We start from the raw sequence: 130,032 nt of genomic DNA, 5'->3' as shown, positions 1-130,032 counted from the left end.
AAAATTATCGTCTTCGCTTAAGAAAAAAAAATAGAGCGTGGAAAGAAGAAAAAAAACTTATTATAACAATTATGCACAGCGACAAATAAATCAAAGCGAAGCGTTCGATTCACGTATCGAATATGTTGCCACATTTTTAATACAAAAGTTAAACTTTTATCCACTTAAACTAATGCGAACCTTACAATTAAATTATTAATTCCTTCGTATATTATTGGTTTAAGTTGTCGAAAATTAATATTTCAATTGTAAGGTTCGCATTAGCATACGTTTATAAGAGTGGAGAAAAGTATATGCATTTTTTAATAGTTTTCTGAATATGGCTCTTTGAAGAAGAAAAAGCATAGATTTTCTTACAAAATGACTGATAACTAAAAAACTAATCCAAATTTTTGAAAAAGAAAAAAAAATACTTCTTCATTATGTCAAAACACAATTATGTGCCGAGTTTCGTGCCTGGGCGAGGCTTCTGGGGCGATATATTGTGATTACAGACACACACACACAGCCGCGTTTATTATTATGTATAGATAATACCTGATATAATAAATATTTTCCATTTTTATAATATATCGCCTAATTTATCGAATCGTCGAATTTATATTATATATCGTCTCATTTAGCCCATTGGTACATGAATGTAAACAATTGCAAACAGTCACATAAAAACAATAAAGCTGTACAGAGTATCACCTGAGTTTTGCATAGAATCTTAGAGCGCGTCTCATCATTTGGGCAGGGACAGTGAGTCCTTGGTGTTTTCATGAAATTAAAATGCAAAAACCATGACAAAATAGGTGTAAGAGAGAAGAAAAAAAAAAGGGTGCATAGTTGAAAAAGAACATATAATGAGAAACGTATAAAGTGTAATTATCTTTTTAAAAAAAATGTGGTTATAGGAAACCGATGACGCTTACAGGATTAAAGTAACTCGCATATAGAATACCTTGGATTCAGACTACAAAAGTCAGGCACCCTCAAAGATTCTATTTTAATGGGGAGGAAGCTTAAATTTCAATCAGAAGAAGAGGGGGCGGTGTGGTTAATCTAGGGGGTTTGCCCTCCTGCCCCCTCCAGCTAAAAAGGCAGCTGACATCACTTTCAACACTTCCTCTCAATATATCCGATTGCAGATTGCTTTTGTCAAACATAAAATGGGGGGGTTTCACAATGCTTTTGTCATCCACTCCACGTTTGCCCACTTTGAGCCTGTTGCCCGCACGTGTCTCTGTTGTTCTTTATTTTTTGTATAATCAACAGTGTTCTTCACTTAGAAAACTTCAATGAAAAAAAAAAAAAGAAAGAAAAAATCAGTCTCGCATAGTTCAGGGAAAGCTATAATTCAATATATAACATCTTACCAGAGGTCGGAAGTAGCTGTTAGAAATTTCTAGGAAAAAATGGTCAAAAAACAATTTATGGAATGATCATTTTACCATATTTCATCAAGACAGTCACATAACCATACATAAAATGGTAATCAAACTGTTTATGAACTGCTTTCACCTTATGCGGTGAAACAACCAGAATTTTATCGCACCCACTAGAACCACCTCATGAAGCTACTTAGTTCTTTGCGTATACATATCATGTCTTATCTGTGTCCATCTCATGACCGACAGAGTTCTTCAACACATGAAGAATTTCCAGTGTCCACCACTCTCCAATGCCCATTACCTTACTAAAATCTGAACTCTTATGTCTAGTTAAATAATAATAATTATTATTTATTTTCACGTTTTTGAAAGATGCTAGTTGTAAATGGTTAAAAAACCGTATAGTTTAGTATTCATGGTTTTATAATCATACATTTTATGAATGGTTACAAAGCCATAAAGGAGAAAAATGTTCTTTACGGTTAATCGGTTGGACGGACAGCTGCCAGTTATTTAAGAATGAAAATTTTAACTGTGTGTAGTCGCTACATTTTTTCTATTACGCTACTTTAAAAAGAAATAGTAGTGTAATGCGATACGAAAAACAGTAGTTTGTGGCAACTACTTTTTTAGGTTAGCACAGTACTGGACTCTGGCACACGATTTGATGGGTACAAATCTTCGCGGGTCTGTCAATGCACGCCTTTATGGCTGTGAGTCAACAAGAATTGCGTATTATATTTGCCATTTCGAATAATTTATCATTTTGGTCACACTTTCACTCGCGAATGTAAGACATTGATTTCATTTTAAAGGAAGGGATTATGTACTTAAGGCTACAATGAATGTCCAAAATCGTGAAAATCACTCGAAAATCTAATTTTGACCATTTTACATTAATAAAATGATATGAAGAAGCATAATAATTATTAAAATCATGAGAATTTGTAAAACATTTGGACAATATTAATGTTTTTTTGCTTTTTTATTACAAAATTTTGTTATTGTGTGTGTTTTGTGTAGTGTTTCTCAAAACAAAAATGCTCCATCGAACTGGAAATTAAAATAATTAAATGCTCTATCATTTTGACGACTATTCCCTGACACTTTTCTTTTGACACACTCTCTAGAACAGTGATTCTCAACCTTTTTTATGTTGCGGCACACTTTTAACGATTTCGAAATTTGACGGCACACAATGAAAAAATTAGATTAAAAGTTGTTTAATTGCCTATTTTACACTGTGTTAAATAGTTTGTGATAATAATTTTGAATGTGAAATAATGTACTACGAAAGCACATTTATTGAGGGATTAATAATTTCTTTCGATCAATTTTTTATGAGTTAGTAACAGTTTATTTTTTTGCTAGTTATTAATTGTTAGCTTGCTTTCTATAGTTATTAACTGTTAGTTTTTTTTGCATTAACTGTCATTTTTTGTGATTACTTGTTAACTAGTTTTTTTTGCTAATTATTAATTGTTAGCTTAATTTTTGCTATTTATCCTTTGTTAATTTGTTTTTTTATATATTTGTTTTCTTAGTTATCCTTTGTTAATTTGTTTTTTTATATATTTGTTTTCTTAGTTATCCTTTGTTAATTTGTTTATTAATTGCATAGCTTACTTTAATGATTAGCTCTTACAACATTTTTTGAAATTGTGTGTCATATACAATTCAAACACTTCCATCTTATTTTAAGATTCTCAGCGACAATACTATCGCCGACAAAGATGTTACGCTGTTAAAGCGTCGAAAAATTACAAAAAGTATATATATATATATATATATATATATATATATATATATATATATATATATATATATATATATATATATATATATATATATATATATATATATATATATATTCACTTTTCTTTAATTTAAACTTTTCTCATAATAAAGAAAAGCACTAGAATTTTTATTGTATCATTTCTAATATTTGGCGGCACATTTTAATAATTTTACGGCACACAAAAGTGCCGCGGCACAGTGGTTGAGAATCACTGCTCTAGAACAATAAAAAAAAACTTGTAGGAAAAAGATGTCAAAATAGGGTATCACATCATATTTTATAGTCATTTAAATGTTTCAAAACGTTCATAGTGTCAAGTTCAATAGTTCTCAAACTTTCATAGTTCATATTTTTCATGTTTTTTTTTTTTTTTTTTTTTTTTTTTTTTTTTTTTTTTAAGATACTTGCTTTGTTTACTTTGTATGTAAATTAGTAGAAAAATGCGTTAATTTTTTACCTGCCACTTGAAGAGAAATGTAAATAGAGTTGAAATTAACGAATAATCTTTGAATTTAAGGAGAAAAATTTAGCGCAAGAAGCTTACTTAAACTTATTAAGATAAAGGTGGTAACACGTAAGATAACGTGGAGCAAAATAAATATGCAATTTTTTGGACGAAAAAAAATTAAAAAATTTCATGTTATAACATGACTTATGTATCACATAATTTTTTTTCATGTTCCCTCTCTAAATATAAACAATCCCTGCAAGTTACAGCAATGTAACATTGTTTTTTTTTTAGTCCCGCAATGGGCTAATCGTTAAACCCAGCAGAACACCGAAGTCAAGCATCACTGACTACGGTCAGTGTGCAAGTGGGTGACCACTTGGATCAGTCTGCGTAGAGACCGAGGGTGTGCGGTATTGGTCCTCGTTAAACTGTGCTACCGTGAAGTGCTCGACTTCGCGTGCAGGTCGTCGGGCTACCGAAGCGGATGTGCCATCCCCTCCGCAGAAGATCAAAATTGTGATGGCATGTCTTCGGATCATCCTCCGGGATGTTTCCCTGACCGTCGCCAATAGCCCATTGTGCAGCTCTAGTGCGACGTAAATTAACAACAACAACATTATTTTTTTAAGAAAAACTTATTAAGAGTTCACTGTAACCCTAATTTCTTAAAATATATAACAGAGCATTAAACAAACACTTCACAAATTTTGATAATTTCCCAGCATTTCTCAAATACGCTGTCCAGAAGAACATAAAAAATTGAATTAAATGAGCAAATTAGAGAATGTTTTAGATCTGGTTCATGTAAACATCTGTATAGATATTTCTCTTACACGGCACCAAAAAAAGCCTCATTACAACTCCCCGAATGGCAACGTTAGAAAATCGACCAATGATTCCTGCTAAAAATGTCACATGGCAAATCTAGGCGAGGTGGCTCAACATATAGCGCTTTTAAAAACGGAAACAATGACGAGTGTGAGCATTATCAGGTTGTTCAATTCAGATTCATGTCCTAAAAACATGATAATATTTAATTACTTAGGAATTAATTAATTTACTTTTATTTTCCTCATATATACAGAGAGCAGTCGGGAAAGAATTCTGTTAGGTTAAAAAACATTTCGCTAAAAAAAGAACGAATTCTAAAAGAAATAAAAATAAACAACTTAAAAATTATAAATGCTGTTGCCAGCCATAGAATTTTTTGAAAGTTAACTTAGCAACATAAATCAAAATGACATAGAAGCGCAACTAGATCAAAATTATGATACCTGAGCGCTTGATGTAACAAATCCTTCAATTCTATAAGTGTTGTATCGCCAAATGCCCAGATTAACAATTGTGTTTTTAAAGAAATTCTATAAAAAGTTTTATGTAAAAAAAACTTCTATCCAGCTACTTCTACAACTGCTTCTTGAAGAACTTGGCTCATTGATTAAAAATATTGTTTTAATTTTACAGTACTAACTTTACTTCTACTTACATTATTGCTATGACCCTCTTTCATTACATTTTACAACTTCATGCTAAATTTGAGGTCTTTAAGTTGTTTTGTGGTTGAATACTGACATTTAGAGATGGGTACTTAAAAAAAATAATATTTAGTGGTTTAGAGTTGCCTCAGAAAAATTTGAATTGTTGACACTGAATTTAATAATGGAAACGATCGCTTGTGTGAAAAATTGCATTGTATTTCTGACATCAAAACTATATATATATATATATATATATATATATATATATATATATATATATATATATATATATATATGTATATATATATATATATATATATATATATACAGGGTGTTTCAGTTAAGCGTTTCAGAACTTCTAAGAGGGGTAGGGGGTATCCTGACGACTCGAAATCATATAGCAATGTGGGGTCGGAAATGCTTTCCTGAAGCGGTGACGTACACAGAAGCACCATAAAGAAAGGAGACCGTAAGTGAAAAATCGCTATAATAATACATTGAAAAAATTATATGGCCTCCTCGGTCACCCGACCTATCATGCTTTGACTTCTGGTGTCATATGAAAACACTGGTTTATGACACCCCTGTTGATAATGCTGGTTGCAAGAATCGCAGTAGCTGCCTGCGAGATATGCCTGGAGTATTGCAGAATGTTCAAATGTCCATGCGCCGGAGATGTGAGGCGTACATTGTAGCCGGGGGCAGAAACTTCGAACACTTACTTTGGCCCATGTACCATATAATTTTTTCAATGTATTATTATAGCGATTTTTCACTTACGGTCTCCTTTCTTTATGGTGCTTCTGTGTACGTCACCGCTTCAGGAAAGCATTTCCGACCCCACATTGCTATACGATTTCGAGTCGTCAGGATACCCCCTACCCCTCTTAGAAGTTCTGAAACGCTTAACTGAGACACCCTGTATATATATATATATATATATATATATATATATATATATATATATATATATATAATAACAGGGCAACAACCCTGTTATCAGTGTTGTCTTTAGCTTGAAATAATGCAGTCGTAAGCCATCAGACGTTCTAAACAGGTTTATTTAAATGTAGGCTGGTATTGATAACAGTTCACCTCCACACTCCTGCAAAGGAGGGGGAGTGGACAAGACTTCTGACAATTCCGGAACAGCTTATCAGGATCACATCATGATGAAAAGGACACGCAAAACTAGCGTTCTTACGCTTTATACCAACACAGATTTGAGGTAAAAAGGCACACTTCGTACATTCCTTGTAACCTTACGCATTAAGGAAAATCATTTACTGCTTCCTTATATGGAAGTGAAAGAGGGAACGATTCTAAAAATAACTCTTCCCTTGAAATATTCAATTTTAATGGTATGTTTTCAGCCTTAAATTCTCTAAATAGAATCTCTCTACGCTTATTCTTTAACAAAGACATTTTATGAAAACGAAAGAGTTTTAATTCTTTTATTAATACAAAAGTATTTAATTTTTGTATTATATATATATATATATATATATATATATATGCATTTTACAACTTCATATTAAACTTCTGTTGTGCGTCTGAATACTGACATTTAGAACAAAATTAAGGTTTAGAATTGCCTCGGAGAAATTTGAATTGTGAACAATGACTTAAACAAAAAGTTTTATTTTAGCTGACAAATACTATATTATAATTTTAACTTTTTCTATGACTATACTCATTTTCTTACTCGTTTCTTTGTTTTTTATACATTTTATATTTTTGCGATAAAATAAAAAAACTTATAGTTGTTCTGCTTCTGAACACTGATGAAAACACAAAATGATGGGCTTCATCAACAATCAAAAATACAGTGAATTCGCGATAACTCGAATCTGATAGGACTGACGAAAAACTTCGACATATCGGAAGTTCGACTTACCGTTAGTTTCGGTTTTGGACTTTCAAAATATTGTCGGATAATTTAATTAATGCTTATTAATCATTTTTCTGACAAGCCATTTACGATAAGACTGTTTGAAGCACTTTATGATACCCTGGTCCATCGGCTGCAACTTTGCTGTTGTGTTTGGCGCGAGAAACTGCAAGTTTACTGCTTTCAAATTAGGTTGATCACTATGTGCTGTGCATTTATCCATAAAATATCACTTTTCTTTTTTTAGCGAATAATTTCCGATCCAATTTTCTTACATAGTTTTCAAATAAAACTGATGTCATCCAAAACTTTTTGTTAGGCTTGTAATCCAAAAGAATACGTTTTTACGTTCTTGAAACATCAGGGATTTCGCTTTTTTTCCGATAACAAGTAAGGACAATTTCTCTGTCCCAGACGCATTTCTTCCAACTAGGACAGTCAAACGTTCCTTGCTCATTTTACCCCCTGAGCAGTTTTCATCCTTAAACATCATAGTCTTATTTGGAAGACATTTAAAAAATAAACCCATTTCATCAATATTGAAAACATCATTTTAACTGTATCCTTGAAGTAAATTTGGTAACGTTTCACTTAACCACTGTTGACATACTTCAAGAGGGACAGCTTTATCTTCTCCATGAAGAGTGCGAAAGACATTGTGTGTGTTGCAAAGGAAAGGGCAAGATATCAGTTCCTAGGTTTTTTTTTCTTGCTTTAAAAGATCCAAAAAAAAATCGAGTTAAAGGGAGTAAAATTCGAGTAATCGAGAATAATTAACATGAATTTGAAGATAAAAGGGTCGGGACCTCATAAAAAAATCGAGTTATAGTAATATTCGAGTTATCGTACTTCGAGTTATAGCGAATTGACTGTATATACATTTACTTTACAAATTCCATTTTATTAGGGTGGCGCGCCCTTCAGAGAATAAAAATACAAAATTATCTTCATCGAAGCCGATGCTTTACATCCGGCGTTCAGTGGCAGACTACTATTTCATATTGTTTTACAACACATGGCTTTAGCCCTCTGGTGGGAAAGACTTTAAAACAAAACTTACAACAGTTGCTTTTCTCAATAACTGAAATTTAGAATAGTGTGATTAAGCAAAATATGTGAACTGTTTGTAATTTCAAATTAATATTGAAATGTACAGGTTTAGAATTTTCTGCAGCGAAAAGTTTTCGGAACTTCAGTATTCAAAGAATTATACAAAAGCTAGACGTTAAGAACGTATCCAATGACCGAGCAAAGCGAGCATTGGATTGCGAAGCAATCCGAAAAGAACTGAGGAAAGCAGTTCCGGGGGTTGACTAGCGCCAGCGAGCAGGGGGCGAAGCCTCCTAGTGATTAAATATTTATAAATAAATCTTCAGGTTTAATATAAGCTAATTTTTCATTCAAAACCATTTTGAACACAGGTATGAATTAATTTATCGAGCCAAGATCGGTACCTTAAATTAGTGTTTCGAAAGTCACTTTTAGTCACTACATTTTTTATAAAAAAAGTAGTCGTAGTTAACTAAGTTTTGTAGCAACAAAGTAGTTGTAGTTGACTACAAAAATAATGTAGTTTTTCCGACCACTGCATCTTAACATAACGGATCATCCGGTCGATAAAATCGATAGTTAATAAGGCGCAATTTTTCTCCCCATAGAAAAGATTATCAAAATCAATAAAAAAATTCTCAATTTTCCAGCAGTATATTTTTTTAAATATTAAAAAAATTGATTACAAACGCTTTTCACCAAATTTTTTGTCGTATTGACACTGTTTTCAGAATTGAAATGAAGGGTGGAGCTTAAAAAATGGAGCCTAACTGTTTACAATGGCATATTATTCGATATTTCGGCAGTATACGTCATAATGTGAAAATAAATTAAACTTTTTGTTTCTTAACCAATTATTACGGTTCGCATAGAACCATATTCGCCTTGATTATGAAAGACGGAAAAAGATTTTAATAAATTTTTTAAATTTGCCAATTTTATCTTAGAAGCATTATTGAACTTGAAACTCTTTGAATTATTTAACTAATTACTTCAAAATAAAAACATTGATTTCCGACAGCGACATTTAGTCCTTTTTAAAGAGTTGTTTTAAGCTGCAAGAATGTAGTTACGTTTGGCAGTATGGGGCGAAAAAAAAAAAAAACTTACAGCCTTTGATACCCTGAGCCATTGCGGCTCATAAAATTTTCCTCCGCCTCGACGGAAAATTTTATGAGCCCCGATGGCTCAGATGATAGAGCGTTTGCTTTCCAATGAGGTGAACCGGGTTCGATCCCGGCAATGGCTGGTCGATACGAATTCCGCATTCGGTTTGCACCGACCACAGTGCTAATATGAAATATACTAAGTGGTGGACGGATCTTGGGTTAGAGTCAACTTGCCGTCATGCTAACCGTGGAGGGTTCTCGTGGTTTTCCATTCCATGTAACGCAAATGCAGGTTAGTTCTATCCAAAAGTCCTCCAAGATGGCAAATTTCTCCCAATGCCTGATCACGGCGTTTCCTTGTTGTCTGGTTTGGGTTCAAAATTACAAAGCTACGGAGTTGAACATTAGTACTCGTAAGCCCCCCCCCCCAAAAAAAAAAAAATTGGAGTCGGCTGTTCAACGACAGTTATAATGAAAAATAGAAAAGTAATGTTGTTTATTAAAAAAAGTAAAAGTAATATTTCTTCTCATTTGCAAGGTTCGTATGGAGAATAGACAAATGTACTTTAACCTAAATCCCGAATTTTGGTTATTCTGAAAAAGGACATTACATGATAACCCTCGTGTCGCCTTTAAAAGTTTGACTGAAATTTCATTTTATTTTCCGTTACAAGCCTTTTTCCACTGTTGGATATGATATCTGATATGACACCTGCGTCATCCATTGCTACCTGTATCACTTCTTATGACACCTGCTGTTCTCTCTCTCTTCCCTCCCCCTCCTTTCCACCACCACTTCAGAAGAGGGCGGGGGGACAGATAATGGGATAATAAGTGACACACTTATTGTGTTCTATTCATAATCTCCGCAGCTGCTGCTTTCTCCCCTCCAAAAGAGCACTTCAGACTGAAGTAAATAAACAAGAGTTGTTAACAAAAATATTAATTTGTGGTCACTATCTTTAAGAGGACAAAATTTTTGAATTGTTTTTTCTCTTCTTTTTTGACTTGTTTTATTCACAGTTATTTGACGATAACTATAAAATGATATTCGGAAACACACACTGGAACCTAAAAACTGGAATCTAAACTGGAATCGTCTGTGAATTCAAAAAATTTTCCTGCGATTTTCAAAGTAATCTGTTTAGCTACATGACTCGACTGCTAATGATCCTCTACAGCTAAAATTTGGTATGCTGCTTAAATTCACTTGAATATTGGTAAATAGTTTGTTTTTTCTTCCCGAAAAAATGTTTTAAAAAAAAATCTCCAAAATTCTACATCATTAACTAATCTGCCAGAAAACTAATCTGCTTTTTAACTCACTAATCTGCTTTTTAACTCACTAATCTGCTAATCTCTAACTAATCTGCTTTTTAACTCACTTAAGCTTTCTAAAAAGAGCAGTTATTGACAGGATTTATTTAGGATTTTATTTAGGATTTTTTTATGTTGGCGTGCAAGACATCATAGTACAAATTTGAGTTCGAAAGAAAGCTAAAAATTCTTTGCATTGCTTTTAAAACATGCTTGTATTTCTGTATATCTACAATGCCTTAGTCGTGATGGTTCAGAGGATAGAGAGTTCGCCTTAAAATGACGTGAACGGGGCTCGAATACCCAGCGATAGTGGGTCGATTCGAACTTGCAACGACCGCAGTGCTGCCGTGAAACATCCTCAGGGGTGGACGGATCATGGGTTAGAGTCTCCTTGCCGTGGGAAGTAATCATAGTTTTCCTCTTCACGTAACGCAAATGCGGAATAGTTCCATCGAACAACTTCATTCTCAGAAAATATTTGCCTCAAAATTGAATTGAATCAGCTTCACTCACAATTGATTGAAGTGATCAAAACAAATAAAATTGAATGCGAAAAATAACTCAAGTAAATGAAGAAAGAATTATTATTTTAATGTTATCGTGATTATATTCTGTGAATTGGAGCAAAAAGGAAGCAGTTTTTATTAAAAAAAAGAGAAAAATTCTCAACTGCATTGTTTAAAATATCATAGACTTACTTAGTTCGAAAATTTTCGATCATTTAAGTTATTACTTTTGTTTAATTTCTTATTTATTTAATATTTATCTATTTGAGCAATTGTTTTTAACAAGATAGAATGAGATAAAACGAAGAAATGACTGAAAATAAAATAAAATAAAAAATAATAATAAAATTAATTAAGTATCGTCCATCTTTCTTGATACGCGAGCGGATAAAATTTGATCGTTTTCATTCCACAAACACAATATTATTTTCTTAGTATTTGTTCAATGTTCTTTTAAACAGGACTCGAAATGAACAGGGAATGAAATGAGACAAAACTCAGTTGTTGCCCCCGTTCTTGTTTTGAACAGTGTCGCGAAACAATATAACTCAATATGATAGTGACATTAAAAAAAAAATAAAAATTTCTCATTTTATAACCGTCGTGGAGCAGCCGACCCAATTTTGGGTTTACAATTACTAATGCTCAGTTCCGTAGTCATGTCATTTTATACAGAATCCAGAAGACAAGGGAACTCCTGGATCGAATATTGGGAGAAATCGGCCTTCGTAAAAGACTTTTTGATGGAACTAACCCGCATTTGCATTACATGGAGAGAAAAACCACGAAAACCTCCCATGGTTAGCCTAACGGCAAGGGGACTCTAACCCATGATCTGTCTACCTCTGCGGATATTTTGAGTCAGCACTGCAGTTTTATAGTAATGACATGCCTCGAACGAAGTTGCATGCAATACTTTTATATTTAGACATACATGTAATGGGCTTTAATTCAGAAGATTTTTTATATACTTCCTACGTGTATTTATTTTCAAGGTATTGCATTACGATATCAACCCAGGACAATACAGGAGCCAATACAGGACCAATACAGGATGTCAATACAGGAGCGTAAGCAAGCGCAAACAGTCGCGGTCAAAACAATACAGCTGTATCACCTCAAGTAGTTAAGATTTTACATAGAGTGCATCTAATGATTCAACCAGGGACTGTATTTTATGTGCAGTTCAAAGCAAAGGACATCATGTTTTTGCTTTTCATTGAAATAATTAAGTATAATCTGTCAATGGAAATAATTTCCCTAATGGCTCTACGAGATTTCAAATAGAGCTACTTCTTATTTCCATAGCAGCCTCAGTATCATTCTATGGACAAACATTACAAATGTTTCAATTTTTAAAAACTATTAATTGAATAATATTAAAAGAAAAAGAAGAAAAAAAAGTACAATGGGGCGAAACCCGCAATCAGTGTTTAATAGTGTTCAGGCCCACGTGGGCGACACGCTTCGTGACATGGTGTGCGCGTGCGTCACGGTGTTACCAATTAATGTTCAGTGCAGCGGAAAGAACACATCCCCCCCCTTGTGTTTTATATTCTTTTGCTCCCTACCGCGTGCGGAACTAATCGATTGTCATACATTTCCCATTTACTGCTCAGGTCACGTGATCCTGTTTGCGCCCTTACCCCCCACCTCAACATTCATACCCTGTATTTTTAATCATACATTGTGAACAGTGATACAGAAGTTTGAAGATGGGGTGCTTATATGCATTTATAATTCTGTGTTTTTCACCTGGGGTCATTTATCCCTTCTTTGCTAAAAGTAAAAATAAAAACTTTCAAAATCTATCATGTGAAAAGACGATGAATTTTTATTTATTAATTTTTTTTTTAAAACAAAAACCCCCACTTGAAACGCGTTTAACCTATTGTGCTACAGATAAGGAATGACCCCTCTTCCTATAATTTCCCGCTTGAACTGACAAAAATAAATAAATAAAATAGTGGGTTGCATTTAAAAAGATGGGTAACCACGTTGAATGAACCGCTTAGTTGAAACTATATAGTCTAATTCTTAAACGGAAACTTGATTCAATTTCATAGGATGGCAATCAATCCTTTCAAGATTCATTACTCAAACATATTTTCCAGAGAATGCTGCCGTTTAAAAATTGCGTAAAGGGGATTTACTTATTTTTTTGTGACAGGGTGGCATGATAACAAAATCCTCTTTTAAAAAAAAAAAAGTAAAAGTAGATCGCTGGGAAATATTTCTCGAAGAGTTTCAAAAACTGAATGAAACCGTAAATTTTGTTCTGTTACATATTTTATTTGAATTTAATCAGGGGAAAAGAAAACTCACTTTTATCACTATTTGAAATATTTTAATTATAAAATAACGTTGTTCCCCCTATGTTTTCTAGGTAATCATATTTCGGCTGTGAGTACTAAAGACATTCGCGAGGAAACGATTCAGAAAATCGGTTGTTTCATTCATACCACCTATATTGTACTAACCTTTGGAAAAAAAAAAGAATAATAACATTTGAACTAGTATTACACTTACAGTATTATCTATAAAAATAAAATGGAGTGTGTGTTACCGTTTCTTCTGAAGTTTGGACAGCGCTTACGAGGAGCAAATTTATCTTTCGATCCTAAAATTCATTTTAAATTTCCAATCAGTTCGTTCGGTAGAAAATAATTTTTTCGTGGGGTTTAAACTGGTCATTGAGAAAACTCAGACCTGCAAACGATTTTCTTTCTTTTAAATATTTTACATCAGTGCTTATTACTCGCTCTTAGAGATCTCATTGAAAAAAAAGTTTTTTCGCACATTCTTTAATATTTAATAATTTTTTTAATAAGTCAGATCAACTCAATTATCAGCATGAACATGATAACATCTTCGGATGACGTCGCTAAATTATTATAAAGTTATTTAAAACCAAGTGTTTATTTTATTTATAGTTATCTTTTAGAATGTTAATCTATAAAATTACATAGCTTAAAATCAACAGTAATTGAAGTAAGGAAAGAATAAATCATGTACTGAAAGGCAAAATGAATGGAGAAATAGATTAAATCCGTATAGGAGAAACGCAAAAAATTGTCATAGTATGAGGCTTCATTTTGGTAATGCGTCTAAATTAAAATAAAATAAATAAGCTGTGTTCTAAAAAAAAAAATGTGGAGGAATGGTACTCATTCGCTTAAAAGAAATGTAAAAAGTCAAACTATTATTGATACCAATGATGCTTAATTAATTTTGGTAATAAATATTAATCGAAATGAAAAATAAATGCTATGTACTATAAAGTAAGAGTATTAGAGAAATCCCATTTAAACGTTTAGAGAAAACATAAAAAAAATTCGCCTTTTTATATTCCATAATAATTTAAAATTAAGGGTATTTGAAATAAATAAATAAAAAAATAATGTACTGAAAAGCAAAATTAATGAAGAAATAGTACTAAACCGTTTAGGATAGGTGTACACAACCTATGGCCTGTGGGCCACATGCGACCCGCCGACTGTTACATACATACATATATATATATATATATATATATATATATATATATATGTGTGTGTGTGTGTGTGTGTGTGCGTGTTTTTAGTTTTAAATAAATTCAAATAATTAAAAGTATTTAATTTTTTTCAAATGTGATAAGTTCATACTGATAGAAACATTTGGTGCTTAGATTAAAAATTATCATATTTGCCGCTGACATGACATATGCGTGCGGCCCTTCATTAATCTACGTGCTGTGCAAGTGGACCTTCGCTCAAAAACGATGTGCACCCCTAGTTTAGGAGAAGATAAAAAAAATCACTATACTATCATAAAATCAAATGATGCTAGATTAATTGGTATAAGATTCTAATTCTATTTCATAACCATTGTTGAACAGCCGACAAAATGTTGAATTTACGACTACTGATGTTCAACTCAGTAGTTTTGAACCCAATCCACAAGACAAGGAAATTCCTGGATCAAGTTTCGGAAAAAAATTTGACTTCGAGGAGGACTTTTTGAGGCAACTAACCAGCATTTACTTTACATTTAGAGGAAAAGCACGAAAACCTCCCACGGTTAGCCTGACAGCAAAGAGACTTTAACCCGTGATCCGTCTACCACTGAGGATATTTTACGTCAGCATTGCGTTTGGTGAGGGCCGGGTTTGTATCGACCAGCCATCGCTGGGATTCGAACCCGGTTTGCCTCATTGGATCTTCACGTTCTAGGACTCAACCCTGTCGATTCAAGGGAGTGACCTCAAGAATGATAATTTATTAGTGCCGACGATATTTTAAACTACGAAATCAAACACAAAGACTTGCTTTCTCCCAATAAATACTTTTTTTTTGTCACCCTTTTGAGTTTTTTTCTCTCAAAATATAGGGGTAACCACAATCTAGGAAATAGGTCCCAATAGTTTGGGTCGAAGATGAGTCCTAAGTTTGGACCCCTTTGTTAAATTTACTTTTTACGTGTTTCGCCATATCTAGAGAATTTTTTAAGGGAATTAAAAATATTTTACATACAACTTTAATTATATGCACATTTTTAAAAATTCTCTATATTTACACAGGGTATATCTTATGATAAATAAACATTTTAATAAAAAGTGACCCGTGTCCAGTTTATAACAATTGGCCTAACTATTACAATGGCATAAATAACAACAATGGCAAATGGCATACCATGGCATACTTTTACAATGGCATATTTTTGTTTAATAACAATTTTGTTTAATAATTATGTTGTATAACAATTGAGCCATATCCTTGAAATTTGAAAATAGCATAAATGAATTAATCAATCCCTTTTTTTTATTTTTAAATGATCTATAATGTTTAAATATGTCTGAAGATGTTTTTTTTTTTGTTGATATATTGCATGAAATGTTTAATGGAATATTCCAGATATTTACCTAATTAATTTTAATGTAATGATATAAGAACTACTCCGAAAAAGCGGTAACGTAATTCCATTTAGATTTTAGTTGATGTGTTCTATTTATTTACCATTTCAATTTTTAAAAAATTACTTTTTCGTCATTTCAGATTAAAATAACATTTTTTTGAATTATGTTATATATTCATTGAAAAAAAAAAAATGTCTTAGCACCCTTATATAAATGGGGAAATAACACCTAAAAAATTAAAAAGTGGAGTTAAGATGGTATTTTGCGATTGCAATTAGTAATTGAAAAATTTATACACTTTTTATTTGAAGTGAATATAGGGGTGAAACAAAAAATCTCTATTCTTGATATTCTTATTTCCAAGCTAGCGTGCAATGCTAATTTCAGAGCTGTGAAATAGCAAGAAATTGACGAAATTTTATATTACTCACTTCAAAACAAACAAAATACTAACATTTATCACATTGCACTAATGAAACCACTTATTCTCATACTTTTCTCTCACCAACTTTGGGGCAACTTGCAAATTATTGTTATAGAATAACTTTAATGATCCAATTACTTCACTTGAGTTACAACTTTATGACTTGATTTAAGGAATAAAAGAGAAGAAAAAACGACAGCGATTTCTGTCATTTTCCAAGCTCAGAAAGAGATCTTATTTTATTTGCCAGCAAGCCCAGTGATAAGGACTCATAACTAATATTTAATTTCTTTATTCCTGTATTTTTTTACCATTTACATTAAATGTCAATAAAGGATCCTTTCTGGAGTGAGGGACAGGAGAGGTGGATCATTAGGAGCTTCTAGTAGGCGGAGTCACGCATGCGCTCTTAGTGGTGATAGGCGGTCCTTCGGGAAAAGGGGAGATATTTCCAAAATTTTGATTCAGTGAGCCTAATTGAATTGAACCGCACCACTTCTGCTTAACTGGATTACCTTCTATAAAAGGTACGTATTCGTTTTATAGCCTCATTAAACAGTCTCATTTTTGTGAAAATCGAATGAAACAAAAACGATGATTTTTTATCTATCTGTTACTTCACTTAGTTGAATAATGATTCAAAGATGCACGTATTGATAACATATAAATTTAAAATAGAAGGAAAAGAAATAGCGATATATATTCCATCTTTTCTATTCCATATCAAAGTTTGAAAGGTCGCCTATAAAGTTTCGCGTTCTTTTTGTTCCAATGTGGCTGTAATGCTAGTGCAATTTTAACCTCTTAATTAGAATTTTAGGCGTCACATCAAAAAATTTTAGTAAATAGGCATAAAAAGTCATAATTATCACTCATACCTTACAGAAATAGCACAATAAAAAAAAATTGAGCATTTTCTCTTTGAAACCAAATCTTTTGACTATTTTTGGAAGGGGGGGGGAAATAATAAAACGGAATTTGGAAAAATAATAAAACGTCGACTGTAAAGAAAGAGAAATGCTGCTCTCTTTTTTGCTAATGAGAAACGAACTTAGTAAATGAATGTTCCTGACAGGGATGGGACGGTTGATGTGGACAAAATTTAATATAGCTCTCGTCTCTACTCACAAATAAAGAAAGTGCAACAACATTTATTTAAAAAAAAACAATAATGAACCCTTATTGACTTCATTATGAGCTATGTTTTGTACAGCATAATTTTCAGAAGACAAAATTTACACCAGGAAAAATGAGTGATGAAAAAAAAAATTGCCCGAAAAGAATATTTAAAAAAAGAGAGATTATAATGCAGGACGGACACACAAAGCAGTGTTAGTTAAATTTTAATAACTATGCGAAATTAATTTCACGACCCATTTGAAAAAATTATCTACAGTCATACCGCGCTATAGTGAACACGGTATAAACGGATATAATGAACAAAACGTTCACTCCCGTGATAAAGTTATTTTTTGCGGATTTATAATGAACCTAAAAAAAAAGAGAGGATTGTATGAACAATGTCTTCGACTGATTTTTTTTCCTTCGTTTTCTGGTCATTTTGAAATTTTTACTTTTATATTTAGAATACATATACCGATTTTTTAAGACCATCTCTAGAGTGGAATGTAGACGTAAGCATTTTTTCTTGTTTACTTCTTTTATCTCAGTTTCCCATCCTTAAATAAAGGCCCTCCCTCCAAGGGCGCCGGCAAAATAATATAAAAGGGGGTGCAACCCTCTAACAAACTACCCTCCCCTCCCCCCGAAAAAATATTAAAATATTCTGCTATGACATTTTGTTTTGTTATTACATATACTTTCATCTGTTCATTTTTTCAAGATACATTTCTTCATTCTAGCAATATATTTAAAAAAAAAGAACGAATTTCTTGTACTTACAAATTTTGCCCAGAGGCAATCGCGCTGGCATAGCTACTGACTTTGAAGCACAAATAACTACAAACAGTAGTTTCGAATACTAACGTGTTTGTGCAAGCTTAACATCGGTATTTATTGTGTTGATGAAGTTTTACAGTTGCGAGAAGTCAGCTTGTGTTATACACCTTTGTTAAACTGAATAACTAATAGAAAATATAATATTATTTACATTTTATTAAATGAAATTTAAAAATATAGCTCAGATATCTGAAAATATAGAATATAGTATAAAAATATAGCTCAATAATATAAAAATATAGCTCAGAATTCATTGAAAAAGTTAAAAACAGATTTGGACAGCAAACAAGACGATTACAATTCTTGTTTGATTAAACAATTTTTTAATTGTTATGTTTCAATAATTACTTAATTATTTGTTTTTCCATAAAAATATCTTTAATAAAAAAAATTTTATAACAAAATTTTTCTGTATCTCTTTAATTGTTTTTAAAAAAAAAAGCCAGGGGGGTGCAAGTGCACCCCCTTGCACCCCGCTGCCGGCGCCCTTGCATCCCTCCCTTTTTTGTACCCAAGACGAAGAGACATAAAAAATAAAATTTAACACATTTTTTGTGACTGTTTTTTCAGTCATTTTTGTGTTTCATTTTATGGTGTCATTTATTTAAATAATGTTTAATAAAAAGTTCAGAACCATTATTTAAAATTGTTTGCAGTAGGGATAGAGTGAACTCCCCGTTATAGTGGACAGACATTTCGGTTCACTATAGCGGGGTTAGACTGTATACATATTTTTTAATTATGTATCTTCTGTAATTGTATTATCATAATGAATGTACAATAGTTTCTCAAAGGCTTCATTCTTGTTTTAAGTTAAAATCATTAAAGAATTGTTCAATTTTCAGGCAATTTTTAAAATTTCATTTGATTATTTTAACTCAATACGATAGTGTAACTATTGCCATTAAGAAAGATTGTAATGAAGACCCTATTTAATGAAGACTAACTAATGTCATTAAGAACATGAATTCCTTAAGACTCCTTATAATTTAATTAAAATCTATTGTAATGTTTTTTCACGAACTTTTAATTTCTGCATCCTAATTAACTTTTAAAATAAAATCTAGCTCTGTTTGTATTTTTCTGCCATCTTTTGCAGTGTTTTTCTTTTCTGCCTTTATTTACATGTGAGAATACCAAATTCTTAGACACCATGCAGTCTGTTTTATATACGCAATGGATGCGATCATAGTAACCCTCAAAAACCGTCGGATATAAGTCGCAGAGGTCACATGTGACTTCACAAATGAGTCTCCGTGGCAGTCGCTAATTTGGTGTTATCTGGAAGACAGTAGTTGGGTTGATTACCGAATATTTAGCTAACAATAAGTGTTTCAATTGCAAATTTCATTTTGTTGATGTATTTATACAGTTTGTATTTTTTTTTTCTTAAGGAAGAACTCAGCTACTAATACATAATGCTAACAAATTTTATTTTTTAAATTTTTTTAAACTTAATATCCGGCCTTTAAGTATTAAATTATTTTATCAAAAAAAGTTGTGAGTGTTTTCATATCACTGTTAGTGATATTCACTAACTTGAGTTTTTGTTGGTGGGTGTTTATCTTTAATAATATATTTGTTTTTAAAGATGCTTTTAAAAATAATAATTTGAACAGCTTTATTATTTTATTTATAAATTAGAACATTTTGTGTGCAATTTTTAAAGAAAAGTATAATTTATTTCTTTTATTTATTATTAAAATGAAAGAAAATGTACAACATTATGCGTTCAATTGTGTTTTATGAACTAAGTAATTCTTTTTCCGCTATTTTCAAATTTTATAAAGAAAAAAAAAATTAAAATATTTCCCTATTTCTCCTGGTTTCAAAGTGTTTCTTTTTTAATTTAATCAGTGAAACTGAAATCTTAAATAGCAGTCATTTCATATATTTTTCACGTATATTGATACCCTTTAATTAAAATAAAAGGCTCATTAAAGATATATTCAGTTATAAAATTAATATAATTTAATTAAATCAAAAATTATTTTGCATTTAATATTTAAAACAAAATTATGCAATATATTTAAAACTTATTTTGGTTTTATGCACTTACAATTTAATTGCTCTGTCATTTAAAATATATCAAGTGAATTGATTATAAATGTAGATGCTTAGTAATCATGGAATTATTCAGTCTTTTTTAAAATCAGATCAATTCAATTATTCGGCTTTCTAGCCGAATACCGAATATTCGTTGCAAATCTAAATTTTGAATTCTAATTTTAAAAGCATTTTGCGCTAACTTGAACGTATTTGAAGAATTATTGTAAAGAATTTAACTTCTAAAATTATTATTGTTATTTACTTTTAATTATTTTAAATGTTTCTACCCATATTTATTGCTTAATCATACAAGTTATACTTACTGGAACATTAATAAATATTATGATTCAGAATAAAAAAATTATAAAATACGAATAAATTTCAGTAAGAAATGAGTAATTATTAAGCACTTCCATATCTTACTTTCGCAGAAATAGCTCGTAAAAAGATTATTGAATAATGATTTGTGCTTCCAGAGGCCGATCCGGCTTAAAATTATGCCTAAGAGATTTCTATAAATATATGCTAAGTATAGTTCACTTTTAAAAATCAGCAGTGTTTAAATACTGTCTATAATGAACATGGTTTTATATGGAACTCCCGGATATAGTGAACGAAATGTTAACTCCAGTGCCTTTGCACTCATCATAATGTTATTTTTATGTGGATAGAGTGAGCCATCAAAAAAGAAGAGTATGAACTTTTGGACTCTCTTTTTTCTTTCTACATTTTTTTTTTTGTAATTTTGAAACATAAAATACAAACACCGATTTCCATCTATTGAGTGGCCTTGCTTATTCTATCTCAGTTTTCCCATCCCTCAATAAAGGCCTCCATTCTCTGTACGCAAGACAAAGAATCATAAAAAATAAAAGTGAGCACATTTTTTTGTGATTGTTTCTTAATCATTTCTTTTTACGGCTCATTTATTTAAATAATGTGTCATAAAAGGGAGCAGTTCTGAAAAATGAGTTAAAATTGTTTGCAGTACGAATAGAGTAAACTTCCGGTTATAGTGAACAGAAATTTCGGTTCCTTGAAGGTTCACTATAGCGGGGTTTGACTGCACACTAAAAATGTATTTTTTTGTAATAATACTCGATACACAACTTTGTGTAGTGAGAATGATTATTTTTCATTTTTGACTACACATGGCTTTAGTTTATTTATTAAGTTTTCCTCTAAAATATTAAAAAATGCAATTGCAGAGGTGAATGAAATTCATCGTCCAATAGTGTTTCGCTCAGAAATGAATTCACAATCAACACATAGTCATTATCTCGTCATCAGCTGCTACTATTATATCCGTAAATCTTTTCGGTGTTTATTTCTCTAATTTAATAATTTTAATTATTTTTTTAGTTTCAATTTTTATAACTTTTATTTTCTTTTCCCTCTCTTTTCTCTTTTTTTTTATTTCTTTCCTCCTTTTCTTTGTATTTCTATTTTATATTATGGGTTTCATGTACCGGCAGCATACGTAAATAAAACTTAATAAATCTTAAAATTTTAAATTTTCTATGAATTTTTTTCTTTTCCTTCATCCCCAATGGCCTCTCTCCCCCCTCCCCTCTCTCTATCTATTTATGTATATAATAATAACAACAATAACAATAATAATAATCATATATATATATATATATATATATATATATATATATATATATATATATATATATATATATATATATATATATATATATATATATATATATATATATATATATATATATATATATATATATATATATATATATATATATATATATATATATATATATATATATATATATATATATATATATATATATATATATATATATATATATATATATATATATATATATATATATATATATATATATCAATTTGCGTGCTTTAGTGAATCACATGTGTATTCTAATAGTAGGCTTTATTGAATGGGTCACTCTCAGAAAAAAAAAAAAACAAGAATTTGTAACACCTAATATTTATTAAAAAAATTTAATACTTTAAAATTAATATAAATGATATTGATATTGTAAATTTAACCATTATAATAATTTTGAAAGTACATAGATTACAACTGCTATTTCAAAATCAGGATTTTGAATTGAGAAAACTTAAATTTCCTAACTGTTTAAAAATGAATGAATTTTTTTAAAAAAAGGAAACCTAAAATATTGAAGAAATGTGCAAATAAATTAATTATTTTACAAACTCAAACAATATAAATCAGAACTTAAAAACCATGTATATAACAGTGTTTGTTAAAATTGATAATAAGAGTGCATTATTATAGAAATGAAGAAAAAAAATTTTTTTTTTAAAAAATGTGATCACTATAAAGTAACATTGACAAAGCAATCGATAATAAAACACTCAAAAAGTATTTAAAAACAAAAGAACTTTTAAGCAATGAAACAATTAAATTTAATAAAACTCGAGTTTGAATAAAAACAAAATTTGCACCCACCCCTTTAATATGTCATTACTTCTTTCTTGCATCAGCGAACACGAACAATTTATTCAGAAAAAAAAACGTAACTGGCAAAATCACCACCACGAAAACTCACCACCATCAAAAAATTTGCCAACTTTGCCAAAATTTGCCAACTTTGCCATCGCCCTTTTCACCAAATAATTAAACAAAAAAAAAAAAAAACAAAAAAAAGAAAGAAAGAAAATGCTGAAGCTAGAACTGACTTGAGTCTTGTTTTAAAATCGTTTGCTTTTTTTTCTATGAAATATCAATTAGATGTTTCTTTTGTTAGTAATTTTATTTTATCGTATTGACTATCTTCCTTCTCACTTTTGCAAATTTTAAAATTAAATTTGTAATTTTGCACAAATTGCTAAATGAATCTGAAACTTGTATAATGTATCAAATCTAATAGTATCTGAATACAATATGCACCTTAGTGCAAAATGCATAATATTTTGAAATTTAAAATTTATAAATATTTTTTCTGTGTACTGCAAACATAATCAATACTAGTCCAAATATACGCAAAATAGAATAAAGCATTTTACTTAAAATTAAAAGATTATAAAACGATTGCAAAATTGCTTAGTTTATGAAATTGTTCACACAAAAGTTGTGCTATTTTTCTATCTCTGCAATAATATTTTTGAATAAAACAAATCATATCAGGACTGCTATGTAAGATTTGAAATTTTTAACATGTATATTAGAGAAATTGTAAGCATGTACTACATCTATATTAAATACAGATGGAAAACTACTTTGAACTATTTAGCAACTAACCAAATAGTAATTTTCAACGAATGTGTTTGAAAAATATTAAAAAAATTATTAAAGCACGCTTTACTGTCTTCTCCCCTTTAGGTTTTTTATGCATATTAATAACATGAAAAGTTTGTTTGCGTGTGTATCCCACTCCATTTGTGCTAAAATTTGGGCAACAAGTAAAATGAAGAATTTTTAACTCCTGATACTGAAAGTATGATTAAAAAACATACCTACCAACTTTTAATCCTTTCGAGGATGATTTTCCCCAGTGGTAGTAAGATGGAATTCAAATTACATTTTTAGGCAGAAACGTAAGCTGTATTTTGAAAAAGCATATGCGGAGTATTACATTTTAATATATATGTTTATTTTTTTTAAAAATAGTGGTAGTCAAAGAGATTAAGTTTATAAATGCAAATAATATAGTGAAAGCATTCATATTATTACCACTTTAAATATAGAAATAAGAGTTTACGCCAAATGCATAAAAGTTGGCAGGTATGAAAATATAATATGTAGTTACAAAAAATGTGTTTTATTTTTTATAACTCTTCGCCTTGCGTACAAAAAAATTTAGGGATAGCCTTTATTGACTGAGATAGAAGAAGTAAACATGAAAAAATGCTTATTGTTACATTCCATGACATAGATGGTTTTAAAAATCGATAAGTGTATTATATGTAGAAATTTCAAAAATGACTAGAAAATGAATGAAAAAAATACTATCCAATTTACTCTCTTCTTTTGATATTCCGCAAAAAATAACATTCCATATGTATAGCAAGGCTCGAACATTTCGATTACTCTTTCACTATAAACCATGTTGACTGTATATAATATATTCTAGGTAGTTTATCATTAGTCATTGTTTTAAATTAAACTATAGAAGATTTCTAATTAGATAATAATAGAACTCTAATGAATAAGAAGAAAAAAATGAGTCTTTCTTTGATTGCCAATTGCACTTCCGAAAGGGGATTCCGGAAAATTTTTTGATTGTGGTAAATGTTGACTATTACGGAATCGAATATATTTGCATTATGTCAAATGAATTAGTTCATTCTTACTTTTGGGATAAACTTCTAAAAACGTGTTTCGCTTAATCTAATAATGTAAAGATACCGGGAAGATCAACGAATAATAAAATAAATATGAAATTGGAATTATTTCAGCTTGTCAGAATGTGCATTTCCATTTTGTACGCGATTTCGTAGCGTTAACAAATACTAATTTAGTGATAACTTTTTTTCCTCCCCGTAGGAAGAACGCTCGCTTTTAATATAAATGAAATTATAGATTAATATTTTTAATTCCTTTAACTTCTTCATACTTTAATCTCTCACCTAACATTTTTTCTACCCCTTTAATAGAAGGCCTAAAGTTGAAGAATTTGTTTTTTTAAATGTATAAATAAATAAAACGAAAAATGGAAGCAAATAACTAAAAATGCAAGAGATCCCTATATATTTCGAACAGTTAACGGACACAAATATCAAAATGAAGAATGAATTTCCGGTCCTCATGGTTTAATATTAATACTGTCCATATTATTAGATTCTAGGTGAATAATCCGGTTTTTACGTGACTGTTTTCACTCGTTCGTGTAGCAACGGGTTAACATTGTCATGCGTTAAGAATAAATACTAATAGGAAGTATATTGTTTATTTGTACCTCGTCCCGCCCTATTCAGGGCACACGAGAGTAGAACAAACATTCTACAGACAAAACATACATAAAACATAGGTAAAACACATAAAATAACAACATATAAAATTTTTAAGGTAAGAATAAAAAATTATAAAAGTAGAAAGCATTCAAACACTTAAGAAAAACAAAAGGGAAATTTAGAAAGGAAAAGAAAAATTCTAGACTATAATGGAGAATTATTATTATTTTTTTTTTTTTTTAAATAAAAGTTTTTTTTTTTTTTTTTAAATATAATTTTTCGAATATGAAATTCGTCAAAAGCCTAAAATTGAATTCAAAACAAGAAAGTCTATTAGTTTAAAAAAAGATGGAGAGAAATATTTTACTAAGATAGAGAAATTATAATAATTGTCATTTATTTATTTTTCTTTTTAATGAAGGAGTAAGAGCAAATAAGTTTTTTTTTTTCTTTTGAAAAAGAAGGAAGTGTCAAAGGAAAAGAAAAAAAATAAAAATATAAAAATAAAATTAAAGAAAAAGAAAGAGAAAAAGGAAATTAAATTTTAAATTATTATTATTAGTTATTTTTTTTTCTTTAGTTGAAAATTTTGAAAAAGAATGTTTAAATATACAAGCGAACCTATGACTCTCTCCCGAATGACATAAATAGAAAAGTATTGCATATATAAACGCGTGCAAATCATGTCATTATTAAAACTTTACAGTTCAATCTCATTAGTATACTAATATAATGCTTGATATATAATAAATGCTCTACATTTATATCGTCTCATTTAATTTATTGATGCACTAAATCCATTCGAGTCTGTATCATTTAAGATTTTGCGTAGAGTGAGTCTAATAATATGAAGTGCATATTATGAAGGTCGGAGAAATTTTTAACCGCATTATAATAGTACAAGGATATTGTGGTTTCAACGCTGAGCAATAATGTGTTCTTTTCTTTTACAGTATTAAAGTTTTTTTTAAATGATTTCAGGTGTTTCGTAAAGTGGGTCAGACCCACAAATACCGGCGGTCACCATCGGGATCCTAATGGATAATTTGGACCTGGTCAATCGCCAGTTCCTCCAGCATTTGGAACGGGGTTTCGATTCGCCGCCTCCCTACGCCGATCAGGAGAATGTCGGGGGTCGGCAGCAGAGGAGACGTCGCAAGTGCGTCCAACAACAAGTCCAACAGAGGCAGGCCGCAAATCTTCGAGAGAGACGCCGCATGCAATCCATAAACGACGCCTTCGAAGGACTGAGGGCGCACATACCTACCCTACCTTACGAGAAACGACTCTCCAAGGTGGACACACTCAGACTGGCCATTGGATACATAGGGTTTCTAAGTGAACTAGTCAATTCTGGAAGGCACCCTGCCGATCCACTACAGAGCCAAGTAGCTGAACAGCCTAAAAAAGTCATCATACAATGCCACAGGGGTCAGTATATTAGAAGAATTTTCTTTTTCTTTTTTTTAAAAAAAGCAATAATATTTGAAAAATGATGCTTGTTTCATTTTTTTTACTCTCCTACACGTAAGTTATGACGCCATCTCCATACACGGCAACCTCATCTATTTTTCGAGTGAGCGACAAAAAAATGGTATCGAAGCGAGGTAGCAAAGGCTTTTCAAGCGTGTGAGCTGTCATAAGCGTGATAGCTTTCAAACTTCTGAATGAAAATTCCTTTTTCGTGTGAGCAACGAGAAGCTGAAGCAAACTACGAGCTTAACATTGAAAAGGTTAAAAGCGCTCATATCAACAAATAAAGTGTTCTGTACTATGTTTTAATGATACTTATGCAGCTTCGACCCTAATAAGTGCATTCCTTGTTAATTTAATAACTTCTTAATATGGTATTTTGACAGCTTTTCAATAATAGTTCAAAGTTCAGAAATTCATAATTGTGTTTTTTACGAAGTTGAGAAAGTAATTTACTTTAAAAGTAATAATTGTTTTTTATTGCATTCGTTCCAATTTAATTTTTTTTTTTGTTCTAACAACTTATTATTGACTAAATATTTAAATTCTAAAGAGGAATAAATTTGAAAAATTTTAATTTCAAATGGGTTTAACTTTGTAGCAAGCGAAGCGAGCATGGATTGCTGAGCAGACGATATAAGTTTACCTAGTCACTAGAAGAAGGGGTGGAGCCTACTACTCATATATAAATGCATAGTAGACGTTTCTCAAAGGATAGAACAATCTATCTTATTATATAAAACGCTAATACGTACGTATGTATCAATAAAACCGATGATATTCTCAACAACTGAAATTTAGAATAGTGTGATTAAGAAAAATATGTGAACTGTTTGGAATTTCAAATTAATATTGAAATGCACAGGTTTAGAATTTTCTACAGTGAAAAGTTTTCGGAACTTCAGTGTTCAAAAAAGTATACAAAAGCTAGACGTTAAGAACGTAGCCAATGAGCGAGCAAAGCGAGCATCGGAGTGCGAAGCAATCCGAAATGAACTGCGAAAGCAGTTTCGGGGTTGGGGAGCGCCAGCGAGCAGGGGGCGAAGCCTCCTAGTAATATAAAAAACAGCTAATTTTGAAAAATACTTGTACTTTCCACGTGTTACCGCTGAAGTGTAAAAAGCAGTCTTTCTACACTGTAAAAAATGTTCGCGTATCTGACACCAAAAATGGTGTCAACTACCTAACAAAGTGGTGTTCCAATCAGTGGCGTGGGCGACAACCCCCCCCCCCGAAATTAAATATTACTTGAATAATGAACTATTGTACGGTAAATAGGATGTACATATAAGAAAGTTATTTTTTGTAATTTAAACTTTTAGAATATATATATATATATATATATATATATATATATATATATATATATATATATATATATATATATATATATATATATATATATATATATATATATATATATATATATATATATATATATATATATATATATATATATATATATATATATATATATACTTTATTACGTGAAAGAGATATGACCGATAACTCCCTCGAACATATATTAAAACTGCGCCACTGGTGCAGCTATAACAGGTGTTTCATTGCATCCATAGTTTCTGCCAAGAACCTGACGCACGTTCTTTTACTCTAATCGGTATAACCACCACGATTGTTGTAGCACTAAAAATTTATAGGTACAGTAAACTATGATGCGTAACGAAATCAGTGAAGTTATTAGTTTTATTTATTTATTTATTATTATTTTTTGAGACAGTATTAACATTAGTAAGTCGCATGGATTCTTATAAGTATGCCAATCAAGCACAGAGAGAATGTTAAGAATTCTTAACAAAGCACAGATGCGGTTAGAAACTATAAAATTATTTAATACAATTTACAGAGACTTGAAAATTAAAATAAAAGTATCCTCATTACACAACTAAAAGCATACAGGAATGATTTATTTCGAGAAAAAAAAAGAAGAACTTTTAACAGCTAACTTTGCAGACGATGCCTAGAAAACATGAAAGTTTTCAGAAGGGAAAATATTTAACGTATGGTGTGAAGGCACGTGAACTTAGTGCAAACTTTTTTTGTATTTTATTTACATACACCATTTAAATGGGATATGAAAAGTATTATATTAAAAAAAAAAGTATTTTTTCACATAATTTTTAGGTTTGCTTAACATCATATTCGGAGAGACACAGTATAACAATTATCTAGAGCAGATTAACTAGGGTATAAGTGCCAAAAAATTCCTTAGATAATCTACAGATTACCTACTTAGGCACTCGTTAAAGTGAAAATAAGAGATTTTGAACTTAAATTTTTCGCTAATCAAAATCAAGTGAATTCATTGATTGAATTTATCTGTTTAAGAATAAAAGTGTTTCCGCAAGATTAATGTTTGCGGAACTTCATTTATCATACGGGACTGGAACATCGAATGAGCAGCACTATTCAGTATCTAAACTAAGCTTTAACGAGACATCAAAACATGTTTGATATTAAAACCGATGCTTTTTTTTTCACCTCCTTATTTGCAAGATTTCTACCCCGTTTTCGATTTCTTTCACGTGCGAGACTTTCTTCATTTTCGATTAATGATCTCGTTTGTTATTTTTATATGTGTTTTACCTTCATTTTCGACAAGGATTTTATTAAGAACGAACTGTGTGTTTCCATTGCCCACATTAGAAATAATTAGAATAGAAATGTAATTTTAATTTAAAATCAGAAAGAAAAAATATTGAGTCTATTATTTACCTCCTGTTGAAGTATAAAGAAATAAAATAAAAAATATAAAAAAAAAATTGCGCAATAATATTTTATAAACGAAATACAGTCAAACCCCGTTATAGTGAACATGGTTTACAGTGAACTCCCGGATAGAGTGAACAACCGAAATTTAGGAGTCTTGAAAGTTCGCTATAGCGGGATTTGACTGAATATAGAAAATAACATTTTTAAGAACTTTCACTCAATTTCAGTGGAACAAATTGTTCTATGAAAATAGTCTTTACTTATGTCACCATGAAATTTTAAAATTGAAATAGCAAACAACATCTAGAATCGTTTACTCAAAACATTACTTTTGAATTTTTAACCCACATTTACAGTAACGTTTGTACAAAATATTAAATTAAATAATCAATTTATAAGTCAATTTATTTTTTAGCAATAGTTGCGCTCCATGTAAACACTCATTTTAACGTATTTTTTTTACAGTAAAAATATAATTTTTCCGTACACGAAGACGAATTAAAACCCTCAAAATTCCAAAAGGTGAAAATTGTGCTTTCGGGTTCCCATTTTATCTGCCTCTGCTGTAATCGATGAAAGGTCCGTGAGTAGATAGGAAGTGGTGGGAAAAATTCCAGGTGTCTGCTGCTGCGTCATCCTCGCTTTCCCATTGGTCCACCCCATCAATCGAAGATACGAATGCTCTGCCTAAGTTTTTAAGTGTTTATATTAACAAATATATACTATATATATATATATTAATATACTTACAAAAAGTAAACACAACTCCTTATTCAGAGTATAAAAATAAAATTATTTTTCTCTCCGTCTAATCTCATCATTTGCATTTTACAGGCTATATATTATGTCTACGCACTACTCTAAGATTCTATGTAAAATTATAATTACTCAGGTGATACAGCGCTTTATTGTTTTTGCGCGACTTGTTTGCGTTAGTCAATCAATGGGTTAACATTGTGATGCAATAACGATAAATACACATGGGAAGTCTATAAAAAACCCATGACATGTGTGTTTAAATAGAAAAATATTGACTCGTGCCAATCATGTCATTATTAAAACACTATAAGTGCGTCTGATAATTAGATGTATTATTATTATAATGTACTCATATAATAATTACTCTATATTTATATAACATATTGTTGAATTTATATTTTAGTCTCATTTAAGCAATTGATACACGAGCGTTAACAAGTGATTCAGCCGCGCAAACACAATAAATGGTGATAATTAAGATTTTGCATAGAATCTTAGAGTTAATGTGGTCATCATTTGTATTTCAGCTTAGAAACAGCGACTATTGATATTTTCAGTTTCTGAAATAGTGAGAAAAAAAAATGATCCTTCATAATAAAATTTAAAAAAAAAAAAAAACAGTAATAAGGTTCGGTATCACACCATCATCAGTATGATGATTGGCGAAACAGAAGTCATGTGACACTCATTGAAATGCGATTGGGTTGAAGAAGACCTCCCATACCCACACACGTGACCTATCTAATCTTTATCAGCAAAATGGCGTAAAGTTAAGCTAAGTTTCTGTCCATATGTAAGTTCGAATGTTATTTAACGATGAGTTAAGGAAGCACAAGTGCTGTATCGAATGATTTGAAATATCTCGTATACTTCTTTCACTTAACTTAGATTATATTATTTAATACCTATTACTAGTTAACAGCCTCCCTATATACATCCTCTTTCAAAATTTCGATCGCTCATCAAATACTTCATCCACTCAAATACATTTCCTTTTAAACTTATAGTCACTTGCATGTTAGTACAGTTTTTTTTTCAAATATTAATTCATTCATTAAATTTAATTTCAATTTTATATGGGAGAAAAATTTTAATTATTTAATCAAAAGTAACTAAAATAAAAATTTTCTTTGTTCAAAATAGGAATTGACTTAAATTTTTTTTTTTAATTCATTACTTGTTTGCTTATGCGTTTTATTGTAACCGTATTTTGTGTACCTGGCAACTTCGATGCATAATTAGTTTGTTTGGCTTCTTGCCTGTCTTTGTGTTAAGTCTCTGAGTAAATGTACAGTAAAAGAATGGAAATATTTAAGAAAGAACATAGAATGTGTCACTTAAGAGAATGGATACTTGACGGGCTTAGCTTACTCGAAATAGAATGGAAGGAACAGTCGATAACGTGAACAAATCCCACGTTTCAAGAACCCATGAGGATAGAGACACTACACAGGTACTCCATTGGCAGTTATTTCAAAAATATGTCACTATTAGAATTTTTTTGTTTCTACTGGTCAAAGTATTTATGAATAATAAGAGAGTTACTCATCATTTTGTAGCTAAATGTAATCCTTTTTGGAATGCTGAAAAATTGAGTATCTTTAAATTCAATTCACGGCTAATCTCTTAACCTTCCGTTAGTCGCGCGCACCTCACAGGTGCATCCCTACTGCACTTCCACCTCCTTTGCCGTCAATAGATTTTTCCGGGGGTCCAGCCTAATGTTATCTTCCTAACTTTGGATTACTCAAATGTCCGTGTAAAACCGACCTTAGAACATGTCGATGGACAGCTCAAATCACCCCTCTGGTGCAGCGCGACCATTGACGCAAGTATTATGAATATAATATTTTTATGAATTAAATATATATATTTTATTTCATTTTCTGTCCTTCTCAACGTAACAGGTATAAATGGTCAAGTTATATACACAGAAAATGGTTATGGAGTAAAAAACCGCAGAACCTTCTTGCGTCAATTGGTTGAACATCTTTTGATGGAGGAAGAGATCCGACGCGGGAGCAAGAAAAATTTATCTTCGGTACTTCGCTAAAAAAGTTTTTTGATATTTATCTCTCTAAAGAGTCTTAAATTGGTAACAATTAACTATTTAAACTAGACTAAATTTCATTTGGCTTTCAAAAAATCAGAAACACCTCATAGGTGCAACGCGATTAACCATGTCGGAAACAAGTGCGCGACTAACGGAAGGTTAATCGTATGTCCGAATCGATCGAATTTATTTATTTTTCTTCTGTATAAAACTATTTGAATAAAACGTTATTTAATTATTGTTAAATAAATAATTATAACACTCTGTGAAAACTGTTTTGTTGAATTCGTCAAACAGTTTTTTAAAAAAAATGTGAGAGCAAAAGTTTTAAGTATCCAAATTTTCTTTTCCATGCTTTCTTAAATTGCAAATAATTATCTCATTGTTACTCATATTCTTCAGAATTATAGGGAGCTCTAAAATTCTAACTTCTTCTAATTATTGTTAAAAATAAATGTCTACTTCGAAATTGCATATTTCTGTTTTTTTTCTCCCGTTAGGACTTCTAAAATTCAGGAAATCCAAATTTTCTTTCGAATTAATGCTTATTTCCAAATTCCGTAATCTGTATATTTTTTTATTTATTTTTTTTTATTAGTGTTTGAAATTTTACGGAATAATTTGTGAATCCAATGTTGATTTTTTTTTTTTTTTGTCTAAAATATTTAAAGCTCTGGTATGAATCATTTATTCTCTTTCTTATTCCGAATTATAAGGAAATTCTAAATAAATTGAGTAAACGTATGAAATGGCAAATCAAAGATCTAGACATATATATAATAAATCATTTTGCATCACAAAATGTATCTGATATTCATCCGCATTCAGTTGTTGTTTAATTTCGGCCAGTAGCGTAGTTTTGGGGGACAAAACTCCCTCCGAAATTATACATTATCTGATTAATGAGCTATGTACGGTAAAGTAGTTTTAAAAGTATTTTCACTATTTATTTTTTGTAGTTTATAGTAGTACGCTTGGAGAAAATAATATATATCAGAAGAACGCCATCGTCTCCTACTTCTCGGTTTTTCATAAGAAGTCTGTGCTCCACACTATTTAAAAAGTGAACCAGCTGCATATATGGCAACGTTACTTTCAAAAAGTAACGAGTAAAAGTACAAGTATTTTAAAAAAATGTAACGAGTAAAAAGTAAAAAGTTCTTATTTTAAAAAGTAACGAGTGAAAATTACAAGTAAAAGTACAAGTTCTAAACAAAAAAAGTAACGATTCTAGGAAGTACATTTCTAGGAAATCGAAAATTCAAAGTAATCTAAAATTTTATTGAATAATATTCTTATGTTCTTCAATGTTTTTGCAAAATTGGTTTTATTTATTTAATTATTTTTAATTTTGAAAGTTACGGACATTAATTTATTTTTAAATTCGGAGGAATATTATAATATAATTTTATGATATAATCGTATAATATAATTTTAAAATCAAATATAATTTTAATATCAAGATTTTAATGAATTTGCACGAAAAAGAAATTTTATCTATTGATTTTAATTTTTAGTTTATTACTTTTATTTATTTAAATTGCCATTGATTTAAAATTGTTTTACTCTATAGAAACGCGTTTTAAAAGCACAAACATAAACAAAGCAAACACGGGGTTTCAGATAGCTTTGTGATCTTTGAGCTAGTAAAAAATAATTGAATGTGCAGTATAAGTTGAAACAGAGCAGTCTACAGTTTTATTTGTAACAATGGTTAATGCTGAAGTCATGCGAGAAAATCATTTTCCGAACATTTCTGCCAAACGGAATAATTAAAATTTGCAAACGAATTTTAGTATCAGCGGCTAAATTAATACCTTCGAGTTTTCAAGAGTTAAAATAGTAATTATAATAGTTTTCAGTAGCACAAATAGTTCCGAAGTTCTTAGAGATTTGACTGGGCGTTGTTTGACTAGGTCGGGCATAAACATAATTTTAGTAAAAAATGTACTAGGTAAAAATGTATTTAGTAAAAAATGTATTAAGACAAAAATGTGTTATTAGTGAGTTCAAAAAGAAAATTGAAAAACGTAATAACAAAATCCAACATTTTTTATTTAAAATGTATTAAACAGAAACATAAAACTCGAAAATGAATAAAATGAATGAAAATAACTTCCTAATTAATATTTTTATTCATTTAGCAAAATAATTGTATTTTGACAGCATTTTTTTTTAAATTTTTTTTTTAGAAAGCTCACCGAGCTTTAGAAAAAAGTAACGATTTCATTCGCCATTTCCGTTACAAATACTTGTACTTCTTCGCAAAAAAAGTAACGAAAGTACAAGTAAAAGTACTAAATTTAAAAAGTAACGAAATACAAGTAAAAGTGCGTACTTTTTTCTTGTACCGGCGGTACAAGCAACGAAAGTAAAAGTACTGCCATATATGACCAGCTGTGCCCAAATTCTATTTTAAGAGTAATTTATCATATATTTGTGAATTAAATCTGTGGCTGTTGTCAAGTAAATAAGACCATCAATAAGACCATCAACATTTGCTACTACTTTTTTTTATTTTTGCTACATTTTCTATAAAATGGCCCCTTCGTAAACTGGTTTTACTTCCTAGTGGTCAGATCGGACTATCTCTATAAGAAACCTTCAGTTGCGTAGGATAGATAAATCCCTTCCAAACATACATTAAAAGTGCGAAACTGGTTTTGGTCATGTTGAGTTAAAATACCTTATTGGTTCCACTGTGGGTGTCACCCTCATTGGCTCGGTATATGTATCGAAGAATAATTCCAGAAAACCTGATTATTTATGCAACAAATATTTGCAGGCACTGGTTATGTACCACTGGCTGGTCACTCCCTCTCATGGTCCAGTGAGAAAGCAGGTGCCCCAAACGGCAGCGTCATGGTAGCTAAAGTCTGGACACCCGAAGACCCACGAAGGAACAAATCATCCGAAAATAGTTCTTCCTCTCTCGGCTCCACATAGTCTCTCATTCCTCCTCCAAACACTCTTGTTGTACATTTGTTCATAAACTTGTCTTTCATAACTACTCATCCAGGGTTGAATGGATAAAAAAGTGTTCATAAAAAGGACTTTGCATTGTATAGAAAATAAATTGTGTATTTATTTGCTTGTAATTTTCTCTTTCTTTTTGTTTCAAAACATTATCACATGTTTTATGTATATGGAACTGATTTGGCATGTCTGCATCCCTCGCCAAACCACTCTAATATTCTATATGTAATTATAATTACTCAGGTGATACTCTATACAGCTTTTAATCGGATTGCATTTGTTGACGCTCCTCTATCAATGGGTTAACATCATGTCATGCAATGCGTTAAAAATAAATACACATATGGGAAGTCTATAAAAAATCTCCTGAATAAAAATCCATGTCTAAATATAAACTCGTATTGCATATAAACTCGTGCCAATCATGTCATTGTTTAAAAAACAACAGTGCGTCTCATATTTTTTTTCCAGTTGTTATAATATACTAATGTAATGCTCGATATAATAAATATTCTATATTTATACACTATATCGTTCAATTTATCGAATCGTCAAATTTATATTATGTATCGTATAATCTAACCCATTTATGCACTAGCGTAAACAAGTGCAAACATTCACATAAAAACACTAAAGCTGTATCACGTGATAATGAAGATTTTACATAGAATCTTAGAATGCGTCCAATAATTTGGCCAGAGATTGTATACAGTGTCGTTATTTTTGGCTGAATGATTTAAAATCTCGAAATACTTGAAATTCTATTTATTTACTCCTTTAGGAGGACCGGATCGTCACTGGAGGCAGCTAGTTAACTCTAAAAATACAAAAAAGGCTAAAAATATAAATGAATCATTTTATATGCAATCATTAAAATTAAATTTAAAAAATTTAACTACATTTAATGACCTGATTTTTAAAAAGAAAATATTTTATCGAACTTATGAGTTTACTTTCTCCTAAAATACGTAAATATCACCATTTTTTTTCCTCCTGAAAGTTTAAATCTAAGGAAGTTAATCTTTGAAAGGAGACAATTCCTCATAGTTCCAAATAGTAAATTGGAATTTAGTTCCTTTATTTATTCGTATTTATTTCAGGATATTTATCCGTTTGATAGTCATTTGCAATTTATAAATTCTAAAAAATTATTATCCTATGCTTAAAAAAACATTTCATAAAAATAAAAAAAAAGAATGGCGCGGAAAGTAAATGATTGACCTAGTTGTCGTCACATGCGATATTTGTTGTCTTTCTAGTTGATGACCTCGATTGTGCTTTAACATTGCTACATAAAAGAGAGTAGAGATAACCATGCGGGATTCAGGTCAGTTTTTTTTTCTTCAAATTTTTAAACTAGTGAAATTGTCATTTTAAGATTGTAAAAAAAATTTTCCTTTTGCATTATATAAAACAAGGTAGTTTTGCTTTACTTCATTTGAATCATTTCAGTATAAAACTTTATATTAAAGCAGAAAGAATTCATTTCATTATTTTTTCACCTTGTATATTAAGAATGCTAATAATACTTGACCAGCGTTCATTTTATATTTTCATTCATATATATATATATATATATATATATATATATATATATATATATATATATATATATATATATATATATATATATATATATATATATATATATATATATATATATATATATATATATATATATATATATATATATATATATATATATATATATATATATATATATATATATATATATATATATATATATATATATATATATATATATATATATATATATATATATATATATATATATATATATATATATATATATGGGTGATTCTCACGAAACATGACAATTCACTGTCCCTTGCTCCAAGATCTAATACTATAATACTAAAAGAACTTTTTTTAAAAAAAAAATTAATAAATAGCATTGCTCTTAGCATTTTAAAATGACTTTGCACTAGCATTGACTGTTTTGTATCCTTAAAAAATTTAATTGAATAATAAAATGTCATTTTCCTGGCACGTCTCAAACAATATTTCCAATAATAACTAGCTTCAAAACTTCCCATACATTTTTTAAAATCTAACTTTTTTTTTATCTTATCCTACGTAAGCATTTCTAGAATATACGCAGAGGGTATTGTTTACTAAAACTTCGCTTAAAAAAAAATTTTCTGTCAATAATTTGTTTGTCCCATGAAAATTTGTCATTTTCCTGGCTACTTTTATTTAGTGATTTATAACCAAAATAGATAGCGCCAGGAATCAATATCTTATGTTAATAGATTGATTAGATACCCTCCTATCTGAACATGTCTTGTTGCATGAATAAAGAACCAATTTTCTGGTTCAAAATCTATTTCAAAACATTTTTCAAGGTGAGTAGGTTTTAATGCTGTCATTTTCCTGGCTTCTTGAAATCATTAATAACAAAAACTACATAGATTAATCTGAGTTATTTTAAGAAATACTGTTGTTTTCTGCAGAATATAAACGTCTTCGGCCAAAATATTAAATTGAAGTAAAGTTATAAGCTATAAAATGGCGAATTTGTCTTTATCCTGGCTGTCATTTTCCTGGCTTATGAATGCCAGGATATTGAAGTGTTTCCAGAAACTCTTTTAAACAGCTAATACTGTAAAGAGGGAAGGAAAATATTAACCTAATACCAAGTTTATGTATGATTGTAATATGCTTGGATGTAATCAAAGTTATTCATTTATTCAATGATTGATTATTATACGCAATTTTATTCTGTACATATCAACAACAAAAATTTTTTGTTTCTTTCTACAGTGGATGAAAAGAAATAATTTAAGCAATTTATGGTCCATCTAATATAAAGGCTTAAGTTGAGTTACTTACTATTTACTTAAAATGACTGTTTATTAAACTTCTAAGGTAATATGTCATTTTCCTGGCATTCAAGATTTGGTGAATTTCTATTTTTTTTTTTTTTTTTTTTATCGAGCAATTGTCCATAAACTAGGCTGCTGTCTATAAGATATTAATAAGTGTAGCTAAGGAAGTATACAAAAAAAAATTTAGATTATTTTGAAGACTTTAAATTTGAAGAAATTTTTTGGTCCGAATTGTCATGTTTCGTGAGAATCACCCATATATATATATATATATACATAGTAATATACTTACTACCAATTTCAGAGAAAAAATTACCATGTTTCACACTCTTGGATATCGCTCTTACAAATTCTGAATAATTTTTGGAGTTATTAAATTTTAAAATGGTTGTGTTTCTATAAAATTTATTCGTATCTTCCCGAAGAATAACGAAAAAGAAAATTCTTTTTTGCCGGAGGAAAATTTTTTAAAAAAAAACTGTTTCTTTTTGTTGGAATTTATATAAACAAAAATAATTTTTATGTAAAAAAAACAATTTGAATTTAGCAAAATTGATGTCATGTTAAAATTCATACAAACTAATAAAAAGAGATAGATTCTCAAAACTTCAAATGAGGCTCTGTCGTATGGTACTTCCAATTTTTGAAAACAACGGAATCACTTAATATTTGAATGAATATAAAGAAGTTTGAGTAATAAATAGAAACAAGATGAAATAAGCGATGTAGTGGATTATTTTATAATTTATTATATCTAAATACCAGTCTATCTAAGTCTATAAATATCTAAATACCAGTATTACTATATCTAAATATCGCACAGGGGGGATAAACGAAAGTAAAGAATCAATTAGTACTATTTTACTTCAATTAATACGTATTATAAATATTAGCATTAGTGTCAATAATAATCTGGTGATTTTTATGGTTAGAAAGCAAACGATAATCTTATTTTAAATTTCTAAATATTATTTCCACACATAAAATTTACCATGTTTTTTTTTTTGCCCTTTAAAAAATTTCTATGAACCATGCATTATGTTATAAAAAAATTAAATCTGTATTGTCAAACATTTCATGAATGTACCTGAAAATAATTTTTTATTCAAGGAATTTTAAAATGACATAGAACAATTAAAGCTGAAAACTAAATTTAAATATCGTTTGATTTTGTCTTTTAACTTGCTTGAGTCATTAAAAGTTAACTTACATGCGTTTTATTTATTGTATTGTACACATATTTAGACATAAATGTAATGTACACATGTACATATGTCTACGCGTAATGTATGTACGTATGTGCATTGTATGTACATACATTCATGCATAAATAGTATATATGGAGATGCATACATGGAACATGCGTGCACTGTACATGTGTGGATGCATTCATTGGACATATATACATTGCACATATGCATAGATTGGGAAAGCATGCATGTACACATGTAAAATCTGTACGAAAGAATTATGTTCAATATATTTATGCACATATGTACTGTATATGCACACACATATGTTTATATATGAACATTATATGTTCATTACATCATATGTACATTATATGAATATACATCTGTACACTATAAGTATATACATCTGTACCATATATGCATCTCAAATGTGTGTATGTGCATACGTTATGCATGTCGAATGCCTGTATGTACATCTGTACAATATATGCATGTCGAATGTATGTATGCATATATATGTAAAATATAAATACTCCCAATGTACGTACAATCGTACACAAATGTATTATGCATATTTGGATACATACATTGAGCATGAACATATTGTGTGTATGTACATCCATATATTGGACATGCATATCATGTACATGTATACATACATATATTGTACATACTACATATATACCTATATTGTACATGTATACAGATATTATACTGTTTATTAATAAATTGCATGCATGAATGGGACATACATTGTACAGACAATGTATGTATGTTTGTACAAACAACAAGTACTTGTATATACATGAGTACATAAACATAGATATACATTTTACATACACAAGTATTTGCATAAAATGCATATATTCATTGTGTATAAATGTACAAGTGTACATTGTTTGCACATACATACGTAATTATTAGATATATACATACGTACATATATTCTATGCTTACAATATAAGTGTATGTACATGTTTGTGTTACTAAAATGTCTGTACATATGCACTAGATAAAATCATATGTACATACATTTTAGTTACAATCATTTGTACGTATACAAATACGTACAAAATGTATCATTATAAGAAACATTATACTATCTACTGTAAAATATAATTCTTCATAAGAATACAATAGTCTTGTAATCGTGTATTTAGATTACATGATTATATGTAATCAAATTACATGTAATCATGACTACATGTAATCGTACATTATGATTACTTATAATCACGATTGCAAGTAATTGATTACAGTTATTGGTTTCGTAATCACGATTACAGTTGTAATCACGATTACAGTTGTAATCAAAATTATAAATGTTTGTAATCATGATTACAAGTAATTGATTGCTGTAACCGAGTATTGTAATCACGATTACAGTTGTAATCAAAATTTGTAATCATGATTACAAGTAATTGATTACTGTAATTGAAAAATGTAATCGATTACATGTTTGTTCTACTCTGTAATCAAAAATTTTGATTACTTGTAATGGCTATTACTTGTAATCGTGATTACAAGTAATTGAGTTGTAATCGACGACCAACTCTGCTATCTACGCACCTTTTTATTTCTTAAATAAAATGCTTTCTTTTGAGTCTTAATGAAGGCAACTTAAGGATGTTTCAATGAAAATAATGCCATATTTTGTAAACTTTCTGTTTGGTTTAAAATGGGTTCATCTAATAACGTAAATCCATCCGCAGGGCCAAAAAACAGTAATATAAGAAAAGAAAAAAAAAATTGAACTTATTTTATCTTAATACAGTCAAACCCGGCTATAGTGAGCACTGTTTATAGTGAATAAAATGTTCTCTCCTTGCTACACATGTATAAGGTTATTTTTTGTGGATATAGTGAACCAAAAAAAAGAGAGGAAGTTGGATAGTATGATTTTCTTCATTTTTTTGTGATCATTTTGAAATTTCTTCCTCAAAATAAATACACATACCGATTTTAAAAATCATCTATAGCATGGAATGTAGCACCAAACATTGTTTGCTTCATTATTGAATGGGTTCAGCATTCAAAGAAACCCTTCCAGTATCTGGACAAATGTATCGAGTCAAAGCCGATGAATTTGCTAAGGGAAACTACTTTTATGTGCTCGAATGGCTGATTAGACATGATAAAAAAGCGGAATGACGTAAATTCAGGAAAAATTATCCTGGAATTGTTTCCATATCTGATTGCTCATCAGCTAAAGATTAATAATTTAATTTAAGACGAAGTTAATACATTTCTTGATACTACGTATTATTTTTCAGTCCTTTTTGTATTTCATTTTATGGGTCATTTATTTGAATAATGTGTCATAGTTTGGAACCATTAGTTAAAATTATTAGCAGTACGGATATAGTGAAGTCGACGTAACTTCGACTAAAGTTCACTCTAAAGGGGTTTGTTGACTGTGAATTGTGCAGTGTTTCAATACTGATTGTTTAATTCTCTCCATTGCTGTAAATGGGTATTCAGCTTGTAGTAAATAAAATATTTTAATGTAGCTACACACCCATGTCACTCACTTTTATAGACGCTGTGAGACATGAAAGGAAAGCATTATTCTTCAATGAAATGTTTGTTCACCTGCAATTATTAAATTCGCAGTTTCCGCGTTTCATTCATTATTGTGGTCGGAAATACTCACCATTTTACAAACTTGGTTTCACAGGCACGATGATAACAGAAATAACAGGAAGCTTCGGTCGTTGGCAAAAACTCATCTTCGGATCTGTGTTTTACATCAGCGTGATCGGCGTGTGGCAGAATCTTTCCATCACATTCTTAGCACCGAATGTTCCCTTCCGGTGCGTCAATTCAACAGAAGAATGTGTGACAGCAAATGATACTATGCCATGTTCAGAGTGGATATACGACAACTCTGAAACTATTGTCAGCCAAGTAAGTATCTTACGAGCTTCTATGGGTGGGATACAGATAAAAGTCGAAAAACTATTATATAGGCTTTCAATATAGTCTTCAAATAAGCTGCAGTTCTCTTCAGGCACTTTGAAGAATAAGGTCACTAGGCGTAATGGTAAGCGCAATATATATATATATATAAAATAACGTTTTGAACGACCCAATACTGAAGTCCAAGAAGCCATCTGAACAGTGGCGTAGTTTTGGGGGACAAAAGCCCCTCCGAAATTATATGTATATTACTTGATGAATGAACTATTGTCTTGTATGTAGGATGTATATATAAAAGAAATGTTTATTATTCATTTTTGGTTATTTAAGCATTTGTTGTTGTTGTCGTCAGCCATTAAGGCTGAGGAGGTGCTGGTGCCTACTATGGATAAGAAGTTGACCTCTTCCACGCCCATACGTCACACCCGTTTATAGGGTGTACTCATTCATACATCCATTCATTCCAGGGAACGATCCATCTCGAACTGAACCAAGGAACGATCCATCTCCAATTCAGTACCCTCCCCCCAGATTTATTGATTTGTTAGGGGAACATGGAGGACTTTATGACCCGATAGATTTAACGTGCACCAGTCACCATTTACTACACGGGGAGTCTTCGGCCGTCTGTATTCGAACTCACGTTCTCACAAACGTTAGTCCAGCTTCCTACCCACCAGGCTATCCCGGCCTATTTAAATGTTTAGAATATATGTTAGAAGGAGGTAACCCCCTCGAACATGAAGAAGGGAATGACAGTTGGTCAAAAAGACTGGAGCACCTCTTGTGCCTGCTGATTTTAGCTGGATAATACGGGATTGGTGGCTCTATACCCTCCAGCCACGATGAGGCAAACACAAATCTAGTAATTAAAAGTGTCTTTATTATCTGTTCTTTTTATCAGTTTCAACAACTCTACAAATTCACATTGATTCTATGTTGGTTTTCATAGACGATCTCTCCACATTGGTGTGAACATGCAAACTTCTGATCTGTAGTCAGATCAGAATGTTGAGTGTATTTCTATATATATTTACTATGGTGACTCTATTTTTCAGTGGGATTTAGTGTGCGATAGAGAATGGCTGATATCTCTCGCCAAATCTATTTACATGGTTGGATTTCTAATTTCAGTCATTACCTTTGGACAGATTTCTGATTGGTAAGACAATTTTATTTATTTAAATTATACAAGAGAAAAAAAAATTAGTTCTTTGAGATTGCACGATAAAAATTGATATCAGCAATCATTTTTGACCTGCGAGTGGTTGTTTTCCGTTAAATTATCATTTTATTACATATTATTACCACTAATACCATTTTTGCAATTGAAAATCACGGCACTTTAAATACATCTTTGTAATAAAATAATGTTCAAAATACAAATGAAACAAGTTCGATTGACAACATACTTTTTTTCTTTGCGAATACCAGCAGAAAGTGATTCTACTTTCCTCGGAAAGTACATAAACCTTAAAATTATAGTTTTGATGTAAACTAAAATCGTATCATAAAAAAATTCGACCAAATTGAGGTACTTTTCAGTCAGTAGAGTACGAAACGGAAATACGGGCGTACTTTTTACCGACGTACTGATGACGAAGTTTGGAGATTTTTCGCCATGCTTCATATGGGACTTCATATACGGATAGGTACCAAAATGAATTCAACGTGAAAAAATGTTTTGTTTTGACATAAATAATAACTATATAGATAAATGAATGCGAACAGATTTTTTGTAAGGATTTTTAGCCATTTATGCATGGTTCAGACGTTTCATGTCTAAATCCAATTTATTATAATATAAAAAAAAAAAAACTTAATTTCATTTGAAATTGAGTTTTTTTGAATAATAGTGATTCATAATATGAAGCAGGTTTTAATTGGATTGTTCTATTTGTAATGAAAAATATCTAATGTAAATGATGCATGACGTAATATGTAATTGTCAGCATTCGTACGGCCCTTAAAAAATGAAGGAAAAGTAGTCATAAGAGATTTCAATAATTGAAAGATTTTTCCAAAAGCATTTCGATTTTCCCTAAATCGCTGTTTGATCTTCACAGTACGCGTGAGACAATATTCCTATAATTCCCAGTATCGCTAATAATTACTGTTAAATAGAGAGAGATTTTCTACCTCTTAGTTTGTCGGGTTTACCTGAAGCTCAAACGCTATCTATTGAAGTGGTCATTTTATGTATTGTACACAGGAAATATCTGAGAAATTTGCAATGACATATTTTTGGTTTCGCTTCTTTAAGGAACCCGTAAGACACTATTTGGACAAAACGACACCAGGTGCATGTGTGTGTGGTGATTCTCGTGCTTTGGTCCGTTAGCTCCTGTGCTTCTGAGATGTGGACAATGCTGCACTCTTATGGCAATATTTCGGTCCATTTCTCTTCCGGTAGGATAACTGCTCCATTCAAACTTGGTTTTAATTTGGTTTTATAACCGCCGACCCAATTCTGGGTTGACCGATGTTCAACTCCTTGTCATTTTGAGCCCGATCCAGAAGAACTCCAGGATCCTTACCCCCGGCGGTATTGATGTGTTATAGGAACATGGAGGACTTTGTGACGTGCCTCAGTCACCATTTACTACACAAGGAGTCTTCGGCCGGCGGGGATTGAACCCACGACCTCTCGGACATGGCTGCAGTGCCCTACCCACCAGGCTATCCCGGCACCTACAAACTCGTTTCGACGAAATGGGTGTTCAAACACTGGACTGGCCTTCTCAGATCTAAATCCCATAGAACTCCTTTGGGACGAATGAGACAGCAGATGACGTAGTCAGCCAAATCCTCACATCAGCTGTAATGGAAGTCTTATCAAAAACTGGTAAAAAAAATGGAGGCTGTCAGCGATGCAAAAGACAACTTCATATTACCCTAGCAGCAAAATAACCCTTATTGGATCCACATTCACGAATCTTGGCTCAATAAAGGTTCAAAGAGCCGTCATTTTTCCGATATTGGCCCTAGTCCGATTCACCTGTTGCTTTACAACCATATCCGTCCCATACAGAATCGTCAGATTCTCCCGATATTTTATATTCAGCCAATATAGGCCCTATATAGAACTCATATTAAAAATTCTAGACATCCCAATATGGGTTCCTTGGTGCATGTTCATATAGGACCTATGATGTTCCAATTTTGAGCATAAATGGGGCCCCAACATATAATTATGTGCACTGGGTGTCTTGATTCTTTTGGCCAGAAAGTGTATATAATATTCCATTACAGTTACTTTTATTAAAATGTTTTTTTTTTCTTTCTGACTTTTGTAATAGGATCGGACGTTTTCCTGTCTTATTGATTTGCTATGTGATCACAGTGGCGAGCATGTTTTTATCTTTATTTTCAACTTCTTATTTAATGTTCGTCGTTTTTCGTTTCTTTCAAGCTTTTGGAAGAACAGGACTAACAACAACGGGTTACGTTTTGTGTGAGTATTTTTCAGTTTAATACGCGTTGAAATGGGACGCTTATTTTTTTTTTTTCTTCTTCTTCCTTCTGACATTTTTTTTTTTTAAAAAAACAATTTTGTGCTATGGTCAGAAACACTATCTTCTCTCTTTTCTTCTGAAATTTCAGTTTCTTATTTTTAATTGCCACATCAGTCTTTTTCATAATTAAACAAAATATTTAAATAAAATGATAAAGCAAGCTAATAAATAAAATATAAAGTTCATTAAAAAAAAAAAAAACAATTTTGTGCTATGGTCAGAAACACTATCTTCTCCCTCTTCTTCTGAAATTTCAGTTTCTTATTTTTAATTGCCACATCAGTCTTTTTCATAATTAAACAAAATATTTAAATAAAATGATAAAGCGAGCAAATAAATAAAATATAAAGTTCATTAAAAAAAAAAAACAATTTTGTGCTATGGTTAGAAACACTATCTTCTCCCTCTTCTTCTGAAATTTCAGTTTCTTATTTTTAATTGCCACATCAGTCTTTTTCATAATTAAACAAAATATTTAAATAAAATGATAAAGCAAGCTAATAAATAAAATATAAAGTTCATTAAAAATTTTTTTTTTTCGATAAAAAATAATTTTAGAATTACTTTCTAAATCAGGCTATAGCAGCAAAACTCCTCCATAATGGCAAATAAGAACATTTTTCGCTTTATTGTTTTTTTAACGTACGTTAATTTTTGATCAAACTGACCTAAAACCTGAACTGTTTTTGAAGGTATTTTACAAACTGGAATATTTTATCTCTTCTGATCATTAATTATTAAATAACTCATTAATATTATTGAAAATTTTATTGTTTCACTTTATACACTGAAATGTGTTTTATTGAAGTGAGTTGCCAAATGTTTAGGTGGTAAGAATTTTCAAAGTTTTGAAAATAATTACAATTTGGTAATGAGGTTTAATAGAACATATTCCGTAGTGTAAGAGTTTAATTAAATTGTGTTATTTGGTGCGCATAAAAGTAAAGTTATTTATGTAATAAAATTGATAGACGGGTTGAAATCATTGGTAAAGTACTTGTATTTGGATATAGTCATGATAAAAAATAGTTAAATGATTGAAATGTCATGATAAATAAATTAAAGCCGAAATGTATAAAAGGTAATTAAATTAAATTAAGGGGAGCGTGATCGTTAATGAAAGTGGTTGTACAATGCATTTGTGGGATAACAATAACCCAATAGGTTCAAAGGAACAAAAAGTGTGAGGTTTGAACAAATTGGATGAAATTGGCATCACCAAATTTGGAAAAAGGGCGAAACTAAAATAGGTTAGATATTAAAGATAAAAACGATAAAGTCATGCTATATCCAGATACAATTTCACATTTAAGATAAATGGAATAAGCTGATGTTTCCAATATAGAAAAAGAGCCCAAAACAGAGTCACAAACTCACCCACCACATACAGTAGAATTTGACGAGAACAGCAAATGAAGAGATGAACACATTAATTTTAACGACCGTGAACATTTATTTCGATACAACTCTCATAATATTAAGTGGAAAATTGGATAACACAATTAACATTAGGAATGCCATTTAACAGAAATGGATGAAAAGAGATTAAAGAGATAGGAGGTGTCATGCATAAGATTAAAATAAATAAAACGAGAAATTTAACTATAGAAAAGATATTCATAGCTAGAAAGCTTAAATTCGAGAGGGTCTTTAATGTAAAAAAAACTAAGGGTAAAAATGAAGCTATTAAAATTACAGAAATTAATTTCACAGATTTAATTTAAATTATAGGCTGGCTGAGAAAACGAAATAAAACAAAAATTCCCTTGATACGGACCGCATCTCGGAGAAAAAAAGGTAACCTGCCCGAAGGCTCGAGAGAGAGAATGTATTAAAAAAGACTTAAAAAAATTCCTTAACTGGTGGTAGACCAGAAAAGTTATGGCCAATTAAAATTTAAAGAGGCGGAGAGTTTGAAGTTTAAAGGAAAGAGATTGGTTAGTTAGCCCCCTAAAATTAAAAGAAAAAGAAAGGCGTGAATAGAGGGGTTGGTTGACTTTCCCCACAGGAAGTGCGATGACCGCAATGACCATGAGAAAGGTCGACAGGAAAGTTAAAAAAAATTGCTGAATTGAGAAAAGGAATAACGTTTAAAGAAAAATTAAAGGCTTACGTAAAATTAGAAATTAAATTGTCACATTACATTAAGTGTATATGTGACACGTAGGTTAATAGGGTAAAACTTTTCTCTGTCTGAAAAAATACCACATAAAAGAAAATGCTGTCACAGTAGTTCAGACAGCTCAATTCATCTTATGCATTTTACTAAGCGACGAAAAAAAAATGTCACACACTATCTTTTTAAATAGAATAGAAGTTCCCACTCTTCCTCTCTCCGTTACCATGGTTACGGCAAATCTTACTTTTCCCTCACGCCAGTACGTTTCAGTAAGAATTTTTCCTTTTTTTTTACGTCCTTCGTTGAACAGCAGACCCAATTTTGGGTTTACGATTACTAAAGTTCAATGCCGTAGCATTGTAATTTTGAACCAATCCAGAAGACAAGGAAACGCCTGGATCAGTACTGGAACATGGAGCACTTTGTGACTCGACTGATTTAACGTGCATCAGTCACCATTGACTACACGGGGAGTCTTCGGCTGGCTGGGATCGAATCAACGAACTCTTGGGCATGGGTCCAGTGCCCTACGCACCAGCTATCCCGGTTTTCAGTAAGAATTTGTAATAAGCTAAAATGGAGGGGAAAAAAGATTTGCCGAAATAACGGGGAAGGGAAGCAAACATTCCATTTTCAAATTGTTGTATTACCTAGAGTAATTTGAAAAAAATCTTTATTGCAGTGATGGAGGTCATCGGAGAAAGGGACCGGGAGATCGTTGGAATAGGAGTGCAGCTAGGCTGGTCAGTTGGCTTTGCTTCACTAGCCGGAGTGGCCTATCTCTTCAGGCACTGGTTCTGGTTCCAATTAGCAATGGCAATTCCAATATTACCAATCGCTTTGGCCTTCTTGTAAGTAATTATATTTAAACTTAAATGCATCCATGGCTCTCTACTTTATGTGTACCTTACTTGTAAAACATTCTATTTTTATTGAATATAAAGAAACAACATTGATTTATTTATTTGTAACACTCCTCTGAAAAATGTATGTGCGTAAAAATAAAAACCCACACACAAGAGAGAAAACAAGAATTTTTATTAAATGACGTTAGTTTTTATTTAAATGCATAGAAACGTTTTTTTTTTTGTCTTGTTTAGAGGGTTACAAAAATGAAAAGTTTATTTTCCTGTGAATTTCTTCTAAGGGCTTTTCTTTCAGATGTATTGTTCTTTCATAGAAGCCTAGTTGATGTGGTGGGTAGAATCTTTCTCGAAAATGTCTTCAACTGGGATTCGAACCCCTCTGTCACGTTTTAATGGTTTGGATTTCTCTTTAGCGTAAGTTCTAAATGTATGGAAAAAAAAAGAAAAAATTACAGAACAATGAAAAAAGGAAAAATAAAAAAATAATAAAAATCCGAAAAAAAGGAAGAAAATAAAATCTGGAAATTAAAAGATGTAACCTTTTTGTCAGCTCACACGATTATATCAGCAAAAAGGAGTGCTTTCTAATATTGTATCAATATAGCCAAAGCAAAACGTATATCCATACAATAGTGGGAATTGCACTAAAAAAACTTAAAAAAATTGTTTTTCTTAATTTTTTCGTTTCTTTCTGTATATATATAATTGAAATTATTTTATCTTTATTGATTGTGTTGGTATATATCTTTCAGTTTAGTGCGCGATTTTGTAGTGTTATTTTAATACTGATTTATTGATAACTCAATTTTTTCCCACCCCTTACGGAGCATTCAGTTAGCTTTTATAATAAAATAATTGCCGAGTATTATATTGGAATTGGATGATCTCTTTCAGCGTTCTTCCGGAATCTCCGAGGTGGTTGTTGATGCAGGGAAAAGTGGAAAAACTGGATCGCATTCTGAGGAGGGCGGCTAAAATGAATAGAAAAGAATACAAACTGAAAATCACGGATTTCGATCACTTTCAGAGTCATTCACTGGTAATCATGCCATTTTATTAAACAATAAATATAGGATACATTCAAAAATAATTAGATTCCTACATAAAAAGTTTTGTAGTTCATTATTGGTAAATAAACGAAATATTATTGATACGGAAAATTCCATATGAATAGTTTCATTTGAAAATTGTCCCTAATTTGGAATTATGGAATGAAATGCGGCCACCAGGTATTATGGGTATAATCAATAAAATTTATTTAATTAATCCTTAATTCGTATTCCTTCTTTACATGTTTCATGATCTCAATTATTCGTGGTAGCAAACAGAATTGTCATTATAAACATATTTCATATTAAAACAGCACACAGGAGTGTCATAGAGCTATCGTTTATTGATAATACTGAATGTTGATTTCAATAGTAAGTTGTCTCGTAAGAAACAAAGAGGTATGGTAGATAGACTGCACCGAGCACAGGGGTTCGTTTCGATTAGAGATATTTATGATCAGAAACTTTCGGAAAATACAGCTATTTTATAGTACAGCTCAAATAACTGTGTAGTACACACAGACTTTGAAACTACAGAAAATTCTGTGGGGTTGCTTGGTATCTTTGTTAGAGTATTAAAAACTAGTACATTATTCAAGAAAAAGTATGAATAGTTTACGAAAGCATTAATTCAATTTTACATTGTACTTTATGAATTCAAAATCAAATTGTATGGCTTAACTCAATTGTTTACAAGCCCATGAGAATTTAATTAAATTCAATACGTTAAAATTTAAATTGCCCTAGTGTATAGAAACATTAAAACCTATAAAAATGGCACAATGCACAGCTCTGAAAAAGAGAAACATTAACCAGGAAGTAACTACTCACTGCGTACCAGGTAGGTCAGCCACGTTCAAAAAAAATAGTAATCCATAATTCCACATATTCTCTGATTCAGACCGGGTCACCACTTGTGGGGTTGTTTGGTATCTTTGTTAGAGTCCCCACTTAAACTCTAAAAAGAAATCTAACTCTAGGAATGTCTCCCACATGAAAATGTTCCTGAGAACAGATTATAGGTCTCTTCATGAATAACACTAAGTTTAAATAAATAACTATCTTTATTAACATTTAGGAAACTTGTAAATTTAACTAAAACATTTCAACATATATAAAACTTAACCACTTTAACATTGAGGCAGCATAGAAAAAAACTGCGAAAAGGTAACCGGCGAGAACAAGCCGGATTGCTAGCTAGAACCGACGGGGAGCAAGCTGTGAGGATGCGGACAAGTTATATCCAAAACATACTGTTTTACTGATTTCGCCATATCTCCATTCAGGTATGAGGTTTACGTCAATTACCGGCTGCAAGCTACATAGTCCAACGTCAGAGATTCGTAGTTCGGACTTTGCATTTCAGACCGCAACGCCACAATTCAATAAACTCATTAAAGACTCTTCTAAATCAGAACACGAATGCTGTCACAAGCAGACGCTCTAACTTTCGACACGATTCTCGCGTATCATGGCCCTATCACTTTGAAACTCGAATTTTCCAGAGTTATCATTTTATCGCCGAAAGGGTCGCCAAGTATTGCCAAGATGATCGCTAAGTTGGCAAAAATGTCGCTACACCGAATCTACCATACGAAATACATCAAGCTGTACATTCCATCTAAATTATGTTAAAATGAAACAATTTTCTAATGGAACTGTCTAAACTGAAATATTAACCCTCATAAAAATAAAAAAATATTCGCAAAATTATACACACATTTACAAATTCGTAACAATATGGGTCAACAAAAGGCACGTTATTTTAAAAAAACTCGAGACAAAATATCTAAAAAATAATAAAATAATATATATATATATATATATATATATATATATATATATATAAGTTCGAAATGTAGAGAAAACATGGAAAAAATTACAGAATTATTTTGTTGTTGACGTATGCCATTAAGGCAGAGGGGGGGGGGCGATTGTTCTTGTTTTCCAGTGGCGCCATGTATGGCCAAGAATTCGACTTCTGCCACATCCATACGTCACACCCGTTCATAGGGTGGACCCATTCATGCATCCACAGATCGTAATTTTGACCTGAATCAGAGAACGATCCATCTCCAATTCAGTACCCCTAGAGGTATTGATTTATTACGGGAGCATGGAGGACTTTGAGACTCGACTGATTTAACGTGCATCAGTCACCATTTACTACACGGGGAGTCTTCGGCCGGCAGGGATCGAACCCACGACCACTTGGACATAGGCCCAGTGCCCTACCAACCAGGCTATCCCGGCCCCACAGAACTATGTAAAAAGGGGAGAAAATAAAAAAGAATGAAAAGTTAAAAACCGAAAAAAAGTGAAAAATAAAAATCCGGAAAATAAAAGATATAATTTCATCATCAGCTCGCACGATTATATCCGCAAAAAGGAGAGCTTTCTAATATTGTATCAATATAGCCAAAGCAAAATATATCAATACAATAGTGTGTGGAGCACTCCAAATAATTTACAACAAATAAAATAGAAATATTAAGTAAAAATATCACGAAAAAAAAAAGAAAATAAATATGAAGTCCTTTTTGTATTTATTTATTATGATATATATATATAGTGAGGAAAAAGATGACTTTATGGATCGTTACTCTCACACTACTTTATAAAAACGAGGGGTTAAAATTTTTATTTTCTGTATTGAAGTGTGCACCAGCATTCCTAAAAACACCACAAGTATATGGAAAAATACCACAAGGAATAAATGAGAGTTTCGGTTAAAATGAACAGAAATATTAGTTTTATACTAATAAATTCATTTGACTGTTTAAAGTTTGTCTTTAGAATTTTTTTTATGTATATTTAAACTAATTCTACATTTTAGGAGAAGCAGAAATCTCTTTTGGATTTATTCAAAACACCCAGGCTTAGAAGTAGAATCTTATGCATGTTCTATTTATGGTGAGCAAAACGTTGTTCTCTAAGGAACGACCTTCATATACATTATATTTTTTTAAAAAAAAATTTGAACGAAGAGAAAAAAGTATACATATTGGGAAAATTGCGAATCATTATTGCAGAGAACTAAAAAAATAAAATCGTTAGTGAAGTTTGAAGCATCACAATTAAGGAAGGCGTTTAATTTCAGGTTCAAGCTACAAGGGTCTCCTACAATGAAATAGATTTCAGAATTTCGAGAGCGTTATTTTCTTCTCTTCATTTGATGTGAAGGATTGTAATTATTATTGAGAGTGGTTCACAAGTGATAATTTTCTTTCACTTTTTAGCATATAATGTGAAAAATATAATAGACTTGTGCTCTCACTTTGATGGTCGGACGTGCTAATATGAATCTCAGTGATTCCGAGTTGAATAGGTGGTTGATGAGTTAGTGCAAACGACAATTATGAAATCAGATACAAAAATATAATTTTTTATTTCATTTTATATATATCCGTCGATGAACAGCCGACCCAATTTTGGGTTGACGACCACTATAATCAACTCCGCAGCCTAGTCATTTTGAGTCAACCCAGAAGACAAGGGAACTTCCGGACCAGTACCCCCAGAGGTATCGATTTGTTATGGGAACATGGAGGACATTGAGACGCGGCAGATTTAACGCGCAATTTCTTTTTTCTTTTATTTAATAACCGTCGTTGAACAGCCGGCTCAATTGTTTGGGTTTACGATCACTGTAATCAAATCCGTATCCTAGTCATTTTGGACCAATCCAGAAGACAAGGGAACTCATGGATTAAATATTGGGAAAATTTTGCTTTCATAGAGGACTTTGTGATGGAACTAAACCGCATTTGCGTTACGAGGAGAGGAAGACCACGAGAACCTCCCACGGTTAGCCTGACGGCAAGGGAACTCTAACCCATGAACCGTCTACCACTGAGGATATTTCACGTCAGCACTGTGGTCGGTGCAAGCCGGATGCGGAATTCGTATCGACCAGCCATTGGTGCGATTTGAACCCGGTTCACCTCATTGGAAGGCGAACGCTCTATCCCCTGAGCCATCGCGGCTCAACGCGCATATTTGGATTTTTCGACATCAGCAAATTAAAAAATTTTTGATACAATTATAAAACTCATTTATTCCAAAATAGTATAAATTAAGAAGTTGACCCTCGCTTCCCCTTGAACTATTAAGATTGACACTTAGTACGTGAAAATTCGACCATTAGAACGAAAGTTATTCAGGGTGATATCTTTTTAATTTTGCACACTGTACCGTACCTACATAAGAGTAAAACCATACCAATTATCAAGATGCCAAAATGTCATTTCTGTCAATAATATCTGTCGTAACAAATAAATACATTTTCTTTATCCATTCAGCTTTTAGTATATTTTTAATTTCAATTAGTATCCATTACCAAATGTAATAAAACATCCTCAGCAGATATATCGAATAAATATATCAACCAATAAATTAATATAAAATCGGATATAACAAATATTTTGGTCATTCACAGCATCATAGCTGCCAACATGGATGGGGAAAAAATCCAGTAGATTTTACGAAATTTCATGATGATAATTTTGAATAGCAAGAGGCATTTAATTCATCAAAGATAGTTAAAATATTTTTTAATTAATTTAAAAAGGGAGCTCTGAATAAACTAAAAATTTTAGCACAAAAACAATTTCAAACTAATTTTTATAACTGAGGCCAGCTTTATAATACGTATATAATACTTATTTTAATATCCAAGCAAATAATAATTTGTGCAAAAATTCTATTTCAATAGGGATTTTTCAGGAATCTCACTCAGTTTTATGGAATTTTCTAAAATGTACAAAAACCAGGAGAATTTATATTAAACCAGTAGACCAGAAAAATCCAGTTGAGTTGGCAGCTATGTATATTGGATTAAGATTTTGAAAATATTACAAAGCTATTAAAAAAATTTTTTATTCTCTACATTTCAGGATGGTGAACTCATTTATGTACTATGCCATGTCTTACAACACAAATGATTTAGCTGGTGATCCATACATTAATTTCACATTAGCGGGTGTCCTAGAGTTTCCTTCCTACGCTCTCTTATTCTGGGGAGTGAAGAAACTAGGACGACGTCCTACATTTGTTGGATTTATGATAGGGGGAGGCATCGCCTGTATTTTAATGGCTATAGAAATCCCAAGTAAGTGTTTTTCGATTCTATTAATGAATGTGCTTATCTACACTGAAGAGCAATTTTCAGTTTCATTTGAATAATATTAAAGATGGATTCCAGAACAATCCATACTTAGATTGCAAAAAAGTGGAATCCCTGACTGTAAATGATGTATCGAATCAGTTGAGTTTATGGTTAGTAGCATCCGACCCAATAAAAGGTCTGCGACATAATCCATGTATTAACTAGAGATCTTTAAATATAAAAGGATATAGATACTCAGCTAATTTTTTTGTTAGTAAAAAGAGCTTTTTACTTTTTTCTTTTTTAAAAATTTTAAACAATGTAACATATCTATTAAAAACGCTATCCTTTTGTCAGGAAATAAACAGTCATAAATATTCCTAAAATAACTGAATTACAATCAATTATAGTTCCTTAATAGCATGTCAATATAATAGGATGTGCTAGAGTGTTCCCTACAGGGTTTGGATAGCATATAAATAAGGTAGAATATCTTCTAACACAATCTTGTCAATAAATCTTATACTGAATCCTTTTTTTAGGCATGCCTTGGGTAAGAACAAGCCTGGCAATGGCTGGTAAATTTTGTGTCACTTCTTCCTTTGGCCTTCTTTACCTTTACACCACCGAAATCTTTCCGACGGTGGTTAGAAATGTGGCCATAGGTTCAAGTTCCATGATGGCTAGAATAGGATCCATAATGGCTCCCTTCGTTAAAGAACTGGTAATTGATAACCCTTAAAGTAACATTTATTTTATTTTTTTTAAAAAATTATATGCTTTAACTCCGGAAAATTTAGTCTACATGGTATACAGTAAAATTTTTTTTTTCTCTTTTCATTATCTTCAGCTTCATTTGCCTTACATGATAACTTATTTACATCCAATATTGAGCAAGGTGTTTATTATTATAGTTTGCGTTCTCGTAAGTTTATTTTTAAAAATTTGGTGACATACAGAGGGAAAAACGCCCTTACAATCAACGTTTATCATTCATTCGATCAAAAACATCTATAATGGAAACTACACCAGCAAAATACCTCTGTTTAATTTTAAACCGAACCAAATTACGGATGCTATTAAATGACTTAGTCTTTTTTTTTTTTAAAAAAAAACATACTTTAAATTACTTACAGATTTAACGTATAAAATAAATTTTTTTTCTCCAAAAAATATTATTTAACAATGTTGCAACGCCGCACCACTCGGTCAGCAGCTGCCGATGCGAACCTAAATCTCCTCCCCTCCTGAAGGGAAAATCTTTAGCAGCGACGGGTCAGAATCTTTCACGATTAACCTAATTATAAGGGGGGGGGGGCAGGACATTTTAAATCCTTAATAATGCTACAAAAATTTTTCAATACATAATGCTACAGCCGTGATGGGGATAGAGCTTTCACATTCCAATTTGGTGAACCGGGTTCGAATCCCTTGCCGCCAGGCTAACTGTGGGAGGTTTTCCTCTCCATGTAACACAAATGCAAGTTGGTTCCATCAAAAAGTCTTCCACAAAGACAAATTTCTCCCAATACTTCATCTAGGATATTGGCGTATGCGGATGATTTAGACATCATTGCAAGAACTGTTCCTGCATTAAAAAAAGCTTTCCTTTCTTTGGAGCTTGCTGCTAGGGATATGGGACTAATCATTAATAGCGATAAGACCAAATACATGCCTGTACTTGCTAAATTAAATTCTAGTGAATCCTATCTGGAGATTGGTTCCCACAGGCTTCAGACTGTTCAGAATTTTTCTTACCTTGGTTCAATAGTTACTGCCGACAATAACATAGACAATGAGATTCGGAGTCGTCTAATTTGTTCAAATAAAGCTTTTCATGGTCTAAAACGTTTTTTCAAATCCTCTCTTTTATCAAAAAATACAAAACTTTTACTCTATAAAGCATTAATTAGGCCAATACTTACCTATGGCTCTGAGACCTGGAACCTAACTCAAGCTGGTGAAAATAAAATTGCCATTTTTGAGAGAAAAGTTTTGAGGGCCATCCTTGGTGGGATAAAAAATAAATAATTCCTGGAGAAGACAATATAATACTGAACTGTATAAAATCTACAGGGAGCCAGATATTGTGAAATTCATAAAAATAAATCGAATGAACTGGGCGGCTCACATTTTCAGAAGGAATGATGACTCAAATTTAAAGAAAATCCTATTACACAAACCCCTAACGAACAGGAAAAGAGGTAGACCCAGGCTGAGATGGCTGGATTTAGTTGAGACTGATTTCCTTACTCTAAAGGAGAAAAACTGGCGAACAAGTGTCAAAAGTAGAGAGAAGTGGATTCGAATTCAAAGGAAGGGCTGTCTAGCCAGATATGATGATGATGAGTTCATTTAGGAGTTCCTTTGTCTTCTGGATTAGATTCAAAATGACGAGGCTACGGAGTTGAACATTGGTAGTCGATTACCCAAAATTGGGACAACTGTTCAACGGCTGTTATAAAATAATGCCCAATGCCTAGCGCAGTGGATTTTAGTTTCTACAGTAACTTAGTCCTAAAAAGTCCCACAAGTTTGTCGCTGTGCTAAGCTTTGCTATTACTTCAATCTTTCTATAATTATACTAAAATACATTTCTTTTTTAAATTAATATTAACCGCGTCCTTTGCCAATTTTTTTTTTTAAAAAAAAGAAGAAAAAAGCAAATACGTATTTTTATTTCATTGATAAATACAAGGAACTAAAAGCAAAACATAATACACAAGTTTTAAGTTGACATTTTAATTTTTTATGTGTAAGAAACATCTAATTTACCATCAGTTTACTATCCCAAATTATCTCGGGCAAATGAAAAACGTTAAATATGAGTCTTTGTATGATAGATCTTAAAACAACACAAAGTGATACTTTCCAAACACCAGTGAAGTGATACGCCATTTTTTTAAACTTTCTTTTTCTAAACATGAATTCAGCAACCATCGTATATACAATCGCACAAAACACGTGTGCAGTCCCACAATCCAACAACGAAATTCATTAAACTTCCAATTACAACAGATTATTTTGAGCATTAAATTTTTTTTTTTCCGCTTCCGGCCGAGTCAAAACGTGATAAAACAAAACATACAGACACATTCCGCAACGCTCGAGTTTTCTCGGGATAATTAGTATTTGCAATATAGACGTACCCGAATTAACGCGGGACAATACTGTTACAAAGAGCGATTGAAAAGAGTTTTGCATACAGAATGGAATTTCTTTGAATTCTGATGTTTGAGAAAGAAATAGTGTTCATTGGACAATTGTTCCTTTCCAGGGTAGGGCGACGTATCCTTGGGTACCGGACGTGGTCCATGGTCTTTTAGCCATTAGTGGGGGTCTTTTGGTTTTTCTCTTGCCCGAAACAAAAGGAAAAAGTATTCCGGACACACTTCAGGAAGGAGAACAGTAAGTATAGCATGTTTTAACTTTTATTATAGCAGGATGCGTAGGCCAAATCTCTCAACAAAAACCTTTTAAATACTTTTTAAACACTCAAAAAATATTTTAAAGCATTATATACATTAAAAAACGCAAAATAATTTTCAAAGACTTTACATGATCATGATAAAATAACTAGTTTCTGACAGAGAACTCTTTTCTTGATTATGTTAGCCATTATAAAATGCTCGAGAGATTTTTCGGTTCGATATCAAAGGGTGGAAAACGAAACCTGAAATGGAGAATATCTTGCAAAATGCAGCAGAGTTGCACACGAGAGTGCAATAATCTCACAGATCCAATTCCAGTTGACGCGCATGCGAACTCACAAGTTCTTCGTCAAACACGCAAAGTGATAATACGTCATACGTTAACCGACGGTATGCGGAAATAGATTGCTGTTGAATGAATTGTGAAAACGTTCTATAGAAGAATGTGAAAAGCATGCTTTCACATAATACATGGCGAAAATAGACATTCCCTTTTCGAAAAGGAAAAATTAAGCACTTTTTAAAAACGCTATGCACCAAGTATAGTTCAATTGATAACGCGCGCTTATTGCAATAATCCTTGCCTAAAATGAAGAAGAAAATTATGCACATTGTCACAAATTAATAGTTAAGCAGGAAAAAAAAAAGAAATGCTATTTGAAGTGCGTTGATTAACTGGTGAAAAAATTATTCACATAAAACCAGTTTGATTTCCGATTGGAAATTTAGAACACTTCCAGTCTTCATTTTTTACAAAAAATCAAAAAGAAAAAAATTAGAGTTGCCATTGTGGTATGCTGTGAAGCTCTAAATCTTACAACTTTCGTATTAAGCAACAATAAAAAAAAAAGGGAAAATTATTTAAAAATAAAGTGAATTTGAATTAATAAAAAGAATTTAATTTCCAGATATGAATTGCAAGTTGGTGTAAATCAAGTGCCAGAAGTTAAACATTAGACAGAGATTCTTCTAAGAAAGGAAGAAGAGGTGGATTACATTTAACACAAAAATGACTTTACCTTACTATTGTGCAAAAATGAGCATGCACTTCAGCAAATATGTACAGAATTGGTATTTCCGTACCAAGGAAATGACACCAACTAAAATGACGTGCCTTCGATAACAATTTTGAAGTCAATGGAGATAACCTCTAAGAACAACCAAGGTCCATCAAAGACTATTTTACTGAGGAACAGAGAGTAGGTCGCTTCTGAAGGTCGTAAGTGAAGAGTGCAGATCGCTGCTAAGGTTTCATTGTATTATCTTTTAATCACATAAAAAATAAGGACTGTAAAACATTTTTCTCACTCTACAATCAGTTAAGTTAGATGAGTGATCTCACAGGCAAAATAAAATGTTTAACATATTTATTAAGTAATCTCAGAATATATGAGAGATACATAAAGACAAAATAAATGCTAATACAGATAATTGCTATTACTAAACAGTGTCAGCAAAACCAACTCTACTGTTTCCTTGGTCAAACTCTGTGTAATAACGCCCAATAAAAACATCTCCAAGAATCCACAGGGGGCCCATCGGTTTTGGAACATCCAAGCCAATAAATCCACTCAAACACACTGTTTTCCCTAGTTGAGACACCTAACAAGAAAAAATAATGAAGACTCTCTCAGTATGTTCAAAAAACAAGAATTCTGTTATTACAACTATGTGAACAAACAGGGAATAAAAATAGGATCCAATAAAATTTCAGAATTTAATTAAAATAATTAAATAAAATCTTGATGCCAGAGGTTGAAAAAAAAAATCCATTTTTAAGTTACTATTTAATCTTCAGGGGTGATTGTGAGCTCAACTCAAAAATCTTGAACATTTCTTGAGTAAAATCATGAATGACACATTTCAAAAAATTAATGTCTTCATAAATTTAAATAATTGATATTTTCAAGACATGAAATTCTAAATAAATTATATACAGCATAATTTAAATGAATAATTATGTATACGTTTACTTTTATTTCTAATCACATGCTAAGAGGTGCCAAATATAAATTCTAGTTTTAATAATTTTAAGTAAAATATACAAAAAATTTTATACGTAAATGTTATTGCAGATTTCTCGAAACTTCTGGACCTTCAATTTCCGGATCGCGCAGAGCTCTGAATTTTATTATAGTTACAGAAAGCAAAGAAAAAGAAATTCTAATTTGATTTCATAACCTTTATTACAGTTTTATAGTACACCATAATTTTTATTTAAAAAAATGTTTTAAAAATTTTTTTTTTTTAAAAAATATTAATGTGATACCCCATTGTTGGGTTTTAAAATTAAGTCGTATTTCACTCAGTAATACAATCTCATTTTCGTGGAATATTGAAAGCAATACAATTTCAAATTATTTCTAGATTCAGACAATAATTTTACCAAATTTAAATTTTAAGTTTACGGATATTTTAAAAGCTTTTTCAAAACAATTACCAGAATTTATGATTTCCCCCCTTCTTATAAAAAAAAATCAAAATATTTTTTTAAATTTAAATCGTTTTTTTTTTTAAATTTAAAACAATTTTTCTTCTGATTTTTAAAAAAATAAGAAATTTAGTTAAATACTTTTATATTCAGATAATTTCAGATAATTACATATTCAGATAACTTCATATATTCAGATAATTATTTATTCAGATAATTTTTCTGAAAAAATAACTAATTATTTTTATATTCAGATAATGATTTACCAAACTTAAATTTTAAGTTTATGGATATTTTAAAAGCGTTTTCAAAACAATTATCAAAATTTATAATTTTCTGCCTTTTTATAAAAAAAATTAAAAATTTTTTTTTTCAATTCAAATAACTTTTTTTTAATTTAAAAGATTTTCTTTCTGATTTTCAGAAAAATAAGAAATTTAGCTTATAATTAAATTTCATATATGATTAAAACAATATTAAAAATAAATCATAATATATTTTTCAATATAACCACATTAAAATTGTATCTCAGTAATGCATGATTCAAATTTATTGAGAATAAAAAAATAAATGTATCCTTATTAACTACTGAAAAACAGGCTAAAATAAAAAAGTTAAAATATTAATTTCACAGATCATTAAAAACAAATAAAACTTTTGAAATAGCAAAATAAATTGTTTTATTTAATTATTTTAATTATTGTTTTATTTAATTATTTTAATTATTGTTTTATTTAATTATTAAAATTTTAATGTGATAAGATAAAAAGGCTTTCTGAATGTATCCTTTTACAGTCTTTTTATGACATAATAGGATAATTTCCTTTAAATATTTAAAGGAAATGTGGTTTTGGAGATGGTGCATTAAAACTAGGAATTTTAAAAATTATTAAAACAAAAATTTTTCAGCAAAACAATTCAGTTTCAATTATTAATTTTTAATGATATATAAATATAAAAAAAACTACATTACATTAAATTTTCTCATTTTACTTCATTAAAAATCTTAAGCTATAAAAATTTTTAAAACAATTTAAAAGTGCTACAATTTATTATACATCAAGTACTGATGCTATTTTGCAAGTTGAAATTTATTAACACAGCAATATATCTATCTACAATAAGTTTTAAAACAATGAAAATCAAGAAAAACTTAACCTTATTTTAAAGTTCTCAGTACATTTTGAAATTGATGATTTTATAAAAACAAAATGCTAATTTGATTTAAATCAATGATTTTTTTAAAAAAAAATCTATTTATTTAAATCTATCTATTTAAATCTATCTATTTACTTAAATCAATGAATCCTAGCACGTTGAAAAAGTTCTTAAAATATGTTATAATACAATATTATATTTTTTGACAAATTAGAAGGATTAAAAGATTAACTTCAATTTGGGAAAAATACCTTGAGTACATAATCAGATCCTTGTAAATCAAAATTTCTTCCGCCAAAAGTAAGAGAGATTTTCGGCAACTTTGGAATTAGATCACAGTCAATCATGTACTAAAGAAAAAAATAAATATATGAAAGTCGTGCTTTAATTAATAAATAATCAACACAATAAAAGTATGATTCAAAATCAGTAACCATGGATAAGCATACATAATACTAGGCTCAAATATTAGCATGCCATGAACAAGGATATGTGCTAATCATGTGTGCTAGCTATAATGTTTTAAGAAGGATCAGCAAAAGTACTTATCTTCAAAAATTTAAGAGCATATTTAAATATTATGTTTGTGATTTCAGATGCAACAATAGCATACCAAACAATATTGGTAGCCCCCTGGCAGAATTTTTTTCGGGCTTTTTGGAGACAAACTTCCATAGCTTTAAGATACTTTTAATTATAACAATTATTAATTTAAAGCAGCAGAAATGTTGCGTTTACAGAAGAAAGTATAGAATAAAATTTTATAAAAAATTTTAATTGTATAAGTAATATTTTTTTAATTCTAATAGTAAAGGCACTTCCTCGCATTCTGTAGGCAAAAAAAGGCACTCATTATTTCCTCTTTCAAATTTTGTAAATCATTACAAATATTAAAATTCATTAACAAATTAAACGATAATAAATTGAAATGTGTACATAAATTAAAAAAAGTAAAATCCATATTGTCATTGTTAAAATAAAGATCAACGACAAAATCACAGGAATAAGACTCTTTAAAAAAGAAATATTCAAATAAGTGTGTGTAATACATAAAGTTCTTTAAAGAAAAAAATGAAGGAAAAAACATCATTCCCAGTGCAAGCTACCTTTTAAACTTTCACGATTTCCGAATTTCTCATTTTTTATTATTAATTTTAAATTCTAGCTGAAGCCAGTATAATAGACTTTTTTTAAAATCCCAAATAAAAATAGAGGAATCACGATTTTTTTTTCTCTCTGGTATGAAAAAAAAAAAAAAATTTTGAAAAAAATTTTGCAGAAAAAAAAAAAGTTTTTCAAAAATTCTGCAGAAGGAAAAACCAAAATTTCTCCTTTCAAAATGAAAAATCTTTCTGCGAAAACTATGTAACGTTCTGCAACAATGTCACCGTAATTCTGCCACGGAGTTGGTTGCAAAAACTGTGCGGCACAACAGCAGGAACTGTGGACTATCATAGTACATGCAGGTTAATTAATTTTATCAAATTGTTATTTAATTTTATCTAATTATAAGAATTAGGACGAGTGCACGCAATTTTTCCGTTATTACTGAAATGTAATACCACAAAAACAAATGGAAAGATATGTCTTTCTGCATTCTAATTCTTTATAAATCTATCAATTCTTATCTTGATCTCCGTCGTCCCTACACTCATAATCTAGAATAAATCAAGAGATAATCGAATTTTTTATTTAAATTTTTTTAAATCAGATCACTAAGTAATGAATTAAAAGTTTTCTGGAATGAAAAATCAGGATAACATAAGATTTTTTGCAGCACTTATAATAGTTTCTATTATATTTTAAATGCTGCAAAAAATGTTTTTTTTAAAATTAGTTTCTATTCTATTTAACGGTTGGTGTTTTGAAATGAGAAAATAATTCTTGTCAATTTCAGGAGAGAAATTACTTCACTTAAACGCATTATCGATTTACAATATGAAAAATACACTTGTAGAGGAGTTAAAAAATATCTCTGGATAAAATCATCAGTGCACAATAGAAACTCACAGAGCCGTTTAACAGGATGGGCCCAATGGGACACTGACCCAGACCCCCCCCCCCAAAAGTCTGAAATTTCATTACATTAAGTTTTTTTTCTCCATCATAACTAATTCGTTACCCTAACTGATTATTTGTTTTAAAAAAAGTGTTAGCGAGGGAGAAATATTGAGATGAAATATTAAAAGAAATAATTGGTTCAGCCGTACGTCTAATCAGTAAAGACATGTTGCAGATGATGGAATAATACGTTCTTGTAGAAAGGAACTTCTAAATATAACCCGAAACATGTTTTTCAAAGGGTCGGTTTGTTTTTATCATTTACTGCAACTGCCATACAATTCTGGGAAAGGGGATTTTTGTATGTCAGTTTCTTTTTATTTCTGAAAAATTAAAATTATTATTGGACAGAAAATTTGAATTATGTGTTTCAAATAATATTAGTTTTTCTCGAATGTATGTACCTTACTGGTTTTTTGTGAGGCATTTCTTTACAAACCTAATATAAACAAAAGTTTAAAAAACAAATGTTGTTAATTTATATTTTTTTTTTAAATAAAAACAAAAAAAAAATTATTATTGGTACAGTTAAAATAATTATTACAAATAAGTAACAATCTAAAACTTTTTCTATTTTAATGAATAAAAAAATATTAACAATAATTTTATACATATTACCTAAATTCATTTACAAAATTTAAAAAAATTCATAGCTACTAATATATATATATATATATATATATATATATAAAATAAAAAAAACAATTTTATTTTATGATGACATTTTTTACTTAGAAAATATATCATAACTGTTGTTGAATTGTCAAAGGAAATTTTCCTTATTGTAAGTTTAAATTATAATAATGAAGGAATCATTAGACTGCAACACTAAAAAATTTTAAACAAATACTTCCATGTAAATACATGGTATAACAGGGGAATGAAATAGTAGTTAGTATAAGAAAATTATAAAGTAGTTTTTGTAAATAATAAAAATCCCAACCTATCCTTTATAAAAATTTAATCTTCAACTTTCATTCTAATTATGGTCATAAAAATCACTTTTTAAATTTTAATTGATTGTTTATCTAATATTTCTATGTTTTTAGTAGATTATTAAAAGAGATTTTTGATTGTAAATTAAAGGAATATCAGAAGTTTAAAAATAAGAGAAAGAAATTTGGAGGAATTATCTATAAACTTTAAAGCAACTTAGTTCAGCAATAATGATCTCATTTAGTATTATTTCTTTTATTTTAGTTCAGAAATTTTTTTAAATGTTATTTTAAGGAGTTAGGGGATTTCTTAAATTCTTTTCTTAACACTCTCATGAAATTTTCAAAATCATCTACCTTCTCTCCTTTTTAACTGAAAAACATAACTTGAAATTCAGTAGTATAATTAGCTTTTAAATTTTGATTTCAAATGTGAAAGAAGTGTTTCAACAAAGTACTTGAACATCGCTTGAAAAATTAAAAGTTTCAAGGCATTCTCCCCTTATGTTTTTTTTCTTATTGATTTAAGAAAGATTGAATCATTTGTCAATCACGAGTATTGAATATAATGTCTGGCAGAAAATTGTTTTTAATGATGTGACAAAAAGTATGATCATCTTAAACTAATCATTTAGTGAACATGAAAATAGAAAAATGTAAAGTACCTCTCCTTGAACTAAAGGGGTGGCACCTAATTCTTTATTTAATTTCTCAACTTCTGCAACAGGTCCCGCAATGAGTGAGGTGCCTGTATCTGCAATAGCTTCACATCCACCAGCACAATAAACACCCGTTTTTCCATTGATCGACAAACTATGAGTAAAAAAATATTATTATGTCTACCTCCTCATATTAAAAACAAAAAATTTCCATCACATGATTCAAAATTTATAAAATAAAAAAGCTTTTCAGAAGTTCAGGCATGAAAGTGGACAAATATCGAAAAAGCTGAACTTTTACAGAAATAGGGAGGTGGGGGTAGGGAGTGTAAATACTGTGATATCAATTAGATATATAAAAACATAACTTCTAACTCTGCAGTGAGATTTTTATTTTATATAAAAAGTGGCAGAAGCATTTAGACAGTGAAATTTAAATTTTTCTTAAATATTATTTTAAACTTCTTTGATCACTACTATATTAAAGAAAATGAAGCAATATGTAAGGTTTAAACATCATTTTAAATTAATTGCCAGTCAATCATTTTAAATTAAAACAGTCACTAATTTTCACATCAATATCTTCTGGTAGATAGTTACCATCAGTTGCAGTCACTTTAACTGTTTTATTTAACCAATCAAACTTGAAATTATTCTTTTCAACATGGTACATACATCGATAGTATGCACTTTGTGTTTGCCTATCGAATAGACTTTGATTGTTAAAATACATTCGTCTTACAATGTACCTCATGAAAAAGGACATGAGTAAGCGAGAAACAACTGAGGGCACGGACAAATGCAGAAAAGGCCAAAAATAAGAACTAGCAGTTACATTTAGAGAACTACGTTTTTAGAGCATCGTCGGAAGTTTCAAAAACTGAAAGTCTTTCATTCCTGAAAGTTGTGTTACATTGAGTAATTTTTGTATCGCAACAATTCAAATCTAATTAGAAGGTCTCACAATTCAAAATTTTTTGGGTTACTTGCAGTTTTTAATACATTTCTTTCTTTTTCTTTCTGTGGCAGGTCTTGTATTGAGTAAAAAATTTTTTTTGAAAAATCAGGACATTTTCAGTAAAAATCAGTCAATTGTTTGGAACAAAATGCATATAAACGACAACTTTAAAAAAAACAAAAAAAAAAAAAACACATAAATTGCTCCACTTCAGAATAATAAAGGTAAATTTTATCTCAAATATTTTATTGCATATTTGATCAAATTTTATAAAATTGCATGCTACCTACATATTAAAAGCTGAGAAAAATGTAACAATGTAAAAAAAAAACAAATTTTTTTACAATGTCATGTAAAAAAAAATACATAAGTTGCTCCACTTAAGAATAACAAAGGCAAATTTTACCTCAAATATTTTATTGCATATTTGATAAAACTTTATAAAATTGCATGCTAAAAAAGCTGATTAAAAGGTGATATTAAAAGCTGAAGAAAAAAAATGGAACAAGATTTAGCTCTTGCAGTTATTGTTCCCAGATTACAATGGTGCTTTGAAATTATAAATTTAAAATATAAAATTGCATTTTTAAAAATTTCAATGATGCTTCGAAAAAAAAAAGAGTGCAAAAAAAGAGAAACTTGGTATCTTTTATAATAGAACTGTATAATAAAACCCTTGAAATGTATCATATTGGCAAATTTTTTCTTACAGGTTATAGGTAATTTTATAGGTTATAGTGTGTAGAAGAACAGTGTTATAATGAGGAAATTCAAGCTTAATATATTGCATGGCCCTATATCTCTTCTTAATATTGACCCATAATATTCTAAGTGGGCACATTACAGGCCCTGTTGCAGAGTTTTTTCTGGTTTTCTGCGACAAACTTCCCTAACACTAATATTTTGCTTTAAGATACCTTTAATTATAAAAATTACTAATATAAAGTAACAGAAACGTTGTGTTTAAAGAAGAAAGCATAAAAATGTATAAAAAATTTTAATTTTAAAAGTAATATTTTCTTAATTCTAATATTATAGACGATATTCCAGCATTTTGTAGGCGGAAAAAGGCACTCATTATTTCCTCCTTCGAATTTTGTAAATCATCACACAAATTAAAATTCGTAAACATAAATTAAAAGTTTTAAAATCTGTGCAGTAAACTCTCGAAATAAAGATCGACGACGAAATCACGCGAACAGGACTCTTTAAAAAAGAGTTATCTTAAATCTATTTTCTACATATAGATATCTATTGTCAAAAAATAATTTTTTTAAAAATTATGCAGAAAAGAAAACCAAAACTTTTTCCTTCCCCAAATGAAAACTCTCTGTAATGATGACAATTTCGCTGCAATTATGCGACAGAGTACTAATGTACCTTACCAGAGGGTATCTATGTATTACATTTTAGATTTTCAAATCCATGACTAATTCCAAGAATTTTTCATGACTTACCAGAGCTACTATTTTCTCCACAAAAACACAATAAATTTAAAAAAGCATCCTCATATTTATTGATTTTAAATTTAAAAAAAAAAACAGAGTAAAGAAAGAGTTGAAGCAATAAAATAGCTGGAAAAAATACAAAAGCAAATAATTTTTTCTTCTTTTTTTCTGCAGAATTGCAGTGTAAAGATGCTTTTTGTGTTCATCGGAAAGGAAAGAAATCCTCCTGATTTTTCTGTTCTCATTTCGGAATAAAAAAATTCGGCAATGACTGGCTTGCTTCAGCTTGAATTTTAAATTGATAAAATAAAAAAAATAAATAACAAAAATACTGAAATCACAAAAGTTCAAAAGATAAAAAATGTTTTTTCTTTCATTCTTTGAAAGAACACCATAATATTTAAAGAACATAAAAACATTTTATATTTTAATAAAATATGACTGTGAGTGGGGATTTTGTCACAAATTCCATTTCAAAAACTAGATTTTTCAACAACCTAAATTCGTGACTTTTCATGATTTTTTTTTAAAAAATAGTTGAAATCATGACATTTCATGACTAATTTTGAACAATACCGAAATCCATGACTTTCCAGGTGAGCAGATACCCTGCATAGGCCAATAAGGGGGGGGGCACAATAAGTAAATGAGAGGACTTACCCATCCATGGGGAACTGCCAGTATCCACATCTATCAACAGGTACATAAGTAAAATTGCCTTTGTAATGATCAGGATCACTACCACCAAAAATTATTTCACCACCAACTTCAGCCTTTGGATCTCTTAAAAAGCATGAAAAGGAAACAAAGTTTAGTTTCCCTCAATGACTATCAGAAATAAATAAAACGATGTTTTATATAGTCTGTGATATTTTAATATAGTTCATACAGGGTGTGTAGCCAAATATTTCAACAAAAAATAAGCACTTTTTAAACACTCAAAAAATATTTTAAAGCACAACATACATTAACAAATTGCAATATAATTTTCAAAGACTTTACACGCTCATGATAAAATAACTAGTTTCTGACAAAGAACTATGTTCTTGATTATATTAGCCATTAAAAAATTATCAAAAGATTTTTTAGGTTCGATGTCAGAGGGTGGAAAATGAAGCCTAAAATTGAGAATATCTTGCAAAATGCAGCAGAGTTGCACATGAGAGTGCTAGAATCTCACAGATCGATGCTCAGTAGACGCACGTGCGGACTCGGAAGTATTTAATCGAACACGTGAAATTATTGGCGTTTTCTAACGCTATGGACCAACAGTACGCCGAAATGGATTGTGGTTGAATGAATTGTAAAAACGTTGAAGAGAACAATGTGAAAATAACGCTTTTGAACAATACGTCACGAAAATCGACATAGTAAAGAAAGAAAAAAAAATCAAAAAAGAAAAAATTAAGCACTTTTTAAAAACACACAATGAAAAAACTGCCACATTTTAAATTTTCAAATTCATGACTTTCCATAACTAATTCTAAGAATTTTTCATGATTTAACGAAGTTACTATTTTCTCCGACAAAATCACAACAATAAATTTAAAAAAGCATTATAATAGCATTGATTGAAATGATAGGTATAACCAAAACTATTATCCTCTGCCTCTTCATATTTATAGATTTTAAATTTAAAAAAACAGAGTAATGAAAGAGTTGCAACAATAAACTAGCCGAAAAAAATACAAAAGCAAATAATTTTTTCGCAGAATTATATTCTACAGATACTTTTCTTGTTTATCGGAAAGGAAAGAAATACAGATTTTTCTCTTCCCATTTTGGAATTAAAAAAAATTCGCCAATGACTGGCTTGCTTCAGCGATAATTTTAAATTGATAAAATAAAAAATAATAAAAATAACAAAAATTCTGAATTCTGAAATTTAAAAGATAATTCACTTTAGAAATGTTTTTTCTTTCATTTTTTGAAAGAACACTGTAATTTTTAAACATGATAAAAACATTTTATATTTTAATCAAATATGACTGTGAATGGTGATTTTGTTAGAAATTCAGATATTCGAAACACCATGAAATTGGAGGGGAAGGAGTAAAATCCATTTTAAAAATTAGACTTTTCGGCAGCCTAAATTCATGACTTTCCCTGATTTAAAAAAAAAAATAATTAAAATGACATTTTATGACAATTTTTGTTCAATGCCGAAATTCATGAGTTTCCAGGTGCGGGGATACCATGATATAGTCTGTGATATTTGAATATAGTTTATAGAAATTCAAAAAACAGTATTAAATTATCAAAAATAAATATTTTAGCCAATCACTTATGATAATTTGAGTTTACTTTTTTAAAATGAAAAAGAAATATAATATTATTAAGCTATAGTTTGTCTAAAGTAAGAACTCCCCAAACCCTACGTCTGGATCCATGGTAACTTAGATATAACTATTTTAAGTAGGGGTGTGAGCTCATTGTTTAGAACAGTCTTGGGTCAGTGAGGGAAATCTTTTTCTTCGGTCCTAGAGCAGTGTTTCCCAAAGTGTGGTATGCATACCTCCACAGGTACGGGAACAGTTTAGCGGGGGTTAGCACTCTTATGCGAAATATCTTGCAACAAACAAAAATTTCAAAACAATTTATTTAAATACAAAGCTAGACATGAAAATTTAAGATTACGTATTTTTCCATTGGCTATTTTTTGCAGAGTTAACAGTTAATAATGAGTGGCGTCAACAGTCAGTTGCGATTTTTAACTTTTGTGCAATTTTTTTTATTAGTGGTACACAGCATTACGAAAAATTTAGAAAGGGTACACAAAAGTCATAAGTAAGGGAAACACTGCCCTAGAGTGAAGAGAAGCTACCCTAACTGAAATGCACTATTCTTCTTTCCATAGCAGCAGATGGCCTCAGACATTGTGGTGGTGGGGGGGGGGGTTCTTACCATTGACAAACCATAGCCATCAAAATGTCAGTTTTCAAACATACTATAAATAATAAATTAAATAATTTATATTATCCTATATCACAGCATTGGACAAAAAAAATTTTTTTTTTCATAAAAATATTATCAATTCTAATGTATTACATACCTGTTTAAATAAAAAGAGAATATTGGACTATCTACAAGCTTTTGTTTAACCATGTTGTCAAAAACCGGAACCACTCCATCAACGGCAATAGAACTGAAACCTAAACCAAGAATTCCATCAAACTTGGCTGCAACAAATGCTAAACCAGGTTCTGTAATGGCTTCCCCAAAAGTTTGATCTTGAATCTAAAAATAGAAATATATTCACAAATTACTCAAGATTATATCATTTTCATAAATTACACAACACATGCCAAAAACATTCATACACGTCTAACATTCACAATGAGTAATAACACTATAGTGTATCTATCACTACAAAAATCCAATTCACTAGTATATAAGACATGTCAACTGGATTCTACGTAGGGGTACTTTTTCATAGAAGATGGATGAAAACTAGGATCCCCACAAACACTATTATTCACGGTCAACTGAAATGGCCGAAAATGCCGGGGCACAGATGTCCGAAAAAGTTTAAGTATCTTAATAAATCTTTTTGTGGTTGATTGGAAAAGTTTTCAATAACCATCATTTGAAGTCGGACCAATATTCGGCCACACTATTGATATTTTTGCCAAATAACTAGCTAAATATTCGACTGAATATTGGACAAAGTATTATTTAAAAAAGTACTTTTCAACAAAGTTTTATTTTTGGGGGGGGGATTTAAATAGTTTTAATAAAGTATAATCTAAAATCTTATTTTTTACTATACATTATTAGAAATAGTTGTTACACATATTAGTTAAGTTCTTAATGTTGTTAATTTATGATCTAAAAGACAAAAGCGTAATTTGAAGAATTGAAACTAGGTCACTTTATACTAAACCATGAGTTTTGTAATGGATATTTTCTTTAAAAAAAACTATAATCAGGCAAGTCAATTTCTTTGTTTTTTCCACACATAATGTTTTGAAAATTGAGAACCTCTTTTTATTTCATTTTTCAAATAAGCACCTTTTAAGCACTTTTCAAGCACTCAAAAAATATTTTTAAGCACTTTAAAAAATATCATAATTAGGCAGGGTTGGAAAGTTTTTGACAATTAACGGTTTTATCTTGCTTTAACCGTCATGTAAAAAAAAAACTTTTGGCTTTGTTTTTGACAATTGTCAAAAATCATGAAATTTTGAATCAAGTAAAACGAATGGCGTTTTCATACGTTACGGACAGACAATACGCCGAAATAGATTGGGGTTGAATAAATTGTGAGAACATTGAATAGAACAATGTGAACTGTGTCTTTTTGCATAATTCGAAGCTAAAATCAACATCATCTCATCTTGAAAAAGGAAAAATTAGGCACTTTTTAAAATCACCCAATGAAAAAAGCACCTTTAAGGGCTTTTAAGAAACAAAAATAAGTACTTTTAAGCACTTTTTAAAAACGCTACACACACTGCAATCGCATTTACCATTGAGACAATATATCTCAATCTTATTCTTATTTGATGAAATTTTGTTATTCTTCGTTTCAGACTAATAAAAGTTGAATTCTTAAAAAAAAACTTAAAAAAAAAACTTTAAAGATTTCTTTATTTTAAAAATAAATAAATTCAAATAATAATTAAAGAGTCTAATTGCAAGAGAGTATTAACTGCATAAAATAGTCAGAATAAGGTTTATTATCACTTAAGTTTCCTTGAATTATTTTGATGATCGAATTATTAAAAAAGCAATTCCCAGTGGAGAAATGCGCTATGCAGCAGAAATTCCATAAGAAAATTGAAACCAATAGAATTTATAAAGAAGTAAACAATGAAAAATATGACAACAGAAGTCACAAATGCAAAACCTTTTGCACAACAAATGTTGCTCCTTCTGTAGCCCAAAAGTTCTGCCACAAGTCCAGGTTAGAGAGAAATATAATACAAATTACAAAAATCAAATACAAAAGTATAATACTTAAACAAATAAAAAAGAAATCAATGTTCAAATACTTACTTAAAATTAATAAATCTCAAAACCAAAGAACACAACACACTACAAATCCTCAACTAAATAGAAATTAACGAAAAAACAACTCCCCTAATTTAATGCGTAGAAGGAAGAAGAAAGAACAGAAAAAGAGCAAGAATACTGTTGCCATCATTAGTAGAAAGAAAAAATATCAGAAAAACCTATGAAATCCTAGCATTCTCAACATTTTTATCATGAAAGTTAATAACACAAAGAAAGCTCCTTATCATTAAAATCCTAAAAAGAATTTCAGCTTTATCAACACCAAGTTTTGACTTAACCAAATCCATTACAAAATTTAATAAGTTCAGTATCAAATTTTCGTTTTATTCTCAAATTTAAAAAAGAAATTTTTTAGAACTTAAAAAAGAATTTTAAAAGCAAAAATATACTTCCTAATAATAAAAATATTATTCAGGTTAACACAAAGATTACAAATTTTTGAAATTCATCAAAATCAATAAATTTATTAGCACCACTCTATCTCTTTTAAATCTATACTTAGAATTAAAAGATTTAGGAAAATTAAAAACTTTACTTTAAATTTATCATAAATACAAAATTTATCAATATTCATAGTACCTACATTTAATTTACTATTTAAATAGGAAAAGGGAGTTTCAAGACTGTTAATATAGAATAGAACAATGTGAAAACCACAATTTTGCATAATCAGGGGTGATTGTGAGCCCAAGTCAAAATTCTGGAAAATTTCGTGAGTTAAAAAGAAAAAAAAAGAAGAAAAAAAAACAGTTTAAATTGAAAAATTAGAAAAAAATTTAAACAAGGCTTTTTCCTTTTTCTCAATATTTCTTAGTTTACTTAAAATATATTAAAAATTTTACACATACCAATACCATTTACACATACCTAGGATGACCTGGAGAAGTAATTAAAATTTACAAATATGTCTTTCTTTTTTGAGTTTATGATTATAACAACTATTTACTGATAAAAAATGAATATTAATCGTGAATATAAGCTTACAAAGTATCTCTCCCGCTCTCCCTTACAAACAAATAAAATAAACTGTGTTTTTAAGATCCACCTCTGAAAATTTGATTTCCAGAAACTTCTGTGATCAATGATTTTTTTAAACGTCTGGACCATCGATCTCCGGAAATTTCCGGATCACTATTAGCGAAAATTCCGGAAATCCAGATTTTTTCCAGAGCACAATCAGCCCTGCATAATACGTACTGAAAATCGACATGGAAATAAAAATAAATCTCATTTTCAAAAAGGGAAAATTAAGCACTTATTAAAAACACCCCATAAAAAAAGCCTCTTAAGAAACGTAATTGGAAAATAAGCACCTTTTAGCACTTTTTAAAATCGCTATGCACCATGTTCAATACTGTCTTTGAACTACAAAGCATCAGAAAGAGGTGATTGTTTACAAACCACTTCTTGAAAATTGGCAAACTACTGTTCCTGTTCTCGGGTTATTAGAAAAATATACATGCAGACGCTTTACGAAAAATATACGTTTTTATATGTCTCATTTGATTTAGTAGTTTTCTAGAAACGAATTAATCAGGCTCAGAACACTTTAAATTATTTTATGAATCCCCATATACTGATGATCACACTTAAAACATCATTGTAAGTAACTGTGTTTTATAAAGACTGAGTTCATATTTTACAACATAAAGAAACAAATGAACGTGTGAACCAATTTTACATAAAACAGAATATTAATTTTAAAAAAAAAAACATAAAATAAATTGATAATAACAAGTTGAAGATCTTTCTCCTTTTTAACAAGTTATTTCTGCAACCAACAATCAGGATCAGTAAACACCTTTTTTTTTCCTTTAAAAAAAATCATTTTCAATTTTTATTCACTACAGTTTCTTTTTTTTAAATTTATTAGTCTATTTTGGTCATAAATAATTAACATGCATTCCCCTTGCTGTGACATCAATCACAAGAATGGATAGTCTAAATAATTGTAACTCTGACTGGTTGCTAGACAACCAAACCACTTTTTGTCTGTGCATGCCAGTGGAAATAAAAGAAAATGGTTTTAATACGATTGCTGTAAAAGCTAACACCCCCTCTGATTATTTCTGTGAATAAAACCTTGAAAATCAATAAAATCAGGATTTAAAATACTTATGACTCGCGTAATTATTTTATTTTATAACTGTCTTTAAACAGTCGGTCTAAATTTGAGTTTACAACTACGAATGTTTCATAGCATTGTCATTTTGAACCCAATCCAGAAGACAAGGGAATTCCTGGATCAAGTTGGGGTAGAAATTTGTCTTCACTGAGGACTTTTTGATGAAACTAACCCGCATTTGCGCTACATGGAGAGGGAAACCTCGAGAACCTCCCAAGGTCAGCCCGACGGCAAGGTGCCTCTAACCCATAATCCACATACCACTGAGTATATTTCACACCAGTACTGTGGTCAGGTGCAGAATTCTTATCGACCAGCCTCGCTGGGAACTGAACGCGGTTCAACTCATGGGAAGGTGAGCACCCTATCCCCTGGGACAGCATGGCTCGCTTCACATAAATAAAAAAAAAATCAGGTGATTTACAGGGTATCAAAAAAAATTTGCTTGATTACCGGAGGAAAAGATTATATACAGGGAATCTGCTACATTTTAGATTTTCCAAATTCATGACTAATTCAAAGAATTTTTTCATGAATTACAAAATTACTATTTTCTCCTGACAAAAACTGAACAATACATTTAAAAAATCATTATAATAACATTAATTGAAATGATGGGTATAACCAAAACTGTTATACTCTGCATCTTCATATTTATAGATTTTAAAAAACAGAGGAAAGAAAGAGTTGAAGCAATAAAATAAGTGGAAAAAAAATAGAAAAGCAAAACTTTTTTTCCTCTGCAGAATTATATTCTACAGATACTTTTCTTGTTCATCGAAAAGAAAAGAAATACTCCTGATTTTTTCTGTCCTCATTTCGGAATAAAGAAAATTTGCCAATGACTGGCTTGCTTCAGTTAAAATTTTAAATTTATAAAATAAAAAAAATAAATAACAAAAATTCTGAAATCACAAAAGTTTAGAATTGTGGGGGGAGGGATAAATTCCTTTTAAAAATTAGATTTTTTGGTGACCTAAATCCATGATTTTTTCTTAAAAAAAATATAAAAAAATAGTTAAAATCATGATAAATTTTGTTCAGTACCAAAATTCATGACTTTCCAGGTTTGCAGATACCCTGGATTTAAATTAATGATTTTTTTTTAAAAAAAATCATGAAATTAAATAGATAAGCAAAGATATTAATCACAGCAGCTCTAACACAAAGGTATGAAAAAAAAATTAAATTATTACTTTAGAGCCACCAACTGTCACAATATCTGTGCTCAAGAATCCAGTCATGCTTCCACTGCCATATCGAATCTCCAATTCAGTCCCATTTTCTTTATATGTACTGGATTGCGAGCTGTCGTATTTATTATGAAGCACTGCAAACACAATTGAGCATTATGAATTTATAAATAAACATTTACTTATATATAGTTTATCTATGGTAAGAACTCCCCCTGCCATAAAGTCTGAGGCAGTCTGGTGTTATGGAAATATGAATGGCTCATTTTAGGTAGGGACGCTTCACTCTAATACTAACACGATAGATCGAAGAAAAAGATTCCCTTTCTCTCTCCGTCCAGACCGTGCCAAAACCTGTCCTAAACAACGCCCTACTTGAAATAGTTATACCTCGCTGCCATAGTCATCACCACAGGTCCAAACGAATGGCATAGGGAGTTCTTACTTTAGACAAACTATACACTCACACTATTTCTTACAGTACTGTCCTTATTTTATCAAACAAGTATGCAAAATAAAAAATATAATGATCAGGTATTCGTGTACTACAAAGAATTAAGAAGAAAAAAATATTTTTTGTGGTTTATTTCAAAACAAAAGGTTAAATAATAATTTACGTTCATTTTATGAATAGTCAAAGAATACAAGTTTGATTTAAAAAAAAAAATTGTGGTGACCAATGTCATTTAAACCAATCGGACTTAAATCGTGGTTTAAATCCCAAAATCCCACACACTCACATTTATGATTATTATTGATATATATACGCATATATAGACGGTAAAACCTCGCTACAGCAATATTTTGGGGACACAATAAATATAGTGTTGTAGAGCGATATATTATTATATGGAGGGTCTGCATACTTTGGGGACACAATAAAAAAAAATTTTTAAAAATTTAATGTTATATGTGCATTAACTATAAATGCATTTTATATATTATGCGTGTTAATTATGATTAAATAGTAAAAACAATTTAAATACATTAATAAAATAAGATTGTAAACATACTTGAAAACCGTTTTTATTAAAAAATAATCTGATATGTTTGTTTATTCATTTTTTTGACTGTCAAGTCAACCCACAAAGTATGCATTGAGTCCAAAGAACTCATTTGTGAATCCACAAAATTTTCTCTTTCAGTTGTGATGATTGTGGTCAACTCATGATCAGGTTTTAACATGAAGGAAATCAGATAGGAATGATAAGAGATAAGGGAGGCAATTTTGAGAAAGGAAGCTCTTGGGCGGTGTGTCTCCTCTTTCTTGTCAGAAAAAATGGTAAAAGATGATAAAATAAGATTTTTTAGATTATTTGAAAACCAATAATAAATGGAGAGAATAAGGTCGAAATTTGAAGGAAGAAAAACAATCGTTTTACAGGGGTTTTATTGCTTCAGTGAATATCGTAATAGTGAGAGGTGGAAAACATTAATTCATATGCAAGTTCATCGACACCACGAAACATCACTGTAATAGAGGGAGCTAATGTTGTATCAGATATTGTAGTAACGAGAGTTCACTGTATAAGGAAAGGTTCAAAATTTCTGAAGGAAGTTGAAATTAGCTCAATTAAGATTTAAAACTAAAAAGTTCAACGCTAAGAAGAGTGAAATTCGTAAAAAATCTCAAGAATAAAATGAGGGGATGTCTAAAGTTAATTTAAAAAATTTAAATGTGTGTCTGTAGGAAAATGAGCCAACAAAATTTAGCAAAATATAGAAAATATAAATTAGTATACTAGAGTTGATTTATTTTTTAAAAAAAGTTATAACAACATTTCACTTTATGAAAGAAGAATACCTTTCATCATTAAGTATTAAAAATTAGTTTGCTCTTTAAAAAACTATGTAAAAGAAATGAAATAAACTCTTCATTATCTGAGCATTTCTCCCCTTTTAGGTTTTGTTCTCACTTATTCAATCTTTAAAAAAATTATGAATACTTTCAGAAAACAAAATATTTATAATAATATATCAAATTATATAAGAGACTATAATTTTAAATGTGCTGCCTCAGTAACACACATTCAGAAAAATGATTCAGCTGTGCGCATTTTATTATTATTTAATGAATTTCATCTTGTTCCATCTAAACAGGGGTGACTGTGAGCGCAACTCAAAAATCCTGAAAATTTCTTGAATAAAATCATTAATGACACATTTCAAAAAATTTATATCTTCGTAAATTGAAATCATTGTTATTTTCAAAACATGAAATTCAAAATAAATTATAGGCAGCATAATTTAAATAAATTATTACGTATAAGTATGCTTTTATCACTAATTGCACTTAATATGATTGAATACATAATTACTAAAGCCCGGATTTTGATGACATTTTCATTTTTTTTGCATTTTTGGAAATTTTTTGTCTATTAGAGCATTTTTTAAGATTTATAGGGCATTTTTTTAAAATTTTGGGGGTATTTTGTATTTTAAAGCATTTTTAAAGTTTTTGTTAATTTTTTCCAATTTTTATTATTTTTTGGGGTATTTTTATTACATGAAAAGCAAGATTTGTCTTATAATTTTACATTTCATATTGTATCTCTCAAAGAATGTTTCAAAACATTTGCTCCCAGTCAGCTTTGCCCCCTTAACCAGTAATCACATAATGGGGTATCTGGTTGGATGCATGCTTATACTACAGTGAAAATTTTAAGATAGCGCTAAACATGCTCGCTTCTGATAAAATCAAAGGAAACTTAGCATTTATCAAGTCTAACTTTGCTATACTGTCCTCGACAATTACAAGCTTGGAGAAACAAGAATTGGAACTTTGCAATGCAATAAATTATATTGATGTAGTCAAGTGTTGCCAAAAGCAAGGGAAAAAATAGGACAAAGTGTAGCAACTAAATTAACAAAGTTTTGGAGAAGAACACTGGCTTCCAAACAGTGAAGAAAATCTCTAGGATACTAATAGGTGACGCAACAACTTTTCAAATTGAAGAAGATTTCTCAGTAAGTGGGGTCGTCTTTTTCAAGTTCGCACCATTAACATAAGTAGACGTTGAAAGAAGCTGCTCCAGGTATAAAAATTTACTTTCAGACAAGAGACGCTCGTTTACATTTCAAAATATCAAAAAACATTTAATAATCCAATGTTATTCTGATATTTAGTAATATTATGAGATGTAAGTTGTCATATTCATTAAAGTTTCTATACAAAATGAAAATGTTTTGGTATCAATATATTTTCCTTTTTTTTTTGCTGTTATTTTAGGATATAAAACATATTTTTTAAACTTTAATGAACGTAGAAGAAGTATTGCACTGCTTTATATTTTTTTAAATGACTCATAATTTTAAAGAGTAAAACATTGTTTTAGTTCGATATTTTTACCTTATTTAAGTCATGTCATAAGGTTTTTTTAGCGCAATTTTCGCTTTTTTAAGGGCATGTTTTGCATTTTTTGCACTTTTTAAGGGCATTAGTTGAGATTTTTTAGGTCATCAAAATCCGGGCTCTAATTACAATAATAATAAATAAATAAATAATATTAAAAAACAATTCATTAATTGAATAAAGTATGCTTCATCTACAAATAAATTGTATGTTTGATTCAATATTTATGAGGCGCAGTCATACCTTTGCACACACTAGTAATAGTATAAATAAACAAATTAATAAAACAATAGACTGCGGACACATATTCTAATGAAAACGAGAAAGTTAGTGCTAAGCAATATTCTATTGACTCAATTTTTTTTATTTATTAAAAACGGATCCGTTTATTCTGCTAGCGGCTTGCCAACAAAGAACGAGAAAGTCTTTCGGAAAAAATATCAAAGATAAGTAAATAAAAAAAGAACGGAATAAAGTTTAGATAAAAAATATCGTTAGCCAATATAAATTCTTAACATAACTTGAAATTTCAGGACCTTGCAACTCCTTCGGATTAAAGAAAAATCGGGATTTTTTTGAGGAGCACAATAATCTCTGATTTAAAAGGCAGTCAAAAGACATTGTAGAGTTCTTTTCAAAATAAGTAATGAAATATACTAACAACAAGCTATGTTGGTCCATTTACACTTCTTTGAAGGCACCCAAAGATTTGATGATCCAGTGTCAAAAACAACTTTAAAAGGCTGTGGTGGAGTACCAATACTGATGGCTCCATAGTATTGGGCCTGAAAGATAAATACTTTAACATAATTCTTAATGATTCATATCTATTGCACAAGATTTAATTAAGAGTATTAGAAATTTAAGTATAGAGTAAAATTAAGAGTATAGAAAGAAGATATATTCATACCTGCCAACCTGTCAGGGAAAAAAATAGGAACACGTCACGCGGTCCCAACATTAAAGTTTACTTCTTTACACTAAATGTTTGCATAATTGTAACTGTATAAGATTTAATGTAACAATCATTATTGATTATAATACATATCAACTGACAAGATTTCTGATTATTATTCTTATTCAACAAACTAATTAAACAGAAATGATAGCTGATTTTAGTAATTTAAAACATATTTAAAAACAAAATATTTTATTATTACTCAAACATATGTGACAATAAACACATATAAAAAAAATAATCAATTATTCTTGTTAAGTGCTACAGTTGCAGCAGATTTGGCTGATTTTAAAAACTTTTCATCAAACACTTGTCTATAACAAGGCTAACTTGTCTATAACAAGGCATTTGGGACTTGGTAAATCAAAATTGCCTGCAAAGTAGATGCATTCATGCTACACCTAAACTCAGTCCTATTTTTTGGAAACATCGCACAAAACAACTTTGATGCATGGTCCGTGGCAGCTAACGGAATATTGTGTTCAAGGAGAAATCCTGTGAACAATAGTTCGCTTCTAATTGATTGTAGATCAATAGTGGACGACACAAAATCGGAAATTTTTGCCAACTTTTTCATATTTGTATATGCGGTAGCATGCTTGGCTGTTTTCCTGTGTGAAATGATATCACACTTTCCGCCATGAGCTATACTAATGTCTGTATTGCAAGCAATACATAACACGTACGATGTCCCCTTTCTTGATATTTTGATGAAATCAAATTCTTCACTATAATTGTCGCAAAAACACTGACTTCGCCGAATTTTTGACATTTTTTCAGATTACCACGTGGAAAAACATTCAAAGCTAAACTCAAATTGAAGAGATGCGTTCCGAGTAAACATTCATGGTTGCAAGTAAAAGACAAGGAGTCAGGAAGCTAAAATTTCCTCTTGGTGTCTGTGAAGCGACCTGTACATACGTCATCAAATAGACGAATGTAGCTAGAGGCGGAGCTAAGTGATAACGCGACTTGATTGGATTTCGCCAATCGGACATGGATCGCTTTATAGGGTAAAAGAAAAAATTACGCTATTATGAAAAATCTGAACATTTTGACCCAAAATCATATTATCGGAACAAGGCATAAAAATCGGAACCGTTCCGATAAAATCTGTACACTTGGCAGCTATGTATATTGTATTAGAAATTGGATCTACTAGTCTGCAATATTTCCATCAAATGCATATACCAGGGGTCTGTCTAGGTTTTTTTTTATGAGGTTTTGTGAAAGTTTAGACATAATTTGTGAAAATTAAATTAAAAAAGCAACTCAAAAATAGGGTAAAGTAAGATAATATTTTCAAAAATTGTCACTACAAGTAAAAATCATTTATGACTGCTAAATTTCTAAAAAATTTTCCCCCATATATTCAAAAACAATTTTGCTATTGTAAAATTTTGGGCTAAAAATTGTATCCAAATTTCAAAATCCATAAAAATCATTGTCCATAGTTAAATTTCAAATTGAATTTAATAAAAAAACATACATTTAAAGGTACTAATACTAAAAGATAATTTAATTCTAAGAGCATTTTCAACTGGGTCATACAGAAAAAAGTTTCACAGAGAAAAAAATGGTTCATAAAACAAATAAAGGTTTCTTAGAATAAATTTACAATGGTGTTTAAGATAATGTCTGAATTTCGACTTATTGTAAAATTTATAGAAGGATAGCCTTATTTTTTCATTTTAAAAAAATTAGCGAATAAAAAAATTCATTTTGATATGGCGGAAGTGACCAGTTACGCATACCACATTGCATTATCTGACCAAACATGTGCTACCTTTTCGTAGAAGACAGCTGGCAGAAAAGCTCTTCTTTTCCATAGATTGCAACGAGAACAAGGTCTGCATGAGAACTTACTCTTTTATTTGTGAAACTACCATTTTTCATAAAGTTGAATTTCTGAATGTACCGCTAAACGGAAGTAAATTTACCCCGGACCAACCCCTGTGTACAATGTACAGTCTTACTTTTATATCATGGTATATTAAAGAGAAGCGCTTACAATTTTGTAATATTGAAAATATAATTTTTAATAAAATTTTTTTTAAAATAATTCTATCAAAATAATACCTGTACTGACATTTTAAAAGTTGCATAACATGTATTTACTTTAAAAAGGAGTAGATACCCAAACAATGTTTTATTAAATTTTATACCTTGTTGAAATTTTTACTACGTCATCTTCAGATATTTCTTCCAAAGCTCTTATAACATTCCTGATATTACATTATTATTGTTCGAAAGTAAATTTTTTCTGATAAGTATCGCTTTCTCTCAGAATTACAGAACTAGAAAGTTCCTTAAAATTTGATGAACAAATAATCTTATCTATACACACACAAGTTTACACTTTAGATATAAATGATTCACGAAATTTCTTTCTACACATAGCAATCGTTTTTTTTTAATATATATATACAGTGGTGGCCAAAAGTGTGGACACCTTTTGAAAGTTTCATGTTTTTCAACTTTGTGTGCTTGTAGAATATATTAATTTTCACTTAAATACAAACGTTTGTATATCAAATTGAAGGTAATTTAATGTATAATTTAATAATAAATACAGTATTACAATATCTGTATTACAAAAAAAGTTATGCAATTAATAGTAAGATCTATCTTAGATTTGCATTTTTTTAAAGTGATACTTACACACTCAATACTTAGTAGGATAACCCTTAATTTTTAAGACAGCTTCACAGCGTCTTTTCATCGCGTGAATGAGTGTTTGGAGTTCATCTTTCGTAATCACGCGGTGCCAAGAATCAATTATAGCTTCACTTAGTGGTCTTTTATTGGATGGACGTTTTTTTCGTACAAGAATTTACCACAACGTCGCCACAAATTTTCAATTGGACTGAGATCAGGGCTGTTTCCTGGCCGTGGTAATATATCTATGCCTTTATTTTGAAAGCATGCTTTGCATACTTTTGCTGTGTGGTATGGAGTGGAATCCTGCTGGAAAATAAATGGTTCGTTGTTGGGGAAGAGATCCCTGATGGAAGGTATCAATTTTGGTTTCAGGACAGTTTCGATGTATTTTTTGGCATTCAGGCTGCCAAATCAGGCCGAAAAAAATGCACAAGTGCTACTACCGATAGAAAAATTAAATGGCTATGCCTTCAAGATAGAAAAATGTCATCAGATGCCATTAGATGTGAAATGAATGCAGCTGGTATTGCAGTAAGTTCAAGAACAATAAGAAGAAGCTTATCAGGATTTGGACTACAAGCTAGAAAAGCAACGCGAAAAACGAGTTAAGTTGGCAAAAGAACACATTAAATGGTCAGAAAATCAATGGAAGCAAGTAATCTGGACTGATGAGAGTAAAATATCGCTCTTTGGAAGTGATGGTAGAAAATACGTGAGACGTAGAGTATGTGAAGCGCTTCATCCTGATTGCATTGAAGCAACTACTAAAAATACAACAAATGTCATGATTTGGGCATGTATATCTGCAGATGGTGTGCTCCGAATTCAAGTGATTGATGACATCCTGAATGCCAAAAGATACATCGAAACTGCCCTGAAACCAAAATTTATACCTTCCATCAGGGATCTCTTCTCCAACAACGCACCATTTACTTTTCAGCAGGATTCAGCTTCATGCCACACAGCAAAAGTATGCAAAGCATGCCTTCAAAATAAAGGCATAGATATATTACCATGGCCAGAAAACAACCCTGATCTCAATTCAATTGAAAATTTGTGGCGACGTTGTGGTAAATTCTTACACGAAAAAAACGTCCATCCAATAAAAGAAAACTAAGTGAAGCTATAATTGATTCTTGGCACCGCGTGATTACGAAAGATGAACTCCAAACACTCGTTCACTCGATGAGAAGACGCTGTGAAGCTGTCTTAAAAATTAAGGGTTATCCTACTAAGTATTTAGTGTATAAGTATCACTTTAAAAAAATGCAAATCTAAGATAGATCTTACTATTAATTGCATAACTTGTTTTGTAATACAGATATTGTAATACTGTATTTATTATTAAATTCTACATTAAATTACCTTCAATTTGATATATAAACGTTTGTATTTAAGTAAAAATTAATATATTCTACAAGCACACTAAGTTGAAAAACATGAAACTTTCAAAAAGTGTCCACACTTTTGTCCATCACTGTATATATAAAGACATTGAAAATTAAGAGACATTTTTTAAAAATTAAAATCACTTTGAGTTCTTTAAAAATTAGGAAAAAAAAACGTTCAGTGAATTACTTTCATTCTTCTCTATCGACAGCCATTTCACTATTCACGAATGGCATATTTAATGCATAAATCTCAATTAAATCTAATAGTCCAACCCCCGCTATAGTGAACCTTCAAGAAACCGAAATTTCGGTTCACTATAACCGGGAGTTCACTCTATTCGTACTGCAAACCATTCGAACCCAATTTTTCAGAACTGCTCCCTTTTATGACACATTATTTAAATAAATGACACATAAAATGAAATACAAATATGATTGAACAATAATATATAGTCACAAAAAACGTGTTCACTTTTATTTTTTACGACTCTTCGTCTTGCGTACAATAAATTTAGGGATGGGAAAACTGAGATGGAATAAGAAAAAATGCTACATTCTACTCAATAGATGGTTTTAAAAATCGGTATTTCATGTAGACATTTCAAAACTACCAAAAAATGAAGAAATGAGTAGAAGAGAGACTTCTTTTGATGGCTCACTCTATCCACATAAAAATAACATTATGAGCCATTATAATGGGTTTTGACTGTATTTTTTATGTAATATAAAGCAGATCTATTAATCCAGCTTTTATTTTTTAAAAATTTAATGCTTTTTAAAAAATAAACTAGCTGATTGTGCTGTATTGTGTGACATGTGCATATACGTTACAGTTGCAAATAATTTGTAAGAATCTTAATATGTGAGCAAAGGTAGGAAGTTGTTGATAACCATAGTGTGAAAATTGTATTGAACCTTATTTTGTGCAACCGTTACAAAATGTAACAAAATAGGTAAAATAGCAAATAGTTTAAATGTAATGTAATGTTGGTAAAATAACCTAATATGTTTTTTAAAAGAAAAAAAGGATTAGTCAGGGTGCATAGCCAACTCTTTCTACAAAAAATAAGCACCTTTTAAGGACTCAAAATATATTTTTAAGCACCCTATACATAACAAAATGTAAAATAATTTTCAAAGACTTTACATGACCATGATAAAATAATAGCAAGGGTGTGTCTAGGTTTTTCTGAGAGGTACCTATTTTGTGAAAATGTAGACATAATTTGTGAAAATTTAAAAATTATATTTAAAAATCAACACAAAAATATGGATTTATCGTTTCTTACAGGATACAAAAATAGAATTTTTTTCCTAAAGTTGAATTTGTGAAGATGCTGCTGAACAGTAGTAAATTTGGCCTGGACAGACCCCTGATTAGCCATTAAAAATTGATCAAAAGATTTTATGGTTCGATTTCAGAGGGTGGAAAATGAAGCTTAAAATTGAGAATATCTTGCAAAATGCAGCAGAATTGCACATAAAAGTGCAATAATCCCAATGAACCCAGCTCACAATGCACACGGGCAGACTCGTAAGTATTTCATCAAAGCTGTAAAATTATTGGTGCTTTCATACGCTATGAGATGCAAGTACGCTGAAATAGATTGTGGTTGAAAAAATTGTGAAAACATTGAATAGAACGTGAAAAGAATGCTTTTACACAATATGTGGCAGCCATTAGTAATAGAAAATATTGGGCCTCATATCATTCACCCCAATAACTGATTCACGAGGTCAAGAAAGCAGTCCAAAGTTAGGACCCCTTAATGTTAATTTCACTTGTTGATTAATACGCCATATTTCGAGAACTCTTTAAGAGTGAATTTTGAAAAAAATTGCACTCAATTATCAGATTCATTCATCCAAAGATAAATTAATTTTATAATATTTATCATTTTCAGTAAATATTAATAATTTTTCATTATTTTATTTATTCTTAGTAGAAAAGTTTTGAATTGTAAGGTATACAATTTTTGATATCATTTTAAAGTATGTGATTTTAGATGGTAGAATATAAAATTGAAGCAAAATCGGGTGAAAAGTATCTGAGAAATTTAATTTTAAATATCGGAAACTTGAAAATTGGATTTATCAGGAACTATTCTACCGATTTTGTTCAAATTTTGTATTTTGTCAAGTAAAACTACACATAAAATTATGTAAAAAATGGTATACCTTACAATTTAAAATTTTTTTCAACTATTAATAAATAAAATAATAAAAAATAATGAATATTTGAATATTTACTAAAATTAAAAAAATATGTGCGTTAAGGGGTTAATTGAGCCATCGTAATTGCGAAAATTTAATTCTGCCCTAATGTCAGCAAGGACATGAATTTTTCGCAGTTAGATGACAAAGTTAATAATCAGCAAAATTGCATGGAATTGTCAGAAAATCAATAAAATGGACAGAACAATATTTCGCCTGAGCATTGGATGGGGAAGGGGATTTTATAGCTAATTTAGGTTATAGTCAATTTTCTTGTTATTTATGTATATAATGAGGTAAAAACTTAAATACCTCCATAAAGTTCGGTTCTTCACCACGGAAGTGGTGAAGCAGAGGGGGGCCCCAACCAAGCTAAGTTGGAACCTGATTGAATGAATTTAGAACTTTAGTTACTTTTTGCTATAAATGATTATTTTATTTATTTAAATTAGTAAGAGGTGAGATGCAGACATATTTTCAAGAAATCAGATCTTTATACACATAAATTACTAAAAAAAGCACAAATTTATACCAAAAAAAGTATAAGACTTTTTATTTATAATAAAAATGTCTAAAATAAAAACTTAATTTTTTTAAAAAAAATAGATAAATAAATAAAAGTTATTACTTACATCTAAATAATTAGATAAAGGCTCGGGAAAAGGTCCTGCTTCTAAATGACTCCACTTTTGATTGACGATATGTATAGGAGTTCCAACTTCGTGCATGTGTTCACGAATAGACTGCATTCGGAGGAGAGGAATTCTGCAAAATGTAAATAAAAATTTAGAGGAAGAATAAAAAAATCTATTACAAAAGTTGAAATTCTGATCTGCTAATGTGAAAGATTTCAGAGTCTCAAAAAACTCTGATCTACAAAATCAATAATGATATCTTAAGGCAGCATTGCCTAATTTATTTCAGCTATGGAACCCAGAATGATTGACTTTCCTTTGATTCAACTTTGTTCATTTGCAATTGTGAACACATTAACCAGTGAAAGACTACACATCATATTGAAAATCATCAATGTTAATCTCCTTCTGTGAATCCCTCACTTTCTCACAGCAATTTCTTGTGGTTATTTTAGTACATTTTACATTTACATTTTAGTATTAATTTTTTCATTTGTATGTACCAAAAATCCTTCGAATCAAACAATTATTACGATTCTCAGCTGTTTTTTTTTATTTCTCATACAGCATTTGTAGAAAATTACCTTTAGGACTTCTCATACACATTAGTGCCATTCTAAAAAATTTTTAAGACTAAACTTATTTTTTGACCCATTAACACGATCTAATGTTGTTTACCAGAATTTTATAACTCACTCACTCCAAAATGTATCCTTCCATAATAATGGCACCTATATTAAATCAATGATAGGTGCCATATTAGATAATAATCAACCTTGAACATTTTTTTGCATCCATCATTAAATAATAAACCACTCATAAATCTATTCATATGTCTACTTTTTGCGTGAGCTATAGTGTACTAAATTACCTAAGAGAAAAAAGGTACACAACAGAATATATTTATATCAAATAATGCCAGAGTAAATGAAACAGTTTAATATAGATGAAATATCCCATAGATAACGCTTTGAGTGGTCATCTTTTTTTTTTTTAAAAGATGAAAAATAAGAAACAAAAGTATTTTCCCAGTTTATAAAGAAAAACTAAAAATTCCCTGTAATTTTAGGTGACTTTTAAATTCCCTGTATTTTTCAGGTTCTCCCTGTGGCGTGGCAACCCTGGTTTTGCTTCATCATTGCTTATTTCTTGTCCTATCTCCAAAAAAATAAAGAAAAATATTTTAATAAAATAATCTTGTTCAGCATTTCAAAACACTAGGAGAAAATGCAAGCTCAAACATAGTACTCATTTTGTTGCAGCCACCAAAGTTCAATCGATCTGTTATAGTGCGACATCATTATGTGCGATAAATATGAAATATAAAATATTTTCATTATAATATAATATTGGAATAAAATTAACTTGAAAAATAAATAGAAAAATGTTTGTAACATTTTTAAGGACATTTTAATTTAAAGAACAAATAGAAAAAGCGATAAATTCAAGATTGAAGAGATGCTCATAAGCATCATGATTAAAAATTATATTTTTGAAGGAAGTAAATGAAACCCTTTCATTCAAATTAAACGAGATAAATTAAAACATAGATTCTTGCATGCATAAATACAATTTTCAATGAGAAAATTCATAAAAAAAATACAAACGAACGTTGGTATTTATTTTATGTTATTAAAATAATGAATGCAAACAAATGGTTAAAAGTGTGCATTAATAAGTATAAAACCAATTTTTGTTTGAAAATAATGACCACTGACGCATTTTAGAATCAAACGACTAAAAATTAAACAAATTCACAAACTCCGTTTGATTAGAGATTTTAGAAAGACAGCAGCATTGATCCAAACCAGAGATTAGCAGATTAAACATCTGATAAATTCGCCAACGATAAAGAAACATAATAATGCATTTTATCAAAATTAAACTAAGATAATTATAAAAAATTCATTATCAGCACTTAATACACATATTTCTAAGCAGGTAATAGGAAAACCATGGCAGAAAGGATTTACTTAAAAAGTCTTGTGCATGACGCAAAGTTTAGAAGAATAAATATTGAAAAAACACAAATTTGTTTCATTATGAATAAGAGGAACTTGAAACGGAGGAAGTTAAATAGAAAATGAAATCACAGTCGGCCAAAACAAAATCTTTAATTCATATAACTTAATTTTTAATTAAACATGACATTTTCAATAACAGCTATTGCAACTAAATAACAACAAATGACACAATCATCATGTGATGTCAGATCATTGCCATGCAGTCCCTCGAAAAAATAGCTGGGCATCGAAACCAGATCAAAAACTTCCTACAGAGACACCACTTTAGGAAAAATGCGCATGCGCAATGATTAAATTTTGACGCCTCTGCCAGTTACAAACGGCGATAAGTTGCCAAATATTGAAAACCTTCCAACTGGGTGCGAGATTTTTGACTTTGGACGGAGTAGTTAATTAAATCATTGACAGATAGCGATAGTAATAACTAATTACAAACTTTTTCTATGCTACTGCTCCTGACTATAGCTCCTGGATACGTTGATTAAATAGTGATACGTCGTCTTGGTGACAGCAACTCGCAATTTAGAAATACGGCGTTTCTATTCTTAAGCGCCACTTTTTATCCCAGATAGCAATATAAGGTTTTTTCAACACAACAAAAATATTTTCATGCAAACCTAAAAAGGGTTTTTTACACGGTTTACGTGTAAACCTTCTAACCTTAAAACGAGGTCTGCGACAATCTGCTCTATTCTACGCACATTACCCGATTCCAAAACCTTGGAAAACAACCTTCAACATAACAACCTTAAAACGAGGTTGTCTTAGGGTTTTCAAGCGGGAAGAAAAACCTTGAATAAAGCTAGTTCTAAGATGAAAATCATTTTAAATCTACATAATTATAAGGTTTCCGTTTGCAGCGTTTTCGTATGCTCAGCTAAAATCTACCCTATCATAAGATTTTCATTGACAATGCAATTTAATGCTATTGCTAGTGTACGTCAGCTAAAACGTCATTCTGAACGTGATGTCATCTCTCCCACGATTGTATGACGACTTTTCATTATTTGTTTTATATTTTACTTCTTATAGCTTTCCCAGTCCGAGGAAAATTCTCCTTTACAACAATTTTGCTTGATTATTTTGGGGGAAATAGTCATTTTTTATCAGTCTGACTTACTTTGCTGTAAGAAATTAATGATTTACAAGTAAAAATATCGTTTAATATGAAACTTTTTTTTTATTTAACGATTTGATTAATAAAAACACAAAATTAATAGAACATATGTAATACTCAAGTCCAGCAGTGGACTGATCGTTAAGACACGGTTCCCAGCAGATTGCCGAAGTCAAGCATCACAGGCTGCGGTCAGTGTGTGGATGGGTGACCCACTTGGATCAGTCTGCGTAGGGACCGAGGGTGTGCGGTATGGGTCCTCGTTAAACTGTGCTACCGTAAAGTGCTCGACTTCGCATGCATGTCGTTGGGCTACCGAAGCGGGGGTGCCATCCCCTCTGCAGAGGATCAAAATTGTGATGGCATGTCTTCGGATCATCCTCAGGGATGTTTCCCAGACCATCGCCAATAGCCCATTGCGCAGCTCTAGTGCGACGTAAATTAACAAAACAAACAGACAAACAATGTAATACTCAAATAGGGTCTGCGTATTTTCTTCTTTCTTATTCAGAAATTTATGCGGTGTGAGAAATTTTGATGAGTCAAAAGTGTTCAGTTTTTTGTATATCAAAGAAAATTAACATGAAATATCTTCTTTTGTCAAAATAACTAAAATGCAACTGTTTAATTATCTCTTACTTAATATGCATGATATGATAAATGTAGGAAATTTAATGATAACAAAATATTTTTTTAAAAAAAAATCGTTTAATGAATGTAGAAATTCCAAACATATTTTTTAATGCACAACAACAAATAAATATTATGATTATCATAACAATTAGTATATGACAAGTGCATTTGTACAAATCAGATATGCCATAATTATATTAGGTATTTTGTTAATATATAAAAATATTATCTGTATAATAACCATTAGAATAATACAAAACAGATATACCATAATTAAATCAACTATTTCGTCAATACATAAACAAATGATATTATAGGTATAATAACCACCAGTGAATACGTAACATATTTAACATGAAGGAATTAGCGAAACAATCTTCATTAAAATAAATTACTTCCTCGTCAGATATGCTCTTTTCTCTGAAAAATAAGAGGAAATTTTTGTGTGCGTACTTGCGTATATTGAATGAAATTTTATGCATATACTCATGAATTGTATGTACGTACATAGACACAAAACGTATATTGTACGTACAGGAATGCATGCGTACATTATATGTATACAGGTGCATACACACGTATAAATAAAAATACCTGCATACGCACGCAGTATATAATTACATATCTGTGGTTACTTTAAATATCGTTGTATGAATAACATTGTTATTAGACAGTACATGCATATAGTGCATGCACACATGAGTACATTGTATGTCATATGGACGTAGAATGAATAAATTACTTGTTGAAAACAAAAAGCAGGCTACTCTGAAAATTTTTTGAATTAATGATCGGTTGTTTTTGTTGGTCTATGTCGTACTAACGATGAACAATGGGCTATAGGTGTAGAGTTGGGAAACATTCTTGAGGATGATCCGAAGACATGTCAACACAATTTTGATCCTCTGCAGAGGGGATGGATCTCCTCCTTGACGACCTGCGCGTGAAGTCGAGCTCTTAATGGTGGAAAAGCTTTATTAGGATAGATACCGCACACCTTTGGTTCCTTTGTAGGTTGATCAAAGTGATCACCCATCCACACATTCTGATCGTAGCCAGTGATCCTTGACTTCGGTGTTCTACTGGGAACCGTGTCTTAAAGTTCACTCTACTGCTGCGAGATGATCGGATATTTACGTTTTTGAACTCAATCTTAAGGGTTAAAAGGATCTCAAATATGTTAATTAATTAATGCAAACCATATTTTAAGTTATGAAATTAGACAAAAATAAAACTTACTTTCTCTGAAAAACCTACCTTTTCCCGACGGATTTCTGACCCACAAAATATGAGGGGTAGCCGCACTCTGGGAAATATGGTCCTAATAATAGGTTGGTCAAAAGAGCCGTCCAACGAGTATTCGCAATCCGAAATAAATCGTCCCAATAGTGAGGTTTGAGTTCAAAGCTCCTTAATGTTAATTTTACTTTTTTGCGTATTTCACCATGTCTTGAGAACTTTTAAAACGAATTAAAGTGATTTTACATACAAATATAAATTTCGTTTATCCAAAGATAATTCTTTGCAAAATATAACTTTCATTAAATATTTACTTTTTTTTAAATTTTATTTTGTAATAGCAGAAATTTTTTGATTATTAAGTATACAATTTTTTATAACATTTTAAAGAAGGAAATTTTAAATGGTAAAATACAACATTTGAGTAAAATGGATCGAATAGTTCCTGAAAAATTGAATTTTGAAAAAGTCGCATTTTTAAGAGCTATTCGATTGATTTCGTTCAAATTTTACGCTTTGCCAATTAAAATTGTTTAACTTAAGTTCAAAATTTTTTAGACTATCATTGAATAAAATAATAAAAAATGATTATTTTGAGTAAAATTTATATTTTGCATGGAATTAGCTTTTGACAAACGAATTTTTTAATTGAATGCAAAAAAAATTTCAATTCGGATGCTCTCAAGATGTGGTCTCATACGTAAAAAATATTAACATTAAGGGGTACAAACTTTGAACCGCTCTTCTGACTACTACTATTGGGATTATTTTTTTCCAGATTGCGGTCATCCCTATAATTTGAGAGACAAAAACCAAAGTAACACCATAAAACAGGTATGTTTGTTCAGAGAAAGTATGTTTTTGTGTCTGATTTCATAACTTAAAATATCGTGGGCACAAATTAATTAGCATATATGTCATCCTCTCGAACCTTTAAGATTGAGTCCTTGAATGCGAAGATACGATCATTAGAAGAAAAGTTATTTAGAATGGACCATTTATTTTACGCGTATCGTACATACGTATATATACTTTAAGTAGTACATATAAGTATGCATAATCTTATGTACGTTAATTCACATATATGTAGATACACACATACTTTATTGTTGTTGTTGTAGTTAATTAACGTCGCACTAGAGCTGCTGTTGTTGTTGTTAATTTACGTCGCAGGAGAGCTGCACAATGGGCTATTGGCGACGGTCTGGGAAACATCCCGGAGGATGATCCGAAGACATGCCATCACAATTTTGATCCTCTGCGGAGGGGATGGCACCCCCGCTTCTGTAGTCCGACGACCTGCGCGCACTAGAGCTGCAAGATGGGCTATTGGCGACGTTCTGGGAAACACCCCATAGGATGATCCGAAGACATGCCATCACAATTTTGATCCTCTGCAGAGGGGGTGGCACCCCCGCTTCGGTAGCCCGACGACCTGCAAGCGAAGTCGAGCACTTTACGGTAGAACAGTTTAACGAGGACCAATACCGCACACTGTCGGGCCCTACGCAGACTGATCCAAGTGGTCACCCATCCCCACACTGACCGTAGCCAGTGATGCTTGACTTCGGTGATCTGCTGGGAACCGTGTCTTAGCGATCAGTCCACTGCAGGATACACATACTTTATATGAATATACATATATTGTATGTATGTATCTATGTAAATGTAGGTATATTTGTACTCCCGTATGTTTGTACGTATATACAAAATTTATGTTCAATATATGTACGCATGTATTCATGTGCTATGCAATAACGATGTACGCATTTATGTATAAACAGGGCGCAAAAAAGGGAAACCCCTGAAAATATTTTATCTATTGATCGGACTTTAATGTACGTACTACTACTCGATCTTAGTTGTTTGAATGTCTAACTTTACGAGGAATTCAGCTCCTAGACCCTTTCAAATTTCTCATTTTGCCTTTAAAATTACTTTCCTAAAAATTATGAAATTTTTTTTCTATATTTTGCTATGCAAAGTGTTTTCGACAATTAGCAAATAAAATTATCTTTGGATGAAAATAAAATTATCTTTGGAATTAGCACAGAATTATCTTTGGATGAACGAATCTTATAATAGTGTGCAAAAACTTCATGATTCGCTTAAAAAAGGTTTTCAAATCTAGAGAAATGCTCAAAAAGTTTTGTTAACATTAAGAGATCCAAACATTCAATCGCTCTCCTGCCTAAACAACTTTGGCAATATTTCAGGCTGGAAAACTTTTAAAATATTGACTACCTTCCATATGTTGAGGATCAAAAATTCAAAGCCATCGGAGAAGAAAAAAAATCGTTTTTTTTTTTTTTCCTTCTTCTGGTTTTGTAACTTAAAATATCGTTTGCATAAATTAATTAGCATGCATAAGATTATGTCCTCGTACAAAAAAAAAATTGAGACTCAAGACGTAAACCATTTACATATTAGATTGAAAGTTATTTAAGACGAGTAATTTTGTTTCGCACTATACATAAATATGAAGTCGAATCAATAGATAAACTACATTCAAGTTCCGAAAATTTTGTGGTAGAAGCAATCCATCAATTAGTACCCATGAGCCGCTACAATCGATCACGTTATCTTCCATGTTGAACCCGAACTATCGCCTAAAACAAACTGAACTAGGGTGTCTTAGAACTGGTCACAAAAATTTTTATGGACATTATTCGAAACATGACAGTATTCGACGATTTTTGATCAATTATGGAGATCAAATTTCTCGAATGAATTCCAATTTCAAAATGAATCACAATTATTCCTATAAGCAATCAATTCTACTTATGGTGATTAAAAAACGAATGAAACATATATTATCCAGTCTTGAAATTAAAATTGTTTAAGCTAATCGGAAAGTTACCGAAATTACAAGTACAATCTTCTAGTCATAGATACACTCGAAAGTGGGTTAAGAAAATATTATGAATGCTACGTTTGGCAAAAATCAGAATCAAATTATAGTAATACACAGTTTCTATTTTAAAATCTTGATAAGTAGTCTGGAGCCTCATAAAACTTTTTAATATGGAAAAATCTTCAATTTCTGAAATGTTATTTTTGTTTGTTGAGCTATATTTTGGTATTAATGTAAATCTAACTAACGTTAGTGCTAATTTCCATTTTTTATAATAACTATAAATGTATTGTTAATGCTATTTACTTGAATCTATCGGCAACTCATACATCCAAAAAAAAAATAATAATAATAATTAAGGTAAAATAGTAATAACAGTAATAAATTAAAGTATTGATAATTAAATTTAAATTATAGTTTCATTGTTTACTTGAAACTTACTGAAATTAAGAAGGGAGCATAATAACCGTTTAATGTCCTTTGGGTAAGGCCGTTCCAAGCATAAATTTAAGTTTTAAATTAAGTTAATATTAATTGATAATCTTAAAAAAGCAAATAACAATGCTGTTGCGGCAAACACTAACTCCAAGTAGCTTGCGCCACCAAAATTATTCAGAATATGTAGGTTACTCTGAGTATGGCAAGAGATGAAAGAGAGAACTGGAAATATCGTTGAATTGGTTTTTTTGAAATATCTTTGGAACGCTGTGTTTTGTTTTTTGTTGTTTTTTATTTAAAATAAATGCTTTGTTTTGCCTGTTTTAAATGTTATCAATCAATAGACAAGATGCCTCTCACAAACACAGTCAATCCGGTTAGGAACGACATTTCTGGCGCCCCCGGGTGGGCGGCCTTGTCTTAAGGATTGGTAAGAAAGGTAGGCGAAGATTTATTAATTTCCATTTTGAAGATTAAATATTGGACAATTTGAATACTTTTGAAGATTTGAAATATATATATATATTTTTATTTGAATATTTGATACCATAACGGTAATTTATAGGTGCTTAGAATCGATAGTTTTAGAAGCTAAGAATTTGATATTAAGATAGTAAAAATGGAAATAATAAAAAGAAATAAAACCGCTCAAAGAGCTTCATTTACTAAGGCCTACCATAAACTAGAAAATTTATTAACTGGCGATAGCGTGACGTATGACGAAATCGAAACGGATCTTTGTTTATTTAAACAAAAGGTAGACATTTTGGAAATAACTCATAATAGTTATTTAGATAGTTTGCAAGATGAAAAAGAATTCGAAACTGAATATAATTCCGTTGAAGAATACCGAGAAAAAGCTTTGAGAATTCAATTAAAAGCTAAACGTTCCTTAGATAATTTGAAAAAGAACTCGTGTGAAAACGAAATTGTTACTTCCGAAAATAACGGCGAATTACCGAACAATAAATCTCCGAAAGCTTTATGTCAACGGCTCCCCGAAGTTGAAATATATAAATTCGGCGGAGACTTGAAAGATTGGTTAACGTTTTGGAACCAATTTAAAAATATTCATGAAAATGTAAATTTAACAAAAGCTGATAAATTTCATTATTTAATTCAGTCGACGAAGCTGAAATCGGAAGCTAGGGAAATTGTGGAATCTTTCCCTGCAACAGATGAAAATTATCCTTTAGCTGTTGAAAGTTTAACCGAAAGGTATGGCCGAAAAGATCTATTGATAGAGTTTTATGTTAGAGAACTCCTGAAACTCGTATTAAATAATGCGAATAAGAATAAGAATGATTCTTTAAGTTGTTTATACAATAAACTGTCAACTCAATTGAGAGCATTAAACTCACTAGGAGTTACATCTGAGATGTGTGGTGTAATTTTGTATCCCCTTGTTGAAAGTTCATTACCATTAAATGTGTTACGCTCATTTGAACGCCAAAGAAAAAATTTAGAAAGCGAACAAAAACTATCCAGTCTTGATGCGATAATTTATTTTTTGAAAAACGTAGTACAAGCGGAAGAAAAAATAAAATTGAGTAGAACTGAAATATTTCATCCCCCCTTCGAACGAAGGAACTTGACACCGCCGGCGAGTCTAAATTTGAGAGATCGGAAATCGTCTGCGTCTGAATTAATTAGTCATAATTCAAACGATGATATTCTTTGTTTATTTTGTTTTAAAAACCACGAGACTCATTTTTGCAAGAAAGCGTTTTATATGCCTTTAGAAGAAAAACAGTCTGTTATTAAAAGGAAGGGTTTACGTAAAATTTGTTTATTGAAAGGGCACCTGGCTTTTTCTTGTAAATCAAACATTAAATGTTCAATTTGCACAAGAAAACATTTAAAATTTTTGTGTCCTGACTTAGAATGTAATCGATCGGATGAAAGAAAACAAGATAATAATGAAAGCGAAGAAAAAGAGACTGGCACCTTACATTCGCGCGTGCATGCAACTAAAGAAGTATTTTTACAGACTCTTGTAGTAATTATTAAGGGAAATAAAGCGCAGCGTAAAGCTAGAATTATTTTAGATACGGGTTCTCAAAAGTCTTATATTATGAAATCTACTGCAGAAGAGTTAGGTTTTGATTTTGAAAGGGAAGAAGAATTTTCGACCTCATTATTTGGGGGTAAGAAAACAGAAATTCAACGGCACAAATGTTATAAAATATATCTCGATAGCCTTGATGGTAAATATAGTTGTAATTTAGATGCATTGGATCAGGAAATAATTTGTAATAATGTTTCTAGTATTAGACAAGGGCCGTGGATTCATGAATTGAGACAAAAAAGGATATTTATAACTGATTGTGGGAATTCAGGACCTATTAAAGTTCTTTTAGGGGCTGATGTTGTTGGTAAACTATTTACGGGTAAACAAGAACAATTAAAATCTGGAATAGTCGCCATGGACACTAAATTAGGATGGACATTAATAGGGAAGGTTCCTCAGTTTGAAAACCATGATAATTTAAATATGACAGTTGTAAATATGCTTTCTCAAGAAATACCTGTTTCATTTTTGTGGGATTTAGAATTACTTGGCATTAGAGACCCTGTGGAACAAAACACTAGAGAAGATACACAGAGGGCAGTTATGATTCATTTTCGAGACACAGTTTATCAAAATTCAGATGGAAGATACGAAGTAAGCTTACCATGGAAAAAGGATCATGCTTTATTACCGAATAATTATGAGTTGTCTCTTAAAAGATTAAAATCTACTAACAAGAAATTAGAAAAAACGGGATATGAAAAGAAATACCAGCAAGTTTTTGATGAATGGATAGAAGAAGAAGTGATTGAGAAAGTTCCACAAGAAGAATTGTCAATTAAAGGTACGCATTACCTCCCACATCGCCCAATTATTAAGGAAAAGTCAATGACAACTTCTTTGAAAATCAGACCCGTCTTTGACGCTTCAGCCAAGAATCCGAACTTCCCATCACTAAATGATTGTTTAGAGACTGGAATAAATTTTATTGAGACAATACCATCCATTTTGGCTCGATTTCGATTGTATGAAATTGGTGTGATTTCTGACATTAGAAGAGCATTTCTGCAAATCTCTGAATGAAAGAGATAGGAATTACTTACGATTTCTTTTGATTGATGAGCAAAATGAACTGAAGACTTATAGACATCACCGAGTTGTTTTCGGTCTAACCAGTAGTCCTTTCTTATTGATGGCTGTCATTCATCATCATCTGTTTAAACAGACATTCAAGATACAATATTCTGAAAAACTCAGAAACAGTTTTTATGTAGACAATTGCGTAACGAGTGTACAAGATTTAACCGAATTAGAAACTTTTATAAAGTCAGCTACAGAAATTATGAAAGAAGGTCAATTTGACCTAAGAAGTTGGGAAAGCAACCAATTATTAGATTGCCCGTCTGCAGCTACTGAAGCGCGAGTCTTAGGCTACGTATGGGATAAAATCTTAGACTCGTTAAAAACTGATTCTGACTCACTGAAACTGGAAGAATTTGAAAAATTAACTAAGAGAAAAATTTTGTCCCTGATAAGCCGAATCTTTGATCCGATTGGATTTCTTGCTCCAGCTTTAATAAGACCTAAGCTTTTACTTCAAGCAGCCTGGAAGACTAAAGATCATTGGGATTCGGAAGTTAATGAAGAAATAAAGAAAAAATTCAATTCATGGTTCAAAGACTTACATTACTTAAATGATATTAAGATCCCGAGATGGTTGGGAGTTACTGCCTTATCTAAACTCAGCTTCCATACATTTGTTGATGCAAGCAAAACAGCTTATTCAGCTTGTATATTCCTAAGAAGTGAATCCCCTGATGGCTCTGTAAATGTCCAGCTACTCCAAGCTAAGTCAAGAATAACTCCACTGAAAAAAATAACTATCCCTCGTCTTGAATTGATGGGAGCAACTATTGGAGCTAGACTGTTCAATTCTATGGACTCTGCTTTAAAACTCGAAAAAAGAAACATTGATACCTACTTTTATACAGATTCGTCGACTGTGTTAACTTGGATTAAGAGGAAAGAACAGTGGTCAGTGTTCGTGAACAATCGAATATCTGAAATAAATAAACTGACATCACCTGAGAATTGGTATCATGTACCAGGAAGCCAGAACCCGGCCGATCTTCTCTCGAGAGGATGTGGAGCTAAACAACTTCTGAAGTCCAAGTGGTGGCTAGGGCTTGCCTGGCTGAGGAATTCTAAGGATGATTGGCCGATGACAGCAGCTAATGTTAATGAAGAGGAAGTTGAAAAGGAAAAACGAAAGACTGTTGTTTCGGCTATCAATGTAGACTCGGAATCCATTGCAACTACTTTAGCATCCAGAATTTCGAAGTTTTCTAAGATACTCAGAGTTGTAGCATGGTTGTTACGCTTCCACCCAAAAGCTAAAGATTTAAGAAAGAATGTTGATTTAACGCAAGAAGAAATAACACAGGCACAAAAGACTCTTCTGCGGTCAATACAAAAAGAGTGCTTCAATGACGAAGAAGGTAAAAAATCTTTAAAAAACTTTCAGGTTTTTAAAGATCATGATGATATGCTCCGACTAAAATCTAGACTCGCCAACGATGATGAAACCCCTGAATTTGTAGCTCCTTTAATAATTCCATCAAAGCATTTAGTCGTCAAACGACTCATTGAACAGGAACACTTAGTAAATAAGCATGCTGGAACTTCTATTCTCTTAGCAATTTTAAGAGAAAGATTTTGGATCATCAAAGGAAGGAAAACTATTCGCTCTGCCATTAAAGACTGTATCACCTGTAAAAGACAAAGGGTGAAAAATCTCGAAGTTCCATTCCCACCTTTACCTCAGGATCGAACAAAATTATCTTCTGCTTTTGAAGTGACCGGTGTTGATTTGGCCGGGCCTTTGATAACGAAATCGAATGAGAAGGTTTGGATCTCCTGTGCAGTTTACAGGGCTGTCCACTTAGAACTGGTACATTCTCTGAGTACAAATGCTTTCATTCAAGCGTTACGTAGGTTTATCTCAGGAAGAGGTCGAATATCGATTCTATACTCAGACAATGGGACTAATTTTACTGGATTAAACTCTCTGTTAAAACAGCTTGATTGGATTAAAATCCAGAGAGGATTTGAAGTTTGCCAGATGAGGTGGAAGTTCAAAACTCTCCATGGTGGGGAGGCTCATTGGTATCCTTAAAGATCTACTTAAGAGGACGCTCATCTCTAACGTATGAAGAACCCTCTTTTGCGAATCAGTTATAAACAATAGACCCTTGACCTATTTATCTGAAGAACCTGATCTCAAAACCTTAACACCTTCATCTTTTCTTCAAGACCTTCCCACTAATGATGTGCCAGATCTGGACAAAATCGACAAATCAAACATCAATAAAAGGTACCGATATGTCCAGAAACTAAGACAAAGATTGAAAGAGAGATTTCGAAGCGAATATTTAGGATTTTTGCGGTCCCAAGAAACTCGACAACATCAGTATTGGAGATATCGTTCTAATAGGTAGAGAGGACAAAAAGAGACTTAACTGGCCAGAGTGATCGAGCTTTTTCCCGGAAGAGATAGACGAGTAAGACTAGTCAAATTGAAAACGGACAAAGGGACTTTACTAAGACCTATTCAAAGACTATATCCCTTAGAGGTATCTGAAGATGCCAGTGAACATTAAATAACTACGAACATTTTTGGACGTTAAATACAGATTTGTATCTTTTAAAATTCTTTAAATTTTATAGCATAACAATTGTATGTCTGCCATAATTTTAGTATTTTTCGTAATTTATTGTGTTGAGTTTTCTCCTATATAAAACTCAAGTGGGGAGAATGTTGCGGCAAACACTAACTCCAAGTAGTTTGCGCCACCAAAATTATTCAGAATACGTAGGTTACCCTGAATATGGCAAGAGATGAAAGAGAGAACTGGAAATATCGTTGAATTGTTTTTTTTTAAATATCTTTGGAACGCTGTGTTTTGTTTTTTATTTAAAATAAATGTTTTGTTTTTCCTGTTTTAAATGTTATATCAATAGACAAGATGCCTCTCACAAACACAGTCAATCCGGTTAGGAACGACAAATGCGTAAATTAAATACTTAATAAGGCAAATGAAATGCAATTAAACCGTGCACCTACTTTCTATATCAAAACAGGGAAATATCTTAAACTTGGAACAATAAAACAGAATATCATTAAGAAACTTCAATTTTAAACTATTATCAAGCAAGTAAACTCCAAAAGTGTAAATGATCAGAAGCCGTAATATTAGTGCAAAGTTGCGCATGACGTAAGCAGCAGTTTTTAAAACAGTATTTTGAGAGAGAGGAGAATCTGGGGTTTACAATAATTTTCAAAAGTTAAATTTAGTGAGATTATTTTTTTATTTTCTTTTATTTTTTATTTTCTTTTATTTTTATTATTATTTTTAATTGAATAAGAATATTGAAATTTGAACATTAAGCAATTATTCAAAGTTTCGGTACAATAAGGATAATAGAAGTTTTTCTAGCCTTTAAAAGAACTTCGTTTAAAATTTTATTTATAGCTTTTCCATTTTAATTTTATGTATTTTAGACGTATATTTGTATATTAAACAGACTTATATTAAACAGACGTATATTAAACACGTATATTAAACAGACTTTTAACCCCCCCCCTTTAGAAAAACTTGTTTTTCTTTTTATTAGTTCCTTTTACAATTTTTTTTATTTTAAATTTTTATTTTCAACAATGTTTTGCCGATAAGTTATAGAAAAAATTCGTGACACGAAAAAACTGCAGCAAAATTTCAGGAATGGTTGAACATTTACATACCTGCTTACTTATGAACTTTTTCGAGAAAATCTTTTACAGCAGTGACAAAATTTAAATTGAGAGGTATAAAATTTTTACATCCTTTTAAAATATGCAATTTCACATGACAAAATGCAAAATTTTAGCATAATTGGTTGAATAGTCTCTGAGAAATCGAATTTTAAATATACACAGGAACAATTCGATAGATTTAGCTCGATTTTGTATTTTGCCATGTAAAATTACGTGCATAAAAATTGTATAAAAAGTTGTCTGCCTTATAATTCAAAAATTTTCAAGTTATTATTTAATAGCGTAATAAAAAATAATAAATATTTACTAAAGTTTATTTTCTGCATGCAATTATCTTTGGATAAACGAATTTTAAAATTAGGTTAAAATTTTTTTTAACTCGCTTAAAAAGGTCTTAATGTGTGGTGAAATATGTAAAATTAAGATAGAGGCATCCAAACTTTGGATTGCCCCTCATGATCAAACTATAGGGACAATATTCCCCAGATTGTGGCTACCCCCTATATTTTGGGGGTTCAAAATCTGAAAAAAAAGGTATGTTTATTCAGAGAAAACACATTTTCGTGTTTAATTTCGTAAATTAAAAAATCGCCTATACTAATTAATTAGCATATTTGAGATCACATATTTGAGTCACTAAATTAAAAATTAATAAGTGACCAGGACCGAACTCCTGACCACCAAGTCCACAAACTTCTTTACCCATGACGCTAACAACACCACCACGACTCACACGTTGCTTCCACAAATATATAGCTTAAAGACCTTCCTTCCGCTTAATTAACAAAATCTATTTTGGCCCATTATGTGCCCAGTAATTAGTGTATAAAAATTTCCTTTCGAACGATTGTTTGATATATAAAACTCTAATTTCAGGCAGAGTTTGAAAATTATAAGTTAATATTAAAGGCAGTTACGGAGTGAGTCGTGTGAGTAGCTCCGGGGTCGAAATTTATCCGTTTTCAGCTATTATTCTCTCTTTCCCAAGGAAAAAGCTTTATTTTTATAAATATAACACTTTATTCACGTTGAAATACATAAAAATAAATTTTAAAAAATAAAATAAAGTAAATAGAAAAAAAAAAATTAAAAATTTATCCGTGACCAGGACCGAACCTCTGACCACCGAATTCACAAACTTCTTTACCCATGGCGCTAACAACACCACCACCACTCACACGTTGTTTCCACGAATATATAGCTTAAAGAATTTACTTCCGGTTAATTAACAAAATCTATTTTGGCCCATTATGTGCCCCCTAATTAGTGTATAAAAATTTCCTTTCGTCCGATTGTTTGGTATATAAAACTCTAATTTCTGGCAGAGTTTGAAAATTATAAGTTAATATTAAAGGCAGTTACGGGGTGAGTCTTGTGAGTCGCTCCGGGGTCCAAATTTATCCGTTTTTCAGCTATTATTCCCTCTTTCCCAAAGAAAAATAGTTATTTGTATATATATATAACACTTTATTCACGTTGAAATATCGGGAAATAAATTTTAAGAAATAAAATAAAATAAATAGAAAAAAAAAATTTAAAATTAATCCGTGACCAGGACCGAACCCCTGACCACCGTGTCTACAAACTTCTTTTCCCATGGTGCTAACAACCACACCACGACTCACACGTTGCTTCCGCGAATATATAGCTTAAAGAATTTACTTCCGGTTAATTAACAAAATCTATTTTGGCCCATTATGTGCCCCCTAATTGGTGTATAAAGATTTCCTTTCGTACGATTGTTTGGTATATAAATCTCTAATTTCTGGCACAGTTTGAAAATTATAAGTTAATATTAAAGGCAGTTACGGAATGAGTAGTGTGAGTAGCTCCGGGGTCGATTTTTATCCGTTTTTCAGCTATTATTCCCTCTTTCCCAAAGAAAAATAATTATTTTTATAAATATAACACTTTATTCACGTTGAAATACAAAAAAATAAATTTTAAAAAATAAAATAAAATAATTAGAAAAAAAAATTTAAAATTAATCCGTGACCAGGACCGAACCCCTGACCACCGTGTCTACAAACTTCTTTTCCCATGGTGCTAACAACCACACCACGACTCACACGTTGCTTCCGCGAATATATAGCTTAAAGAATTTACTTCCGGTTAATTAACAAAATCTATTTTGGCCCATTATGTGCCCCCTAATTGGTGTATAAAAATTTCCTTTCATACGATTGTTTGGTATATAAATCTCTAATTTCTGGCACAGTTTGAAAATTATAAGTTAATATTAAAGGCAGTTACGGAATGAGTAGTGTGAGTAGCTCCGGGGTCGATTTTTATCCGTTTTTCAGCTATTATTCCCTCTTTCCCAAAGAAAAATAATTATTTTTATAAATATAACACTTTATTCACGTTGAAATACAAAAAAATAAATTTTAAAAAATAAAATAAAGTAAATAGAAAAAAAAATTAAAAATTAATCCGTGACCAGGACCGAACCCCTGACCACCGAATCTACAAACTTCTTTACCAATGGCGCTAACAACCACACCTCGACTCACACGTTGCTTGCACGAATATATAGCTTAAGGAACTTCCTTCCGGTTAATTAACAAAATCTATTTTGGCCCATTATGTGCCCAGTAATTAGTGTATAAAAATTTCCTTTCGAGCGATTGTTTGGTATATAAAAGTCTAATTTCAGGCAGAGTTTGAAAATTATAAGTTAATATTAAAGGCAGTTACGGAGTGAGTCGTGTGAGTAGCTCCGGGGTCGAAATTTATCCGTTTTTCAGCTATTATTCCCTCTTTCCCAAAGAAAAATAATTATTTTTATAAATATAGCACTTTATTCACGTTGAAATTCAGAAAAATAAATTTTAAAAAATAAAATAAAGTAAATAGAAAAAAAAATTAAAAATTTATCCGTGACCAGGACCGAACCTCTGACCACCGAATCCACAAACTTCTTTACCCATGGCGCTAACAACACCACCACGACTCACACGTTGCTTCCACGAATATATAGCTTAAAGAATTTGCTTCCGGTTAATTAACAAAATCTATTTTGGCCCATTATGTGCCCCCTAATTGGCGTATAAAAATTTCCTTTCGTACTATTGTTTGGTATATAAATCTCTAATTTCTGGCACAGTTTGAAAATTATAAGTTAATATTAAAGGCAATTACGGAATGAGTAGTGTGAGTAGCTCCGGGGTCGATTTTTATCCTTTTTCAGCTATTATTCCCTCTTTCCCAAGGAAAAATAATTATTTTTACAAATATAACACTTTATTCACGTTGAAATACAGAAAAATAAATTTCAAAAAATAAAATAAAGTAAATAGAAAAAAAATTAAAAATTAATCCGTGGCAAGGCCCGAACCCCTGACCACCGAATCTACAAACTTCTTTACCCATGGCGCTAACAACCACACCACGTCTCACACGTTGCTTCCGCGAATATATAGCTTAAAGAATTTACTTCCGGTTAATTAATAAAATCTATTTTGGCCCATTATGTGCCCCCTAATTGGCGTATAAAAATTTCCTTTCGTACGATTGTTTGGTATATAAATCTCTAATTTCAGGCACAGTTTGAAAATTATAAGTTAATATTAAAGGCAATTACGGAATGAGTAGTGTGAGTAGCTCCGGGGTCGATTTTTATCCGTTTTTCAGCTATTATTCCCTCTTTCCCAAGGAAAAATAATTATTTTTATAAATATAACACTTTATTCACGTTGAAATACAGAAAAATAAATTTTAAAAAATAAAATAAAGTAAATAGAAAAAAAAATAAAAATTAATCCGTGACCAGGACCGAACCCCTGACGACCGAATCTACAAACTTCTTTACCCATGGCGCTAACAAGCACACCACGACTCACACGTTGCTTGCACGAATATATAGCTTAAAGAACTTCCTTCCGGTTAATTAACAAAATCTATTTTGGCCCATTATGTGCCCCCTAATTAGTGTATAAAAATTTCCTTTCGAACGATTGTTAGGTATATAAAACTCTAATTTCTGGCAGAGTTTGAAAATTATAAGTTAATATTAAAGGCAGTTACAGAGTGAGTCTTGTGAGTCGCTCCGGGGTCGAAATTTATCCGTTTTTCAGCTATTATTCCCTCTTTACCAAAGAAAAATAGTTATTATATATATATAACACTTTATTCACGTTGAAATAGCGAGAAATAAATTTTAAGAAATAAAATAAAATAAATAGAAAAAAAAAATTTAAAATTAATCCGTGACCAGGACCGAACCCCTGACCACCGTGTCTACAAACTTCTTTTCCCATGGTGCTAACAACCACACCACGTCTCACACGTTGCTTCCGCGAATATATAGCTTAAAGAATTTACTTCCGGTTAATTAATAAAATCTATTTTGGCCCATTATGTGCCCCCTAATTGGCGTATAAAAATTTCCTTTCGTACGATTGTTTGGTATATAAATCTCTAATTTCTGGCACAGTTTGAAAATTATAAGTTAATATTAAAGGCAATTACGGAATGAGTAGTGTGAGTAGCTCCGGGGTCGATTTTTATCCGTTTTTCAGCTATAATTCCCTCTTTCCCAAGGAAAAATAATTATTTTTATAAATATAACACTTTATTCACGTTGAAATACAGAAAAATAAATTTTAAAAAATAAAATAAAGTAAATAGAAAAAAAAATTAAAAATTAATCCGTGACCAGGACCCAACCCCTGACCACCGAATCTACAAACTTCTTTACCCATGGCGCTAACAACACCACCACGACTCACACGTTGCTTCCACGAATATATAGCTTAAAGAATTTACTTCCGGTTAATTATCAAAATCTATTTTGGCCCATTATGTGCCCCCTAATTAGTGTATAAAAATTTCCTTTCGTCCGATTGTTTGGTATATAAAACTCTAATTTCTGGCAGAGCTTCAAAATTATAAGTTAATATTAAAGGCAGTTACGGAGTGAGTCTTGTGAGTCGCTCCGGTGTCGAAATTTATCCGTTTTTCAGCTATTATTCTCTCTTTCCCAATGAAAAATAATTATTTTTATAAATATAACACTTTATTCACGTTGAAATACAGAAAAATAAATTTTAAAAAATAAAATAAAGTAAATAGAAAAAAAAATTAAAAATTAATCCGTGACAAGGACCGAACCCCTTACCACCGAATCTACAAACTTCTTTACCCATGGCGCTAACAACCACACCACGTCTCACACGTTGCTTCCGCGAATATATAGCTTAAAGAATTTACTTCCGGTTAATTAACAAAATCTATTTTGGCCCATTATGTGCCCCCTAATTGGCGTATAAAGATTTCCTTTCGTACGATTGTTTGGTATATAAATCTCTAATTTCTGGCACAGTTTGAAAATTATAAGTTAATATTAAAGGCAATTACGGATTGAGTAGTGTGAGTAGCTCCGGGGTCGATTTTTATCCGTTTTTCAGCTATTATTCCCTCTTTCCCAAGGAAAAATAATTATTTTTATAAATATAACACTTTATTCACGTTGAAATACAGAAAAATAAATTTTAAAAAATAAAATAAAGTAAATAGAAAAAAAAATAAAAATTAATCCGTGACCAGGACCGAACCCCTGACGACCGAATCTACAAACTTCTTTACCCATGGCGCTAACAACCACACCACGACTCACACGTTGCTTGCACGAATATATAGCTTAAAGAACTTCCTTCCGGTTAATTAACAAAATCTATTTTGGCCCATTATGTGCCCCCTAATTAGCGTATAAAAATTTCCTTTCGAACGATTGTTAGGTATATAAAACTCTAATTTCTGGCAGAGTTTGAAAATTATAAGTTAATATTAAAGGCAGTTACAGAGTGAGTCTTGTGAGTCGCTCCGGGGTCGAAATTTATCCGTTTTTCAGCTATTATTCCCTCTTTACCAAAGAAAAATAGTTATTATATATATATAACACTTTATTCACGTTGAAATAGCGAGAAATAAATTTTAAGAAATAAAATAAAATAAATAGAAAAAAAAAATTTAAAATTAATCCGTGACCAGGACCGAACCCCTGACCACCGTGTCTACAAACTTCTTTTCCCATGGTGCTAACAACCACACCACGTCTCACACGTTGCTTCCGCGAATATATAGCTTAAAGAATTTACTTCCGGTTAATTAATAAAATCTATTTTGGCCCATTATGTGCCCCCTAATTGGCGTATAAAAATTTCCTTTCGTACGATTGTTTGGTATATAAATCTCTAATTTCTGGCACAGTTTGAAAATTATAAGTTAATATTAAAGGCAATTACGGAATGAGTAGTGTGAGTAGCTCCGGGGTCGATTTTTATCCGTTTTTCAGCTATTATTCCCTCTTTCCCAAGGAAAAATAATTATTTTTATAAATATAACACTTTATTCACGTTGAAATACAGAAAAATAAATTTTAAAAAATAAAATAAAGTAAATAGAAAAAAAAATTAAAAATTAATCCGTGACCAGGACCGAACCCCTGACCACCGAATCTACAAACTTCTTTACCCATGGCGCTAACAACACCACCACGACTCACACGTTGCTTCCACGAATATATAGCTTAAAGAATTTACTTCCGGTTAATTATCAAAATCTATTTTGGCCCATTATGTGCCCCCTAATTAGTGTATAAAAATTTCCTTTCGTCCGATTGTTTGGTATATAAAACTCTAATTTCTGGCAGAGCTTCAAAATTATAAGTTAATATTAAAGGCAGTTACGGAGTGAGTCTTGTGAGTCGCTCCGGTGTCGAAATTTATCCGTTTTTCAGCTATTATTCTCTCTTTCCCAATGAAAAATAGTTATTTATATATATATAACACTTTATTCACGTTGAAATATCTAGAAATAAATTTTAAGAAATAAAATAAAATAAATAGAAAAAAAAATTTAAAATTAATCCGTGACCAGGACCGAACCCCTGACCACCGTGTCTACAAACTTCTTTTCCCATGGTGCTAACAACCACACCACGACTCACACGTTGCTTCCGCGAATATATAGCTTAAAGAATTTACTTCCGGTTAATTAATAAAATCTATTTTGGCCCATTATGTGCCCCCTAATTAGTGTATAAAAATTTCCTTTCGTACGATTGTTTGGTATATAAATCTCTAATTTCTGGCACAGTTTGAAAATTATAAGTTAATATTAAAGGCAGTTACGGAATGAGTAGTGTGAGTAGCTCCGGGGTCGATTTTTATCCGTTTTTCAGCTATTATTCCCTCTTTCCCAAAGAAAAATAATTATTTTTACAAATATAACACTTTATTCACGTTGAAATACAGAAAAATAAATTTCAAAAAATAAAATAAAGTAAATAGAAAAAAAAATTAAAAATTAATCCGTGGCAAGGCCCGAACCCCTTACCACCGAATCTACAAACTTCTTTACCCATGGCGCTAACAACCACACCACGACTCACACGTTGCTTGCACGAATATATAGCTTAAAGAACTTCCTTCCGGTTAATTAACAAAATCTATTTTGGCCCATTATGTGCCCCCTAATTAGTGTATAAAAATTTCCTTTCGTCCGATTGTTTGGTATATAAAACTCTAATTTCTGGCAGAGCTTCAAAATTATAAGTTAATATTAAAGGCAGTTACGGAGTGAGTCTTGTGAGTCGCTCCGGTGTCGAAATTTATCCGTTTTTCAGCTATTATTCTCTCTTTCCCAATGAAAAATAGTTATTTATATATATATAACACTTTATTCACGTTGAAATATCTAGAAATAAATTTTAAGAAATAAAATAAAATAAATAGAAAAAAAAATTTAAAATTAATCCGTGACCAGGACCGAACCCCTGACCACCGTGTCTACAAACTTCTTTTCCCATGGTGCTAACAACCACACCACGATTCACACGTTGCTTCCGCGAATATATAGCTTAAAGAATTTACTTCCGGTTAATTAATAAAATCTATTTTGGCCCATTATGTGCCCCCTAATTAGTGTATAAAAATTTCCTTTCGTACGATTGTTTGGTATATAAATCTCTAATTTCTGGCACAGTTTGAAAATTATAAGTTAATATTAAAGGCAGTTACGGAATGAGTAGTGTGAGTAGCTGCGGGGTCGATTTTTATCCGTTTTTCAGCTATTATTCCCTCTTTCCCAATGAAAAATAATTATTTTTACAAATATAACACTTTATTCACGTTGAAATACAGAAAAATAAATTTCAAAAATTAAAATAAAGTAAATAGAAAAAAAAATTAAAAATTAATCCGTGACCAGGACCGAACCCCTGACCACCGAATCTACAAACTTCTTTACCCATGGCGCTAACAACACCACCACGACTCACACGTTGCTTCCACGAATATATAGCTTAAAGAATTTACTTCCGGTTAATTAACAAAATCTATTTTGGCCCATTATGTGCCCCCTAATTAGTGTATAAAAATTTCCTTTCGTCCGATTGTTTGGTATATAAAACTCTAATTTCTGGCAGAGTTTGAAAATTATAAGTTAATATTAAAGGCAGTTACGGAGTGAGTAGTGTGAGTAGCTCCGGGGTCTATTTTTATCCGTTTTTCAGCTATTATTCCCTCTTACCCAAAGAAAAATAATTATTTTTATAAATATAACACGTTATTCACGTTGAAATACAGAAAAATAAATTTTAAAAAATAAAATAAAGTAAATAGAAAAAAAAATTAAAATTAATCCGTGACCAGGACCGAACCCCTGACGACCTAATCTACAAACTTCTTTACCCATGGCGCTAACAACCACACCACGACTCACACGTTGCTTGCACGAATATATAGCTTAAAGAACTTCCTTCCGGTTAATTAACAAAATCTATTTTGGCCCATTATGTGCCCCCTAATTAGTGTATAAAAATTTCCTTTCGAACGATTGTTTGGTATATAAAACTCTAATTTCTGGCGGAGTTTGAAAATTATAAGTTAATATTAAAGGCAGTTACGGAGTGAGTCTTGTGAGTCGCTCCGGGGTCGAAATTTATCCGTTTTTCAGCTATTATTCCCTCTTTCCCAAAGAAAAATAGTTATTTTTATAAATATAACATTTTATTCACGTTGAAATACAGAAAAATAAATTTCAAAAAATAAAATAAAGTAAATGGAAAAAAAAAATTTAAAATTAATCCGTGACCAGGACCGAACCTCTGACCACCGAGTCCGCAATTTTCTTTATCCATGGCGCTAACAACACCACCACGACTCACACGTTGCTTCCACGAATATATAGCTTAAAGAATTTACTTCCGGTTAATTAACAAAATCTATTTTGGCCCATTATGTGCCCCCTAATTAGTGTATAAAAATTTCCTTTCGTCCGATTGTTTGGTATATAAAACTCTAATTTCTGTCAGAGTTTGAAAATTATAAGTTAATATTAAAGGCAGTTACGGAGTGAGTCTTGTGAGTCGCTCCGGGGTCGAAATTTATCCGTTTTTCAGATATTATTCCCTCTTTCCCAAAGAAAAATAGTTATTTATATATATATATAACACTTTATTCACTTTGAAATACAGAAAAATAAATTTTAAATATAAAATAAAGTAAATAGAAAAAAAAATTAAAAATTAATCCGTGACCAGGATCGAACCTCTGACCACCGAGTCCGCCATTTTCTTTATCCATGGCGCTAACAACACCACCACGACTCACACGTTGCTTCCACGAATATATAGCTTAAAGAATTTACTTCCGGTTAATTAAGAAAATCTATTTTGGCCCATTATGTGCCCCCTAATTAGTGTATAAAAATTTCCTTTCGTCCGATTGTTTGGTATATAAAACTCTAATTTCTGTCAGAGTTTGAAAATTATAAGTTAATATTAAAGGCAGTTACGGAGTGAGTCTTGTGAGTCGCTCCGGGGTCGAAATTTATCCGTTTTTCAGCTATTATTCCCTCCTTCCCAAAGAAAAATAGTTATTTATATATATATATAACACTTTATTCACGTTGAAATATTGAGAAATAAATTTTAAGAAATAAAATAAAATAAATAGAAAAAAAAATTAAAAATTTATCCGTGACCAGGACCGAACCTCTGACCACCGAATCCACAAACTTCTTTTCCCATGGCGCTAACAACCACACCACGACTCACACGTTGCTTGCACGAATATATAGATTAAAGAATTTACTTCCGGTTAATTATTAAAATCTATTTTGGCCCTTTATGTGCCCCCTAATTAGTGTATAAAAATTTCCTTTCGTACGATTGTTTGGTATATAAATCTCTAATTTCTGGCACAGTTTGAAAATTATAAGTTAATATTAATGGCAGTTACGGAATGAGTAGTGTGAGTAGCTCCGGGATCGATTTTTATCCGTTTTTCAGCTATTATTCCCTCTTTCCCAAAGAAAAATAATTATTTTTTTAAATATAACACTTTATTCACGTTGAAATACAGAAAAATAAATTTTAAAAAATAAAATAAAGTAAATAGAAAAAAAAATTAAAAACTAATCCGTGGCAAGGCCCGAACCCCTTACCACCGAATCTACAAACTTCTTTACCCATGGCGCTAACAACCACACCACGACTCACACGTTGCTTGCACGAATATATAGCTTAAAGAACTTCCTTCCGGTTAATTAACAAAATCTATTTTGGCCCATTATGTGCCCCCTAATTAGTGTATAAAAATTTCCTTTCGAACGATTGTTTGGTATATAAAACTCTAATTTCTGGCGGAGTTTGAAAATTATAAGTTAATATTAAAGGCAGTTACGGAGTGAGTCTTGTGAGTCGCTCCGGGGTCGAAATTTATCCGTTTTTCAGCTATTATTCCCTCTTTCCCAAAGAAAAATAGTTATTTTTATAAATATAACATTTTATTCACGTTGAAATACAGAAAAATAAATTTCAAAAAATAAAATAAAGTAAATGGAAAAAAAAAATTTAAAATTAATCCGTGACCAGGACCGAACCTCTGACCACCGAGTCCGCAATTTTCTTTATCCATGGCGCTAACAACACCACCACGACTCACACGTTGCTTCCACGAATATATAGCTTAAAGAATTTACTTCCGGTTAATTAACAAAATCTATTTTGGCCCATTATGTGCCCCCTAATTAGTGTATAAAAATTTCCTTTCGTCCGATTGTTTGGTATATAAAACTCTAATTTCTGTCAGAGTTTGAAAATTATAAGTTAATATTAAAGGCAGTTACGGAGTGAGTCTTGTGAGTCGCTCCGGGGTCGAAATTTATCCGTTTTTCAGATATTATTCCCTCTTTCCCAAAGAAAAATAGTTATTTATATATATATATAACACTTTATTCACGTTGAAATATTGAGAAATAAATTTTAAGAAATAAAATAAAATAAATAGAAAAAAAAATTTAAAATTAATTCGTGACCAGGACCGAACCCCTGACCTCCGAATCTACAAACTTCTTTACCCATGGCGCTAACAACCACACCACGACTCACATGTTGCTTGCACGAATATATAGCTTAAAGAACTTCCTTCCGTTTAATTAACAAAATCTATTTTGGCCCATTATGTGCCCCCTAATTAGTGTATAAAAATTTCCTTTCGAACGATTGTTAGGTATATAAAACTCTAATTTCTGGCAGAGTTTGAAAATTATAAGTTAATATTAAAGGCAGTTACGGAGTGAGTCGTGTGAGTAGCTCCGGGGTCGAAATTTATCCGTTTTTCAGCTATTATTCCCTCTTTCCCAAAGAAAAATAATTATTTTTATGAACATAAAACTTTATTCACGTTGAAATACAGAAAAATAAATTTCAAAAAAGAAAATAAAGTAAATGAAAAAAAAAAATTTAAAATTAATCCGTGACCAGGACCGACCCTCTGACCACCGAGTCCACAAACTTCTTTACCCATGGCGCTAACAACACCACCACGACTCACACGTTGCTTCCACGAATATATAGCTTAAAGAATTTACTTCCGGGTAATTAACAAAATCTATTTTGGCCCATTATGTGCCCCCTAATTAGTGTATAAAAATTTCCTTTCGTCCGATTGTTTGGTATATAAAACTCTAATTTCTGGCAGAGTTTGAAAATTATAAGTTAATATTAAAGGCAGTTACAGAGTGAGTCTTGTGAGTCGCTGAGTATACAGAAATTAAAAAGAAAAAACATAAAACATTATTAAAATCTTATACCATAGAATGAGAAATTATTTGAGCTAGGTGGACACAAGATGAATTTTACATACTAACATATTAACAGATATAGAATGTTTAAATAATTAAATAGCTAAGAACAACGACAATATTACGAATTTATCGGCAACAATAATGATCGAATACGGTAATATCGTGTGGATTATTGTCAAAGATATTCATCTTGCAGCGATAACTCTTGAATTAATAAGCCACGATGGCTCAGGGGATAGAGCATTCGCCTTCCAATGAGCTGAACCGCGTTCGAATCTCAGCAATTACTTGTTGATACGAATCCACATTCGGCTCACACCAACCACAGTGCAGACGCGAAATATCCTCAGTGGTAGACAGATCATGGGTAAGAGTCCCCTTGCCGTCAGTCTAACTGTGGAAGGTTTTTGTGATTTTCCTCTCCATGTAATGCAAATGTGGGTTAGTTCCAACAAAAAGTACTCCACGAAGGCAAAATTTTTCCCAATACTTGATCCAGGAGTTCCCTCATTTTCTGGATTGGGTACAAAATTATAAGGCTACGGAGTTGAACATTGGTAGACTTAAACCCATAAACGGCTGTTCAACGACGATTATAAAATACCGGGATAATAACTGACAACGATACTGTAGTTGATGCTGAGTGTAATTCACTTGGCAAATCTATTGTTATATTTTACTCATTATTAATAATGTTTAAAAAAGGCTTAAATTTTTTTCTACATTTCTCGAAATTATGCATAAAAAACTGGAAGACAATTATTTAGCTACATGAAATTTAAAAAAAAAATTGTTCAAAACAATTCAGTTTAAAAATTTAATGCAAATTTTAAAAGTAACTACAAGCATACAGACTTAGTTTATGACTTGTTCGCTACGATGTAGCGCAAACGACAGTAGTGCTAGCTGATCTAGAGAGTTTACAAATCATTGACGCAACACAGATCAGTGTATCTAAAATTAGCATTACAGTTAACATTAAAAAAATACTCTATGTAAAACCTCTCGACAAATAAGTTCAAAAAGACTATAGGCCATTTAAAAAAAATGCCCCTAAACCAGCAAAAGTGTCTAAAAATGCAGCTGTCATAAAAATTCAGAATTTACTAAAATAATACTGTATTAATATAAAACGTAACTGCAATATAAACTTACCGTAATATAAACCGTATCTGTAATTAGTTAAAAATCAATATAACTGACTAATGAACTCAACTGCTGACAACTTCAGATTCATCATCAAAAATAAATGCCTTTTTCTGATGAATGGCCAAACGAAACTATTTTATGGGTTAATATTTAACAATGAGCTAACATTTCGAGCTTATGTTTAGAGGTAAAATTAAACTGTGGTTTTATAGTCTAAAATTAAGTAAAACTTGTTTTTGTTTTCTTTTTACAAACGGATTGAGTGAAGAAAATTTTTTTAGGTTGACGATTTATTACAATGGTCAAAACGGGGTGTCGTGCGTCAATTTGTCGAAGAGCACAATTCATCGCGGACACAATCCTTCATGTGCACAATTTGTCGCGGTGATATTTTTCTCGTAGGCAAATCCTCGAGGGCACAATTTTATGTGGCTTAAATTATACTTTTAATAATAGCAAAAACTCTTGCATTGCCTGCAAAACTAAATATCTAATTTGTAATCGGTCAAATAATACGAAAGCACTTAAGAGGGCGAATGGTTTGTGAACTGTGGTTGAACAGCCAACCCAATTTAGGTTTCACGACTAATAATGCTCAACTCCTTAACCATGTAAGTTTGAACCCAATCCAGAAGACGAGGGACCCCCTGGTTGAAGTATTGGGAGAGATGTGTCTTCGTGGAGGACTTTTTTATCCGCATTTGCATTACACGGAGAGGAAAACCTCCCACGGTCAGGCTGTCGGCAAGTGGACTCTAACCTATGATCCGTCTACCACTGATGATGTTTTACGTCAGCACTTAAGCAAAATTCGTACCAATTCCGAAATTCATGCCATTGCTGGGATTCGAACCCAGTTTATCTCATTGGGAGGCGAATGTTCTACCCCCTGAGCCACTACGTCTTTAAAGATGGAGTGAGGTGAAGAGTTATGAGCAATGCTTGCTTTAAAATTTCCATATTTTATAACCTTATTCACCTCCATAGTGATTAGTGGCTAGTTTATAACTCCTAACATAATATTTCTTTGAAAATAGTTACATTGGTTGTAAAGTATTTTTTTAATTCGCATTTGTCTTTGCTAAGCATAAGATTTGTATGTGTTCTAACATATTAGTGGAGAGAAATATGAACCCACCTTCCTTGCTATATTTTAGATTATCCATATTTAATTTTTTTAAGCTTAATAATTATCTATAACATATATCAGCGTCGCGGTGTGTTGAAAGTTAAAATTGAATCGTTTATTTTTCGCAATTTAACCGCAATTTTTGATTGTCATAACTTTTTTCGAATTAACAAAACGCTGTATTATTGATTTCCTACAATAGGGTTAACGAGCTTCTAAAGTTTTGGTAAATTCCCGAAAAACATTTGTTGGGTTTCTTTCCGTGGGTTAACGTGTGGAGACAAAATTCAAACTTGTGGCAACCAACCCTATATTTAAAAAATTCATAATATTTTTCAAACTTGTAATTTTGGTAAATGAAAATTTTGTAAATGAAAGTGTCAACATATTTGCAGTAAAATGTTTTAAAAAAATGGGATGAAATTTATAAATTATTATTTCAAAGTCTTTGGGGTTCAAATAATAAGTAGTAAGATAATCAAGGGAATGAACAGTGAAAAAAACACGACATTTTAAAGTGTTTGATATTCTGATTATGACTTTTTAAAGACTTATAAGTCATACAAATGGGTGAAAAAAACTTTTTCTGAAAATTAAGGCATACGATACTAATTTGAAAAGTTTTACTAAATATGATTTAATACATATGTGTATCGAAAAGTCGATTAAATAGAAAAAAAAATTGGGTTTTATCTGAACCAGTTCTTCTTTCAGTTGGGGCTATTAAAGCTTGAGTTAACATTTGGAGACTACATATGACCTACTATGAGTTAATATTTGGAGAAAAATTTAATATCGTGTTGTTTGATCAAAAATAGAATTCAATGCTTTTCGTTGCAACTTCTTTTTAGATGCTTGGACTTGAAAAATTTTCGAGTGCGTTGTGATAGTTATATTTTTGACGCTATTCTTTCGAATTTCATTAAAAAATTAAATTAGATTTCCTCTTTCGTTCCTTTCGATTTGTTCAAGCTTTCGTCAATCAAATAATGTTTTTAACCAAGATGGATCTTATTGTTTGCTTACTGACGATGCGAGGGCTTTTGAAGCGAAACTGTGGCAGGCTTCTCGTGGACTGGTGGGTAAGTCACCGGAGTAAAAACTCACGCCTGAAGCGAGGGGGCGCAGTTTCAAATCCCGGAGGCGGTCAGTTTTTCAAAAATTTTTCTTTTTTTTTTCTTCTTTTGGTTATTTTACATTATATTATTTTTTAAAAGAGTTTTTCTGTATTTTGCAGGGTCCTGCATATAGGTAAAAAAAAATTTTTTGTTCGGAAAATGGCGAATAATGTGTAAAAACTGGAAAAATCCAGGAAAAGTGGTTTATTCGTATTGTTTTATATTATTTTTACAATATTTACGACAGTTTATCATGCGTAAGGTGTTCTATGTGTGAAATCGAGCATTTTTCTTTGTTAAAGAACGCATAATGGAATAAAAATAAATAAATAAAAACATTTTTTAAAATGGCGGGATGGGGTTCGAATTTCAAAGCAGTCTAACTCCCTATAATATAAAGTTATAATTTTCAAACTCGTGCCCTGAGTAGTGGTACGTGGTCCAAACCTGCCTGACGGATGAAATTTATGTAGGTGAATTAGGGGGGCCCGGTGGGCCCCCAAAGGTCTATTGCATAGCTGACGGTGAGAGGGCTTTTGAAGCGAAACTGTGGCAGGCTTCTCGTGTTTGGGCGGTCTGGTGGTCAAGGCACCGGACTAGTAACTCACGCCTGAAGCGAGGGGACGCAGGTTCGAATCCCAGTTACGAAAACTTTAAGCCCACATAACTCCCTTTAATATTAGGCTATAATGCTCAAACTCGGACAGAATGTTGGGCTCCGTGGGCCGAACACCAGTGCCAAAGGTAATTTACCCCGCTATTATTCGCACCTTAAAAGAAAAAAAATTAGTTACGTTAAAATATTGCAAAATAAAAAGAAAATTCTTTTTATTAAATATTATTTTTAAACATGGACCATAACTGGTGTTCACGCCTCGAAACTTCGGGACTGGCAATCTCTTGAATTCTATCATTTATCCCATCCGGTCACCATTAGCTGTCAATCTTAAAACAAACTTTTTAAGTAATTTCAGCGATTTTTCAATGGAATCCTATTGGACCACCACCCTTAATTTATATCTGAGCCACATTTAGGGCCCCCCTCTTTGTTTATAATAATTTCCGTTAGTATTGTAATATATTATTTTATAATCTCATACCTGATCGAGTTTGAGTATTATGGGTATATTGAGGTTCCATATATATGTACAGTATATGAGCCAAATCTTTTCCATTTTCACGTTTCTATATGCAATTTAAAAAAAAAAAAATACAATTTTAAGTAAAATAATAATATATATATTTAAGTTACAATATTAAAAAAATAATAAATAAAAAGAATTTTCCTTTTATTAAATATAGTTTTTAAATAAAGACCACGCGTGGTTTCCACCCCGGGACTAGCAATATGTTACTTTACCCTTTAGGCCCCATCTGGGCGTCCGGGTTGTTATAAGCTTTTTCAGTACTTTCCAGCGTTTTTTCATTAGAACCATATTGTGCCACATTTTGGGCCCCCTAAATTTTCTATTATTATTTCCTTTGATACGGTAGTATTTTATGTTATAATTTAATCCCAGACCGATATTGAATATTATAGGTTGATATTAAGGAGAGATATAGAACCATATATTTGTACACTATAGGAGCAACGATTTCTTTGTTTTAACACTATTTTATGCACTTTTAAATTCATTCATAGTACATGCTTAAATATAGTGCTACATTGTGGGCTCCCTAATTTGTTTATAAACATTTTCCTTTTTGTAAGGTACTATAGTATACGACGAAAGGGTGTAATCGATTTTGTACATCTGAATTTTTTGAAATTTAATTCAGAAACTACCGATGTTGCACAATCAGAAAACCGATTTTGCACAATTTTGTATTTTGCCATGTAAAATTATGTTCTTCAAAATGATGCAAATGATTGCATACCTTTCAATTCAAAATTTTTATGACTAAAAATAAAATAGTAAATATTACTAAATGTTTACCAAAGTTATTTTTTCCATCAAATAATCTTTGACTAACCAAATTTTATGATTACCTGCAAAAATTTTTCAATTCGCTGAAAAGGTTATTGAGATATAACGAAATAAGCAAAAAGTAAAATTACATTTAGGGGTCCACACTTTGGAGCACACTTTGGGTCCACAATTTCCTGACCATTCTACTGGGACCATATTTCCCAGATTGCGACTACCCTCTATATTTTTAGGTTCAGAAATTCGAATCCGTCAAACAATGGCATGTATATTCAGCGGAAGTATATTTTTGTAACTTATTTTGTAGCTTAGAATGTTGTCTGCACTAATTAATCATCATATTTAAAAACATCCTTTCGAATAATTAAGATTGAGTCCTGGAACGAGAAGATCCGATCATTAGATCAAAAGTTATTCAGGGTAATCCGTTTTTGTTGTTGTTGTTGCGCTCGCAATGTACAAAGGTTACTGTGAAGAACTTCTTTTCAGAAAATAATTATTCCTATATCGTTTCACAATTTAAACACAGTGAATACTTAATAAGTTTCACCCTAAAGTTTCTTAGTTTTTAAATATTCAAAATCACTCAAAAGTTAGAAAATTCATTAAAAAAAGTAATCGATTGAATTGTTCTTTTTTATCTGTAAGGATTTTGCTGCGAAAAAAAATCGTTTGACGTTCAAAAAAAGGCAGTTTAATTGTATTATTTATCGTCTGCGTTAAATTTGCTTATCATTTCGTGCAGTTTTAACAATCGTTTGCATTTGATCTATCTAATACTTGAATATGCAATACTTGAATACTTGAAACAGCAAGGACTCGTACTTACATCTATCCCTTCAGCAAGCATTCGTACAATTTTAAGTAAGTGCCGAATGCTTAAGCTTAAAAAAAAAGGTTTCTGAATTCGATTCGCGATAAGCTTGATTTAAAGAATGCTAAATAGCGATGTGGAAATAATTGGAATTTGTATTGTCGTTTGAGCATTTTAGTAGTCGGAAACTGAACGAAATTTTTATTGACGATCAAGGATCGGAACAAGGGGTTACAGGACCTGGAGCTAATAGGTAAATTAGGACCTTATTTATTTAAAAATTTTTAATTGTACTTTCAAAATTAATGAAGAAATAATTTCACCTGGACCAATATTTAATTAAATTTTAAACCAGTTAAATTTATAAAAATCTTCATCATCACACAAAATAAATGAAGAATATAAAGCAATTAATGAAAAGTTATACGATTTCATGTAATGTTAAACCGGAGAGCAATGTTGTTTTGATATTTGTTTGTTATTTATTTACTCTATTTATCATGTCCAAGCATGGCAAAGATAGTCTAAGTAATTTATTTACTCTAAATTATTAACTCCTATTAATATTATTAATAAGAAAATTGAATGAACTTTTCAGGAGTAGAAATACAACATTAAATACCAAATCCAGTTTTCTATAGTCAAATCCGATAGTCATTTTTTTTCAAGCATCGAATTTAATTATTTTGCAAAATGTGATATACATTTTGCCCCGTAACAAAATTAAAGTAGAGGGTCAATTTATTACAATTTCTTAATCCTTATTTTACAATTATTTTCACTATAATTCTCGACAAATCTGCTGAATTATCATTTTTAGTGAAATGAAAGTCGAAAACAAATGCTGAGAATCGCTGCCACAGACAATGAATTTCTTTTGAATTCGGTTATTTCAGTTTAAGCTGAAAGGTTTGATGTGAAATACCAATGCAATTTTTCATAAATGCTTTTGCATTTTCCTTTTTATTAACCATTCTATATAATATTCTTTTTTAATTTCATAAAAACAAAATAGATAATTAGTAAATAATGAATAATTGATGGGATATAAAGAGAATACATAATTGATTTCATAAATTATAACTTGTTGAAAAATTCTTAATTCTCAGAATCCCTGTGGCTTTTCCACGGAACCTTGGGGAAGTTGAGCCCATAGAGTTGAAATACTGGGTAGAGAGAGTAGAATAACCCCCGACCCGTGGACAAGATAAAGTCAGGTGACTGTAGCCCAAACTTGCCGTTCACTGAGACCGCTTCGATTCCCGTCCATTCGTTTAGCATTGCGATCGTCTGATGCAATTAACTGTCTGTCTTTTTAATTCAGAAATAAGAATGGTACAAAAGTCCTGAGCATTTTGCTGCACGGAGAAGTTTTCTAGGGACTGTCCGTAAACTTTTTACAAGAAAGGGCGACATTTTTTTTCCCTTTTTCTATTTTAAAATTGATTTTAAAATTTTTCCGATACTCAGTCATGCTCTGATAATCATGTTTTATTTGCTTAATAATCAATTACGCTCGTTTTTGCTCACTTTTTCTGCATTTAACATAAGTTTTTATTGTTTCTTAAACTTTAAACTTATAATGTTTAAGTATATTTCAATATATACTCTATTTTTAGCTGAAATAGCTGCAAAGCTTTGTTGGCTTCCTTGGCGAGATACTTTAGCGCCAAGGAACAGTTGAGTAAACTTTCGGTTTTGTTTTAGTTCTCTTAAAATGTCGATATCATTTCTGTATATTCTGAAGATTTTGTATATCTTTACCTCTTGATTATTAAAACCCAATATTTATCTTGTTCTAAAATGTTTCCTTTAAATATATATATTAAAATAAAAAATATGGTACATAAGAAGTTGTATTTTTTTAAATTATATAGGAATGGTTAAAAACCAAATTATTTGTATATTCTTATATGTTTGATGAATAATTAAATTCTATGAAATATTTTTAGTATTTAAATATAAAATACTGTATAGTAGTTTCAGTGTTAATTTTTAATAAAATTATATAATTCTGTTACTATACATAAAATTAATACAAATTATGTACCATTTACAAAATAAATTAAGGTATATTTAATATAATCATTAAGTACTTGTTTATCTTCTTTTTATTTAAAAATAGTTGCTATATTGGAAATACTTTATTTTACTAGTATATTAAAGCGTAGAATTAGTTTGATTTAGTGCAACAAATTTAGAAAACATAACATAGAAGTGGCTAAGTTGTATAGGAGAAAATTAGTGCAGTAAATTAGCGCATGTGATGCATTGGTATGGAATAGACTGCTCAGACGGCCAAGGCTAACAGCTGGCTGTGGTGCGAAGATTTAAAATCGTGAATCTTTCTTGTAAAATTTCAACTGTTTTTACCTTTGTATAGATTGTATATATTTAATTTGCAGCTGGCTAAAAGATATAATAAATATAAGTGATGCAGAATATCGTTTTTTATTTTTATATAATGAATAAATTTTAAGGAATAGTGTTAAGGGTCAAGACGAGAACTACTGAATTTTTTTTAATTAAGGCAGTACTTTAATTAAAAATTATTTGTTAAGAAAAAAAACTCCGCATGTTTTAAAAACCCATTTAATAATATTAAAGAAATGTGATTAACGAAAATATTTTTTCTCTCTCTTTCAAATGCTCCGATTATTTGCGCATCGGTAATATCGAAATAAAGCTGTTTAAAAACTTAGTGCGCCAACATTTGTGATACTGCGCCAAGTATTGCACTCTTTCCGTCACGTGATTGTAACTCTTTGCTTGCTATCTGTGGCGTGTCTTTTCGGAAGGAATAAAGCGAACTTGGTTCCTCTACCTACTATTTCAACTCTATGGTGCCATCCCCTCCACCGAGGATCAAAATTGTGATGGCATGTCTTCGGAGCATCCTCCGGGATGTTTCCCAGACCGTCGCCAATAGCCCATTGTGCAGCTCTAGTGTGACGTAAATTAACAACAACAACAACAACGGAACCTTCGAGTTCCGCAAAACACCTTTTAGTTACACGCGTATTCGAGAATATATCAAATAAATAGTCTTCAAACAAATTTGCAGACGATTTTTTCTGTTGTAAGAGAATTCTGGATAAAATCATTCTAGTAAACTGTTTTGGACCTCTCATCAACAGATCTCCGAATGCAATTAAAATTTAATGCAGTCAAACCCCGCTATAGTGAGCCTTCAAGAGACCGAAATTTTGACTCGCTATAACCGGGAGTTCCCTATATCCGTACTGTAAAAAATGTTAACTTAATTTTCCGAACTGCTTCTTTTATTACACATCATTTAAACAAATGACGAATAAAAAGAAATACAAAAATGATTGAAAAACAATCTGTAGTTACAGAAAATGCGTTATCTTTTTTTTTTATTTATTATTACTCTTCGTCTTGAGCAAAAAAAAATTTAGGGATGGCTTTTATTTAAGGAAGGGGAACTGAGATAGGAGAGGCAAACAAGAAAAAATGCTTATGGCTACATTCTACTCGATATATAGTCTTAAAAATCTGTATATGTATTTTATGTAGAAATTTCAAAATTGCCAAAGAATGAAGAAAAAAAAATCTGTGGAAGTTAAAAAAAGTTCATTTCCTCTCTCCTTTTGGTTCACTATATCCACAAAAAATAATATCATGTATGTATAGCAAGGCACGGGAGCGAACATTTCGTTCACTATAACCGGGAGTTTACCATAAACCATGTTCACTATAGCAGGGTTTGACCGTAATAAGTTGTTTCAACTACTGTTTTCTTTTCACGCTGACCAAACTCCGTGATTTTTTTCTCTTTATCACAAATAAACTGCTGTTTGTAGAAAATGCAACACCATGAAAGAATCATCAGAATCAAATGAAATTTAATGCAGAAACGACTTGTACTGATACAAATAAATGATGAAATTTTCAAAACAAAAGAAACAAATTAAGCGTCCGAAATCAGTATTTGGTGCAGCCACCACGCGCTGCAATAAGTGCTGCTATACGACGTGGCATGGAGTCAAACAGATGTTGAATATCTGCTTGAGGAAGAGAATTCCATATCGCTTGTATGCGCAACCAAAGTTCGTCTTTGGAAACTGCAGGACGCGGATCACGAGTGAGACGCCGACCAACCATATCCCACACGTGCTCAATAGGCGACATATCCGGCGAATAAGCAGGCCAAGGAAGAAGTTGCATGCGTTGTGCTGAACAGAAGTCTCTAACAGTCCGCGCAACATGTGGGCGTGCATTATCCTGCTGAAAGATAGCTCCAGGGATGCCTTGAAGGAAAGGAACGACTTCGGGCTGTAGCACTTCACGGACGTATCTGTTGCTATTGAGATTACCCTCAATTCGTATCAAATTGGATCGTCCATGATACGAAATCGCACCCCAGACCATAACTCCGGGTGTTCGACCACTATGTCGTTCAATAATACACTCAGGAAGGCAGCGTTGACCGGCATAACGTCTAACACGAACACGGCCATCATGGGTCCACAAATTGAAGCGTGATTCATCTGAAAAGACAACTTGGTGCCAATCAGCTCGCCAGTCTCTGTGCTCAAGAGCCCACTGCCGACGCAGCCGTCGATGATCCGCCGTGAGGGGAATCCTGTATAATGGCACCCTTGCACGCAATCCACGGCGCAGCAGACGACGACGAATTGACGAAGCCGACAATTGTACACCTGTAGCAGTAGACCAATGTGCTGCCAGCTGCCTGGAGGAAGCTGTGCGATCATTCACCGCCATGCGGAGCAGGTGTCGATCATCGCGCTCTGACGTCACCTTCTGTCGTCCAGTGCCTGTTTTTCGAGTTGTTCGGTGCTCGTCGGTCCACTGCTTCCAAACTCGCATCACTGTGGAACTGTTCCGCTGCATACGAGCTGCTATTGCGCGATAGGAAAATCCTCCTTCTCGAAGGCCGATTATCCTCCCTCGTTCAAACTCCGTAAGTTGCTTGAATTTCTTATTCTTCCGTTGTGGAGGCATACTCAGGTCTCACTAAACGTTTGCCACTAACAAATAATCATAGACTATTTTCAACGTCCCGCTACAGCACTTTATTTATACGCTTTCAGCATCAATTCAGAGGGCGCTGCGCGCGCCACGCACGCGCGATGGATCTGAAACTTTATTAATTTGCATAATATCCTATAATTGACATTTGCTGCGAATTTCATTTGATTATGATGATTCCTTCATGGTGTTGCATTTTCTACAAACAGCAGTTTAATTTTCATATCGCAAAATAATTTTAAAAAACGTCAAATTTTTAATTTTTGTCATAAAATTCCCGATTTAGGAAAACAGTTAAATATTTTTTTCAGAATTTTCCATTATTTAGTATTTTGGTAACAGCTTTCTTTCAACAATAATTTTTCAATCAGCTTCATATGGGATTCTTTTGTGTGACTGCAGCCCCACTAAACCCTCCCTTAATCTGGTAATGCAGACGATAAATTCATTTTAGTAATAAAATAAAGATTAATTCTACTTATTATGGAAAAGGATTAAAACAGTAAATGTAAACGATTGTATATGCAATGGATAGGCAAACGATTCAAACTAGCATATGATACTGGGCTCCAAATTAGATTTCAGCGCTTTAGTTAGAAAATTGAATCGAAATGAGATGTTTTCGAAAAACAGATAAAAATTGGATTTATTATGCTTCATACAAAAACAAGGTTTTAAAAATTGACAATATATAGTAGTATCTATTTAGAAAATCGTGATGTATGTAAAAGCATCTGTTATAATAAAATACATTAATTTTTTTCATCAATGCGATTAAAATGGGTAATTAAGTATTTCGTTCTCGAATCTAGTTAATCAAATTCATGTTAAATAAAGCATTTCACAACTTTGTTTTTAACATACTTCAAGAAAATTTATAGTTAGAAACTCCAAGTAAAATTTAGTTGAAACCTTTTTAATCAGCGAATTTTGAATTGGCGACTTACTAGGAAGCCAACAAGGAAGAAACAATATCAGATTACAGCAACCTTTGAAAACCCATCTAGTATTCTCTTTCTTCGAGCGGAGTAATAACGAATTTTAAATTGTTTCTTGTTCTAACTCAATATATTGTTTGTCATATCCGTGTTAATTTTAATAAGACTGAAAATAGAGTTGCGATCTATCAAGTAAGTTTCTATTTTCTTTCCCACATTTATTGCAGATTTATATATGTATTTATAATGTCTTTATTTTATAGCTGTTTAAGTTAATAATTGTGATTGAATTAATTTTTATTTATTTATATTAACTTATTGTTGAAGTTAAATTATTGAATGTTATAGTGTTATCAAGTTTTTGTAAGTATATTTAAGGAAATATAGATCGTTAAACATATATGTTTAAATTTCATAAACACATCATAAACTCAAATCATAAATGCTGTGAGCAAAATTGTTTTGTGTTTCAAATACAGGATCATAAAAATGCAATAGGGGCTAGTTCTAATTTTGCCTAAATAATAATTCCGAGTAATCAATTTAGACTTGTTTTTTTAATGAAATCAGTCGGATTTCTATTTAGCGAACTTCCATTTTGCGAATTTTTTCGGGCAACCAAGAACATTTTGGAGATTTCTTCGTAAAATAGCTTCCAAATAGCGAATCGAATTTTCTATTGAACGAACTTTTCCTTGAAATCCACTTTCCCTATTTCCCAAATTATTTCAGAGCATTTTAGATTTGTTAACGCATTTTATGGGGGAAATAACTGAGAGTTGATTTTCGAAGCCACTTAATTTTTAGAGAAAGCAGTAAAATCCCTTTCCTTTTTTTTGTTTGCATTTCAAACGAAGAACTCAGACAAAATGAATGGATTTTATCAGTAGAAATTAAACTTAAGAACGCATGTGGTAATGTATGTTTACTTTTATAATAAATGCAGCTATAATTTTATGCATAAATTTAGCTTTCGTCAGTTCAAAATATGTGTAGCATGATAGTGTAACACTGGATAATGTTTTGCTCTATTATTGCTTTTCACGCAAATTTCTTTTATGGTTAAGATTTAAAAAATAAATAGTAGATACTACTTTGCAAGATAAAGGTGTATCAATTCATATTTTAATTGTGTCTAGTGTTCATGAATTTAAAACTTGTTTGCGTTAAGTATTTCAAAAGGCTATTTTCCTTTTAACGAATTTTCCATATAATGAAGTTATTATCGGGATTTAGAGACTTCGTTAACTAGAGGTCCGACTTCTTTCTGTGTATATTAATTTTTAACTTAATACCTTTAATTCTTTATTGAATAGCAAATTTTTGGTCAAATCTATTAATATTGTATATAGCAATATAGAATTAAGTATATTGTGCCTTAAAATTGCACTATTTTGAATTTTGTAAACGTTTACAGTATAGTGTATACATTTTATTGTCATTGTTGTTAATTCTATTTAACTGTGGTTACCGATAGCTAGCTCGGAAAGTTGGTACCGCTGCTTACGTAAGAATTTCTCAGGGGCTTTGTTTAGTATTCAAATTCTAGGATTAAATTCAAATACAAGATTGAACTTTGTTAAAAACGAAATATATTTTGATTCATTTTTTAAAATTTTGAGTTTAATATTTCTTCGGAATTTTTTGTGTATTTCTTTTGTGATCATTCTTCTTGAAACTGAACTTTACGCAGAAATTCTTTTCCAGTTTTGTTCTCTACCCAAATTCAAATTTAATACCAAATTTGAAATTTTTCCATACGTAATTTTTTGTTAGTGTTTATTTCGCTTTTCAAATTTTTTTTTAAAGTAGCAGAATTTTAACGCATGAAATATTTATTAAAAACAAATTATAACGAATTTCTTTACACAGATGTTTTACTATAAAATTAATTTGCCGATGATTTTAATTTCAAAATTCATAGCCTTCGGTATGTGAAGAGCAATTTGGCGATTAAGCAAGTTTAAATTTGTTCGCTGCGTTGCTATGGCGATCACTGATGTTTTTCTCTTCATTTTCACTAGCAGGCATTTTTAATGTATTTACATAATAATAATTTATATTCTTTTTATTATTAAAGTATAATTAATGACTTTACTGTGATTTCAATATAAATATGAAAGCTGAAGAAGGAAAAGTATGTCTTGAAACACGTACATAGGCAGGATTTGAAAACCAATTCGACGACAAACATCAATTGAGACAGCAACCCATGATTTGAAATGTTGAGGCGTTTAACCAACACCTCCTAGAAGTAGAAAGGCTTCAGCCAACACCTCCTAGAAGTATGAAGGCCTCAGCACGGATCAATTTAGTAGTCCGATGTGACGAAGTTAACTGCGCAGTTGATGAAAAATAAGAAAGATGTCATTACGTTCGGGGTACTAAGCTGCGCAGTGGTTGAAAATACGGCATATGTCATTACGTTTGGACTACTAAAGGATATTTATGGTAACCCGTGCAGAGGCCTACTCTTTTCTAGGAGGTGTTGCTTCAGCACGGATCAATTTAGTTGTCCGATGTGACGAAGTTAACTGCGCAGTTGACGAAAAGTAAGAAAGATGTCATTACGTTAGGGGTACAAAGCTGTGCAGTGGTTGAAAATACAAAATATGTCATTACGTTTGGACTACTAAGGGATATTTATGGTAACCCGTGCTGAGGCCTGTTCCTTCTAGGAGGTGTTGATTTAACGTAGTCCATCCAGAAAAAAAAGCATTTAATAACTGTTTTTTTTAAATTTTTCTTACCGCTCATATTTAAAACATGTTCAGATTGTATGCTACGCAAAGAAATGCTTTTTTAATATCGTCGCATCTTCATGAAACCACCCCTTATTCTACAAGAACTGCTTCCAAATTTGAAACTAAATTCGAAATATTTTCCGTAAATTTTTTTATTTCCTTCTTTCATGAAACAAAGAAATTGAAAATTAGTCTTCAACTTGTAAAATCCAACTTGAATGGTAGCTTTTCGTATTAAGCTATGAAACGAATAAAAAGAACTAGAACGAATTAAAAAAATATCGCAACCAAATGCAAAAATTTTAATATTTTTTTATCCAGTTTAACTGTGATTTAAAATCTAAATATACTTTATACATTTTTTTCGAATAGTCTCTGATTTCGTGTGTCGAAATCTAATTTTTAGCAAATTGTTATTAAATTGTTATTAAATTATTATTAACTGTTATTAATTTTATTAAATTATTTTGATCACTATTGATGAAGTAAATGAATTAAGCATTAATTTAGTGTAATTTATCTTTTCATTAAAAGAAAAA

General features: G+C 31.0%; 5 protein-coding genes across 8 annotated transcripts; 4 read left to right on the top strand and 1 right to left on the bottom strand.

The window, feature by feature from the left end:
* Positions 1 to 10,018: 10,018 nt before the first annotated feature.
* On the top strand, positions 10,019 to 35,317 carry LOC107442446 (pancreas transcription factor 1 subunit alpha). 3 transcript variants are annotated; one of them, XM_016056021.4, is made up of 3 exons: positions 10,019 to 10,344; positions 26,186 to 26,635; positions 35,005 to 35,317. In XM_016056021.4, exons 2-3 carry the CDS (start codon positions 26,242 to 26,244, stop codon positions 35,163 to 35,165), a joined length of 555 nt encoding a protein of 184 aa, XP_015911507.1. In that variant the 5' UTR covers positions 10,019 to 10,344; positions 26,186 to 26,241; the 3' UTR covers positions 35,166 to 35,317. The 3 variants fall into 3 exon arrangements, with proteins under 3 accessions (XP_015911507.1, XP_015911506.1, XP_071034266.1); XM_016056020.4 differs by having other exon boundaries at positions 10,019 to 10,373; XM_071178165.2 differs by lacking the exon at positions 10,019 to 10,344 and adding an exon at positions 16,638 to 16,824.
* A 1,135-nt stretch (positions 35,318 to 36,452) lies between these two features.
* LOC107442436 (organic cation transporter protein) lies at positions 36,453 to 59,671 on the top strand. The gene is made up of 11 exons (XM_087153028.1): positions 36,453 to 36,522; positions 41,915 to 42,144; positions 43,215 to 43,318; positions 45,456 to 45,610; positions 48,473 to 48,641; positions 49,551 to 49,695; positions 52,542 to 52,618; positions 54,601 to 54,815; positions 55,355 to 55,536; positions 58,090 to 58,220; positions 59,152 to 59,671. Exons 1-11 carry the CDS (start codon positions 36,510 to 36,512, stop codon positions 59,198 to 59,200), a joined length of 1,470 nt encoding a protein of 489 aa, XP_087009154.1. The 5' UTR covers positions 36,453 to 36,509; the 3' UTR covers positions 59,201 to 59,671.
* On the bottom strand, positions 59,594 to 89,629 carry LOC107442437 (lysosomal aspartic protease). 2 transcript variants are annotated; one of them, XM_016056005.3, is made up of 9 exons: positions 89,412 to 89,629; positions 87,436 to 87,568; positions 80,241 to 80,364; positions 76,231 to 76,364; positions 70,946 to 71,130; positions 68,554 to 68,676; positions 65,494 to 65,641; positions 62,084 to 62,182; positions 59,594 to 59,845 (listed from the first exon to the last, which is right to left on the bottom strand). In XM_016056005.3, exons 1-9 carry the CDS (start codon positions 89,477 to 89,479, stop codon positions 59,684 to 59,686), a joined length of 1,176 nt encoding a protein of 391 aa, XP_015911491.1. In that variant the 5' UTR covers positions 89,480 to 89,629; the 3' UTR covers positions 59,594 to 59,683. The 2 variants fall into 2 exon arrangements, with proteins under 2 accessions (XP_015911491.1, XP_015911492.1); XM_016056006.2 differs by lacking the exon at positions 89,412 to 89,629 and adding an exon at positions 89,157 to 89,223.
* A 6,733-nt stretch (positions 89,630 to 96,362) lies between these two features.
* On the top strand, positions 96,363 to 98,837 carry LOC147816963 (uncharacterized). The gene is made up of 3 exons (XM_087157528.1): positions 96,363 to 96,746; positions 96,867 to 96,961; positions 97,595 to 98,837. Exons 1-3 carry the CDS (start codon positions 96,363 to 96,365, stop codon positions 98,835 to 98,837), a joined length of 1,722 nt encoding a protein of 573 aa, XP_087013654.1.
* A 109-nt stretch (positions 98,838 to 98,946) lies between these two features.
* LOC147816962 (uncharacterized) lies at positions 98,947 to 100,929 on the top strand. The gene has a single exon (XM_087157524.1). The coding sequence runs from the start codon at positions 98,947 to 98,949 to the stop codon at positions 100,927 to 100,929; it is 1,983 nt and encodes a 660-aa protein (XP_087013650.1).
* Positions 100,930 to 130,032: the final 29,103 nt, after the last annotated feature.

Source organism: Parasteatoda tepidariorum, chromosome 1 (genome assembly GCF_982258835.1).
Source record: "Parasteatoda tepidariorum strain Cologne lab strain chromosome 1, Ptep-v5.0, whole genome shotgun sequence".
Classification (NCBI taxonomy): domain Eukaryota; kingdom Metazoa; phylum Arthropoda; class Arachnida; order Araneae; family Theridiidae; genus Parasteatoda; species Parasteatoda tepidariorum.
This window is presented reverse-complemented; position numbering and strand designations above follow the sequence as displayed.

Excerpts from the sequence above, each read along its gene's own strand:
- LOC147816963 (XM_087157528.1), top strand. The coding sequence starts at position 96,363 with ATGGAAATAATAAAAAGAAATAAAACCGCTCAAAGAGCTTCATTTACT. Across the intron at positions 96,747-96,866 it reads TATGTCAACGGCTCCCCGAA|TCGACGAAGCTGAAATCGGA; the intron begins GTTGAAATATAT and ends TATTTAATTCAG. Across the intron at positions 96,962-97,594 it reads GTTGAAAGTTTAACCGAAAG|AAAACATTTAAAATTTTTGT; the intron begins GTATGGCCGAAA and ends AATTTGCACAAG.
- LOC107442446 (XM_016056021.4), top strand. The coding sequence starts at position 26,242 with ATGGATAATTTGGACCTGGTCAATCGCCAGTTCCTCCAGCATTTGGAA. Across the intron at positions 26,636-35,004 it reads CATCATACAATGCCACAGGG|GCACTGGTTATGTACCACTG; the intron begins GTCAGTATATTA and ends AAATATTTGCAG.
- LOC107442437 (XM_016056005.3), bottom strand. The coding sequence starts at position 89,479 with ATGAAACAAATTTGTGTTTTTTCAATATTTATTCTTCTAAACTTTGCG. Across the intron at positions 76,365-80,240 it reads ATGGACCAACATAGCTTGTT|TGCTTCATAATAAATACGAC; the intron begins GTTAGTATATTT and ends TTGTGTTTGCAG. Across the intron at positions 59,846-62,083 it reads GATCTGATTATGTACTCAAG|GTGTCTCAACTAGGGAAAAC; the intron begins GTATTTTTCCCA and ends TTTTCTTGTTAG.
- LOC107442436 (XM_087153028.1), top strand. Across the intron at positions 45,611-48,472 it reads AACAACGGGTTACGTTTTGT|TGATGGAGGTCATCGGAGAA; the intron begins GTGAGTATTTTT and ends TCTTTATTGCAG. Across the intron at positions 52,619-54,600 it reads TTATGCATGTTCTATTTATG|GATGGTGAACTCATTTATGT; the intron begins GTGAGCAAAACG and ends TCTACATTTCAG.
- LOC147816962 (XM_087157524.1), top strand. The coding sequence starts at position 98,947 with ATGGCTGTCATTCATCATCATCTGTTTAAACAGACATTCAAGATACAA.